The sequence below is a fragment of the Rhinoraja longicauda genome, chromosome 21 (assembly GCF_053455715.1).
Source record: "Rhinoraja longicauda isolate Sanriku21f chromosome 21, sRhiLon1.1, whole genome shotgun sequence".
NCBI lineage: Eukaryota > Metazoa > Chordata > Chondrichthyes > Rajiformes > Arhynchobatidae > Rhinoraja > Rhinoraja longicauda.
Window position 1 is genome coordinate 11,633,368 of NC_135973.1, and position 144,179 is coordinate 11,777,546.

The window sequence follows — 144,179 nt, forward strand, 5'->3', positions numbered from 1 at the left end:
CATTTTTATACATTTTGGTTTCACAAGTAGAAATTACAGCAGTGTTTATACATAGCCCCCCCATTTCAGGGCACCATAATGTTTGAGACACAGGCTTCACGGGCGATTGTAATTGCTCAGGTGTGTTAATTGCCTCCTTAATGCAGGTATAAGAGAGCTCTCAGCATCTAGTCTTTCCTCCAGTCTTTCCATCACCTTTGGAAACTTTTATTGCTGTTTATCAACATGAGGACCAAAGTGCCAATGAAAGTCAAATAAGCCATTATGAGACTGAGAAACAAGAATAAAACCGTTAGAGACATCAGCCAAACTTAGGCTTACCAAAATCAACTGTTTGGAACATCATTGAGAGGGACTGGCAGGTCAAGGAAAAGCTCCACAGCTGATGACAGAAGAATTGTCTCTAATAAAGAAAAATAGACAATAGACAATGCCATTCGGCCCTTCGAGCCAACACCGCCATTCAATGTGATCATGGCTGATCATTCTCAATCAGTACCTCGTTCCTGCCTTCTCCCCATACCCCCTGACTCCGCTATCCTTAAGAGCTCTATCTAGCTCTCTCTTGAATGTATTCAGAGAATTGGCCTCCACTGCCCTCTGAGGCAGAGAATTCCACACACGTGTCCGACAGATCAGAAACACTCTTCATGAGTCAGTGTGTGGGTTTGTCAATGACCACTGTCCACAGACGACTTCATGAATAGAAATACAGAGGCTACACTGCGAGATGCAACCCACTGATTAGCTGCAAAAATAGGATGGCCAGGTTACAGTTTGCCAAGGAGTACTTAAAAGAGCAACCACAGTTCTACAAAAATGTCTTGTGGACAGATGAGACAAAGATTAACATATCCGAGTGATGGCAAGAGCAAAGTATGGAGGAGAGGAGGAACTGGCCAAGATTCAAAGCATACCACCTCATCTGTGATACACGGTGGTGGGGGTGTTATGGCCTGGGCATGTATGGCTGCTGAAGGTACTGGGTCACTTTATTGATGATGCAACTGGTGATGGTTGTAGGATAATTAATTCTGAAGTGTATAAACACATCCTCTCTGCTCAAGTTCAAACAAATGCCTCAAAACTCATTGGCCGGCGGTTCATTCTACAGCAAGACAATGAAGGGTGCCGTAAATTGGAGGAATTGGCCATTTATTCCCAGATCCTGCTTCAACATTCAATACAATCACAGCCTTCAGCTACACCTTAATTTCCCCTAAATCCATAACTCCACAAACCAAAGATGTGTCTATTCTGGCCTTGAATATATTCAATGTCAGTGTTTGGAACTATTACTGTGGAAAAGAGAATTCTAAAGATTTAATATGAATAGGTAAGGATAATATGCATTAGGGTTTGTGAGAAGAAGGTGTGGTACATAAATGAGGGTTAGGGCATTGTGCCAGAGGCAAGAAAAACCATTGAGAATATTTTTCCATACAGCTGATAGGAATGTCACTACAACAGTTTCACATCACACCTGACGCAGAAGGAAAAGAGTTCATGTCAACAGAGATGGAGAGAACACCAATCTGTGAAGGTACCAACAGTTGCCTGTGCAAAGGCAGCAGAGTTGGGGTAAAATGTTCTCTAGTTTACAATTTGTTATACCATAGACAGCCTCCGATGGCACAGTAGCGTAGGGAGTAAAGTTGTTTCCTTGCAACTCCAGTGAACCAGGTTCAATCTTGACCATTGGTGCTTTATGTGTGCAGTTTGCATATTCTCCTTGTGGCTAAGTGGATTTCCTTTGTGTGTTCTGGTTTCCTTCCACATCCCAAAAACAGGCAGATTTAAGATTTAAATTAGGTTAATTTGGTACTAAAAACTCTTCCTCGTGCAAATAAAGATGAGTCGTAAAAATCCAGGGCTCCATGCTCAGCATGGAGTCAGTGGACTGGAGGGCTCGTTTCTGTGCTTAGACAATGACTTGGAATTCAGTGTCAGTATATGTTAATGCTGTTTAATATGCACATCTTCACTTGTGGGTCCATTGGAAGGCAATTCTGCTCATTCGGATCCCAAAGTTCTTTCCTCTGTAGACTGCATTTGGCCTTAATTCCCTCCTTGGAGTTTTCTAAGCAAAGAATTTCACTGTGCCTAGTCACGTGTGACAATAAAGTATTCCTGTTCCTATTCAGCATTGCAGCAATATTTCCTCTCCCGGTACAGAGACTGGAATTGAAGGCATGGTCCATCAGGTAATAAATGCACAGATTCCAATTCTGCTTTCCTCTGTATTGAGTACAAATTAAAGACAGTTATAAACCAGAGGCCTGAATGTTTAACTGCTATGCCTCTGAATAATATCTTTGGGATACAGAGACCACGCAACCAGAGAGCAGTCCTGAACTACTATCTACTTCATTGGTGACCCACGGACCAGTTTTGATCGGACTTTACTGGCTTTATCTTGCACAATACGTTATTCTGTTATATATCTGTACACTGCATGGCTCAATTGTAATCGTGTATTGTCTTTTCGCTGACTGGTTAGCACGTGGAAGGAAACCAGAACACAGCAGAGGAGGACAAAGGGCTTAATTAGGAAAGGGAAAATAGATTATGAGGGAAAACTGGCAAGGAACATAAAAACAGACTGCAAAAGCTTTTATAGATATGTCAAGAGAAAAAGATTAGTTAAGGCAAATGTAGGTCCCTTGCAGTCGGAAACAGGTGAATTGATCATAGGGAACAAGGAGATGGCAGACCAATTGAACAAATACTTTGGTTCTGTCTTCACTAAGGAAGACATAAACCGTCTGCCGGAAATAGCGGGGGACCGGGGGTCTAAAGAGATGGAGGAACTGAGGGAAATCCAGGTTAGTCGGGAAGTGGTGTTAGGTAAATTAAATGGATTAAAGGCAGATAAATCCCCAGGGCCAAATAGGCTGCATCCCAGAGTGCTTAAGGAAGTAGCCTCAGAAATAGTGGATGCATTAGTGATAATTTTTCAAAACTCTTTAGATTCTGGAGTAGTTCCTGAGGACTGGAGGGTAGCTAATGTAATCCCACTTTTTAAAAAGGGAGGGAGAGAGAAAACGGGGAATTATAGACCAGTTAGCCTAACATCGGTAGTGGGGAAAATGCTAGAGTCAGTTATTAAAGATGTGATAGCATTACATTTGGAAAGTGGTGAAATCATCGGACAAAGTCAGCATGGATTTACCAAAGGCAAATCATGTCTGACGAATCTTATAGAATTTTTCGAGGATGTAACTAGTAGAGTGGATAAGGGAGAACCAGTCGATGTGTTATATCTGGACTTTCAGAAGGCCTTCGACAAGGTCCCACATAGGAGATTGGTGTACAAACTTAAAGCACACGGTATTGAGGGTTCAGTGTTGAGGTGGATAGAAAATTGGTTGGCGGACAGGAAGCAAAGAGTAGGAATAAACGGGTCCTTTTCGGAATGGCAGGCAGTGACTAGTGGGGTACCGCAAGGCTCAGTGCTGGGACCCCAGTTATTTACAGTGTATATTAATGATTTGGACGAGGGAATTGAATGCAACATCTCTAAGTTTTCGGATGACACGAAGCTGGGTGGCAGTGTTAGCTGCGAGGAGGATGCTAGGAGGCTGCAGAGTGACTTGGATAGATTAGGCGAGTGGGCAAATGCATGGCAGGTGCAATATAATGTGGATAAATGTGAGGTTATCCACTTTGGCGGCAAGAACAGGAAAGCAGAGTATTACCTGAATGGTGACCGATTGGGAGAAGGGGAAATGCAACGTGACCTGGGTGTCATGGTGCACCAGTCATTGAAAGCAAGCATGCAGGTGCAGCAGGCAGTGAAGAAAGCGAATGGTATGTTGGCATTCATAGCAAGAGGATTTGAGTTTAGGAGCAGGGAGGTTCTGCTGCAGTTGTACAGGGCCTTGGTGAGACCGCACCTGGAGTATTGTGTGCAGTTTTGGTCTCCTAACCTGAGGAAAGACGTTCTTGCCTTAGAGGGAGTACAGAGAAAGTTCACCAGATTGATCCCTGGGATGGCGGGACTTACATATGAGGAAAGACTAGATAGACTGGGCTTGTACTCGCTGGAATTTAGAAGACTGAGGGGGGATCTTATAGAAACATATAAAATTCTTAAGGGGTTGGAGAGGCTAGATGCGGGAAGATTGTTCCCGATGTTGGGGGAGTCCAGAACCAGGGGTCACAGCTTAAGGATAAGGGGGAAGTCTTTTAGGACCAAGATGAGAAAACATTTCTTCACACAGAGAGTGGTGAGTCTGTGGAATTCTCTGCCACAGAAGGTAGTTGAGGCCAGTTCATTGGCTATATTTAAGAGGGAGTTAGATGTGGCCCTTTTTGCTAAAGGGATCAGGGGGTATGGAGAGAAGGCAGGTACAGGCTACTGAGCTGAATGATCAGCCATGATCATATTGAATGGCGGTGCAGGCTCGAAGGGCCGAATGGCCTACTCCTGCACCTATTTTCTATGTTTCTAAAAGCTTTTCACTGTACCTCGGTACACGTGACGATAAATTAAAACTGATATAATGTGCACTCCCAAACAAGATTCTGACATGGCATCATCTGAAATGCAAACCCATTCAACAGTGCACTGTTCCCCCGTCATACATCTCTCCCAGTGCAATATTCACCATGCTTTTTCACTAAATTGCCATTCTACATTAAATGCTGAAGTTCGCAAACTGCCAGAACCAACTTTTAGATAATGATACCACTACTAGATAAAACTGTTAAGCTATTTTCTCTAATTTGGGGTCATTTAGTTATCTTGAGTTTAATGATTTTCGTGGGTAACATTTTTCCAACCCCAGCCCCAAGTACTTACTTGGGAATTTTTGAAGTTCCAATTTTTGTCTCTGGGTTTCTTTCAATTTTGATCCTAATAAGAACTTTAATACAAGTTAAGATCCCTAGCTTTTTTTAAAGTAATAATGACAACTTAATATCCATAATATTTTTTTTGCACTAAGCTAGTAATGACTGGCTATTTACCTTTTGCTATCAAAGAAATATCTTCCCAAGTTAACCCCGGTCCCTAGTTTTGAGTAACACTATTATAGTACTGTGTAGGAAGGAACTGCAGATGTTGGTTAAAACCAAAGATAGACACAAAATGGTGGAGTCTGAATGGTCTTGACCCGAAAGGTCACCTATTCCTTCTCTCCAGAGATGCTGCTTGTCCCATTGAGTTACTCCAGCATTTTGTGTCTATCTTCGACTGATGGATTATTGGATTCCTTGTCCTGTGAAACATGGGCAGAAGCTTGAAATATTATTTTCTAACTGATACCACTAGATGGCAGGAGAGTTAAATAATAGCATTGGTAAAACAGACATAAGGAAATGCAGATTTAGTTGCAGGAATCTTGAGCAAAAATCAAAGTGCTGGAGTAACTCAGCGGGTCAGGCAGCATCTGGGGTGGGAATGGACCAACAACTCTTCAGGTTGGGATCCTTCCTCTGCCTGAAGAAGGGTCCTGGCCTGAAATAGATAGGGAACCTTTCAGGTAGGACCCTTCACCAAATGTAAATAAGGGAAATAGGTGAAAGGATAAAGTAGACGGGGGGGGGGGGGGGGGGGGGGGAGATGGAAGATGGGTGGGATTGTGGGGGAGATGGGCACGCACTGAAGTGGGGGTAGCAGTATTACTTATTTGTAATTCTGGCTCATACAACAAAAAAAACAAGGCAACACATCTTAATTCAAAATCATTTTGCTCAAAAGAATTTTACAAGAGCATGATTATATTTCCAGATAGGAAGGATGAGGCTGTTGCAAGGATTTGGAACCAATGATAAAAATTATAAAAATGAGCTCCACTGAGAGCAAATGTAAGTCAAGGAGCAGCGGGAAGGGGGAATGGAGTGTGCAAGTTAGGATACGGGGGGCAGTATGTTTTGCATAAGCATAGTTGGAAAATGAGCATTGGAAGAGCTGAGTCTAAGGGTTATGACTAGATGGATAAATTAAGTAATCTGTGGGACAACCCAAATATATTCCTTTAACTAGGTAAAGGAGTATTATGACAACTAATCTCGGCCTCAGGAGCGCAAGGGACAGGGTTCCTTTTGCTCAAAGTCGGAACAGTTTTGAATAGTGTTTATAATGCAATAATTTCACCCATGTTAATAATGAAATGTAAAGTTCTAAGAATGGCTGGGCTTGATCCCTAGCTTTTTCTGGTGTATCTGGTCTCTGCTGGGAAGTGGAAGGATGAGGGGGGATCTTATTGAAACGTATAAGATAATTAGGGGATTGGACACATTAGAGGCAGGAAACATGTTCCCAATGTTGGGGGAGTCCAGAACAAGGGGCCACAGTTTAAGAATAAGGGGTAGGCCATTTAGAACGGAGATGAGGAAGAACTTTTTCAGTCAGAGAGTGGTGAAGGTGTGGAATTCTCTGCCTCAGAAGGCAGTGGAGGCCAGTTCGTTGGATGCTTTCAAGAGAGAGCTGGATAGAGCTCTTAAGGATAGCGGAGTGAGGGGGTATGGGGAGAAGGCAGGAACGGAGTACTGATTGAGAGTGATCAGCCATGATCGCATTGAATGGCGGTGCTGGCTCGAAGGGCTGAATGGCCTACTCCTGCACCTATTGTCTATTGTCTAACAACTGAGCTAGTTGGTGCTCCACACATGGAGGGTATCCTTTGAACAAATTGGTGCTACGAAACTAAAAAAAAAAATCCTCAGCAAAACTTTAGGATTCTGCAGGAAAATATTTTCAGCAATTAAACCTAAAATACCGAAATAGCTTTATGGGTGCAGAGTTCATGATTAGGTAGATACTGTGAATCCCCATGTGGTAGTTTTTTCTTGTGGTCATTGACAGAATATCAAAATAATCTTCAGTGAGTTGTGATCCACTCACTTCTAAACTCAAAGCTCCAGCTGGTACTGTTTTTTTCCTTTTCACCATCATTTTTTTAAAAAGTAGAAACATTCTGTCGCTCATGGTGATCTCTATTTTTCATGGCTGTCGAGGCCATGTATCACTTAAATCAGATTCAGTTTCCCTAGACTGTTAATAATTATATTGCATTAGCCTGTGTTGTGAACCTATCTGTCGTGCCATGTGTCAACAATCTGTCGCTCAAATACTCAGCAGCTATAGATTGCAGTGAGATGACTGAATGAGGTCCAAGTGAGTCACCGGCTGGAATAAAAGCTTCTATTCTTAAGTGATAGAAACTTGATGCATGCCTAATATAAGTTTCCCTCTTTTGCTACCTTCTAACCACAATGCACCTTGTATGCAGGGAGTTTCAGAGTTGGCAGACGTATTTGTGTGAACACGTTTACTCTGAATTTCTTAAGTCCCTCTGATTGCTTGTGCTTCAAATACTGTTCCAGTTCACTTTTGCTAAATCAGTTCACAATCTAGTAAAATGTGTTTTTCCCAATTTAGAACCATTACTCCTATTTTACCCTTGTTGTCCATAACAGTTCAACAGTTCAACAGAGCTTTATTTGTCATTCGGTACCAAGGTACCGAACGAAACTACATAGCAGTCACACACAAAAAAGAACACAAGACACATGGCCCCAACACAAACGTCCATCACAGTGACTCCAAACACCCCCTCACTGTGATGGAGGCAACAAAACTTCCACTCTCTTCCCCACGCCCACGGACAGACAACTCGACCCCGACCGACCCGCACAGTGTACTAATCTAATAATAATCATAACCCTCACATAAATGTTCTCCCACTGATACGGTTGCACAGCTAGTAGAGATGCTGCCTCACACCTCTAGTGACCTGAGTTCAATCCTGTCCTCCAGTGCAGACTATGGGGAGTTTACATGTTTCCCATACAACTGTGGGTTTCTTCCAGGAGCTCTAAATTTCTCCCACTTCCCAAGGATGTGCAAGTTGGTAAGTTAATTGGTCTTAAGTGTGTAGGTGAGTGGTTGAATCTGATGAGACTTGGGAATGTGGGGAAAACAGAATTTGTGCAGTAGTCTAAACTGATGAGCTTGTTTCCATGCTTTGTGACTCAATGATTCCTTTTACCTGCCTAACTTAATTCCCTAAAACTAAATGTAGAATTACCTACCCAGCCCTTTGGTTCAGCCTGCTCTATCCCCTCGTAAATAATTGTCATAAATACAATTGAGAAATTCTGTGTTCTATATACCTTTTACACGACTGCATCCCAGTTAGTATTAGAGGAATTTAAATTTCTCTCTGTAGCATTCCTGGTGTGCATCCACTTGTCAGAAATTGTGTTTTCTATCTCTGACTGTGGTCATCTATTGAACACTCCTGACAATGTAATTGTTCTTTTTTTTGTTAAATCATATGCTCTTGTTTGATGATCCTAATGTGTCTCATGTTTCAGCATTTCCCCGGCTATCTCATTGTAACACTCAGTCACTAGCAAGTTCTGACTCTCTTTCAGTGAAACATCTTCTATATACTAAAACTCTCATTTGTTTGTTTGTTTGTTCCTGAACTACAGCCAAAACGGTACACGATAGCGCGACAATTTTAGGCCCACCTTACACACCATCTTCATTTGGTGCTAATGGAAGAAGTTTCATTGAAATCGGTTATATTTTTGAAGTTATTCACATTTTTCAATTTAAATCTAACTCCTAGGGAGGGGGGAGGGAAGGAGGAGAAGGAGGGAGGATAGGAGGGTTGAGGGGGATGGAGTGGGGGAAGGGGGAGGGGGAGGGGTGGGCAAGGGGGAGGGGTGGACAAGGGGGGAGGGACGGGGAGGAGAGGGTGCTGCACCAATGCAGGAGAGGTTTGGGCCAAACAGGTCCACTTGTTAATTACGGGATTGGACACATTAGAGGCAGGAAACATGTTCCCAATGTTGGGGGAGTCCAGAACAAGGGGCCACAGTTTAAGAATAAGGGGTAGGCCATTTAGAACGGAGATGAGGAAGAACTTTTTCAGTCAGAGAGTGGTGAAGGTGTGGAATTCTCTGCCTCAGAAGGCAGTGGAGGCCAGTTCGTTGGATGCTTTCAAGAGAGAGCTGGATAGAGCTCTTAAGGATAGCGGAGTGAGGGGGTATGGGGAGAAGGCAGGAACGGGGTACTGATTGAGAGTGATCAGCCATGATTGCATTGAATGGCGATGCTGGCTCGAAGGGCTGAATGGCCTACTCCTGCACCTATTGTCTATTGTCTATTGGTCTAGTTCAATATATTTCTGTGTTACCAGGGCCTTCAGCTGATCTGCCTGATTCACTGATCATTTTGCTCGGTGGTATACTATCAGGCACAGCTGGATATTTTTTTGTCTATTTTCACACCTTTGGTTTCTCTGCCTTACAATGTCGTTGTCCCTTTTTTGCATTCCATTTCCATTTTTGGCGTTCTCTCTTCTGAATCTTTGCTCAGTTTCCTATCCCTCATCAAGCCAATACACGACAATTGCAATGGCCAAGATTTAAAGACCACATGGATGAACTCCAAAAATTGTTCATCCCTGTCTGGCAAAAAAATAAAACAGGGAAGGCAATAGACAATCGGTGCAGGAGTAGGCCATTCGGCCCTTTGAGCCAGCACCACCATTCAATGTGATCATGGCTGATCATTCTCAATCAGTACCCTGTTCCTGCCTTCTCCTCATACCCCCTGACTCCGCTATCCTTAAGAGCTCTATCTAGCTCTCTCTTGAATGCATTCAGAGAATTGGCCTCCACTGCCTTCTGACGCGGCTCAACCGTGGCTAATGAGAGAAATCAAGGATAGTGTTAATTCAAAGGAAAAGGCATATAAATTGGCCAGAGGAAGCAGCAAACCGGAGGACTGGGAGAAATTTAGAACTCAACAGTGGAGGACAAAGGGGTTAATTAAGAGGTGAAAAAGAGCATGAAAGAAAGCTTGCAGGGAATATAAAAACTGACTCTAAAAGCTTCTATAGATATGTAAAAAGGAAAAGATTAGTGAAGACAAATGTACAGGGCCCTCCATAATGTTTGGGACACAGACAAATAAATAAATGATGGGTCTATGTAATCCACAATTTGAGATTTGTAATAGTAAAAATCATATGGTTAAAGTGCACATTGTCAGATTTTAATAATGGCCATGTTTATACATTTTGATTTCACCATGTAGAAATTACAGCAGCCATTTAGGACTGAGATGAGGAAAACTTTTTCACCCAGAGAGTTGTAAATCTGTGGAATTCTCTGCCACCAAAAGGCAGTGGAGGCTAATTCACTGGATGTTTTCAAGAGAGAGTTAAATTTAGCTCTTAGGGCTAATGGAATCAAGGGATATGGGGAAAAAGCAGGAACAGGGTACTGATTTTAGATAATTAGCCATGATCATATTAAACAGCGGTGCTGGCGCGAAGGGTTGAATGGCTATTTTCCATGTTTCTGGGTACAGACCCTTCCTCAGACTGATGTCAGGGGAGAGGGGGGCCACATAGACAAGGAAGTGTAAGATGTGAAAATAGGACAAAGGAAATGGAGATCAAGGAGAATAGATATCTCTCGTTTCCCTTATCCCTAACCAGTCTGAAGAAGGGTCTCGACCCAAAACGTCACCCATTCCTTCTCTCCAGAGATGTTGCCTGTCCCGCTGAGTTACTCCAGCTTTTTGTGTCTCTTGATCATTTTTAGTTGGGTATTTATTCACAAAATGCTGGAGTAACTCAGTAGGTCAGGCAGCATCTCAGGAGAGAAGGAATGATCAGCCATGATCACATTGAATGGCGGTGCTGGCTCGAAGGGCCGAATGGCCTACTCCTGCACCTATTGTCTATTGAATAAGATCACAAGAAAGCAGAGATAAAATGTACTCGGAGACAGTAAGACTGGAGAACTGGGATGGAGAGAGAGGGAAAGCAAGGGTTACTTGAAGTTAGAGGAGTCAATGTCCATACCGCTGGGTTGTAAGGTGCAACTCAACTGGGTCTGCAGTTCCTATGAACTACATTTCCCAGGATGCCTTGGAACCGGAAGCGGTTGGACAGGGGGCTCTACGACGCGATTGGAGCAAATATAATCACGTGGGTGGGTGGGCGCAATGATCGATTGGGTTGCCTGGACGTCACTCAGCTGGCGGGAGCCAATGGAAGCGACCGGCTGCGGAGGCTGGACCAAGCGCGCGGAGCCGCCACAAAAGAAGCGGCCGCGGAGCAACGGTCTCTCGGTCCGAGCCCGAGCCGCCCGGCTTTGCTTCCCCTCCCTCCGCCCGCACCTCCACCAGCTCCTGCACCCGGCCCAGCCCAGCCCAACCCAGCCTGAGCCCCGGTCAGAACCATGATGAAATTTCGATTCCGCCGGCCGGGCAACGACCCGCAGCGGGAGAAACTCAAACTGGAGCTGTTCGCCTTCAATAAGGTGAAGGGAGGAAGGGGGAGGTGTAGAGAGGGAGGGAGGGGGGGGGGTGAGGGAGGGTGAGGGAGGGAGGGAGGGTGAGGGAGGGAGGGAGGGTGAGGGTGAGAGGGGGTGAGGGGGTGAGGGAGAGGGAGGGAGGGTGAGGGAGGGTGAGGGAGAGGGAGGGAGGGTGAGGGAGAGGGAGGGAGGGTGAGGGAGAGGGAGGGAGGGTGAGGGAGAGGGAAGGGGAGAGGGAGGGAGGGTGAGGGAGAGGGAGGGAGGGTGAGGGAGAGGGAGGGAGGGGGTGAGGGAGAGGGAGGGAGGGTGAGGGAATGGGAGGGGGGGGAATGGGAGGGGGGTGCAGGAGGGGAGGTGAAGGGTGGCGGCGGCGGGGTGTGTGTGCAGGAAGGGGGAGGTGAGGGATAGAGTCGAGAGAAGAAGGGAAAGCAGAAGAGGAGGTGGGCAAGGGAGTGGTAAATGGGCCAAGTCGGATGGGAGCTATTTGCCTTTAATAAGGTGGAGGGTGAAGCAGGGGGGTGGAGGGTGAAGCAGGGGGAGGCGAGAGAAGAAGGGGGAAATGGGGCGTCGGATTGGAGCTGTTTGTCTTCAGTAAAATGTAAAGGGAGATGACGAAGCAAAGGGTCTCGACCTGAAACATCACCCATCCTTCGCTCCAGAGATGCTGCCTGTCCCGCTGAGCTACTCCAACATTTTGTGTCTATATTTGGGAGGGGGAAGACTGTAGTGATGAGAGTCAAATGGGGAGAGTTGGGCCAGTGTGACCTGCTGTGGGAGAAACTCAAATTGGAGCTGTTCACCTTCAATAAGACGAGGAAAGGGGAGAGATGTTGAATTGAGGAAGTTATGCGGAGGTCAGTGGAGGAAAGTTGGGAGGTTAGAATGGTGGAGGATTTGGAATATGATAGAGCAGGATAACCTTTGGTGCCATGATAAGTAGAGGCGCTGGTTTTGTAGTGGACTTGCACATTCTGTTGTGCTGCAGCAAGTAAGAATTTCATTGTTCTATCTGGGACACATGACAATAAAACACTCTTGACTTAAGAGAATGGAGATGGGGGAGGGGACTGGGGAGACATGAAAGGTTGTGAGGAGAAAAAAATGGATGACATTTAGTCGTGACACATTTTTCTTTGTATCCTGGGAATCTAGCCACTATCCATGTGAGGTTGGAGAGCCCTTATTGGTGTGAAGCCAAGGTCACTGGGATTGAGTAAATATTTAACAATGGGGGGGGGAGTAGTTGGGTTGACGGATGGTATTTTAAGAACCTGAATAATTAGAAAATTATTGACTTGATTTTTCTTTCTTTCATTGGAGTTTTTTTGTTGTCTTTAAATAAAGTAGAACATTAATTGATATTGTGATTCATCACAACCTGATTATATGAGTATTTCACAGCAGCCTCATACACTCATGCATCAGGGTCACTTCCAAAGGAAGTTAGCAAAAGCTCTTTTTACTTTCAAATTTTAGCACACTGAAGCTGTGAAGAACATTGGGCTAAAATTTGCTATTAATATCTAATGTGTGCAAAACAATTAGATGCTTTCCTACTTGTTCTCCTTGGGTTCCACAGCAGGACTTTTTTGCATTCTTATGTCCTATTGTTTGCATGCATGGACCTAAACTTTGAAATTCCCTAAAATCTACCTTTTTGACCAAGCTTTTTGCCACCTAATCTGAGATCTGTGGCTCAGTGCCATATGCTGTGTGACAAAGAGCCAAGTGATGTTTAGTATTTTCAATGTGTGAAGTGAACACCAGTTGCAGAATGTTTGGCAGCACTGAATAAATCATAAATGCATTTTATTGTTCCATCCCCGTAGACAGTCGAACATGGTTTTCCAAATCAGCCTAGTTCTTTGGCGCACGATCCAAAACTCCGGCTTATGGCCATTGCAACCAAGTCCGGATCTTTGAAAATGTATCCTTTTAATAAAAATAAACGTTGGACTGTAGTGTTACTGATGCATGTGAAGGTAAGTGTTTTCTAAAGCACTTTTTTGAAGTTCATTAAGCAATAAACGTGTGTGGGTAGTTTGAAATTGCAGGAGCTTCAGGTGGCATTTAACTTGATTCCCATGACAATATGTTCTTTATTGTGGATGATGAGTGGAAATGTGTGTTTTTCGTGCTTTATTGTCATTTCGCTTAATTTTGGTCGTACTTGATTGCAATGCTTTATCATCATGTGTACCTTTTGACAGTCAAGGTGGAATTTCTCAATGGAATGGCATTTAAAAATGGACATATTTTGAACTTTTTGCTGGTTGTTGCAGCAATGCGTGCTGTGAAAGATGATCCTGGCAAGCTTTGGGGTGGATAAGCCTAGTCATTCTCTCCATCTGTAATATCAATCTTGCCGTATAAGAATATTGATCCTTTTTTTCCATGCTATGTATTTATTGTACATAAGATTGTAACATTGATTGGAGCTGCTCGGGTCCATCTTGAGCATTTTCTCTCTATGGGGATGTCTCTGAGAAAAGGGAGTGGGAAGAATGAATTTAGTTAATGTGGGAGTTCAATTTAATGCACCTGCCTTTGTATTCACTATAATGCCAGGAAAAAGGTTATGAATGCCCTTTTGATGGTTGCTGCTAGCAAGTGTGATCCAGGTGTGAGGAGGGAAGAATGTTTCTCTTAAATGGTGTTCAACAACACTTGCTTGCAGTGGCAATTAACCAAAACATTACGTAGAAAGGTTGTGTTCCTATCTGCCCACTATTCCTCCCTGTGGTTCTACATTTCACTCGTCCGATTGTACCCTTTTGTCTTCTCCACTTATCACCTCCAGCCTTTGCCACTATCTCCATACTTCTCTCCCCTGCCCCACCCTTCCCCTCACGTTTTTCTACCGGCTATCTCCCCTCTACAGCATCAATCTGAAGGAGGGTTCTGGCCTGAAAAGTTGTCTGTCCGTGTTCCTTCACCTGCTGAGTTCCTCCAGCAATTTCTTTTTTCTTGCTCAGTGTTCCAGCATCTGCAGTCTCTTATGTCTCCATAGAAAAATCTCCATGGAGGAACCCTACTTGGCTGAATAGGAAGGGCTGGAATGGACAAGAGGCAAATTACAACATTCCCTGGGAGAGTGTTGCTTTTTTTAAAAAACAGCTGTCATTGTGTTTGTGCCTGGATGGTATTTTGGTGGTTTGTTGTCCGTTGCGGGTTCTGGCAACTCTGACTCTTACTTGTACAATGCCTGCGCTGAGTATTGTGACTGATGTGGCCACTGATCTCTGTTCTTGCAAGAGCGTCACTAATGGTGCAGTTGAACCATAAACATCCTGTGCAAGTTTGCATTACTGTGGCTGTTTAAAACGATTAAATTTCTTCAAATGATGAATAAGGCTTAAAAATATTAAGATGTTTTATTCACTTTGGAAATTAATTGCAAAATTAATAATTGTCCTGAAAATAAAGCTGCACAATTTGCATGCAACCCTAATCAAGATAGTGTGTTCAGATAAACATCCCTATCAGTGACACTGGTGCAAAGTTTTTAAAAAGTTGTGCACTGTAGAATCCGAGCAAAGGAGATGATAGCTAATTATGTTGTTCGAGTTGTCTTGTTGGCAGTTCGCGCAGCTTCTAATTTCTGAAATCCTTTTGTCTGCTCCAGCATGTATTTTAACTTTTGAAATATTCAGAATATATAGAAAATGCTTACCGTTTTGGGCCAATATCAGCAGTATTTGAAGTACGAAAGTGAAACAAACTCCACATATATATATATATATTCAAGCTGTCTTTATTGCAGCTTGGGGTATATAGGATCGGTATTAACAGTGTTGTCAGTGAGTCAGAGGAGGGAAGTATAGCTCACAGCAGCCTCAGCTGCTTATGGTGTTTCACTCGGAAATGAGTCTGCTCTGGCTGTGGAGAAAAAGGAAATTTCTCTAGATTGTATTTCCTAAATTGAGTAGCGACAATTTATGTGTAAATTATGTGCATAAAATCAATCATTGTCATCTGCTGTAGTATGGCTATCAGTCTTGCTTGACAAAGATATTGTCCAATTATTTCCATTCTGGCTGTAGTATTGACACTACATACAGTCTGTTCGCTTGGGGAGCAAGAGATCTTTATACTACTTACCAACCTTGCGATTGGGCCTTGATCATCAATAATAAGGGAGTCTGCACTAAGCAAGGTTCCTCAATTATGAAATAAAAGTCTGACCTTCCAATCCTTTTACTGCATTGTTTGATATTGTTACTGAAGGTTACATAGTCTTATTTGATTTAGATCCCCTTAATCACTGGTCCAAACCTCTGGTTACAAGTCTGGTAAACTTGAGACATAATTATTTTCTATTCCTTTAAGAAATAGAAACTGAACTGGCAATATGTCTTGGGCCTCTCGTCAGAAATTATATGGTATGGATGAGGGGGTGGGGAGGGGTAATTGCAGAGAAATGTATCCTAGAATTCACTTTTATTACCCCAGGCATGATGCTTCATGGTAACTGGCTTTAAATAAGTGATATTTCACAGCTGACCCAGCATTGCCTTGGTTTTAGTTCCCTCTCCAGGCAAAAGGTCTTTTTAATGCAGGATGTGTCAGGGCAGGGGAAATGGTTGGGCTTTTATTGTATGAATGCTCAATAGAGCAGTCCAAATGGTTCCTTTGTTAGTAGAAACCTTGTCTCTGTGTATTGTTGAGGTCTGCATGAGAGCATGACTGGAACTGCAGAGCTCTGCCTTGCTGGACAAAGGATGTGCTTGCTGACCTTTAAAGCAGTCCATGATGTTTCCCTTTAGTCTGGAGACATAAGAGACTGCAGATGCTGGAATCCAGAGCAACGACCTGCCAGAGGGAATCAGTGGGTCGGGCAGCATGTGTGGATGGAAAAGAGTAGTCAATGTTTTGGGTCGAAACCCTTCGGCAGGACAAAGTGTGGGGCGGGAAGATAGCCAGTGTAAAGAGAACAGGGGGAGAGACAGAAGTGAGAGGTAATTTGTGGATTGTGTAAGGGTGAAGGATAACATGAGTATGGAGCTAGGTTGGGAGGGTGAGAGTGTGTGTAGCTTTTGGTGGCAGAGGTTGATTGATGATGGATGGCAGCAGGCAAGAGGGGAGGAGAAAGGGGAAGATGAAGCTCAGAGAGGGGGAGCGGCGGATTTAAAGTGGAGACAGCTGCTGAAACACAAAGGCTGTCAGTGCTGGAATCTGATAAGGAAGGCGATAATGGGAACCATTAGGGGAGAGTTGAATGGAAAATAGAACCAAAAGTAGATGGGGAATGGGCAGGGAGGTTGGGGGGGGGAGTCTGTTGGTGAAATGTGTGTGAAGTAGGTGAATGGGAATAAGAGGAGGAAGAGTGATGAAGATGGGGGCAGAGATTGGGGAAGGGGGCAGAGATTGGGGAAGGGGACAAAAAAATAGGTGGACTGTGGGGATGGGATTGGAAGGGAAGAGAGGAGAAGGTTGTGTAAAATTTGAACATTTCATTGTTCTAGGGGAAAGTACCTGAGGCCAGCCAGGGGTGGTGTCTGGTTTGCAGCCCCCACCCCTCTGGTCCTTATCTCTTAACCTCACCAACCTCTACATGCAGCATATCATTCTTCAACATATCCACCAGCCTCAACACGATTCCTCCATCAGTGACATCTCCCCATACCCACCCCTTCCTGCTTTCCACAGACACCACAGTCTTTGCGACTCCTTGGTTTGCTAATCCCTACCCCTCGCCAGGTACCACCTTCTGCAACTGCAGGCAGTGCAAAACCTGTCCCTTCACTCCACCCCCTGGTTCCATTGATCCTTCTGTGTAAGATAGATATATAGGCACATCCTGCAACCTCATCCATTGCAATTGGTGTCTACTGAGTGACCACTTCAATGAACTCTTGCACTCTGTCCACTAGGGCTAACTGGAGTTCCCGTTACTAGCCGCTTAAATTCCTCTTTCCATTCCCATACCGACATGTCTGTCCTCTCCCTTTTCCACAGCCAGAGTGAGGCCAAATGCAAACTAGAAGAACGGCACCTCATTCCACATGGGTAGCCCACAACCCAACAACATGAATATTAATTCTCCAACCTCCCTTTCATCAATGACTGACAGTCTAATCCTACTGATCCTTTTTCTAAGTGTACTGTTGTCATGTCCTTTATAACAGAGTTTAGCATGCAGGTAGAAACAAAATGATGGAGTAACTCAATGGGACAGGCAGCATCTCTGGAGAGAAGGAATGGGTGACGTTTCGGGTCGAGACCCTTCTTCAGACTGAAACCGAGGGTCTCAAACCGAAACGTCACCCATTCTTTCTCTCCAGAGATGTTGCCTGTCCCGCTGAGTTACTCCAGCATTTTGTGTCTATCTTCGGTTTGAACCAACATCTGCACTTCCTTCCTACTCCTTAGCATGCAGATAGTTTTAATGTGTATTTCCTTCATGCAAACTAGAGACAATGCATACGATGAATTAGGGAACACCATCTACGCTGCCTGAATCGGTTATAAAGCTATTTCAATCAGGAACTAGAGAATGACTTAAAAGTTTCCAGCATCTGCAGTTATTTTCTTACACTAAAAGTTACTTTGGAAATTCACAAGCAGGGAAAAAGCTGCCTTTAGTGGGGTGGGAGGGGTGGATGAGATAGTTGAGAGGAATAAACCCATTTCTATATAACTTCCCCACGGTAATCAGGCACCATTGTCTCTTTAAACACACATCTGCTACTTCAACCACAGGTGGCCACTCAAAATTGACAAGCAATCGCTTCTATTGGCACTTGTGCAATGACACTCTGTTTAACAATGTAACATAAAGTCTAGTTTTTAATACGACAAAAAATACCTCTTTTTAATTTTGAAAATGTTGCTGGCAATATAACGTTGTTATTGTGATTCTAAAACTCTCAAGCCTCGACATCCTTTTCCCTTTGACACGACTGCCCTCTCGTTCTACAACATAAGGTTTCTCAGGAATTTAACTGTTGAATTATAGCAGAACTACCTGCACTCCTTGCAACTGGTCTGTTCTGTTTTTGCTTTCTTCCCATTTTGAAAAATGGAATTGTATTTACCTCCCTCCAAACTGCAGCAACTGTTTCATAATCTCTAGAATCTAGGAAAGGTAATCAAAACATCCTTTTGTTTCCATGGCTACCCATATTAATACTTTGGATGCAGATTATCAGACCTGGGGATTTATCTGCTTTTAGTGCTGCGAATAATTTGCAACTTTTTATCCTTTCGGCTCACGCCTGTCTCATCGTCTCTGGTAGAGACGAGGAACTGCAGATGATGGTTAATACACAAAAGGAACAAAATGCTGGAGTAATTTAGCGGGTCAGGCGGCATCAGACCTGGGGATTTATCTGCTTTTAGTGCTGCAAATAATTTGCAACTCTTTATCCTTTCGGCTCACGCCTGTCTCATCGTCTCTGGTAGAGACGAGGAACTGCAGATGATGGTTAATACACAAAAGGAACAAAATGCTGGAGTAATGTAGCGGGTCAGGCGGCTTCTCTGGCCGTTGTCCTCCAATCTGCCTTTCAAATAATCTCCCTCGCCACTGTTCACCTATTACCATGCTCTATCCCACTTCTCTCCCAGCTCTCTCTCCCGCCACCAATCAGTCTGAAGAAGGGTGCCGAACCAAAACGTCGCTAATCGATGTTCTCTAGGGATGTAACATGTTCCGCTGAGTTAGTCCAGCATTTTGTCTCTATCTTTGGTGTAAACCTGCACCTGCAATTCCGTTATTACAAGATATCCAAGGACCTGTTCTTTCCCCAGTCAGCACACATGTGGAACTGAACACCAACCTCCATGAAGAGAAAATGAGCATGGTGTGATCTCCAGTTTATCTTTCATTCCATTTTTATAGCAAAATGCATTGGTCATTTGGCATGCTGACACCTTTATCTGCCATACATTGGTAATCTGAAAGTCCCAATTGAATAAATGAATCATTACTTTCATGCAGTTATAATGGGGTGATTGTTTTATGGTCAGTGTTAAAAATGCCCAAGTAACTGGCTCACTAGCATGTGAACTGAGACAGTGGTGATATTGAATGAGTCAAAATTGACAGTCCTTCCTAAAGGATGGGGTTGATAGTGCTGGACTCTACGCTCTGCTGGCAAACTATATGACTATTGGGATTGTTTACCTAAAGAGTTACAGTGATTGAATAACATTTGAAAGTTATTGGATCACTCTTCTGTTTTTGATTTTAATGAACAAAGACGATAAATGTTTGGGGCAAGGTTGTTGTTTGCCCGTATTCTCCACCATGGTGGTGCAACGGTAGAGTTCCTGCCTTACAGAGACCTGGGTTCGATCCTGACCATGGGTGCTGTCTGTACAGCATTTGCATGTTCTCCCTGTGACTGTGTGGGTTTTCTCCGGGTGCTCCGGTTTCCTCCCACATTCCAAAGATGTACAGGTTAGTAGGTTAATTGGCTTCAATTAAAAATTGTAAAGGATTCTAATATGTAGTATAGTGTTAGTGTACGGGTGATCACTAGTCGGCACGGATTCTGTGGTCTGAAGGGCCTGTTTCTACACTATCTCTGACCTAAACTAAAAAGTGTGATCTGACACTGGTTTTAATGCTAAAACCAGTGATTGATTACAATGAAGTTGGGCTGTTCAAGGGATGGTCTTGTATGGGAAGAATAAAACAAATTTGCATTGTGTTCAGTTAATGCAGTGCAATCAGGCTGTTCGGTTGGAGCGTTACTTTGCCTTTTAATTATGGTGAAATGCTAAGGAACGCTCCCAGTAGCGAAGTGCCCAAAGAAAGGGCTCTTTGAAGCAATTGCTGTGGTCTGCCAAGTAGTGTGCGTTTGGCAATGGGTTACAGAGCAAATCATTAGGAAGTGGGTCAAGCTAATTGTGGTCCATGGAATTAACTGACTTGCATTGTGGCTGTGCTTTGGAATTTGATTAGATGTACGATCAAGTAATCCTTCATTGAGAATGGGAATAAAACTGCATGGAATTGCCACTGTTCTGTGATATTTATGTTATGAGTTGTGGACTAATCCATAAAATGACCACGTGGCTCAATTCACACTGAAGGTTTAACTGTGGCTGTTAAAGATTTACTCCTTTTGAAGTTGGAATGGCATTTGTCATCCATCGTTACAGAATTGGCCAAGAACTGGAAAAATAATGACCAAAGAAAGCACCACCACCTTCCTCCAATTCCTTAGCGATTTTCGAATTTATTTTGTTAGTCTAGAGTAACATTGCATAGAATAATTAATATTCACTTCCATACATCAAACTTCCAGAATTTAAAAAAATCTCCTCCCCACACATCTTAAATAATTTGCTTATCTGCCAACAGAACAGGTGAGAGGGAGGGGGTGGTTTTCAAACACTTTTGCTTACACATGGATTACTGTTGTGGCTCTCAGTGCAGCTAAATACATGGCTTGAGTGTTCTTTCCCAATTATGACAAAGGGTCTTTGACCAAACATGACCGACATCCCTTTCCACGGATGCTGCCTAATCTGCTGAGTGTTTCTGTGCTTTTATTTCAGACTTCCAGCATCTGTTATTAAATGTTGTTTTGATTTTCAGAGACTGAATGTTAAATTTAATACCTGATGTTACTGCAGGGGTGTACAATAGTAAGCAACCTCTTCCTATACAGCATTTTGTACGTCTTAGATGGGCATGGGTTGGTTATGGAAACAGTGCAGGAGATACGTGGATAGGTCAAGCAGCAGTGGAGAGAGATATGAAGCTGATGTTTTGGCTTAATGACCCTTCTGCACAATTTAAACCGAGAAAATAAACTTGCTTTAAGTGTAGAGTTACTGCTTTGATTGGACTGCTTAAGTGCGGCTCTCTGCCAGTGAGCAATCCTCTTAACTCCAAAATGTATTGAGCAATATGCCTGCAGAATAAGGCACAGCCTGATACCAAAGTCAGAGCAGCCACTCTGCCTTGGTATTGACTGTGATGTTGGGGTGAGGCCAGCAAGAATGTTGGGGTGAGGCCAGCAAGAATGAGGGCCTACAGACCAAAGATGGTTTTGAGTTTGTGTTGCTACTGATGTTGTCAGGTATATGAAGCCAGTATTATAAAATGGCTGCGTGTAGGAAAGAACTGCAGATGCTGGTTTAAACCGAAGATAGTCTCAAAAAGCTGAAGTAACTCAGCGGGTCAGAAAAGTAATAGGTGGCGTGTCGGGTCAAGACCCTTCTTCAGACTGCTACTCTAAATCAGTGCTGTAGGATTGGGTGGTTTGTACCTGCTGAGTGTAAAGTGATAATAGCTGTGTAAACTTGACATTGTGGAAATACTTAATTGAATGTGGCATTAAAGAAGATGAACGTCATTTGGAATCAAAGATGAAACACTACTGAAGACAGTGTTTGATTTCATCTTTGATACTGAAGTAGGGATCCAACCCAAAACCTATTATTGTTTTTCCAGAGAAGCTCCCTGACCTGCTGAGTTGCTCCAGCATTTTGTGCCTATCTTTGGTATAACCCATGCAGTTCCATCCTACACATGAAACATTACCGATTGAGTTGTATCTGGTATTATGAAAGATGGCCGTGGGTGTTAGTAAGTATCATTGACATGCTACAAGAATTCTTTTAGGGTATTGTCAAGAGGTCAAGCCATCACGCATTGCTTTATCACTAACCTTTTTATTTTACAGTAAACTTGTTTAATGAACCCCTTTATAACGGATTTTGGTTATAGCAGAAGGACCTACCGATGCCACCCTTGGCAAACCCATGGTCTGGTTGACGCGGCTATTGTTGTGGCTCATGCTGTAGCCCTGGGGGACCGCTGCTTTCTTCAGGCCGCTTCCACTGACAGGATGCGCTGGGTCACTGTGGGGCTCCCTCCCTCTCACCAGCTGGTGCTTCTTTCCAGCTGGTGCTTCTTTTCAGCTGTTGCTTTGTCTGCTCCCTGCTCTGCCACCGCCACCTCCTCCTATTGCTCTGTGTACTTGCCCTCCTCTCTCTTCCCCCCCTGCCCACACCACAACCGTCGCCTCCTCTTCCTTCTCCCATGGAATTGCCACTGTACTCTATTTGTCAGTGACTGGGAAGTGGAAGTGGCAGCGGTCGAATGGGAAAAAGACAAAGCAACGGCCGACAGGAAGAAGCGGTGGCTGCTGGTGAGAGCAGAGCAAGCCCCGTGATCGAGTGCGTTCTATCAGTGGCGGCAGCGGTCCGTTATAACGAGGGTTTACCGTGGTCACAAATAGAGAACTTTGCTGCTGGTGGCAGTGCTCAAGTCCATTTGTCACTCCAAGAAACACAATTTTCCCCCCTACTTGAAGATCCCCCCTAAATGATTTGGACGAGGGGATTGAAGGCTTTGTGGCAAAGTTTGCAGATGGTACAAAAATAGGTGGAGGGGCAGGTGGTGTGGAGAAAGCAGGGATTCTGCAGGACTTGGACAGGTTAGGGGAGTGGGCAGCGAAGTTGCAGATGGAATATAGTGTAGCAAAGTGTGGAGTCGTGCATTTTGGTAGTAGGAATAAAGGCGTAGACTATTTTCTAAATGGGGAGAGAATCCAGAAAAGGGAAGTGCAAAAGGACTTGGGAGTGCTGGTGCAGGATTCCCAAAAAGCGAATCTGCAAGTCGAATTGGTAGTAAAGAAAGCAAACTCAATGCTGGCATTTATTTCAAGAGGGCTTGTGTGTAAAAACAGGGATGTAATAAGGCATTGGTAATGCTGCATTTGGAATATTGTGCGCAAATTTGGACACCATAATCTGAGGAAGAATGTGCTGGCTCTGGAGAGGGTCCAAAGAAGGTTTGCAGGAATGAGTAGGTTAACGTATGATGAGAGTTTGTCGGCCCTGGGCCTGTACTTGCTGAAAGTTTAGAAGAATGAGGGGGGAACCTCATTGAATAATGCAAATAGTGAAAAGCTTGGATAGAGTGGATGTGGAGAGGATGATCCACCAGTGGGAGAGTCTAGGACTAGAGATCATAGCCTCAGAATTAAAGGACTTTTTTTAGGAAGGAGATGTGGTGAATCTGTGGAATTATTTGCCACTGGAGGCTGTCAGTGGATATTTTTAATGCAGAGATAGATAGATTTTTGATTAGTACAGGTGCCAGATGTTATGGGGAGAAGGCAGGAGAATGGGGTTAGGAGGGAGAGATAAATCAGCCATCATTGAATGGGTAGACTTGATGGGCTGAATTGTCTAATTCTATTCCTTATGACCTTATTTCCTTACAAATGAGTCTGAAGAAGGATCCCAACCCAAAAAGTCACCTATCCATGTTTTCCTGAGATGCTGCCTGACCCACCGAGCTGCTCCAGCCCTATGTGTCTGCTTTCGTGAACCGATTGGTGGCAGACAAAATTATAGGTCGAGCAGCCAGGAATCACATTATTGGTGCCATCTGACAATATTTGCATGTAATATCCATCATTAGTGGAAATTTTCTATACCTCTAATTTTGTTTTCATGTTGTATTGTGAAAGGTGATTTCAAATCCATGACAGGTACTTGAGCAGCATTTTACAAAACTTGGATAGGTCTGAGAATGCGTCTCTTAACTTCAAACAACCAATAATTCAACTGGATTTATTCACAAAATGCTGGAGTAACTCAGCAGGTCAGGCAGCATCTCGGGAGAGAAGGAATGGATGACGTTTCGGGTTGAGACCCTTCTTCAGACTGATGTCGGGGGTGGGACAAAGGAAGGATATAGGTGGAGACAGGAAGATAGAGGGAGATCTGGGAAGGAGGAGGGGAAGGGAGGGACAGAGGAGCTATCTGAAGTTGGAGAAGTCGACGTTCATACCACCGGGCCGCAAACTGCCCAGGCGAAATATGAGGTGCTGCTTCTCCAATTTCCGGCGGGCCTCACTATGGTACTGGAGGAGGCCCATGACAGAGAGGTCAGACTGGGAATGGGAGGGGGAGTTAAAGTGCTGGGCCACCGGGAGATCAGTTGCGTTAATGCGGACCGAGCGCAGGTGTTCAGCGAAGCGATCGCCGAGCCTGCGCTTGGTTTCGCCGATATAAATAAGTTGACATCTAGAGCAGCGGATGCAATAGATGAGGTTGGAGGAAGTGCAGGTGAACCTCTGTCTCACCTGGAAAGACTGTTTGGGTCCATTGATGGAGTTGAGGGGGGAGGTAAAGGGACAGGTGTTGCATCTCGTGCGGTTGCAAGGGAAAGTGCCCGGGGTTAGGGTGGTTTGGGTAGGAAGGGACGAGTGGACCAGGGAGTTGCGGAGGGAACGGTCTCTGCGGAACGCAGAGAGGGGAGGGGATGGGAAGATATGGCCAGTGGTGGGGTCCTGTTGTAGGTGACGGAAATGTTGGTGGATGATATGTTGGATCTGCTGGCTGGTGGGGTGGAAGGTGAGAACGAGGGGGATCCTGTCCTTGTTGCGAGTGGGGGGAGGGGGAGCAAGAGCGGAGCTGCGGGATGTAGAAGAGACCCTAGTGAGAGCCTCATCTATAATGGAGGAGGGGAAGCCCCATTTTCTGAAAAACGAGGACATCTCGGAAGCCCTAGTCTGAAACACCTCATCCCGGGCGCAGATGCGGCGTAGACGGAGGAATTGGGAGTAGGGGATAGACTTTTTGCAGGGGACCGGGTGGGAAGAAGTGTAGTCCAGATAGCTGTGCGAGTCGGTGGGCTTGTAGTAAATGTCCGTCACTAGTTTTTCTCCTGTGATGGAGATGGTGAGGTCCAGAAACGGGAGGGAGATGTGAGAGATAGTCCAGGTATATTTAAGGGCAGGATGGAAATTGGAGGTGAAGTGTATGAAGTCAGTGAGTTCTGCATGGGTGCAAGAGGTAGCACCAATGCAGTCGTCGATGTAGCGGAGGTAGAGTTCGGGGATGGGGCCAGTGTACGTCTGGAACAGGGATTGTTCGACGTACCCGACAAAGAGGCAGGCGTAGCTAGGGCCCATGCGAGTGCCCATAGCTATGCCTCTGGTTTGGAGGAAGTGGGAGGAGTCAAAGGAGAAGTTTCTGGTGGGTGATGGAAGATGTAATTTAGAAATTAGAGGGGTTGGGGGAAATGCGAATTTCAAACCCCTGCCTTCCATTTGGTTCAAAAGCAGTGAATCAAAGTAACTTCTAACTCACACAGGAGTCTTTTCGCTCACCGCTTTTAATGATCAGACAGTCGTACCCATCCTCTCGCCCTCCAATTGTCAGAGCCATTCTCCAGCAGCCAGAGGAAAAAACGATTGACTTTAAATGCTTCTGTTTTCACCCCCACCATTGCCATTTCGCAATGAGATGGCAGACAGTACCTGCTCCATTTGTATATTCAGCAGGCTTACTTGCCCTGTAATTTTACATACTAAACTTCACAATCAATCTTGTATCTGTTTTATTGTAAACTTAATGTTTTGTATTTCAGCAATTAAAACTTTTCACATGGTAGGCATTAGAGTAATTGCAAACTGCTGCAGCATAAAGAAAGGAATCACAATTTTCTCACTCCATTAAGACAGTGAAGAAATCCAGTTGACGTGGCTTTCTTCTGCCATTACAAGAAAAAAAAGTTTTTGTTTTCCTCTAATGGATCCAACTTGTAAATGTTTCTAATTATGTAGCAGCCTCCACCCCCACAATATTGCAACATATTCAGGAAATTATCCTACTTTAAGGAAAGGAAGATTGCATTGTGCCAAGATTATGATTTTGTTTTAAGAATCTTTTTGAACAAGCAATATTCCTGAAATATTACTGGAAATCTATTGGAAACCGAGTGGCCTTTTCGTTTGCACCAGTCTACTTGTTTTAGGAGTCGAATTAGGCCATTCGGCCCATCGAGTCTACTCCGCCATTCAATCATGGCTGATCTCTGCCTCCTAATCCCATTTTCCTGCCTTGCCCCCGTAACCCTTGACACCCGTTCTAATCAATAATTTGTCTATCTCTGCCATAAAAATATCCACTGACTTGGCCTCCACAGCCCTCTGTGGCAATGAGTTCCACAGATTAACTACCCTCTGACTAAAGAAGTTCCTCCTCACCTCCTTTCTAAAAGAGCGCCCTTTAATTCTGAAGCTATGACCTCTGGTCCTAGACTCCTGCCAGTGGAAACATCCTTTCCACATCCACTCTCTGCCTTTTATTATTCTGTAAGTACTTTCTCCCAAGTTGAACGTGTGGTCACCAACACTGGCATTGGTCTCAGCCATGCTGGCCTTTTTGAACAGCCTTTGTTTCAGACTCTGAGCATTCACCCTAACTATCCCCCTCATTATTTTATACACCTCTGTAAGATCTCCTCAGCCTCTTGCACTACCAGAAATAAAGTCTCAGGCTGCTCATCCTGTCCCGATAGCTCGGGCCTTCAGGTCTTGCAATGTCCTTGCTAAGAAAAAATGTTTTAATGGTACCAGCTTAATTCCTTGCGGTATTTGAGCCACAGAATACACTCTGGTCCTTGAGTCCTGGAAACAACTGGTAACTTCTCTCTGCAGCCTTTTGTTCCCCACTTATCACCTCTCAGCCTCTGTTGCCATCTCCACCCTCCCCTCCCCCATCAAATCATTAATGCCAATCAACCCCACTTCACCTGTTAGCCCTTGTTTCACCCCTCACCCCACCTCTTTGTATTGGCTACTTCCCCTCTACATTTTTAGTCCAGATGAAGGATCATAACACAATGTCCACTGCCCATTTCCCCCCACAGTTGCTGCCTGACCTGTTGTGTTCCCCCAGCTGATCTCCATCCACAGCAGACTATTCCCAGAATGAATTTATTTTTCTTGTGAGGTGTCTCAGAGTTTGAAATCTAGAGAGTCCTGTTGTTGGTGTTGCTATTAACCTGAATAACAGCATGTGCTCTGAATATTGACAATCTAGTAGATGCTGAGAAACCACAGTATTGTATTTTACATGAAACAAGAGTTAGCTGTATTATGCAGGATGACAACAGAAAGGATGTCCATGCTGTGCAGAAACATTATACTCTAATGTTTTATCTTGCGTCTTACACAGGCATGTGTAGAAGCTTTTGTGAACCTCAAATTACTACCAATCACTCTGGAAATAATTTCGAGGAATTTGTAGGAAAATTAGCTATATTTACTTCGAGACTCGATGTTGACATTTAATTTCATGGATTAATGTTGTAACTTTGCACCATGTTTGTTTCTTCACTAAAATCTTGAGTGTTTTGCTATAAAGAAAATATTGTATTGGAAATTGAATGTCTGCATAGTCACAGTAAAACAAAAGTGCTGTGTCATTAAGAGTGGTTTGTTGGAAAATTCAGTGTTCATGACATTGGGTAGTGAACTATCCAAACAGAATATGAGGTTCTTCCATTTTCTTTTGTCTCTCTATAGATCGACATTGAAACTTCCAAATTTGGGTAACCCACACCTGCTATTCTCCTCCCACATCCTGTCCACCTAATCTTCTCTTCATTCACCTTCGTCATCTGCTTTCCCCACCTGGTTCCATCACCCCTTCATCCCCTCCCCCATCTAGTTCCACCCACTACCTACTAACTTCTATGACATCTCTTGAAACATGCTGGCATATTTCCTCTTTGCAATCTTGATGCAGGGTCTCGGCCCAAAATACCAACTTGTGCCTTTGTTTTGCCTTCATAGTTGCTGTTTGACCTACTGAATTTTTCCAGCATTCTGGTTTGTTTTTTGTTCCCGGTTCTGACATTTGGAGTCACTTTCATCTGCATAACTTGGCAGTTTTGCTATCAAATGAGTAAGAACTAAGAGATGCCAATTACTGTCACCCAAGACTGGTGCGTGATTACATTTGCAAACAACTTTCTATTTTAAAAAACCCATTCAGGGTTTAATTTACTCACTGGATTTTGGAGTGAAATGTGTTCTTCTACACTTGAAGGAGAATTAAATAATCTGTGCCTCTTGCTCATGTGTAGGAAGGAACTGCAGATGCTGGTTTACACCAAAAATAGACACAAAATGCTGGAGTAACTCAGTGGGACAGGCAGCATCTCTGGAGAGAAGGAATGGGTGACGTTTCAGAATGAGGCCCTTCTTCAGACTGAGTGTCAGGGGAGAGGGAGACTAGAGATATGGATGGGTAAGATGTGAAAACGACCGATCAAAGCAGACGATGATCAAGGAAAAGTAGTTAGCAGAGGGGAAGGTGACAAAAAAGCACAATCAGTAAAATTAATCAGAAGGGCAGTGAATCTAGTCTGAGAACTTGGGTGGGGGTGGGATGGAACGGAGAGGGAGGGAAAGCAAGGGTTAATTGAAGTTGGTGAAATCAATATTCATACCGCTGGGTTGTAAGCTGCCCTCTTGCTTGTGTTCATCCAGTTATTGTTAGGTATGATGACATTCATTAATGAATGGTGATGCAGTGACATTCCAGTAATCAACCATCCAACCATTTGGATATCTGAATGGCTTGGTGTCTGACTCCCCAAGTGAATTTTACAAATCTCGAATTACCTGGACCCTGGCTTTCCTTTCAGTTTACCTGGGCCCTTCTTCCCATGCACCCCTGTAATTTGCCAAGTTCACTGAAGTTCTATTAAAGAATGTGTTTTGAAAAGTGAAATAAAAGTATGTTGAAATATCAGTAAAATAATATCAGATAGTCTAGGAAACCTGCTAATCTCTTGGGCATGCCAGATTAATGGAGTTTTACTGAAAGGGGATTAAAAAACCCCCATAAAGAAATGAATGTGTTTTTTTTTGTTGTGATTTCCTTGTGATGTTCCGCTGTTCAATAAGATCAAAGGTAATCTTTTATCGCTGCACCACGTTCCATCCCTAACCCAGCATTGTCCTTCCCCTTGATAGACAGGAATGACCTCCAGAGTTAGTATTTGGATACTTCAGTTGTCCTCTGATCACCTTCGGTGCTTGCATTAACAGAAGTGTCAGTTATTATGTGATGTTGGACCCTTTTTGACTGACACTGGCTTTTGCAAAATACCTAATAGCACCCGCCACTCATAAAATTGACAGACATTCCTACTCCAAGAGCAAGGCAAAATTGGGAGATATTGCCTGTTGAAGTGCTGGAAGTAGACTGCGCTCCCTTTTTCTCCTCTTTATTAAATGTGATGTGTTTCACCTTTCTCTGATGCTGTTTGCTGTCTCAAATTTACTATAATATGACATCTTAGGTCTTGTGCCTCATTCTTATCCCACTCTTCTCTACATCAGTCTTAATATTCATATTTCTGATGAATGTGATTTGAACTGGAATTTTGTATCAGCATTGAAAAATTGTTGTATAAATATCTTTCAAAAATGCCTGGAGAAGTAATACTGCCGTAGGAACTTGCTAGGTTTTGTTACTATATTTGAGGGGTGGCGAGGGGGTGATATCAGTACTGATCAGTGATGTGGAAGAAGGAACCGCAGATACTGGTTTAAATCGAAGGTAGACACAAAATGCTGGAGTAACTCAGCAGGACAGGCAGCATCTCTGGAGAGAAGGAATGGGTGACGTTTCAGGTCAAGACCCTTCAGACTGGTTAGGGATAAGGGAAACGAGATATAGATGGTGATGTGGAGAGATAAAGAACAACGAATGGAAGATATGCAAAAAGGAACGATGATAAAGGAAACAGGCTATTTGTAGGGTGAAAATAAGAAGCTGCTGCAAATTGGGTGGGGGAGGGATAGAGAGAGAGAGAAGGAATGCTGGGGGTACCTGAAGTGAGAGAAATCAATATTCATACCACTGGGCTGTAAGCTGCCCAAGCAAAATATGAGATCCTGTTCCTCCGATTTGTGTTTAGCCTCACTCTGACAATGGAGGAGACCGAGGACGGAAAGGTCTGTGTAGGAATAGGAAGGAGAATTAAAGTGTCCAGCAACTGGGATTTTATCTCTCCACATCACAGTCTATATCTCTTGTTTCCCGTATCCCTAACCAGTCTGAAGAAGGGTCTCGCCCCGAAACGTCACCCATTCCTCTCTCCAGAGATGCTGCCTGTTACTCCAGCTTTTTGTGTCTGATCAGTGATATTGCTGACTGCAAATAAGTAATTGCACACACTATTGTTTAGAAATTTATCCTGTATCTGTACATTGATTGTAATCATGTCCAGTCTTTCCACTGACTGGATAGCATGCAAGCTTTTCACTGATGACAATAAGGTAAACTAAACTCGATTGTGATACCATACACATGATGCAACATCTAAACAAAGATGTCCAACTGGCTTATTGTATGCAGTTCATCCTGGTTGTGGGCATTTTGAGTACAGACTTGATACCATTGTCTTGCCATTTAGAATTGAACAATTAGACCAACATTAGAACAAAAAGTTCCACAGCTCCGTAAAATATTCCGTTTGGGTGTAATTCCATGCTGCATGGAAGTGGAACTCTGAATTTTAAAGTAGTATTTTGCTTCTTAAATAGATGGTTGGAATAAAAACTGCAGTGTTTTGTGCATCTGCGGTTTTGTTCTAGTCTGCATTTTGCTTTTGTTTGTAGCATTTATACTTTCAAAGAAGTGTCTCCAGGGATTAAAGTTTCAACAGCAGCTTGTCAAAGAAAGTCAGCCGGTGCCTTGCAATTATGGCTTATTTTCAAAACAAGCAAAAGCCACACATCTTTATTTGTTAAAGAGTATATTAGCGTTGTGGTCAAGATAAATTCAGTTTCTGCTTAATATTCAAGTACCCTATCCAGTAGAATTAAACAGTGAATATTTGCCAAGCTTGTAACCTTTCTCACCTAAATGAATGGCGACTGCAGGTGCATGGGTATCCTAAACAGTGCTCAAACTTGGAAATGTGTGATTGTTCCTACATAGTTGCTGGCTCTAAATACTAGAATGCCTTGGCAGAAGAATACCTGTAGGATACAGATCACAATATCATTGCATTCACTGAAAGAAATATCTCCAGGTTTCAAACTGTATCGGCAAAAGTCAATAACTGTCTCAAGATTGTGATTTCACTCCAAGAGGCTACAAGACCCTTCTTGTTTTAGACGTCATCGTAATCCAGCCATTGTGACTTGGCTCCAGTTTGTCTGTGCATTAAAGAACCGAGGAGTTGGAGAGCTTGAAAACATTCTTTGGAATATTATCAGTTGGATATGATGAATGGGTATATGGATAGTTGTCTTTGCACCACTGAGTTCCAAGTTTCCTTATCACCTCGCCTTAAATCTCTGATCTTTAGATTCCTCTACCCTGGGAAGAAAACTGTAGCCATTCACCTTATCTATGCTCCTCGTGATTTTAAAGCTATAACCCCTTGGTCTCCTTCTCTTCTGTTACCATTTAATTACTTGCAAGGTTGCAATAATTGACAGGTTTGAGGAATTGCACTTTTAACCTTGGTCTTTGCCAAATTAGCATTTTCTCTAACCAAGAACTGATATTGCGTTTAATTTAGAGATACAGCATGGAAACAGACCCTTTGGCCCACCCAGTCCACGCCGACCAGCAACAGTACACTAGTTCTATCCAGCACACTGTGGATAATTTACTGAAACCAAATAACCTACAAACCTGCATGTCTTTGGAATGTGGGAGGAAATTGGAGCACCCGGAGAAAACACACGGTTACAGCTACATACAAACTCCAAAGGGACAGCACCCGTGGTTGAGATCAAACCCAAGTCTCTGGCCATGTAAGGCAGCAACTCTATCGCTGCTCTCATGTAAAGTAAAAGTAGGGTCAGGATCTGGCTCTTTTCCAGCATTTGGTATTTTGGTTATTTGGAGTTGTACCTATTGTTAAAAATGACAAAATTCAGAAGGGGAGTTAGAAATTGTTTGCTAGTTAGATTGGGGTTAGGAATAGTGTTTTGGAAACTTGGATGATGGCCAGTTTTGAAAGAAGTATTTGTATTAGAGAATGATTTGAAATTCCTTTGTCAAGTGTGGTGATTAAATGAGAGCCAGATTGAGAAATTGTACTTGTGCACAGAACAGCTTCTTGGAAACTGGACATTATCTGTATTACCAATGTCTGAGCAATTGTTCTGTTTTGCTGTAGCAGGATTATTTTTGTGCAGAAAAATTGTAGTGGTGAGGAGTCCAGGGTGGTGATTACAACTTGTAAAGGGAGATTTAACAAAAAATGGTGACTACTTGTAGAATGACAACTGTTTCCTCTCTGTTACACCATGTTATAGGAAAGATATTGTCAATCTTGAAAGGGTTCAGAGATGATTTACGAGGATGTTGCCAGGACTAGAGGGTCTGAGTTATAGGGAGAGGTTCAGTAGGCTGGGTCTCTATTCTTTGGAGAGCAGGAGGATGAGAGGTGATCTTGTAGAGGTGCATAAAATCATGAGAGGAATAGATCAGGTAGATGCACAGAATCTCTTGCCCAGAGTAGGAGAATTGAGGACTAGAGGACATAGGTTTAAGATGAAGGGGAAAAGATTTCATAGGAATCTGAGGGTGGTGGGTGTGTGGAACAAGCTGCCAGAGGGGGTAGTTGAGGCTGGGACTATTCCAACGTTTAAGAAACTGTTAGACAGGAACATGGATAGGACAGGTTTGGAGGGCCATGGACCAAGTGCAGGCAAGTGGGACTAGTGTAGCTGGGACATGTTGGCTGTTGTGGGCAAGTTGGGTCGAAGGGCCTGTTTCCACACTATCACTCTATGACTCTCTATGGTGCAGAGTTTTTATGGTTGAGAGAGAGGTGATTCTTTGGAGCCTTTTAATAAATTTTTCATTTGTGGTTTAGCTGATACTAACTAATAGGCTTGATTTCTGTATGCTCTACCCTGTTCATTTGCTGGTGCTGTTCCAAATGAGGACTGGGAACCTTCAATTGATACAATCAAAATAATCAGGTCCTGGCCTTGGGTTTTAATTGGAAGGCTGACAGCTCAACATTGCACATTTGGAATATAGAGGCTAGGTTGTTCTGTTAACTGGCTCATGGAAATTTCTATTTTATTTATAAAATTATTTATAATGAAAAAACGTACAAAACAAAAACAGTACAAAAATTGTTTACGCATTCTTAGGTTCTATTCTCACTGGCTGGCTTGTGGAAATGTTTTTTTCCCAATAAAAAAATGTATACAAAACAAAAGAGTGTGCAAACCCTCTTCTTGTTTTCAGTGTCTACATTCAACTGTGTCATACTCAATCATGTTCACACTTATCTTTATACATAACACCCTTGCCATTCGTGGCCCCCTGGGTTGATATCCCTTCTGTTGTTTGAGGGGTGTTCACACCAGACTTTTCCCCTCAATGCTGAGCAGCAGAAGGACCCTGGACTGTGGTCCTCCACAGTGGCTTCGTCGATGGCTGCACCAAGCTTCAGTGCGTCCCTCAGCACGTACTCCTGCAGTCTGGAATAGGCCAGTCGGCAACATTCCTTGACGAACATCTCGCTGTGCTTGGAGGCCAGCAAGTTTCCGGTAGACCAAAGAGCATCTTTCACCACATTGATGATCTTCCAGCAGCACTGAACACTACCTTTGCACTAGGCAACACCGTTAAAAAATCTTGTACTTAATATAATTGTATTTAATTGTATTTATGTATTTATTTGTTTTTGCATTTATTGCATATATGTTTGTACGCACCGTCAGGATTGGCTATTTTTTAATTTCGTTGTACTCGTTGCAATGACAATAAATGAATATTATTATTATTATACTTGATGTCCGTCTCTGAATGTGTATCTGGGAACAACTCGTAAATCAGAGAGTCCTTTGTTACAGAATCGCTCGGGATGAATCGTGGCAAGGACCCTTGCATCAATCTCCAGACGGACTCTGCCATTCCACACTCTGAAGAGGTGGACAACCTTCTCTGTAACAGCAGTCCCGAGGGCAGCACTGCATCGGTAGTAAAGTTCCAATGGTACGAGAAGGATCTGACTGGGAGGGCCCCTTCTCTCTGCTAGCCATGCTTCAAAGGTTTCAAAGGTCTTTTATTGTCGGTGAGATCTGGTGATGAGGCATTTCTCCAGACAAACTGGGCAGTCTGCTCAGGGAGCCACGCCACAGGATCCATCAGGTCCTTGTTCTGGAGTACCTGCAGGATGTTTGTGGGTGATGGACTTGTTGATCTGGAAGAACTATTCCACAAAGGACAGGTGGTGCGACAATGTCCAACTGACTGGTACATTGCGCGGCATCTATGCCAGACCCATAGGGTAAAACCTGGGACAGGTAGAACCTCAGCTGATAATGCCACTTTGTGTCCATGTGCTTTGGCTCTACATGCAGCTTGATGCAGTGACACACGAAGGTGGCCATCAGGATGAGGGTAAAGTTGGGCACCGTTGTGTGTGTACGTGCGTCGTGATTCATTGGACCTGCTGCGTGTTTGATCCGCAGATGAACTGGAAGATGACCCGGGTGATTGCCGAGGCAAAGGAGCGGGTAACTGGCCACACCTTCGCAAGTACAGCAACCCCAAGAGCACCCTGCACCTGAAATATTTCCCCGTGATTGAGAGGGAGCGCTGCTTCCGCAATCTCAATTTTTGTTTGACCATGGCTATCCATTCCAGCCAATTCTTGTTGCATTCCTTGGCCCCTCCGAACCAGATCCCTAGCACCTTCAGGCAGTCAGACCTGATGGTGAATGGGACAGAAGAACCAGTTGTCGAAGAGCATGGCCATGCACTTCCTGTGGTTAACTCTGGCTGCCGATGCCATCTCAAACTGGTCGCATCTGGTTCAACCTGCAGACCGGCTGTGGATCCGAGCAGCGTTGTCCATGTATAGGAAGGAACTGCAGATGCTTGTTTAAACCGAACATAGACACAAAAAGGCTGGAGTATCTCAGCGGGTCAGTCAGCATCTCTGGAGAAAAGGAATAGGTGGCGTTTTGGGTGGAGGCCCTTTTTCAGACATTGTCCATGTACTCCCTCTGCCTGGCAATGTCACCCCTCTTATGCTCTCATCCCTCCTGATGGATTTAGCAAAACGTTCTATAGAGCACACAAGCAATGCTTGTGGAAATCTCAATGCTACATAAACAACTGTTGTTCCTGCTAGCATTTGAAGTTTCAGCAGAACCTGATAAGTTGAGACAAGTTTCATGCGCCCTCATTTAGCTGCAGGGGATACCACTTGAGTTTTTTTGCATCCTCATTGCACTCCAAACTAAAGACATTCTCTGAAACAATGCATAATGAACATCTGGGGAGCTGATTGTTTAGCATTGTATAATAGGACAGGGTTAATTAGTAATCTGATTGTAAGAGATCCTCTGGGAAAAATAATCATTGTGACAGAACTCTTTATGAATTTTAAGAGATGTTTGATCAGTTGGCAGCTGTAGTCTTAAAGCTCCATACAGCTTGATGTGCTTGGTGTGAATGGCGCTTTGGTTAAGGTTGAGTGGGAAATTAGATTTAAAGGTTTGACAGAAGCAGAGGAATGTAGGGATAGGAGCTGATTATAAAATCCCTTTTACTATTTCTGGGATGCCTGATGATCGGGGGAGTTGGGAAATGTCAGCAAATGATCAAAGAATATACGATCAGCCCAAATTTTAATCTCCATTTTGTTTAAATAAAAACGAAACACTCCTGCAGACCTACTTGAATAAAACTGCATGCAGGCAGTAATTGGCAACAATGCAGAAATTGCATTTTGCAAGTAAAATGTTAACATGGCCTTCAATCTGTACACATGGACGACTGGCCACCCCATTTGTTTGAAGTAGACCTGTAGACTTTAGAAATATAGCTCGAAAACAGCCCCTTTGGCCCACTGAGTATGCACCGACCAGCAAGCAGCCCACATGCTAGTACTATCCTACACACCAGACAATTTTACCGAAGCCCATTTACCTACAAACCTGCATGTCTTGCGTGTAGGAGGAAACCGGAGCACCCGGAGAAAACCCACGCGGTCACAGGGAGAATGTACAAACTCTGTACAGACAACACCCGTAGTCAGGATTGAACCTGGGTCTCTAGCACTGTAAGGCAGCAACTGTACTGCATTTGGTTTCGCCGATGTAAAGAAGTTGACAGCTAGAGCAGCGGATGCAATAGATGATAAAGCAGTTTTACCTTGACTAAATTCAACAGGCTCAATGGACTGTGGTCTACTCAACCCCTCATTATGAACAATTTGTACTTGAGAAGAAATGGTCGAGGCTTCAGAATATAAAACCATTCCAGGAATGGGTATCATAATGAGGGGAGAAATTGCACATTTTGTATGGATCAAACATTTTTATGGGTGTTGGTGCTCCATTTGCGATTCATGCTGCTCCCTCTAACATTGCAGATTAAATGTGCCTTCATGAAAGGAAACTAAAATTCAGTTAGCAAAATCTATGGGTACAAGGAGTACATTGTTGGAAACCTTTGACACAGAAATGAGAACCTTATACAAACTAAGATGCAGGAGCTTTGTAATCTGCTGTTGCCATGTTTGAATTTTCCTCTCGGCCTTGAAGTCGCACATTGCAGCTATGTTTTGCCTTTTCCAGCATCTTGGTTGTGGCTGCAGGCAACAGTCTCTTCAAACAATGTCATGATGTCACTATATTGCTGAGTTGAAGTAAGTGGATAACTCATCTGAAAATATTAAGGCATGTTCCTTTTTTTCTTTCTCTGTCTCATCCCCACCCAAATGTACTTTTTCTCTACAGGCAGTTTCTGGCAGACATTTTGTGTAGAACTCTAATGATGTGACATTCGTGATTTGTCAAGTGATGGATTATGGCACTTGGCCAAACAAAGCACTCTGCAGATGCTGCACAGCCTCCCTAGTGAGTAGCTTCTCCAATCTGGCCCGAGAACACTTCATGCCCGAAGACTAAGAAACAACTCCAACCTGCATGCCTGGTTGCTTTTTAAATATACCAGTAACATTTAATTGTTATGGTCAAGCAAAGTTGTAAAAGGTGTCTGTAAATCTGCAACGTTTTCATGACGCTGCTGTGATCTCTTACACCGACCGGATTGATCAGCGCTACCTCGTTAATGAGCTATTTATTACTTTTGTGAGTTGTCTCGGCAGTGGTTTGGAGTTTCTCTGGAGGTAATGCTCTTTGAATGCCTGTTACTTCCAAAAGCAGGCTGATCACTCGGCTGACCCTGTGACCGAGCAGAACAGTAAATTGAGATTTGCAGAATAGGAACTTGGTTCTGCCAGAAAATATACACTCGACAGGCGCAGGGAGCCCCTTAGGCTCCAAGCTGCCTTGCAATATCCTGTAAAACAGTGAGCTTCGCACTTCTTGCTATTTTGTTTTGCAACAGCTGTAGGTTTTTATTATTCCAAAAATGAGAACTCTTGTACCACAACAAATTGTTAAAACCCCAAATCCAGTCGAAAGTATCTACATGCTCTATGAGCACTGCCAATTTTATTTTGGTGAAAATGTAGTTTTTTTTTTTTTCATTACTCTACCCTTAGTCTTGTTTTGGTTACTGGAGGATCCGAGATTCGCAAGGAAGTTTGAATTTTGAATGTGGTAGTGTCATTTCATAAGATCACAGGGAATGAAGTAATGAAAGGTAAATGCGTGTTTATGAACATGCTGCTGGCAATACCAGCAACTAGGCACTACCTACGACTGGATTGAACTCACTGCCTTTTGGTGTACAGAGTAGGTCTGTAATAGATCCTAAATGCCAAAAGCTCAAGGGGCTTGGAAAAGAAGAAGGATCTCGACCCGAAACATCACCAGAGATGCTGCCTGTCCCGCTGAGTTACTCCAGCTTTTTGTGCCTATCTTGGGTCTTGTTAAAGTTCCAAATGGAGCTCTTTGTGTAGAAGGTTGACAGTGAGTTTCAATTCCATTTGTACCAAAGAGACCGATTGTTGAATGTATTTTGCACTCTGCACACACTGTGATATGTTAACATTTTTAGGCAATCTACCTCGTATCTGATCTATTTGGATATACAATTAAAGAGGTTTGGGTATTTAACGGTGAGATTTTGTACAAGATGAAGGATTAAATGATTTGATGGAAGAAGCAGAGTTTGAATGAGCACATCTTTGCAGAGGGTGAATGATAGGAAGCTGGACAGGAGAACAAAAACATTGCCACCTGGAGCGGTTAGAAATAACTTGATGTATTGGTATTGGAGCTAAGGCAAGTGGCCTGGTGTATTTTCACCTCCAAGTTTCAATAAGGATACTTTTGCCTCTACATTGTGTAACTTGGTGTTACCCTGCTTTGAGTTGAGAGGTGTTAAAAAATTGCTGGTTTTATGACCAAAATTTACATTTCACTCCATCACATCAAACTTAATGTACAAAGTTATTTAATGAGAAAAACTGCTTTTGGAAAAATGGGTCATGTTGCCGGGGAACATTCGCAGGGAATGTTCCACGATGGCTTTAGTTTGAAAGGTTTTAATTAGCCCAGATTGCAGTGGAGTCCTCTTCAAGCCAACTTCATAATGTTTCAAAAGTAAATATATTCTGTAGACATTCCAGGAATCCTTTGATAGGAAGACACGGAGCAAATGTCTCTAGTGCTTTTGTAAAGGTAATTTTTTTTTTTTTTTCTCTTGTAAAGTGTATAATAGAGTTTTATTTCACTGTAATTAACTGCATATGGTTCCTCTGTGGAGTCACATTCCTGTTAAAATCCCCCATAATTACCTTTCTCAGAGTATCATGCTGTGTTGCTGTTGGCTACTCCGCTTTGTTGAGAGACCAATCACTGTACTTGTCCACTAACAAGGGAACCTAAAAATGCTTCAAATAACATTGTTTGATTTAAAAAAAAAGTCTGCTAACAGATTCCAGATGAAGGATAGGATTTGTTTTTAATTGCTTTCCTGTGTTTTTTTTCCTCTCTGATGTTGACTCATGTTGAAATACAGTTCCGGTGTTAGCAAGCATCAGTACATCTCAAGACAAGTATTCCTATGACTCTTGAGTGTTAGCAAGCAGTTTAATATCAGTTGTGACTATACCTAATTCTGGTCTTGAGTGCTGCCCTGTGAGATGGGGGACTGGAAGTGGATAGAGTGAAACTGCAGTCCTCACTACCTTTGTCATCTTGTGTAATGGAAAGCAATTGCAAACATTTCATATATTGACCATTTACAGCTTATGCTGCTTGATGAATAATAACATTATAAGGGATGTTGCTAGGATTTGCAGATTGAATGCTGACAGGTGGTTTCCTCAATGGGGAAAGGCATAGAATGAGGGATTTTTTTTAAGCACCCATATAAAATCTTTAGAATACATTTCTCAACTCTGAGCAAAACCTATAATCGAGAGAGCAGATGTGGAGTTTTTGAGTATATTCAAGATTGGTTTTGGACAGTAGGAAAGGGAAGTGAGGAATATAGGGTGTGGGCAACAAAATGGACACAATCACAGGATCAGTCCTAATCTAACTGAATGACTAGCAGAGGGCCAGATACAGTATGGTTAACTGAAGATAGATACAAAAAGCTGGAGTAACTCAGCAGGTCTGGCAGCATCTCTGCAGAAAAGGAATAGGTGATGTTTCAGGTTGGAACCCTTCTTCAGACTGAGTGAAGACAGTCAGTCTACAGTGTGGTTTAACGGTCACCATTTGTCCTGAAGTGTTGGAATTATCAATGAGGCAATTTGAGGTCATTCATTAGTTGTAGTAAAAGACTTCATGCTGCTTCATATTCTGTGGGAGAGGCCAGATTGATGGTCCGAAAATACTCAAAGCAACACGAGAGCCCCAAATTTCCAAAAAGGATCTTAATTTATTAAGGTTTGGGTTGTGGGCATCACTAGTGTCGTCCGTTCTTCATTACTCTTGATAGTTACGTATCATGCATCACATGACATAGTATTTATGCTGAATTTATGCGATGCATTTGGATAGTGTATTCCAGGATTTAGACCCAGTGATGTAGGAACGGTGATATATTTATAAATCAAGGTGGTGTGTCACCTGGGAAATCTGCAGGAGTCTGTTCCTTTCTGCCTGCTGCCCTTGTCCTCTAGTAGTAGAGATTGCGGTTTTAGGAGACACTTATCCCCAAATATACTGTAGGTGCTCGTTCAAGCTCACCCAATAGCTTGGGTGAGTATTGCCCAATGTGCAATACATTTTGTAATGACACACACTGCAGCTTTTGTATGCTGCTGGTGGAGTGAATGAATGTTGTGGAATGTTGTCGATAGCATGTCTGTAAAGTGGATGCTTTGTCCTGGATGGTGTTGAGCTTCTGAAGAGTTGATGGTGCACTTATCCAGGCAAGTGGAATACTCCCGGCATGTGCCTTGTGGATGGTGGAGATTTTTTAATATTTTTGTTTATATCAAAAAATACTTTATTCGAGTAATAAATATTTACAAAACATCTTCTTTTTAACAACCCCATCCGACATTTCCGGAGGTTACACGTTCAATACAGGTATTCACTTCCAAATTTACATTGAAATTTACACAGTATCCCTTATTTGGAGGGGCGTCTCCACCACACCCTGCCCCCCATGTCGAGCAGCGGAAGGACCCTAGACTGTGGTCCTCCCCCACAGGGCCTTGGCGTTGGCTGCACCAAGCTTCAGTGCGTCCCTCAGCACGTACTCCTGCAGTCTGCAGTGGGCCAGTCGGCAGCATTCCTTGACGGACAGCTCGCTCCGCTGGGAGGTCAACAAAGCTCGGGCAGACCAAAGAGCGTCTTTCACCGAGTTGATGACCTTCCAGCAGCACTCGATGTCAGTCTCCGAATGCGTCCCTGGGAACAGTCCGTAGATCACAGAGTCCTCTGTGACGGAGCTGCTCGGAATAAATCGTGACAGGGACCCCTGCAAACCTCTCCAGACTCTTGGCAAATCCACACTCTGTGAAGAGGTGGGCCACCGTCTCCTCTCCATAGCAGCCGTCCCAGGGGCAGCATGCGCTGGTAGTGAGGTTCCGGGAGATACTTCAGGGTGTCAGGAAGTGAGTAATTTTCTACAGCATATTCAGACCTACTTTTGTAACCACAGGTGGTTGGTTCAGTTTAGTTTCTGGTCGGTGGTAAGTCCCAGAATGGTGTTTGCGTGAGACTGACAGATTAGTGTGTACTTAATCATTGCTTTGCATTTTAGTGATGCATATGTTACTTGCCATTTATCAGCTCATGTTTCATGTCGTCATTCAAGGGAAAAAAGCTAATCTAAAGTGAAGGGATGCATTTGGGTTAGAACTTTGGTCGTAACACCAGCAAGTTCCCAGCACCACTCATCTCTGCAGGCCTAAAGTGCTTTATTTGAGTTGTCACATGCACAGGAGGACATCGATAGTTCAGCAAACATCTCCATATCTGACTTTATTAGGGAAGGTATTTAACTGAAGCATTTGAAGATGATTGGGCATGTGTTGTTGCTCTGAAGAACTTGTGTATTGATGTCCTGTGGCAGGTATGATTGTGCAGACAGTAATTCCAATCATCGAAGCTTTGTCCCATTGACACTCATTTACTTCAGTTTTACTCAGACCCCTAGATGCTGCATTCAAGTACAGACTTGAGGTTGAGGCGAGTCACTTTCTTCTTGCCTCTGGAATCCAGCTCTTTGGTTCATGTTTGGACCAAGGCAATTATGGAGTTCAATGCTCTGGGCCTGACAGAAACTAGCTGGGCATCAATAACTTTTAGTTGGAAACATGAGATTACAGATGCAAAAATAAACTTCTGGAAGATTTCCGCAGGTCAAACAGCATCTATGAGGAGGTGGGGGGGGGGGGGGGGGGATAACACAAGGGTCAAGATTCTGTGCTGATGCAAGGTCTCAACCCAAAATGTCAACAATTCCTTCCTATCCACAGATGCTACTCAATGCCTTGAAATCCTTCTCCAACTTGTTTCACTGGATTAGTTAGTTGGAGATTAGATTAAGCTTGAGAACACTGTTGGCAGCAATTTCCATCACTCTGAAGTTAGGAGAGTAGGTGGAGAGTTTTATTGGATTGAATTTGTCCTTTTGTTTTGTGTACAGATATACCTGTGCAATCTTCCATTGTGGGATAGGTGCCAAAGACTCTGCTGGATTAGCTTGGTGATAGGTCCTTGTCCTAAAAAAAATCAGTGTACAGTGTGTAACTTTTGCATCTAACTTTTCACTTTTTCTTGATAGTGTATGGTATGAATCAAATTGGCTGGTCACTGGTTTTATTATATCAGATCCTGGGAGGAAGGTGAGAAGTGCTGAATATGCATGTTTTTTGTGCAATTTTAAACTTCTGTAAATCTCAGCTTGAAACATATTCAGAAAGCACAGCCATCTTGGGTCACGAATTACAAAGATTTGCAACCCGCTAAATGAGAACAAAACTTCAAATGGTTTCTAAATGTCTGACCTAAATCGTGAAACTATACTCCCTAATTCTGGACTTTTCAGCCAGAGAAGCCATTACAAAATCTTGTTTCTGTAGGATCATCTGTCACTTGGGAAGGTGGGCCAAGGAATGGCAAATGGAACTAATGGTAGAGTCCTGGAGCATGTTGCGGAATAGAGAGATCTGGGAGCACAGGTTCATGGTTCCCTATAAGTGGCGAGCCAGGTGGACAGTGTGGTGAAAAAAGCATTTGGCGCATATGTATTAATTGGGAAGGGTAATGAGTGCAAAAGTTGGCACATCATTACGCAGATAATACCAGCTGGTGAAACAACAGCTTGGAATACTGATCATCCAGCTGTAGGAAGGACGTCATTAAATAGGAAAGGGTGCAGAAAAGATACTCCAGAAAGTCACCTGGGCTTGTGAGTGTGAGATAGGGGGAGGTTGAATAGGCTGGGACTTTTTTCTTTGGTCATAGGAGGCTGAGGGGTGACCTTATTGAGGTGTACAAGATCATGAGGGGCATGGATAAAGTGAATGCTCAGTCCTTTTCTCAGGGTAGAGAGGGGATAGGCATAAGATGAGTGGGGATAGATTTAAGTGGGACTTCAAGGACAATAGTTCCATTTGGAGGGTTGTCCTGTTCTGGAATGAGCTACCTGACACTGGAAACTGCTGAAGCACATACAATTATGACTTTTGAAAGACATTTGGACAAATACATGGATAGGTAGGGTTTAGAGGGTTGTGAACCAAATGCAGGTAAATGGGACTAGCTTAATATGGTCAGCATGGACAAGGTGGGCAAAAAGGGCCATGGTTCTAATTATTTGCTGTGCCTGCTTACTGAATTTGATTTATGTACAAGAACACCTAAATATATTTGTCTACCAGCATTTAAGAAACTTTTTTTCTGTTCTTCCTATCAATGTAATCAATATATTTCCTAAATATACTCCATCTATTTCTCTTTATTTACCCTGGTGGTCACAATCTTTAAAAAAGCCCAATAGATTTGAAATATATGGGTTTCCCTTTCATAAGACCTTGTTAATTCTGCTTAATAGTGTTCGTTCTTTTGCTCGTTCTTTTATAGTCAATTCTAGCAATTTCTTGCATAACCTTGCTTCAGTTTTGTTATTCACAGTCGCTCACTCTCTATTCTTGAATATAGGTATTTTATTTCGTAACTTCTAAAATACTAATCATTTGAGAATTAAAAAAAAACTTTTTGCTGGGTCACAATAAAACATCCACTGCCTCTTTAGCCATCTCTTGCAGTCTTGACATTTTGTCCTTCATGTCTGGTGGATTTTGTCAACCTTTAACCCCATTAGTTCTTCCAGCACTCATCACTGATAAAGCTTCCTACTGTTCCATGCTATATTTGGGATGCACTGCTGTACTATATGTGAAGACAGGACAAAGTTGTTAATGAACATCTCAAATATTTCCTCATCTGATTCTCCTATCTCAACCTTTCAATGTTATTGTTGACTTCATTATCTCTTTTTGCTTTCTTGTAAAAATTCTTAATTATTTTTAACTAGATGACTCAATTTCAATTTTTCTGTGATCCTTTAGTATTTAATCATATAATCTTAAGGTTTACTTCAGTTACTTTATACACCATTATAATCTAATACCACTCTCAATTTTAAATAGCTGCTAGTAGAATATTTCCCCATGAAGCCTTTATTTTGCATGGAATGTAATTTAGAAAATTTTAATTTGCATAATTTCTCATCTACTCATCTCATCTAATTTTCTTACTCACCGTGATAGATTAATACCTACCAAATGTGATTATGCAGTTAATATATTCCTCTGAAACGGGAAATCATATTTTTTTCAAATTTATCATACCTATCTTAGTTTCAATTTTGAGTTAACAAATGTAACATGGTGTTAAATATTGGCAATATTGATCCACTGGGTAAAGGTGATCATAATATTGATCCACTGGGTAAAGGTGACCATGACAGGGCTTTCTCAATCGCTGCTCCCACCCTATGGAACTCACTACCCCAAACCGTCAGAGACTCCTCCTCACTCACCACATTCAAAACATCACTGAAGTCTCACCTCTTCAGCACTGCCTTCAACCACTGAAGGTCACCTCACCTTCTGTCTCCTTTCTCTGTTAATTTACTTATTTATCTATTTATTCATTTCTCTATGTTCTAGAAATCCCTGTAAAGCGTCTTTGAGTGTTTGAAAAGCGCTATATAAATGTAATGCATTATTATTATTGTTATTATTATGATTAATCCAGTTTCATTGTATCCCGATCTAAAATAACCTTTTTCCTGGTTGGCCTGCTACATTTTAATTTAGGAAATTGCTGTGATCCACTTATACCCTAGAGGCAATTTGTTGTGGCTGATTAACCTACCAACCCACATCTGAGATGTGGGGGGAAACCAAGGAGGTCACAGAGAGGACGTACAAATTCTTCACAGTCTGCCGCAGAAGTCAGGATTAAACTTGGATCGCTGGAGCTGTGAGGTGATTGCTCTGTTTGCAGCACCACTGTGCTGTCAAAGGACTTGCTTGTGAAGAAATAACTGCTTTTGCATTTTTACTCTTAAGAGATACAATGTGGTAACGGGCCCTCACCGTGTCCGTGCCGACCAGCGATCACCCCTACATGAGTTCTATCCTGCACACAAGTGACAATTTACAGAAGCCAATTAGCCTACAAACCTGCATGTCTTTGGAAATGTGGGAGGAAACTGGAGCACCCGGAGAAAACCCACGCAGTTACTGGGAGAACGCACAAACTCCACACATGCAGCACCTGTAGTCGGGATCAAACCCAGATCTTGGTGCTGTAAAGCAGCAACTCAATAGAGCTGGTGTGCTACAATGCTGAGAATTATACTCTGCACTCTGTACCTTTCCTTTTGCTCTACCTATTGTGCTTGAGTTTGGTTTGATTGTATATGTATAGTATTATCCAAATTGATTGGACAGTGTGCACAGCAAAGCTTTTCACTGTACCTTGGTGCAAGTGAGAATAATAAGTCAAAACCTATGTTTCATTTAATTATGACAAATGTACTGTTCCTTAACCTATGTTTTAAGCTACGGCGTTCCAGGTGTGGAGTTTGCAGGGCTACATAAAGAAACCGGCACAGTGACACAGATGCACTTTCTACATGGACAGGTATGCCAATATTCAGAATTGTGCAAAGAGGGGACGATGGAGAGGGGAAATGGTATCGTATAAAGGCTTGCTTTGTATTGTTTGAAGAGTAGTTACCGTGGTCATTGTTGAGGCCAGTGCGATTATGGGAAAATGGCAGGTGAAATCTAATGTAAATGTGAAATATGCCAACGAGCAGGGAAAGTAAGCAACGTTTATGCCAAAATAGTAAAGAATGAATGCTGAAACCAAGAATGACCTGGAGTCATCATAGATCAATACAGAGCAATAATTGACAAAACAATAATGTTAAATTTACACAATGTAGATACTGGAGACAAGTTCATTGTTTGAGGTGACCTCCCAAGGGTGGTAGACAAACAAATGCTGGGATATTTGTATTCAAATGATGATGAACTTTGCTATACTGCAGTCCATGCGTGGAATAAACATTTAGCTGTGGAATAGAGATGTAAGCCTCAAAGTCAACCAGTGAATTAAATAGTGAAGTGCATACTTAAGGTCTTTCCAAGCAGATGAACTAGTTGTGTAACAAATGGCTTTTCTAATCCATAACATCCTGATCTTGACAGATGGCCATCATTGAGACGGGTTAATGACAGTGCAGCAGAATACTAAGCTTGGTGCAAAGGCTGTGTTTAAATAATGACACACCATTAATGTAATGTATGGCAATGGGATAATACTATCGGTGCTACCAACAGCATCTGGATAAAGTTACATAAACAATGAGGGATTATCAATATTGATTTCAGTTTAGAACTTGATCATTCCCTGGAGGAACTACGGATTTTTATAGTTTCTAACTCCTGAGTTTCACTGTTCTCTCAAACAAGACTTGGGGTTGTTGCTAAATGAATGACCTGTCATAGTCAAAATTATGTTTTTAAATGCAGTGTTCCTCCTCTGTTTTTTTTATGGGCTGGCGTGTTGAAAGAGGATGGTGTGCCGGGTCACTGCCACCGTTATCTGCATTCCACTATCTTGTTCATGGCTGTGCTTGCAGGTGCATCCACAAACAACATTCATGGTTGCTTCCCTCAACTGCATTTCTAATTAGAAATAGGCTCTCCCAAGTCTAATTTCCAATTCCCAAGGGGCTGATTAGCATCACTGCATGTGAGGCAACCGAAATGGAGATAATCGGGTTAAAAGGGACAGTTCTATTGTTATACCTATAAAGCCACCAATCAGTCCATTCATTGTCTTTGTAACTGAAATAAAAGTAATTGATGGAAGTACTCAGTTGTCAGAGAAAAAAAAATCTTTCAACTTGACAACCCTTCAGCACTGAGAAAATTGGGAAAATAGGCCTATTTACATTTGCAGAGAAGGGTGATGGATGGAGAGAACAAAGGCATTGTGTATAATGGACTGGCGATGAAAACAAGATGGATGGTATTGATTAGGAGAGGCTGCTGATAAAGGCAGATGCAAATGTAATCAGAGTTCAGGAGGCGGGAGAAGAGTCCGACTGGAAGGGAGATGCAGTGCACAACATTTGTTGAAAATCTGAATTTAAGGAGAATGGTGGGAAAAACAAACCTCATTTTGTTCTATTAATCTCTTCCCTTTTCACTCTTTTAACATACCAGTTTTCTAAATATTTCTCAGTTCTGAAGAAGGATCGAAGATAGACACAAAATGCTGGAGTTACAGGCAGCACCTCTGGAGAGAAGGAATGGGTGATGTTTCGGGTCAAGACCCTTCTTCAGACTCGAGGATCGTTGACTTGAAGCATTTACTTTGTGTTCTTTCTCCACAGATGCTGCTTGACCTGTTGAATATTTGTTTTCCTTTGCATTTTAGGGAACCTGCAGCTTTGTCTTTAATTTTTGTCTTTGTAATTCACTCTGTACCTTTCCCTTGCCAGGGTCGCCTGTTGTCCTTATTGGATGATAATACCATTCACCTGTGGGAGATTAACCAAAAAAACTGCTATTCTTTCCTGGAAGAAGTCCGAACTTTCAGACTTCCTGGGCGGCCGGGATTTGATGGCGCTAAGTACGAAAAATGAATCTTTTGTTTTGATAATGTTCGTTACGCGGCACAAGGAAAAGATTAGCCGATTACTGTTTGTGTGTTGATGGCACATGAGTATGGTTCTGTTTGAAGCGACAATCCTATTTTTAGGTTAATACTTAAATTTATTGTATTGCGTTCTTAAGGATTTCTACTGGTTGTTCTGAGAAGAAGGCATTTCAGTTGTTGATAGTAACAATGGCAAGAGCAGACGGGAATAATGAATAAAGTGGCCAAATATAGCTCTGTGACGTTGAGAGAAAGGGATTCTAATGTTGAGAAAATCACAACCAAGATTGCTGGTCAATGGACAAAGATTTAGAAGAGAGCAGGGAAAATGGCAAGCTGTTATGTGTTATCAGCGGTACTCTGAGAGTGATGACTTGTTTGCAGCAGTTTTGGCAGAGTCTGAGTAAGAGACACTGAAGTTCCATGCATGGGTCATGACATGGTTATGGATAAACTGAGGCACCAGTGTTTGAAGCTTGCTGAAACTGAATAATAATCAGTCTTCAATTTCCCACTATCAATGTCCAAATGATATTGTTACTGTTTGTCTTTGATTTGACGGTGCAATATAGTGGTGTAATAAAAAATGCTTATCGGATGCACTGATACACAAATTACTGATGACAACACTTTGCTCTGTTTACGTTTGGATCCCAGCCCGGTGGTAGTCAATTTAAAGTCTTTTACATCCATACTTTTATGTGTTCTATCCCCCAAACAATACTTGATTTGTTCTGGTTGATTAAGATTAATTGCATCACAGTTGCCTTAGTCGCAGAGCAGATTGTGGGTTAAACATTTAAGACCTGTGCTCTGGATTATCATCCATTTGCCACTTGGTTTCTATCAAATCTATTAAGTGTCTTGCTTCCACCCTAGCTTTCCAAATGTTGAGTCCAACTCTAAATAAATACTATGTCTGTTCAGTGTTTCTAAATGGTTTTTTTTGCCGTGAATTTAATTTCCCTTGCCCACTCCACGCCCCTCTGCTAATTCAATGTATTACGCATCATCAAAAAATTTATAACTTATCCAAAACACACTGCTGCTTTTTAAACAAAGCCTGGTGTGCCTTGAGCTGCTTTCAGTTGGAAACTGGCTGCTGAAATATTTTATGAAATATACAATGATGTAATATTTTTACTTGTTCACAATTCCTCTTGTGTGAAACTGCATTACAGCATCCTTCAGCTCGTTCAATTTATTCCATGTGTTATCAATCAGCAACTGAGAACACCGGGTACACTGGAGGGTGTTGCCTGATTCTGAAGCCTGCCTGCAGTGCTAGAGATATTTATTCCAGAATTAAATTTGCTTCTAGCTAAGCTAATCAAGTGTAGTTGCAATATCGGCATCACCTAATGATGTGGAACATTGTCCAGGTATATCCTGGACCTTAAATTAGGGGAAATCCACTCTGGTTTATAACCAACCCATCACTCGACTCTGCAATCAACCAAGTGAAGATGTCACTAACTTGAGTTTCAGTTTGTACTTGTATCTGCTCACTGACGACATTTGCTGGTCGCTGGGACATTTTATCTCTAGTTTGCATTCCAACTTTTGATCCAAACATGAATGAACGAGCTGAATTTGAGGGAGAGGGTAAGACATCAAGACAGCATTTGACCAACTATGACATTCAGAAATCAAATGGAATGCATTGACAATTATCGGAAAATCCCTCCATTGGCTTGTCTTGCCGAGAATAAAGGAAGGTGGTCGTTGAGGTTAGGAGAAACAGACATAAGAGGAATTGACACTAGCATAGATGTGCCTGAAGAAGGGTCTTGGCCCGAAACATCACCTATCCATGCCCCTCACAAATGCAACCTGACCTGCTGAATCACTTTAGCAATTTTGTGCCTTACTCAAGATTCTAGCATCTGCAGTTCCTTGTGTCAGCCATGATATTGAGTTGAAGCAGGTTTGAGGTCTGGTGGTCTATTCTTGCTGCTATTTTCTTGTGTTCTTAATGCGATTGGAGGTAAATCATCTCAGCCCATGACATTACGAGCAGTGTCCACGGCCCAATTATCTTCAGTTTTACATTAGGATAGAAGATGTATTTATTTTAGTGTAATAAGGAATAGAGCACTGAAGAGGTGGGCAAAGGTATTTACTGCTTGCATGTAGTTGAATGGCTTGATTCTCATGCAGTTGTTTTCATGTTTGGTCTATTTAGCATGAAATGAGGGAATTACAGATCATGGAAATCTACAGCTGTTTGTATATATTGCATCTTTTACAGTGAATTTACCACCCAGTGAGGTCTACCTTTAGTTAGTTAAGGGAGAGAGATTTCCAATTGGCATGGATCGCTGTTAATCCCCATCCCAGTGTTCTATTTTTTTCTGTCATAGATGAGAACTCAAGGATACTCTTTTTCTTTTCCTGTTGTTGCTGGTAACTGAATAAGATGAATTTAATGTTGGGATATTGATGCCCTCTAAATCTAAATCTAAAATAGCATTTTTCTAAAATGTTGAAAAACTAGTGGTATTAATTGTTTGCTATTGACAGATCACCAGCGTGCTAAAATGTCATTATTTTATTCTAATACAGTGCTCCTCCCAGCATTACCAGAATTACTGTGATCATGTTGAAGTCTTGCTCCACATTGGCGTGTTTAGGGACCGAAGGCGGAGGTGTGTACTTCCTAGAATTGCCCTCCATGCAGCTGTTGGATGACAGAACTCTCCTTCAGGATGAGGTCCTCCAAGGGTAAGTGTTTACTTTGGGCTTATCTGAACTCTAACATGGTTGAATGTTAAGCTGATTTCATTTCTCCCCCTCTCATTCCACCAATACTGAGAAAGTTTGGTCTCTGGGAAGTTTCTCTCCCTATTCTCCCCTATTCACTTGGGGAGAAAAGAGTTAGAAAGGAAGAGGAGGGTTAGATTAATTTTCTTTGCACTGCCTGTATTTTTGAGTGAGCTTGGGAATTGGTTTATTCTGTGGGAATGGGCAGAATAAGTTAATCTCCCTCCCTTATCTAGCTCTACATGCCTGTTATCTTTCCACCCCTTCTTGGTCCACCAACCACTTCTCGCTTCTGTCTCGCCACATTTCCTCGCCTCTATATTGACTATCTCCATTCAATCCTGATGCAGGGGCACGACCCGAAATGTCAACCATTTCTTTTTACCCACATGCTGCTCAACCCGCTGAGATCCTCCAGCAAATTGTTTATTGCTAGCAACAACATTCTAGCCTCTGCAATCTTCTGTACAAGGCCATTAACTCTGTAGTTTGTTGTGAACTTAAGAATGTGAATGAATACTTTTATTACTGGAGCTGCGGACTATTTCTGAAACAAAAGATTAAATAATCGGCAGCTATATTTTGTTTCTTATTTCAAATGCTGCTCTCGTGAGACCTCATCATATAAGACCCACTTCAGTTAGCTGTAATTTATGCTCTTTTCTCCCTGGTGAGATTAAAAAGAAGCCTCGTCTCCTGGTGGGAAAGTAACCAATATTGAAATCCCTGGAGGAAGTTGGCAAAATGCTTCAGTGTGGAGTGTGTAGTCAACTAGGCAAATTATTATAAATATAAAGGATTACTGAGTCCTTTGCTATAAAATATGTCGGTTTCTTAATGATTGTAACGCAGACAACATTGTTCCTACCGTCTGAAGAAGGATCTCGACCCAAAATGTCACCCATTCCTTCTCTCCAGAGATGCTGCCTGTCCTGCTGAGTTATTCCAGCTTTTTGTGTCTATCTATTGTTCCTCCTGCCAGTGAGAGATGTGTCACAACTTGTCTTTCACAACACTTTAAGTGTACTGTTTTAATCATCCTGCACATGCTTCAACTGTGAATTAATCATTTTGGGCCTTTCTCCTTTTGGGCATTTTTTCTACTTTTCCAAGCCATGTGATACCCAGAGGTCAAACATCCTTGTTCATGCAGATAGCCTCTGGTCATTCCTTGTATTATTGGCAGTAATGACTTGGTCTTAGATGATACCTACCTGTTCCAATAAACTTTCCTTAATGTTTTTTTTACGTAACACGTGCTTGTTCTGCAATTACTTCTGTTGACTGTTCCCTTGTGCTGAATAGTACAACTTCCTGCCCCAGCCTCTTGAATTGACAGACATTAAGCCATAAAGTGTGACCTTTGAAGTTTTATCACATCTGGTGCTTTACTACCGATAAACACTAAGTAAACTTTCCAGAAGTCTGGTTGATGCTCCATTTACCTCGCTGCGTTTGTGAATCGAGCTTTATCGTGCAGGCACCTTCAAGGATGGTGTATTTTGCTATTCCCTGGAACGTTTTGATTCATTGTCTGGATAACTTTCAGTGAAGTAGGAATTGTGCTAGAATTTTACATGTATTACAATGATGTATTTCAGCTCCTGAATTCAGGGAATACATTTATCTGAACAAATAGCAGTGAGATTGTATAAATGCTCAACAAGAAATTGACCACACTAAAATTTGGGAGGCAATTTCATGTGAACTTTGGCAAATTTTCCTGCCAAATTACTTTGAATTGGCTCATTGTAGGGTTTCACTATTTTATAACTAAATGTTATGGCATTGTAGAAGTGTTAGTCTATTGTTGGGTGGTATTATTGTGTATTTGGAGCAGCAGGCTAATCTACATGCAGTGTTTACTTCACCCAGAGCCCATACTGAAGTGCAACATGTGTTTAGTGCAGCTTTTACATGCAAATGTAAACTACTTGAAATCAGAGTAATACTGCTGAAGATAGACACAAAATGCTGGAATAACTCAGCAGGTCAGGCAGCATCTCCTTAGAAAAGGAATCGGTGATGTTTTGGGTCGAGGTCCTTTTTTGCTGAAACAGACTGCTTGTGCAGGGGATCTGGTGTTGGTTGAGTTGCCTTGTTTCTTTGCGGAATGGTAGTAATTTCCTGCTTTGCTGTTCAGTGTTCCAGATGATTACAGATGTGGGAAAGCTCTGGGGCCCGTTGAATCTCTCCAGGAAGATCCAGCTGATCCAGACAAGATACTGATAGGCTACAGCAGAGGCTTGGTGCTCCTGTGGGTTCAGAGCACCCGACAAGTGGAGAACCTGTTTCTAAGCAACCAGGTACCAAGGGGAATGACAGCACCAAAAGTACCCATGTGACACTTGATTGTGAAATTCAAAGTTATAGTTGAGCTTGGCGCCAACCTTTTGCACAAACAATGTTTATAATATAATCTGGCAAAATCTCCAAGATTTGAACAAACCCATTATACCACCTAAAGTGTAACCCACTCAAGTCTAGTTTACCCATCACTTCTCTTTATGTCCTACATTTGACTCTTAATCCAGTAGAATCCAGAATATGGAGAATTGTTTTTCAAATGCCTCTGCAGTTTTGCCCTCATCTCTTCATAAATCACTAGAAATGTAGACCTTTGTGCACTGAATTGTCACACTGGCATACTCATGTGTTTTGCTTTGCTACATCATTGCTAACTGAGCTTTTGACCATCACGGTCATGACCTCTGGATTTCCTTTTCTTAAATCTCTACAACTTGTTTTATTTTCAAGATGCACCTCGAGGCATTTCTTGTCATTCCCTTGCTTCTCATTCCATGCATCAGTGACTCTTTTGTTGCCATTTCCTGCTCTTGGTTCAAAATGAAAGATGTATTTCATAATTTGTTTCTAAATTCTACTCTCTTATCTAAATTGCCCATTTGTTTTCTTCCTTGCCTCAACCTCAATTTATGGAGACATCCACGGACTCTCTCAACTAATTTAATTGCACTTTCAACCTACTTCCTGCAAGGCTTTGATTACTTTATTTCTCTGCCTCCTGCATTTGTTCCCATAGTTTCACTCTCCGGGCCAGTGGTTTGGATTGCCCCTCGCTGTGATTAACAGGGTGCTCGATAGCATCTGTTTCATCTCCAACACTACTTTTCACACTTTCTCCCTAGAAGAACAGCAGGCTTCCCGTGTCCTTGCCTTCCATCACTTATCCTTATAAACAGATGATGTGATCAAACATTATAGATACAGAGACAATAGGTGCAGGTGTAGGCCATTCGGTCCTTTGAGCCAGCACCACCATTCAATGCGATCATTGCTGATCATCCACAATCAGTACCCTGTTCCTGTCTTCTCCCCATATCCCTTGATTCTGCTAGCCCTAAGAGCTCTATCTAACTCTCTTTCGAATGCATCCAGTGAATCGGCCTCCGCTGCCTTCTGAGGCAGGTAATTCCACAAATTCACAATTCTCTATGTGGAAAAGTTTTTCCTCATCTCAGTTCTAAATGGCCTACCCCTTATTCTTAAACTGTGACCCCTGGTTCTGGACTCACCCAACATCGGGAACATGTTTCCTGCATCTGGAGTGTCCAATCCCTTAATAATATTTTATGTTTCTTTTAGATCCCCTCTCATCCTTCTAACTTCCAGTGAATACAAGCCCAGTCGCTCCATTCTTTCATCATATGACAGTCCCGCCATCCCGGGAATTAACCTCGTGAACCTCCGCTGCACTCCCTCAATAGCAAGAATGTTTCTCCTCAACATTAGTCCAGCGATGGCAGCCTTTCCCTCCACAGAAGCTGTAATTGCCCCAGAGCCACTTCAGAGTCATTCCTGGACCTGGAGTTGTAGTAGGTGTTCTGCTGTATTAGTGGAATAATGTTTTGCAGCAATAATGTTGCAGCAATCTGGTGGTTTCTAGATTACCGTTACTATGAAGGGTATTTTCAACTCCAGTTTTATTTTAACTGAATTTAAATTCTGCAGCTGCTGCAGTAGGTTCGAACTCCTCTGTATCCAGTGATCCAGAACTCTGGCTGTAAGTCCAGTAACTTACTTCCGAACAATGTCTTTGCTCTTGCAGATCCTGTAACATGCTATGTTCTAAACAAAGTCCTTTTATTATGGTCTATCACTGCAATAGTGGACCCAGTTGTGTTCTGTAAAGTGGACGAAGTTACCACTTTGGTTGAGCATTGAGCAAGCATAGGGTTGAATAGGCTCCTTTGCATAGTACATTTACCAACATTTTCCACAATATTGGTTTAATAAGGTGACATGGTAAGGCAATTGGGTACAAGGAGTGCTGTGTTATGGTGACTTAGGATGTTTGTGCTGCAGCAGCTTGAGAGCCTCAGCTGGGAGCGGAGCAGCAAGACATTTGTGAGTTCCCACAGTGATGGAAGCTACATGGTGTGGCCAGTGAACAATGCAAGGTCCAAGTCCCAGCCCATCACCTCTTCCATTCCATACGGTGAGTGCAGCTGCAGAGTTCCATCGTGTATTTGTAGAAACTCAAGTTGTTTTAGTCTTGTATGTCTTATCGGCCTAAGATTGACAACTGTGTAATCCTGTTCTGCACGTGCCTAACACTTGCATTGAGTTCTTCATTACAAGAATAATTTGCAAACTGATTTTCATTGGGGATGAATGAGAAAAGTGATGAAACTATGAAGAATGTTTGGGATGGGTACGACAGTCTCCAGGAATGGGGAAGTGTCTTAGTCTTGTGAGGCGGTATGCTTCAGTGTTGGGAGCCACTGGGTAGATAGAAGATAGTAACAAGGGAAAATTGTTTCTGGAAAGCAGAGTGACTTTGCTCCCCTATGGGTTGCAGAGCTGATTCTAATCCACTTCGCAATATCTTTTTTTGTTGTGTCCAGAATTTGTGGTTGAATGAATCTGCCGGTAATTGTTTTGCAAGTAACCTATCTGAAATGGGGACTAGCACTGCAAACATTGTGGACTGTGGAGGGATTATAGTGCACCGCTTAGCTCTAAAGCTAATTGTCATTTGATTGCTTTCCATTCCACCTAACTTGCCACAGTCCTCGCTACCTTCAACAATACTTCCTCCTCTGACCATCAGCATGAGAAGACCTCAAAGCAGTGTACTCTGGCCCCTGCACTATACCCATGACTGTGTAGCCAGACACTGCTTCAAAAGCATCTTCAAATATGCCGACGACATCATCATTTTGGACGAATTATGGGTAGCGGTGTGTCAGAATACAGGGAGGAGATTGATAATCTGTTTGAATGGTGCCAGAACAATAATCTTGCTCGGCACATTAGCAAGACCAAAGAGAAGATTGTTGATTTCGGGACAGGAAAATCGAGGATCCACAAACCTGTATTCATCGATGGGAAGGCGGTGGATGGTCAACAGTGTCAAGTTACTGGGCATCCATATGTCTGAAGATCTGTCCTGGGCTCAGCACTTTGATGAAATCACAAAGAAAACTGCACTTTAGAAGATTTATGAGATTGTGTATCTCTGAATATTCTATCGAATATTCTATCTACAGGTGTACAGTAGAGAGCATACTGATGGGTTGCATCGTAGCTTGGTTTATTACCTCGAATGCCCTGATATGAAGGAGGCTGGTGAACGTGGTGGACATTACCCAGTCCATCAAGGGGGTTGACCCCCTCCATCAAAAGGATCTACAGGAGGGCTGCCTCTAAAAAAGAGCTAACATTATCAAAGACTGGCCACACTCATCTTGCTGCTGCCATCGGGAAGAAGATACAGGAGCCTGAGAACAGTGACCGGCAGGTTCAAGAACAGCTTCTTCCCAGCAACCATCAGACTTTGAACCACCTTCCACAACCCCTACCTCGGCAATGATATACTATGGACTTTGTTTTGATTGCCCTTTGATTTTTGTAGTATTGTGGTCTGGTTACAATAGACAATAGACAATAGGTGCAGGAGTAGGCCATTCGGCCCTTTGAGCCAGCACCGCCATTCAATATGATCATGGCTGATCATCCAAAATCAGTACCCTGTTCCTGCTTTCACCCCATATCCCTTGATTCCGTTAACCCTAAGAGCTGTATCTAACTCTCTCTTGAAAACATCCAGTGAATTGGCCTTCTGTGGCATATAATTCCACAGATTCACAACTCTCTGGGTGAAAATGTTTTTCCTCATTTCAATCCTAAATGGCCTGCCCTTTATTCTTACACTGTGACCCCTGGTTCTGGACTTCCCCAACATGGGGAACATTTTTCCTGCATCTAGCCTGTCCAATCCCTTAAGAATTTTATATGTTTCTATATAAGATTCCCTCTCATCTTTCTAAATTCCAGTGAATATAAGACCAGTCGATCCATTCTTTCATCATATGTCAGTCCTGCTATCCCAGGAATTAACCTGATGAACTTACGCTGCACTTCCTCAAAAGTAAGAATGTCCTTCCTCAAATTAGGAGACCAAAACAACACGCAATACTCCAGGTGTGGTCTCATCAGGGTCCCGTACAACTGCAGTAGGACCTCCTTGCTCCTATACTCAAATCCTCCCTCTATGAAGGCCAACATGCCATTTGCTTTGTTCACTGCCTGCCTTACCTGCATGCTTACTTTCAGTGACTGATGTACAAAGACACCCAAGTCTCGTTGCACATCCCCTTTTCCTAATCTGATACCATTCAGATAATAATCTGCCTTGTTCTTGCCACCAAAGTGGATAACCTCACATTTATCCACTTTATACTGCATCTGCCCACTCATCCAACCTATCCTAGTCACCCTGCAGCCTCATAGCATCCTCCTCGCAGCTTACCCTGCCACCCAGTTTTGTGCCACCTGCAAACTTGGAGATATTCAATTTAATTCCTTTGTCTAAATCGTTAATATATATTTTAAATAACTGGGGTCCCAGCATTGAGCCTTGCAGCATCCCTCTAGTCACTGCCTGCCATTCTGAAAAAGACCCGTTAATTCCTACTCTTTGCTTCCTGTCTGCCAACCAGCTCTCTATCCATGTCCATACCCTACCCCCAATACCATGTGCTCTAATTTTGCACACTAATCTCTTGTGTGGGACCTTGTCAAAGGCTTTTTGAAATCTAGATATACCACATCCACTGGCTGTCCCATATCCATTCTACTTGTTACATCCTCAAAAAATTCCAGAAGATTAGTCAAGCATGATTTCCCCTTCATAAATCCATGCTGACTTTGACTGCTTTCCAAATGCACTGCTATCACATCTTTAATCGACCCAAGCCTCTTCCCCACTACCGATGTCAGGCTACCTGGTCAATAATTCCGTTTTCTCTCTCCCTCCTTTCTTAAAAAGTGGGGTTACATTTGCTACCCACCAGTCCACATTTATTGTATTATTGATCATAGCATTTATTTGTTATTGTGTTAATGAGATGGTAAAACTTGCAGCATATAAGAATTTCATTGTAATGTTCCCAATACATATGATAATTAAACATTCTTGACTTGGACCCATTTATCCATTAAACCTACAATTCTTGATACTGTGATCTTACTTGCTAACATCCCAGCAGAAATACCGAGAGACTTCAAGTTCTGGCATTCTCAGTTGAGTGGAAAATGCCCCCACCCATTGTTATTCAGTACAGCTGGGTGAACAGAAAGCATTGGGATTCAGTTCACAAGAAAGAGACTGCACACGTGTGTTTTTAGTGGCTGAGTGCTTTTGGTTGGATCTTGTTATTGAAAAATGCATGTCTTCATCAAAATTGGACCGCATGGCTATTGCACTGAGATAAAAGTCACAAGAGGACTATGGCATTTCCTTCAGCTTTCCCAAGTGGGTTTGAAGTATTGGCACACTAAACTTCAACCACATGCTTCATTCTCTACACTGTTCCTGGTGGATTAAATACTCAACATTTTTTTTAAAGTAAGCACATTATTTCTGCCAGTTTGAATAATTGCTTCCCATATTTTCTGGTTCAATAAATCTGTGCCTTTCCTCCCCCTGTGCATCTAACCTTACTTGTACCTCTAATGGTGCTGTGTTACAATGCTCGTTCCTCTTGTTTCCCAGAACTTGCAGAGTATGGCTTTTCCTTCTCTGCATTCTTAGTTCAAAAATTGTAACTTTAAAACCTGATTCTGTTTGGTCTGTCATGGCTTCAATTAAGCACCCTGTTCTCACTTTTCTAATAACTCGTATTCTTGCTATTGCCTCTGATAAATCTGCCTCCCCAATCTAGTTTTTTTAATGCATTGTGGAGCTCTGTCCCACAGCTGTGTTTAGCTTGTGTGGGTGGGTGGGCTGCAGTCGGATTTAGCTTAACCCAAGTCTGATCCGACAAGGTTTGCCTCTGGCTCCAGCTGATTCTAGGAGAGGAAGTGTAGGGTGGGGGGTGTGTGCTGAGCTGGAAAGTCTGAAATGTTGCATGTGTTTTATTTTTAACCCTTTATCCAGAGAACTGAGATCACTGCTGCAGTAATTTAGTCACAAAACTCAAATAATTCCATCTCTAGATTGCCAATAGTCAATTAGTCAATAATTGCTAATGTTTTATTCATGAATAGGACGTTCTTAAAATGTTTTTCCTCCCTCCAGGTCCTTTTCCTTGCAAAGCTATCAACAAAATTATTTGGAGAACATCAGAAATGGGGCAAGTATATTTCTGATTTGAAACAGCACTCGCCCAGAAAGTGGTTGATTCTTTGCACACTTCCCGCTCCTCTCTGGCTACTCCAGCCTCTCTAAGCACCGAGGACCAGAATTAATACTCTGTTGCACTGTGCCAACATTGGTATTTTCTTTGGCAAGTCTTGTACTTTATACTGACCAATTGTCCTGGCATTAAATGGCTGAATGAATGTTTGTTCTCTTGCCCCTTTCTCTTTTATTCTCATGCTGCTATCTAGATCTGTAAGTGCTGCTTCTCAGGGGTTTTAAATACATGAGGTCCCTCAGGGCTGGTGGGACAGAAGGTTTCCTCAATCATAATACAAATAATGGCAATCCTTGCCAGTTGCCCATCCACCTCCCCAGAGTTCACTTTCCATCCCCTCCGCTAAATGCCTTGGTACAGATGGCAGCAAACCGGGTTCACGGGCTACAGAAACTTGGTTGACTTTATTGCTTTGGTGTAAGAGAGAGACTTCTCTGCATTGTTATATGGTTCGTATGTTTAATAGTTGGCATCCATTTTCCCTTTGCCTCTCCAGAAGTCCCTTTATAATCTTCAGCGGCGGGATGCCAAGAGCCAGTTATGGAGACAGACATTGCATCACTATAATGCAGGGCAAGGCCCAAGTTACTCTGGACTTCACCTCGCGTGTGATTGACTTCTTTACAGTGCAAAACATAGACCCTGAGCAAGGTAATCTTCTCGGATGTAGATTGGTCAAGAGTGGTTTATTGTCATATATGTCCCAGATAGAACAATTAAATTCTTACTTGCTGCCCCACAACAGAATATGTAAGCATAGTACACTGTAATCAATACGATAAACGAGAGGAATTAAAAAATAATAATTTCAGTGAGTATATATACACATACTCACAAGTATACGCGCACACACACACACACATGATCAGAATGATGTAAACAGGCTGACACTGGGTTATGAACGCCCACGTATGGACATCCCTTCATACAACATTCCCGTACTATTATTAAAAGTCTGACATACATTTAGTTCCTATGAAAAGCTGATTTAATTTCTAATTTTAACATTTTCCTTGTCGTCTTGCGTTTTTGGCCACTCGTTACAATACTTTGGAGGTATGGTTGCCATTTTGTGGTGTGGTTTTTGTTTTGTGGTATATTTTCTGACTTGTGGACAAAATCAACCATTGGACATCTGTAAAAATGTAAGCTATTTATTACCCAGGGACTGCCTGTGCATAAAAGTCCATACGGTGCAGTCACGCAATGAAAATGTTATGAGTGGATAAATGGAAAACAGATTTTTGCCGTAGTTTAGTGTAGAGATACAGTGCAGATACAAGCCCTTTGGCCCACTGAGTCTGTGCCGGCCAGCAATCCCCGCACATTTACGCAATCCTACGCACACTAGGGACAATTTACAATTGTACCCAGCCAATTAGCTACAAATCTGTATGCCCTTGTCGTGTGGGAGGAAACTGGAGCACCCGGAGAAAGCCCACGTGGTCACAGGGAGAACGTAGAAACTCTGTACATGCAGCACCTGTAGACAAGATCAATCCCTGACCTCTGGCGATGTAAGGCAGCAACTCTATCAAGAGAGCTAGATAGAGCTCTTAAGGATAGCGGAGTCAGGGGGTATGGGGAGAAGGCAGGAACGGGGTACTGATTGAGAATGATCAGCCATGATCACATTGAATGGTGGTGCTGGCTCGAAGGGCCGAATGGCCTCCTCCTGCACCTTTTGTCTATCGTCTATCGCTATGCCACCATGCAGCCCCTAGTGTGGAGAATATTTCCTCAGCCAGTGAAGTCTTGACATGGATCAGACTGTGGGTGTTCGGTAGGAATATTAAGAATAATGAAAGTGGGCAGCTTAAGGCAAGAATAATCGGCTATTCTAAATTGAAAATGAAAGCATTTTGCCCAGTTTTATTCTCGTACAGGCATTTGACACGATCATTTTGGAATAAGTATTCAATAAAGGATCTGGTTACTGGTGAAAGTTTGAATTCAAGTTGGAATTAAATTTATCGTTTAGTTTAGAGATATAGCGTGGAAACAGCCCATAAGCCATCGAGTCCGCGATGACCAGTGATCCCCGTATCCTACACACACTAGGGACAATTAATAATTTTACCAAGCCAATTAGCCTCCAAACCTGTGTCTTTGGAGTATGGTAGGAAACCAGAGCACCCAGAAAAAACCCACGCTGGTCAAGGGGAGAACATACAAACTCCGTACAGACAGCACCCATAGTCAGGATCGAACCCGCTCTCTGGCGCTGTAAGGCAGTGACTCTACGGCTGCACCACTGTGCTGCCCTCTGTTATCTGTTAAGCGGCTTTTAAAAGATAATAGGGTATAACTCTGTTTGCACATTATGTCTTTTTGCTCCGTCATATTAAGGTCAGAAGTGATAGGAGCAGAATTAGACCATTCGGCCCATCAAGTAAACTCCGCCATTCAATCATGGCTGATCTGTCTCTCCCTCCTAACCCTATTCTCATGTCTTCTCCCCATGACCCCATGTTGCTCCGTTGCGTAATGCAGACAGTGACTTTGTTTTGTTTGGTCTTAAGAGTACGACAATCCCAGAGCCCTCCTGGTGCTAGTGGAAGAGGAGCTGGTGGCGGTAGATCTGCAAACCCCAGGCTGGCTGAGCATCACTCCACCGTACCTCGCATCACTCCATTCCTCAGCCATCACCTGCTCCTATCACATCTCCAATATTCCTGCCAAGCTTTGGGAGAGGATCATCTCTGCAGGAAAGCAGCAGAACCCTCTGCATTCAACAGTGGTAAGCAACTGAGCTACAACATCACTTGGAAAGGAGTAAACTATTTGCTTGCAAATGCCAAGACAATTGAAAACATCATGTCCAAAGATGATTTCGGTGACGTGGTGCCCAGCTCCAGCCAGTGCAGCCCAGCATATTTTTCTTCAAAATTGATGAGTTAACTTTGCAAATGATGACTGGAACAAGCTTGGTATAGAAAGCCTTGGAAGAATTATCATTACCTGCTGGTTTTGGTTAAGTGTCAAGTTTAATCTTCTGTCGTGGGATTGCAGACTATTTTTCTTTCGAATCATTATTTATCTTTATGCCTTTTGTTTAAACCTTTGTAAACCAAATATCTGCCTTGCACTTAGCTGTAATTGTTAGAACTGGCGGAGTTTACCTCCCAGTTTGGTTAATCGTTTTGAAGTGGCCCTTCACTTGCAGTCAATCCCTTGCTTTATTTTACATGTGTTTCTAATGCCATGCTGTGTTGTTTAGGAGTGGCCAATTAATGGTGGGAAAAACCTTGCTCCAGATCCTGTCCACAAGGGGCTTCTGCTCACTGGGTAAGAGAAATTTCATACCTGCTTACATCATTTGATACCTTGATAGAAATTGTTATAATGCTCTCTCTTTCTATTCTCTGTCTATATAAAGAAAAACATCCTGCTCTTGAACTTTGTGTTGCTGCACTGCTGTTTGTTTCTGTCCTTTCTCTTCCCCTTCCTTACTGGAGTTTGTATTGTGTCCAGTGGCATTAACTGTATGAGAAATGAGAGCCTGTTTAAACATGGAATTTATATGCAACATCCAACAGGAGTTATTAATGACTGGTGTCTCATGTGCTCTCTCCCTTGGCCTAACATCCATGACTAATTTTTCTATTTGATTTTCCTTTTGGTCCTTGTGTAATTGATGTTGTACTTTAATGATGCACACATCAAATATTTCTGACCTTTGGCTGCAAGTCATTCATTCATCAGCAATTCTGCTGTACCACTTCCTGTACTTGGATTACAACTTACAATTGAGCAAAAAGTTCAAGTAGTTTATTTTTCAGAAATGAACATCTACCAGCTGGTGTACGGTGCTGAATAAGTTCAGCTGTCAAAAATTCACGTCTCTTTAGGGTCAGTAGTTGAGTGGATGCTTAACGAGGACTGTCACAATGAAACTGCTATTAGGTCCCAATTTAAACTTTATCCACCACTTAAATTTGAACTTCAAAACCATGTTGATTGCAATGACTGCTGTCGGAATGTATAGAAGAATGCTTTCAATGATTTGGGGAATAGGTTACTTCAGAAATGGTGGCTGTGGTGCTGCAGATGTGGAAATCTCATTACCCATTGCAAGATCTTCAAACAGCTTGTCAATAGCCAGCTGACTTATTTTTGTGAAAGCCCTATTGCTGCTTAGCATGCAACATAAACGCTAACTTTTAAAAATGACAATTTTGTGTCCACCTTTAGAATAACCAGGATTTTCATTCAAATTTGCATCTGAATGTTGACATCTTTGATCAATTAGTTCTCCCAGTTCAATATTGAACCGTTGTAGAGTCCTACAGCGTGGAAATGGGCTCCTTGGCCCAACTAGCCCACTCCGACCAACATGCCCCATCTGCATGCCCCTGTCCGCATGTGGCCCATATCCCTCTAAACCTGTCAACTTTATACAACGTATTTTGGCTTTGTTTTAAAAACAGTCTGTGGTTCTGTCATGCAAGAGTTCAAATTTGATTTCTTTTGGTCAGACTTTACAAGAGAGTAATCAGGACAGCAACCTCGCTGATGGAGCACAAAACACAATAGGCAATTTGCAATCTTCTGTAACACTGATAAAAGGTGGATAATATTAGCTGCATTTGTGCCCTTGGAGTTTCTTCCTAATTCGAGCTTTTCTACACTGGTAACTTACATGCATCCTTTCCGATTTTAGGAAGAAAACCAGACAGCAAATGAATTGCAGCATGATCTTCCATTGGATGGAAAGTCAGTGTAACATTGAGCAGTGGAAATATTTACTCATTACACCATTTGTTTTCAGGCATGAAGATGGGACGGTACGTTTCTGGGATGCATCTGGTGTGTCGCTGAAACCCCTTTATAAACTAGCCACAGCAAATATCTTCCAGACAGATGCAGATCACACCGAGAATTTCCCACAATGTGGGGAGGAGGAATGGCCTCCATTCCGCAAGGTAACAAGCCCATTTCAACAGCAGATATTTCTGAGGCGTGCGGGGAAATGGGCTGCAAAAATAACTCCTGGCAGCACTAATGTGCAGTGGAATAAAAGCAAAACCTTTTTGAATTGCATACATCGGGCAACAATATAAGTACTGGAAGTACACGGCTTGTCAGGCAACATCTGCTGATCTTTCAGCCAAACAGGAAAATGTAACTGAACTAATGTGTGCTAAACAGTATCGAGTGACAGCAGCGGGAGTGGATGGGTGGAGGCAAGAGTATAAATACTATAATACTACAAGAGCATAAAGGCTGAGGCATTGAAGAAATGCCAGTTGCATCCAAAGAACTTGCATGAAATGGTGAAGGAGACGGATGTTGAAAGGGCAGTGGGATATGAACTCTGCCAAATGAAAATATGAGCAAATCTTTGTAGCATCTGGAAGTGCTTTCAAGGCCAGAGTGGTTGTAGAGTCCTACAGCGTGGAAATGGGCTCCTACAAGGGAGTTGGACAATGCGTTGGAAAGGTTGGGCTGCAAATATTGAGGGATGGAGGGAATCCTTGATGGAGGGGGAAAAATATCGACTTCCTAAAAAGCATAAGAATGGACAGTGAGGCCTTCAGTACAAATGCCACAGAGAAACTGAAAATGAAATGAATAGTTGATAGTTGTGTAGAAAGGAACTGCAGATGCTGGTTTATACCGAAGATAGACACAAAGCGCTAGAGTAACTCAGTGGGTCAGGCAGCATCTCTGCAAAAAATGGATGGCTGACGTATTGGGCCGGGACCCTTCTTCAGACGAGTGCTGGTCTGAAGAAGGGTCCCGACCTGAAACGTCGCCCATCCTTTTTCTCCACAGATGTTGCCTGACCCGCTGAGTTACTCCAGCACTTTGTGTCTATATCTTCAGCAAGTCGATAGTGGGTAGGTTTATGGTGATTGTCAATTGCTGGTCCCAACCCAGAAAACATTGGTGATGCCATTTTTAAAGTTCGCAGTGATATCAGAAAATGGCATTAATTGTTGTTGTACTGGAAAAATGTAGGTGCGTGCTGCAGTAGAATTGAAATGGTGTACCTTATCTCAACAGGATCTACTGAGCCCTTTTTATTTTTGCAATACTTTTTGTTTGGAGAAGGTAAATGGGGAAGTTTTCTCATAATTCTGGAGTGTGAGGTCAAGATCAGCCAATTGTGGGAGGGAGACTGGTTTAGCCTCCTTTCGAGGAAGAAGTGGAGAACTCCTTAGCAGTTGGGGAAAGTATACAGAAGGTGGGTGTCAATGTGATAATGGACAAATAGCACTGGAACAGATGAACGGCGCAGTGCTCAAAAGATCAAATGGATTTGCATTAAAAAAAATGAAGAATATGCCTATTCCCCATAAGTCAACGTGAGCAAGGAACTGCAGATGGTGGAATCATGAGCAAAACACAAAGTGATGGGTGACCTCAACGGGTCAGGCTGCATCTGTGGCGGAATGGATAGGTGACATTCCGGGTTGGGTGTTTGAAGCAAAATCAACTATCTATTTTCTCCACAGATGCTGCATAACCCACTGAGTTACTCCAACACTGTTTAAGAAGGAACTGCAGATGCTGGTTTAAACCGAGGATAGACACAAAAAGCTGGAGTAACTCAGCAGGACAGGCAGCATCTCTGGAGAGAAGGAATGGGTAATGTTTCAGGTCGAGACCCTTCTCCAACACTGTTTAAGATCATGCTAGACCTTTTAACAGTACAGCTTTCCTACGCTGACCCCATTTTGCATTATTAACTCAATAGCCAAAAATCTATCGATGTGTTACAGAGCTCCTCGAGGCTAGGACAACACTAAAAAGCATTAGTCCAGTCCAAACATCTCCCAACGGAATCATTTTGGGTTTGATTCGGAATAGACTAGATGAAAGGGAGGAAACCAGTTGAGATGTAAAGGATAGACACAGAGTGCTGGAGTAACTCAGTGGGTCAGGGAGCATCTCTGAAGGAAAAGAATAGATGACATTTTGGTTCAGACTAAATTAAAGATTTGTCTTTCATTTCTACGAGATGAAAAGGAATTGGTTCCTTTGCAAGGGCAGGCTAATAATATGAGGATACCAGGGCAGTCCTGATTATGAATCCTGAGATAGGATTGGATTTGCATAGTTGAGTAAATGTGAGGCTAGAAATTGGATGGGATGGGTCGTTAATAGTCTGGGAAATTAATGCTATTGTAAAGTTGGACAACAAATGGATACTGCAAGTTTAAAGGATAAGGTAAAAATGTGAAGGATTTTACGTTTGAGAAGTCCAATCTGTTTCTCTTTATACAAGCCAGCATCATCCCTATCCCCACTGCACACACAGCACACTGCTATCTGGCAGATTCTTTTGTGACTTAGGGGCAGCATGGTGGCACAACAGTAGAGTTGCTGCCTTACAGTGCCAGCAACCCGGGTTCGATCCTGATTAGAGATGCTGTCTGTACAGAGTTTGTACATTCTCCTCGTGGGTTTTCTCCATGTGCTCTGGTTTCCTCCCACACTCCAAAGACAGACAGGTTTGTAGGCTAATTGGCTTGGAAAAAATTGTGAATTGTCCCTAGTGTGTGTAGGATAGTATTAGTGTGCGGGGATCGCTGGTCGCTGTTAACTCGATGGGTCGAAGGTCCTGTTTCCGTGCTCTATCTCTCAGCTAAACTAAACTAAGACTCTTGGATTAAATGCCCATGAAATAAGTTCAGGTGCTCAATGTAAAGTTATCTTAACAGTTTCATGTTTCTTCAGTGTTTCTGAGTTTGACCTCTACGTTCTGCCTTTCCTACAGGTTGGCTGTTTTGATCCCTACAGTGATGATCCAAGGCTGGGAATTCAAAAGATTTCATTGTGCAAATACAGCAGTCGGTTGGTGGTTGCTGGCACAGCAGGACAGGTACAAACATTTCTCGTTGCTTTCTATTTAGAAAGTTGAACTGCATTGACTTTGCTTGGAGTGGAGGAGGCAAGAAATGGTCTTGACGGGCATGGGAACGGGAGGTGGGGGGGGGGAGTTGTACTTGGGGGCTGGTTGGGTGTGACATTTGGGAGTTAATTGGTTTTTAGTCTCAACCATACTGTCATGGTCAAGTGAGCCAACGTATGCCTGCATGGAATTGTAAAATACTACGGAGTTTGGACTAGACCTCCAATGGCTTGAATACGTGGAGAGAGGGCTGCCTGGTGTTGAGATACTGCATGTATGTCCTTCTTTTGTTGGTGATGAGCCATAGAGGATGGCACTGGAGAACTCCGCCTTTTCTCTTTTTAGTCTAAGACTAAAAGCCAAATGTTGGACAGGCCAGGACTTTATTCCTTGGAGGCTGAGGGGTGATCTCATGGAGGTGTATGAAATTGTGAGGGGATTAGATAAGGTGAATACACAGGGTCTTTCTTCCAGGGTAAGGGAATCAAGAACTAGACGATGTAAGTTAAGTTGCAAGGGGAAAGTTTTAATAGGAACTTGCGGGGTAACTTGTTCCACAGAAAGTGGTGGGTATACGGAACGAGCTGCAAGAGGAAGTGGCTGGGGCAGCTGCAATAATAATATTTAAAAGATATACAGATGGGGTTTTGAGAGATATGGACCAAATGCAGGCAAATAGCACTAGCTGGGATCAGCATGGACAAGTTGGACTGCAGGACCTGTTTCCATTGCTGTATGACACTATCCAATGTGAATCTAAATTGGGGAGGCCAATGATTTCTTTGTGATTTCTTTTCATGCCCTGTTCATGTTATTTAAATAAGCAATGTGTTTTGAATCCACAGGTCATTGTTATGGAATTTAATGATGAAAAGTCAGAAAGAAAGATGAATGTTTCCACAGTTGACCTCCTTCAGGATCGAGAAGGTTTCACGTGGAAAGGTCATGACCGGTTAAGCCCAAAAGTCGGTTTAACGGGGTTTGCCGCTGGTTTCCAGCCGAGCTTCCTGGTCCAGTGTGTTCCTCCAGCGACTGTGACAGCAGTGGCCTTGCACACTGAGTGGCAGCTTGTGGCTTTTGGCACAAGTCATGGCTTTGGCATCTTTGATTACCACAGACAACAGCCAGTGCTGGCTAGGTGAGTGCTAGCATCTGTAAATTGAATTGCTTCAATTGTCCCAAGCAGTTTTTAATGGGGGACATGGGTAGATGTTTGGCGATGCTTATTGGTCATCATCGTACTTGCCTTCTTATCAAAAGTGGGCAGAACCAAGTAACCTGGAGGGTGTGATAATAGCTACTTCACAATAACCCCAGTGGGGATCCTTTAAAAAAAAAAAATCTTTCTGGAGAAATAATTTCTACAAGGGTTCTTTATCATAAGCCTCCCCTTCATGCTGTTCATAAGTTCATAAATCATAGGAACAGAATTGAGTCATTCAGCCCATCAAGTCTACTCCGCCATTCAATCATGGCTGATCTATCTTTCCCTATCAACCCCATTCTCCTCATAACCCCTGACACCCTTACTAATCAAGATTCTCTCAATCTCCATCGTAAAAGTAACCATTAACTTGACTTCCATTGCCGTCTGTGGCATTGAATTCCACAGATTCACCAGCCAGATTCTGAGGCTATGGCCTCTGATCCAAGACTGCCACTAGTGGAGTGATTCTCTCCACATTCACTCTTATCCAGGCTTTTCACTATTCGGTACAATCTCTCGGCTGATCCTAGGTAGAACCAGCCAGTCGTCATCTAACACCTAACCTGAGAACCTTTCATGTCAGACCACAGAACGACATCGACTGTTCGTAAGTGATAGGAGCAGAATAAGGCCATTTGGCCCATCAAGTCTACTCTGCCAATCAATCATGGCTGATCAAACTCTTCCCCTTCCTGCCTTCTCCCCATAACCATTGTGTATAATGGGAATGTAGCTGAACCTAATGCAGTGAGGAAAAGTTGAGCATTGGGCAAAACTGATTTTTAAGCACTGTTTGGGAGACATTTCCATTGTCTGGGACATGCATCTTGTTCATGTTCATGTTCTTTATTCCACCTCCCAGGTGCACACTACATCCAAATGATTCTCTGGCAATGGAGGGCCCATTATCGCGGGTGAAATCACTGAAGAAATCATTGCGGCAGTCATTCCGACGGATACGGAAGAGCAGGGTATCGGGGAAGAAGCGACCATCGTCGTGCAGCCCGACCAGCAAGGTAGTCTGAGTTATAGAGTCATACAGCGTGGAAACAGACTCTTCGGCCCAACTTGCCCATGTGACCATCATGTTCCATCTAAACTAGTCCCACCTGCCTGCGCTTGGGCCATATCCCTCTAAACCTACCTATCCATGTACCTGTCTAAACGGTTCTTTAACACTGCAATAGTACCTGCCTCAACTACCTCCACTGGCAGCTTGTTCCATATACCCATCCAACCTTTGTGTGAAAAATAAGTTATACAAAAAAAATAACCCTTAGGTTCCCATTAAATCTTCCCCCCTCACCTTAAACCTATGTCCTCTGGTTGATGTTTTCCTCGAGAAAAGTGTTTAGACTTTGCTCATATTGTCAATGTCCACCTAAACTAGTTCCCCGATTCACCTAAATCTCCCTTTCCGATAACCATCTTAAACTTAACCAGACTATTCAGACTAGGTAACATGAGCTTTGGGTCACAAATTTTCAATGGTTCAGACTCCTATGCATTTGTTCACCTGATAAAATTTTCTTCCCTGCCCTTGGTATTTCTAGATCACATCAGCACCCCTTAAATGACTGTACTTTAGCCCCGATGAGTTCAGGCAGCAAAGTTATGAATGAACTCTCTCCTAGGTCATCCAGCGTTGTACATGGATGGTCAGTGAGCAAGTTGCAGGGAATCCCTTTCATCACCTGGCTGGTGTCGTCTACCGTAGAATGCTGCTTACACACACACCTGATTTGACTTTAAATGTTTATCTTTGTTTTCAAAACTCCCCTTCATCTTACCTCGACCTCTCCGAAATTGCCTATCAAGGAGGAGGAGAGGTCGAGGTAAGATGAAATTGCTTCTGTAACCTTTTGTAATACTTGTTCTCATCCAGTTCCAACACTTCTCATTCAATTTCAGTTGCCCTATCATTGGCAACCACTTCAGCCGCTGTTACTGAAATACCCATTCTGAACATTTTGCCTTTCTTTCCTCTTGAATCATTCTTTAAACATTCTTCCACATATGTGGGCCAGAAACAAATTTATTAATACTGCGAAAAATATCTGTTATACATTTTCATTGTTTAAGCATTTCGTACAGTGAAAGTTTAAAGTGGAAAACATGAAACACTTTTCCATTCACTATAACAGATACCTTTTCAGGTTGCATGAAGGAAAAGAGCGAAGTGTGAAGAAATGAAATGTCTTGACTTGAATATTCACTATGCTCTTGATGACCTGCATCAAGAATGCACTCGGCTGTAAAGTAATGCCTTTATAAAGTGATCTGTGCTGTATGATTCAGATAATATCACACAAGATACCAAACTCTGCTTTTGATTCAATCAATTTTCTAAGCTGCTGGTAACATTGAAAGTCTTCATCCAAATTTGATCTTAAACACCTGGATGTAGTGCAGAGGCTGATTAGATCCTTGGGCCAGGTCTCGAGAAGCAAGTGCTGACCTGTCTGCCTAGTGTAGGAAATTCACTGAATCTTGTCTAATTATGTCACTGTAATTACTTTTTTTAAAGAATTCTCCTCCTCCTTGACAGGTCCAAGCAGCAAATGCCAAGCTTGCTGAGCAGGATGGCCCGTGTGACGTGGAGGTGACTCCAGTACAGAGACGGATAGAGCCACGTTCTGCAGACGACTCTCTGTCGGGTGTTGTTCGCTGCCTTTACTTTGCTGACACGTTTTTGCGAGACGGTGAGTGTTTGTTTGAGGATGTACGATTTGATGCTGTGGTGGTTGGTTTGATGCATGATGGAAATAGCTAGGAAGAATCCCCTGGAGGCAAGCAAAGCTGTCAGACCAGAGAAACAAGGAACTGCAGATGCTGGTTAACACAGAAGGAAACAAAGTGCTGGAGTAACTTGGCAGGCCAGGCAGCATCTCTGGAGAGCGTGGATAGGTGATGTTTTGGGTCGGGACCCTCCTTCAGACAGAGCAAAGATTCTATTTTCTCCTTGATCAGTACTGTTGGATAGAATGGATGTGGAGAGGATGTTTCCACTAGTGGTGGAGTCTAGGACCAGAGATCATAGCCTCACAATTAAAGGACGTTCCTTTTGGAAAGAGATGAGGAGGAATTTCTTTAGTCAGAAGGTGGTGAATATGTAGAAATCATTGCCACAGATGGCTGTCGAGGCCGTCAATTGATATTTTTACGGCATGGATGGATAGATTCTTGATTTGTATGGGTGTCGGGGGTTAAGAGGGAAAGATAGATCAGCCATGATTGAATGACGGAGTAGACTTGATGGGCCGAATGGCCTAATTCTGCCCCTATCACTTATGAACTTATGCTCGTGTTTCTGAGCAAGGGTCGCTGACCTGAAATGTGAACTGGTTTCTCTTTCCACAGATGCTGCTTGACTGGCTGAGTTCCTCCAGCTTCTGTTTTTGTTTGAGGTCTCAGTATCTGTAGTTTTTTTGTTTTCTATTACTGTTCAATGGTTAACTTCTCCTCCTGTCTTCAGTAGGACATGTCAGCATCGCAGTTCCGAGGTACAAATAATCACTCTTTGCTAAACTTTGTTCAGAAATAGGGAGGTGCAGCAGGAAACAGACCCTTTCGACCATCGCATCCACTGGCTATCAAGCACCCACTTGTGCTACTCTTGCATATGTTCTGCCCACGACCCTCGCAATCCCCCTCCAGATTTGCCACTCATCTATATGCTAGGGGTAATTCGCAGTGACCAATTGATCTACTAACTTGGTAGGAAGAAGTCAGACTGTGCAGAAGAAACACTCCTGATCTTCAGAAGAACAAAAACCCCACTGTCAGTACCAGGGGTCAGGATTGAACTTGAATAGCTGGAGCTATAAGGCGGCAGCTATGCCACTGTGCCTCCCAAACTAAACAAATTGCCCACTGCTCGGGAATTGTGACCACCACGATCAACCTACTGCTTCCAATACTGTGGAGCTGAAGGTCATTGGTGTAGATCAAAACTGGGTCCCTTGTTTGCTGTTTACACCCTAGGATATCGTGCATGCAAGACAGAGAACAGAGGCAAGCAGATTCTTGCAGTGGATAGAAAATAAGAGAATGACCTGAAATCCATTTGAGTTTTGTTCAGTTGAAGTATGATCTTTTTAATCCTAATAGTTATCACTGAAATTCCACATTGAATAATTTAGCATCAAATCAGCTCTGGTTTGTCAACCATTTGACCTTAATTGTGTGTGGTCCCTGAGAGTCTGGCGTTCTTGTACATGTTGTGAGGTGTACTTTATTCCAGAGTAGTTTTATTGCACAGGCAGTCGTCACAGAGTCCGTCCTTGGTTTAACACTTTTATTTTGCTTATAGCCACGCACCACGGCCCTACGTTGTGGGCAGGAACAAATTCTGGGTCTGTTTACGCATATGCACTAGAAGTTCCATCCAGAGAGAAGTGGACAGAGAGGTCCACAGAGGCAGTATTGGGTAAGATTCATGATCCACTGTTTGATGTATTGTTCATTCTGTTTGTGTTCTGCGGCTATGGTACTACCAGTTCACACTGAAGTCTACTATTGAAGCATTTTCTGCCATTTCAGGCGCCCTCTTCCAGATCACAACTTGTCTTTCTCTAAGAAATAAATGATTTCCACATGCACCCTTTGTTCTTTTTCCAAATTTGGCCCAAACGCTAAAAGCTGTTTTTTTTTTTGTTTGCCATTGGCTGCGGTTTCTTTAAAAAAAATAAACTTATGGAAATTATTCATTATTCTGAACAATTCTGTCAAAACTCATAAATTTCACTATCTTGAAGAACATTCCTTAAGTCTCAAAACTCTCAACTTCCCACAGGCAATGCGGACTTGATCAAGAATATTGGCCTCTTCCACAGGCAAAGAGCCTAAGAAGCACACCCATCTGAAATCCCACAGACCCAACTGGAACATGCAACAAACCCCCAAATTAATCCCACCTCTGGTTTACCGTTGGCTGACTGCAAACACCAATAGCAACCTGTTAACTGACCCAAGCGAAGAGGCTCCAGGCTTTGGCTTTTCAAGGAAAGCCTGGCCAATCTGCATCCACTTGAGGAAGGGCCAAGAGAGATCTAATCATCTGCTTCACAAGTGGAACATGAGGAATATCCCAGGTTATGGCCATCCAAGTTAAACCACTGTTCACATACTCAATTCCTACCCTAATATTTATTCCTGTGCCATTGATTCCACCTTGCCTGAAGTTGCTGAATATACTAATCTTGACGTAAAAGTCGCATTGCTTGATGGAAGAAAATAAAATAAAATAGTAACTTTTAAGAGACTTTTAGATAGGCATATTAATATGCAGGGAGTGGAGGGATATGGATCCAGTGCAGGCAGGAAGGGTTTGTTTAATTTGGCATAGTGTTCAGTACAGACATCGTGGGCTGAAGGGCCTGCTCTTGTGCTGTTCCATTCTATGTTTTATGTTGATTGGAGGAGGCTTGTGCCGGGAATAAATACCAGTCTCAGATAGTCTGTCATTTGTAGATAGATTACCCCGAGTTACTTTTTTTTTTTCCACTGTGATTATTCATTTTTACCAATATGTTTTGAAGATTTATTTTGTTTAATCATCACTCTAAACCCAGGTAAAGAAATTCAACTGATGCACCGAGCCCCTGTGGTGTCGATTGCCGTCTTGGACGGTCGCGGGAATCCACTGCCTGAGCCGCTGGAAGTGTCCCGTGATCTGGCCAAAGCCCCAGAGATGCAGGGCAGCCACTCCGTGCTGATCATCTCAGAAGAACAGTTCAAGGTAACAAGGAGGAAACTGAATGGAGAAGTGAAATGTAGAAAGGCTGACTGGCTGCCCTCAAAGGGAAGTGATAAAATCACCAGGCTGAACCTCACCCAGATCTGGAAGAACATTGGTGAATAAATTGTGTGCTTTTAAAATATTAGAACTGGAAATAGATTTTCGAACTAATTAGCTGAGACAATATCTTTGGATATTATAGAACGATATCTATGTATATCAGAAACGCAAATCTAGGAGGTAAATAATGAACCAGTGAAAGGTACATAGAGCTACTGAGCTTACATTTTATAATGCAAAAACAATCTTGTGGATATTCCGCCATAAGCTGCTGTCTCTCGGCGTCAGAGACCCAGGTTTGATCCTGACCCCGGGTGCTGTTCGTGTGGAGTTTGCACATTCTCCCTGTATCCGCATAGGTTTCTTCCGGGTGCTCTAGTTACCCCACATCCCAAAGACGTGGGGGGTTTACAGGTTAATTGGCCTCTGTGTGTGAAGGTGAGTGGAAGAATCTGGGGAGGAATGACTGGTTAGCTTGGAACAAAAGCTTTTCACTGTACCTCAGTACGCGTGACAATAAACTAATCTCAAATAGTAATAAAATTGCTTGGATTAGTGGAGACTTGCAGTGGTTGATGGTCAGTGTGGACTTGATGGCCAGAGGACCTGTTTCTATGCTGCATCTCTGTAATGCTTGTAGTACTGTCGTCGCCTTTCTCTTTATTCAGTGGGTGGGGGTTGTGTGACTCTTTGTAGCACGGTCTCACTGAAACATTGTGTGTAGGTGTTTACACTGCCGAGGGTGAGCGCAAAGACCAAGTTCAAGCTTACTGCCCACGAAGGCTCCAGAGTGAGGAAATTGGGCTTGATGAATTTCCCCAGCATTACCTCGGATGACTATTCAGAGAACTGCCTTGTGTGTTTAACAAACCTGGGGGACATTCACATCTTCACAATCCCAGGGCTCCGGCCTCAGATGCGGTACGATTGCATAAGGAAAGAGGATATCAGCGGCATAGCTTCGTGTGTCTTCACAAGGACGGGCCAGGGTAAGTCGGAAACAAATATCATCGAATGTCCTTGAAGCAACTTGTGGCTGCAGTCCATGTTGGGGGCGGTCTCCTAGGCTGCTTTATCTGCCTCTTCACTACGCCTCTGCTTGGGGTTGATAAATTAAGGTCACTATTTGGGCTCCCTTTCACATGTATCCAATGATCTTGATTCTCCGATCTTCAAATGCAGTAGTATTGTCGTGCTTTTGCTACAAAATTCATCTCCCTTTTATTTTAAAGATGATTAAATATCCTGTAATCTTAAAGGTCAGAGCCGTTTTTCCCATTCAGTCTGTCTGGCTGTTTTGGAGGAGCTCGTACATTAGTTCCACTCCCTTCTTGTGTCATCTTTAATTTAGTGCGTGTATTTTAATTTTAGGCTGCTCGAGTTGGGTCAGCACTGATTTGTCCCCGAGATCCCTGTTTTATCAGTTCAGCATGATATGATTAGAGGTTGATGTGTCCGCTTGTCTGAGAGCTGTATTTCTGGTTGTATTAAACATGCTGAGTGAGAGCGAGACTGTTGTAAAGAGGCATGGGGACTGAGTGACCCATGTCTGAACATTAATGCCATCTTCAAGTAAAACTGCAATGTTGTAAGGACTTTTTAGAATTATAAGCTGCTAATATGGAATAATGCTGTTTGATGTTTCAGGCTACTGCAGACATATGATGTATAATTAATTCCTCTTTTTTTTCTCTTTTAGGCTTTTATTTGATATCTCCATCTGAGTTTGAGCGATTCTCCCTTTCCACCAGGAACATAACTGAGCCACGTTGTGTGGTGGCGTGGGAAAGTGCAAGAGACCCCTTGAGCCCTGGCTCCAATTTATGGCAAGTTCTATACCAAGGAATCAAATAATGACAATTCTGGTGTGAAGTGTGTGGAACTAATTTTTGGGGTAGAGCCAAGAGAAGAATGAAGTCAAATGAAGTGTATTAATAGAAAAATCATAACCTGAAGCCCATTATTTGAATCAAGTACTTCTAAGTCAAGTGTATGGTCAAGTACTGTTTACATTTAGACATAAAATGCTGGAGTAACTCAGCGAGTCAGGCAGCATCTCTGGAGAAAAGGAATAGGGGAAATTTCGGGTCGAGAGGAGACGCTGAGTTAGATTTAAATTTAGAAATACAGCGCGGAAACAGGCCCTTCGGCCCACCGAGTCCGCGCCGCCCAGCGATCCCCGCACACTTACACTATCCTACACGCACTAGGGACAATTTTTACATTTACCCAGTCAATTAACCTACATACCTGTACGTCTTTGGAGTGTGGGATGAAACCGAAGATCTCGGAGAAAACCCACGCAGGTCACGGGGAGAACGTACAAACTCCGTACAGTCGGCGCCCGTAGTCAGGATCGAACCCGAGTCTCTGGCGCTGCATTGGCTGTAAGGCAGCAACTCTACCGCTGCGCCACCGTGCCGCAGAAGTAAGAGTTACTCCAGCATTTTGTGTCTATCGTCGATTTGAACCAGCATCTGTAGTTCCTTCCTACACTGTTTAAATGTGATGAGGTTGCAGGCAGCGAATTGTAAACTACCACCACCACCCAAGAGAAAACATTTTCTTGCCTCTCTCTAATCCTGTTTTAACAAAAATATCAAATGAATGCTGCTCATTTTTTAAAAATCCCTCTGCTCTGGGAAGTGGGTACTTTTAAACGGAGACTCCAGTCTCCATTTAACCCCAAGTAAGAGTCCTCTATTTCCTGTTTCAAAGAAAATGACTGGCCATTCCAGATGTTCTTTGTGGTTAACATTTTCCAATCGTAGCAACATTCTGGTAAATCTTCTTTTCAGGTGGGCTGCATCGTTCCTATAATGTGACCAGGACTGTGTGCAATAAATGTACCTTATCACTGCAGCAGCTGAACCTTGTAATCATGCAATTATCCTATTTCTCCCCCCAATTGTCCTTGTTTCTCTTGGGACTTAATGCTGTGAGCAGTTGATATGCACTCATGTTTTGTCTGTCAACTGGATGCTGAAGTCAATTTGTACTTGTGTATGGAGCCATTATCTTTGAAACCTAGGCTGAATGTCAGTGCGGTGCCAAGTGAGTGCTGCACTGTGAGAGGGGCAATGCAACGGAACCAATGTATTTTATTTTCAAATGTTGCAATTGTTGCGGTTTATTGTCTGGTCGTAGTTGCCTTAAACTGCTGTGTCTTCTGCTTTAGAAAGGTTCACAAGTATTTGACTTGGAAGGTGATGTTCTTGATACAAAATTATTCTTTTGGGGGCAAATGATTTAATCATGCCAACTTGTAGCATTGCATTTTGCTTGTTGCCGGTATATTGTAGGGAAGGTGTATTGAGCCAGACAGTGTCAATATTTCATCTCTAGCTTCCCTCAGTTAATGCGCAGCAGCAGTGTGGCTGGGAGCCGTAGCATGCAGGCTGGGTTATTGCTGTTCTTGTGTTTTGATCCGAGCTTCCATTTTGGTTTCTGCTCTAACTGAGATTTTCCTTTCTAAATATTCAGCAATAACTTGCAGGGATCCCCCAAAGTGAACCGTGCCAATGGAACACACAAAATTCAGAACAAAGGGGAATGCAACTCATTGGGAGCAGCTGACGGTATGTTCCACCATTCTCTGCATCTTTAGGTGATGCTCTCAAAATACCTGTTTGAAACAATAATTCTTCACAATGCTTTTGAATGGTTGACAGACGTGTGAAAGCAAAACAGGGAGAAATATAAGTTCAATAGGCAACTTTTTCACTCACAGGGTGATGGGTACATGGAATGAGCTGCCAGAAGAGAGTTGAGGCAAGTACGATAAAAGCTTTTAAAAAGTACTTGAACAAGTGCATGGATAGGAAAGGTGTAGAAGGATAAGGGACAAATGCAGGTAAATGGGACTAACAAATGGGGCTTCTTGGTTGGCATGGACAAATTGGGCTGAAGTGTTTGTTTTTGTGTTGTACAACTCGTGTCACTTGACTACTCCCTTAGATGAAGTTGGGTAAATTTCACCTAAAAACCTGAGTAGAAAATCAGTCAGGGAAACAAGTAGAAGGAACTTGCTCGTTCACCTTGAACTGCACTTCTTTCTGGTTACTGAGAAACCCAAGAAATGTGAGATGTGAAGCTATAATGTCTTGAGGAAAGTTGCAAGGCTTGGGCTCTGAGTTGTCAGGAGAGGCTATGGAGAGTTAAGTTTTCCAACATGAGGGGAACTTCGCTGTCAGTCTGGAATTTAAGCTATATAGCTTTATCAGAGATTTACTACATGGATGAAAAAAGTAAGTTATCCAGCCTAATCCCACCTTCCCAGCCCCACAGCTCAGGACTTTTCAAGTACCCATCGAAGTGTTCACATGTGTCTCTACAAAACCATCAGGCTGTGAATTCCAACAACAGCATGAAAATATCTTTCATCCCCTGTCTAATCCTCAGCCAAATACCTTGAATCTCTGCTCTCTTGTCTTTGACCCATCTTACCAGGGAAATAGATTCCTTCTATTAGCTATCTGGGTTCCTCATAAAGTCTCTCCTCCATTTCTGTTCCAGCGAAAACAGCCTATGTCTCCCCAATCTTCTAGCTACAATTTCTTTGGTCTTGGCATCAAGCTTGTAAATCTGCTTTATATCTTCCTTGGCGCTTATACATCTCTCCTGTAATGTGACGGGAACTGTGCAATATTCAGTCTAACAAATGTTGTACATGGTTCTGGCATGACCTCTGTTTGAATTCAAATGCCTCCGCTGATACAAGAAAGCATTCCACATGCCTGTTGAGCCACTTTTTTGGGCTATCCTACAGTCATTAAGGATATGTTCCAAGGTATATCTGTTCCTTCACACTTTGTGTTTTTTATCGTGTATTCATTTATCCGCTTGTTGCACTTCTCCAAACGTATTGTATCAGTATTAGATTGAATTCTTTCTGTCACTTTCACCCAATTGAATCATCCATCCATACCATCCTACAGTCTAAACATTTCCTTGCTATTAGCCATATGGCTAGATTTTGCATTTATCTGCATATCTCCTCATTCATACACCATTGAAGTCATAATATAATAAGTAAGGGACTAAATACTGCCTAGTTGAATTCCAATTACCTTCCAGTTGCAAAAGCACTTGATAACCATTCACCTTTGTCTCCTGTTACCTAATCTGTTTCAGAACCAATTTGTCTCAATTCCATGGGATTTGTTAACTAGCCTTCCATGTGCTGATCTAAATTGCAGCTTCACATTTCCGCAATGTGAGTTGCAAACGGGAATTTCTTGGATAGAGAGCTTTTAGAAAATTCAACAATTAACGCTATGATGAGGAATGGACAGTGCTGGTTGCACTGAGCTGCACAGGGAGAAGGAATTGCAGGGTATAATGAGGCAGGGACTAGTTTAGCACCAATTGTCGGAACAAGCCTGTTTGATCAAATTGTCGAGTAAGATTTGAAAGCTGATCTTCTCAAACAAGTGGTGGTTTCAACTTTTTGAGCCCAAAATAGCTGGCGACAAGTTAAGTTGTTAAATCTTGAAGTGCAAAGATAATGTAATGGAAAATAAACAGAAGCCTGTTTTTGAACAATCATCTTTAATTTGGGCATAAAGTTGACTGTGCATCTTGTGAACAGGGGTGATGGAGGATTTCCCACTGGCATTGTCTCAGACTCCACTTGACTCCCCCATCAGTAGCACTGACATCACCCTGGATGCAAGTGGTGACATGACGGTGGAGGATGTGAAAGACTATTTGCCGTGAGTATATTTTTGCATTGCAATGCGGCAATGAGTAGGGGGAGTGATAGTGGTTGTGGGTCCTGGAGTTCTAGTCAACATTTCACCATCACCAAAGACGTGTGGGTTTCGTAATTAATTGCCTCTGTAAATTGCCCTGTCTATAGGGAATGAGAATAGGTAATTGATGGTCAACTTGGAGTCGTGGGCCGAAGGGCCTGTTTCTATGCTGTATCTTCAATCAAAGTAGCCAAGTGGTCTCTGTTCTGTACAGGCTTCCCCTGGGTTGTCTATTTTGTGTACCCCCTAAAGGGAGTGGGTGGGGAAATCTAGATGCCAATTATTTTGAACCTGTTTTATCAGCTCGTACTCCACATTTGAAGATTTCTCTCTATAGAAGGCCTTTGTTATCTCATTGCGTAACTTTATCAATGTCTCTAAGATCCCAGTGTTCTCTACATTGCACTGTGAAATGGTCTGATTGTGGTGCAGTCAAAACAATGCTCTTTGAATGGAGCCAGAAGATCAACAATTGCACACTGATCTGAGCTTTGGTATGATCTGCCTTAATTTGCTTTATGATCAGTTTAATGGGGGCAGAGGAAGGCTATATCTTAACTCCTTTTAAAACTACAATTTAATTTCGTAGTTCCCTGTTCTCCACAATGACATTTGCTCAGTGGAGCCAGATGGAAAACCACTAAACTGTGTGTGACTGCCTCTTGTGTGGATGTGTGGCCAGTGAGAGAAATATTCTGTAAAGGCATAACAGATCGTGAATCTCATTGTCATGGTCATGTTTCTATTTTGGTATTTTGTCAATTATTTTGATTTCAGTTGTCCTTATCAGAGAAAAAGAGTAGCAAAGTCAAATGTGGGACCCTTGAAGGCAGACACGGGTGAAATTATTATGGGTAACAAGGAAATGGCAGAAGAGTTGATCAGGTACTTCGGATCTGTCTTCACTAAGGAAGACACAAACAATCTCCCAGATGTACTGGAGGACAGAGGATCTAGGGGGGGTAGAGGAACTGAAAGAAATTTTCATTAGGCGAGAAATAGTATTGGGTAGACTAATGGGACTGAAGGATGATAAATCCCCTGGGCCTGATGGTCTGCATCCCAGGGCCCTCAGGGAGGTGGCTCTAGAAATAGTGGACGCATTGGTGATCATTTTCCAATGTTCAATAGATTCAGGATCAGTTCCTGTGGATTGGAGGATAGCTAATGTTATCCCACTTTTCAAGAAAGGAGCGAGAGAGAAAACAGGGAATTACAGACCAGTTAGCCTTACTTCGGTGGTGGGAAAGATGCTGGAGTCAATTATTAAAGAGGTAATAACGGTGCATTTGGATAGCAGTAAAAGGATAAGTGTGCCAATTCCACATTACCCTCAATTCCTCAGTCTTCCAGATATTTTTCTATCTCCACCTTAAGTACATCTAATAATCAGGCCATTACTATCTTCTGAGCTAGAGATTTCTAAAGATTCACCACCCACTGAAAGAAGACATATATCTACACACCTTGGTTTTAAATAATCAACCTCTTGTCTTGAAATCTCCTTGTTTGTGATTCACCAGCTGGTGAATGCATCTGACATCAACCTTGTATGAATAGTAACTCCACAGTTTTCTAAACTGCAAGAGATACAGACCCAAACTGTCCAGCCTGTCTTGATAGATAACCCTTCTCATCCCATGGATTAGCTTGGTGAGTCTCTTGGACTGTCTCCAATAGTACTATATCCATTGTTGAGAAAGTCTGCCTGATAGAATTTGTGCCTTTCGTCTTTATAAAATCAGGAATTGTTTGGGAAATATAAAGTTCACTCCCCAACTTTGCATCCTAGTGTTTTGGAACTTTCCCTCTGAGTAACAAACTTTTCGTTTGTGTAAAAGTAAATTTCACCATTTATCGATTACTGATTTTCAATCATGACCATATCTTCAGCTGCCAAGACCCAGGTTCTGGATTAGTTTCTGAAAATCTCTCCATCACCTCAAAACCTACCTGTATAATTCCTTGTATGCGGATTGATATTTACTTTGCATCTATCCCCTCTGCTGCTGCTTTTGCTTGTATTTTCTGCTTGTATTTTCTACTCTGGATCGTGTCCTTCACAAAAAGCCTGCCTCTTCGGTTCTTGCCTGACTTGCTCTTTATCTCTCTGGGACTGGTTGCTGTTGGTAAAGATTATACAATGCATCGGCCCTCATTACCAAAGTTATAGTAATGCGATGTTCATGCCTAAATTACTCTGGTTTCAGCTTCATCTCTGTCTGTCCTCTCCAGGATAGATAATTGGCCTACTTGTTGAAGGGATGCTACATCCTCCACTACGTTGAAGCATGTGGTTTAGATTAGAAATGGGTTGTTCCGTTCACTTGAGGTTTTGTTGCCATAGCTGCACAGGCAATGTTGGCATGGCAACCAACGGGCCTGCTGCCAGGCTAATTTACTACTAAATCTGGGTCCTGTAGCTTAACTCTTTTGTTCATCAACTTTGATTCGGCAGCATGAGCTGTCCAAATGAAAAAAATAGGGAGGTTTAATGTTGGAGGAGGACAGGAAGAGGGTTAGAACATTCAGCACCACTTCAGCATGCCAATTAAAAACGTGAATGTAACGATTAGGAAATGGTTCATGGCTGGACCCACCACCTGTCACACTCTGCCAGAAGAGCTCTTGGCAAAGTATTCTGATTGATGGCCAGACTTGTACCCTTGTACACCAAATCTACTTCTGCCTTTACCTTGCAACCCCATAAAAACCGACTGGAAGGATAATTCATGGTGAAATATGGGGAAACTGCAAACTATTCTTCTGCAATCAGATGGGAAAATAGCCAAGAGGTCTATTACTAAATATGCTGCAGGCCGGCACATTTGTAGGTGCAGAGTCCCCAGGTTCATCTGGCACCAGTTGTGATGCTTTTCTAACTCTTCTGACGAATGGAGTCACTGGGGATTTTGAGCTCATGGTATAAACCAGACCTGCATGTGTGGGGAGGAGTGTTGTTTCCAATGCCACTGAGACCTCAGAATTACAGGAAAGGGCAATTGTTAGGTTCCCTTGTGATGAATTATTCTTAAAGGGAGATAATCTCAAAGATGCAGCCAGCTATTTAAATTTATTCCTTGTACTCCCTGCTGTCTCCTGTTGTATTTACCTATTCAAGATGGTTCCACAATCCTGTATGTGACCCCCAGATTGCATGTGATCCCCTCTGAAATTACTTGGTAGCTATCAAATTGAAAAATAAAATAAGAATAAAATCAAATGGATTAGCATTCAATATCAAATTAGCATTCAGACACTGTGTGGTGGAGAATCGTTCCCAAACCACCTGACCACGCAAATTGTCCATCAACATTTGGACACTGACAAATTAGGAGAACTAGCCGACAGTCGAGGTGAATAACCTTCACATTCATCAGACACAGAATCGGATTGATGGTAGGAAGAAGAGGGCAATATGGAAGGTTGTTGTTTTTTTTGTTAGACTGGAGGCCTGTGACTTTTGGCATGTCTCAGAGGTTGGTGCTAGGTCCTTATTATTTATGATCTATGTCAATGATTTAGACGTGAATGTGAATGGTTAGTATGTTTGCAGATGACCCTAAACAGTTGGTATCATAGACGGTGAAGATTGTCAAGTAAAGGTCCACACCGATTTTCTGGCACCCTTGATTCCAGAGCCTTTCTGGATTATCAGTTTTTCCAGACCAACAGAGATGATGGCCTTCGAGAGGACTCCAATGGTACTGAAACGGTCCGCCTAGGCAGCCGAGATATCAGCCCACAAGGTTGGTCTTGGAAGTCGTCTATGTGAATGGCTATGAGCTGGGCCAGAATTCCAGACACCCGGCCACAGAGGGCAAATTTGATCAGATGAGGTCAAGATTGGCCGTCTCACCTGGCTCACCGTCGTCCCCCCTGCCACATTTTCGGGGGGACTTCCTGAGAGAATTTCATGTGCACTTGTTAATTTTGTCTGGATTAAAGGTGCCAGACTACCAGTTGCTGGGGAATGGGTGGTGGGTATGGGTGACGTTTCGGGTCAAGACCCTTCTTCAGAATCAACTCAAAATGCTGGAGTAACTCAGCAGGACAGGTAGCATCTCTGGAGAGAAGGAATGGGTGACATTTCAGGTCGAGACCCTTCTTCAGACTGAAGAAGGGTCTCGACCCGAAACATCACCCATTCCTTCTCACCAGAGATGCTGCCTGACCCGCCGAGTTACTCCAGCATTTTGTGTCTACCTTCGACTTAAACCAGCATCTGCAGTTCTTCCCTACTGTGATCGTATGTGATCCCTCTGAAATTACTTGGTAGCTATCAAAATGAAAAATAAAATAAGAATAAAATCAAATGGATCAATTATTCCAGGTTGAATATTTGGAAGCATCACAAGAGCACAAGTTGTACTGTGTGGGATTTTCCATCTGCATCACCAAGAGTGGCTTATTAAAAAAAACTCCTGACTGGACAGCGTGCAGCCAGGGGTGGTGGTGAAGACAGACAATAGGTGCAGGAGGGGGCCATTCGGCCCTTCGAGCCAACACCGCCATTCAATGTGATCATGGCTGATCATTCTCAATCAGTACCCCGTTCCTGCCTTCTCCCATACCCCCTGACTCCGCTATCCTTAAGAGCTCTATCTAGCTCTCTCTTGAATGCATTCAGAGAATTGGCCTCCACTGCCTTCTGAGGCAGAGAATTCCACAGATTCACAACTCTCCGATTGAAAAAGTTTTTCCTCATCTCAGTTCTAAATGGCCTACCCCTTATTCTTAAACTGTGGCCCCTTGTTCTGGACTCCCCCAACATTGGGAACATGTTTCCTGCCTCTAATGTGTCCAACCCCTTAATAATCTTATACGTTTCGATAAGATCTCCTCTCATCCTTCTAAATTCCAGTATATACAAGCCTAGTCGCTCCAGTCTTTCAGCATATGACAGTCCCGCCAGATATGATGGTGGCATTAAAGGGGCTTTTAGATAAACATATCGAGCTGCAGGGAATGGGGGGATATGGATTGTGTCCAGGCAGATGAGATTAGTTTAAATTGGCAGCATGTTTGGCGCTGATATTTTGAGCTGAGAGCCTGCTTCTACGCTGTATGTACCGTTCAATATTTTTGATAGTATCTTGAAGGATATAGCTGCTGAATTACACCAGTGGCAGGTGGTGCATGAACTAACAGAAGGGATATGCCGATAGATGTCTCGGTCACAAGTCCATCTATCCATAACGGTACTGTCTGCCTGACTGGTTTATGGTTCTCAATTCTCTCTCATACATTTTTTAAATATTTGCTATCCTCCACTTTGTGGGATCTCCACAATCTACAGGATTTTGTGAATTGACTCAGTGCTTCTGCTGTTTTGACAGCTGGTACCTTTTAATACCTTGATACTGGTCATTGAGTCCTGGAGCTAGTACTAATTGATTTTTTTTTACACTTAATAATTCCCTTCTGCTATTGACATAATTATTGCTAAATTATGAAATTGACCTGTGGCTGTCTTGATCTCTGTCTGTCTATATCTTTCTCTAACTTTGTCCTCTGAGTCCATAATTCTGTGGACAGCACTCTGAACTTGTGGAAGAAAGCCATACTTGGAGAATAAAGTCTAGACTGGCAATTCACAGTCGCTCCTATCTTTTGGAGAAGCTGGTTAAATCTTGGGTCCCATCTGCTGCCTCTGGTTCAGGAAACGTCAGAAGAGGGGGAGAAGCCAACATTTATTCCTCAATCATTGCTCTAACATCAACTGAAAATATAAACTGCAAATCAGTGAATCTGAAATAGAAAATGCCAGTGCAGCTCAGTATGATCATAACATCTGTGGAAAGAGGAACAGATTAATGTTCTGGCTCGGATGTGTCATCCAAAAGGGTCTGAAAGTTCTGTTCCTCCAATAGATGCTGCCTGACCTACTGTTTATGAATACATTTTTTTATTGCTGAGACCTTGGTCTCAGCAAGCTGACTGCTGCGTTGCTGATATTACGCTGATATTTTGCTAACAGTAAAGTATGAGGATGTGAAAGACATTTTTAAAAAGTAAGCTGGAGACATGAGGAATTGGAGATGCAAAGACACAAAAAAAGACACAAAGTGCTGGAGTAACTCAAAGGGTCGGTCAACATCTCTGCAGGACCTGGATAATTTGATGTTTTGGGTCGGGGTCCTTCTTCAGACTGATTGTCGTGGTGGGGGGAGGGAGGGTGAAAGCTGGAAAGGAGAGATGGGTGTCAGAATAAAAACAGGTAAGTGATCCCAGTTTGGACCCAACCCGGATTACAGGTTCCGACAGTTGAACCGATTGCTCAACATTGTAACTCCCCCTCGCTTTCCCACACTGACCTTTCTGTCCTGGGCCTCCTCTATTGTCAGAGTGAGGCCCAGCACAAATTGGAGGAACAGCACCTCATATTTCGCTTGGGTAGCTTACACCTCAGCGGTATGAACATAGAGAAGTCAAACTTCAAATAGCCCTTGCTTACCCTCTCTCTCCATCCCCTTCCCCTTCCTAGTTCTCCCACCAGTCTTACTGTCTCCGACTACATTTTATCTGTTTGCTTTGTTGTTACCTTCTCCCAACTAACAATGATCTATTCTACATTTTCCTCAATCTGCATTCCCTTGATCCTGTTTTCACACCTTACACTTCCTTATCTATGTACCGCCACTCCCCTGACTCCCCTATCTGAAGAAGTCTCGACCCAAAACGTCACCCATTCCTTCTCTCCAGAGATGCTGCCTGTCCTGCTGAGTTACTCCATCATTTTATGTCTATCTTCCAGGTAAGTGATAGGTTGGTACAGATGAGGGGGGCTTTCATTGGCAAATAGGTTGACAACGATGAGATGAAGACAAAAGGCTGTGTTATACAGAGAGGGGAGGTATAACATGTTGAGCCAGAGGCAGGGACATGGATGGAAGTGAAGGTGAGGAGTGGAGGGTGATATCGGGATAAATGGATGTGCAACCAGGTGGGGTACAGGAAGGGGTTGGTTAGTTCCCTATAATTGCAAGTCACCCTTTCTCATTCTCGTCTCTGTCTCAGCCCCCAAGTGCACGACCTTCCCTGGTCTTGAACTTTTTCCCCACTCTTCCCTACCGCCTTTTGAGCTTTCCTTCCTCCCATACTCCTGATCCATTGACTTTTTCTCTCTGAGCAGATCACGCCACTGTGCTTTCTAGCTTGCACATTCACTGATGTGACCATTTTCCACACCGGGTTTTAGAGTCGGGTCCCTTTCACGGGGGCAATAAAAATGCCATTCCTCTAGACATGTAACTGTACTTCCCATCATGGACATCTATTTTCCCTCATCTATGGACTGAAATCCAAAACTCCATTCTGGATCTCATTTTAATCCCTGCAAGGGTTTTGCCACAGAAACCGTATTGAATTTCCCTCAGGATGTCATTAAAGATTCTGATATTTTAAAAAGTATTGCCTTCAGTGCTTGTCACAAACTTGGCTAGACACTTTCCCCCTCCCAGGTAATTATCGCCCTGTAAACTGAACCTGATGATTCATTATTCTTTTCGCATTTAATTTTTTGTTTTAGTGGTACAGTGCGGCAACGTGCCCTTCAAGCACTCTGAGTCCGTGCCGACCAGCAATCTCTGCATACTAACACTATCCTACACACTAGGGACTGTTTACAATTTTACCATGCCAATTAGCCTACAAACCTCTACGTTTTGGAATGTGTGAGGAGCACCCGGAGAAAACCCATGCAGATCACGGGGAGAACATACAAACTGCATACAGACAGCACCCGGATCAAACCCGGGTCTCTGGCGCTGTAAGGCTGCAACTCTACCATGCTGCCCATCTTGACACGATTTTGTGTGCCATCAGTTTTTCGCCTCTGCGATCACCTGATTCTTCTGCTGAAACCCCCATCCCTGCCTTTGTCACCTCCAGGCTGGAGTATTCCATTGCATTGTTCGCTGACATCCTGCGTTCTCGCCTGTAACTTCTGACCGAACGCTCTAGTTCTGTTCCGCTATCACCATGTGCTTGTTAATCTACAAGTTGTACATAAATGTGGAAGAGATTCGTTAAAATTAACGCTCACTAAGTCTTTGTCTTTCCTTACTTCCTCCACCCCACAACCCTTCAAGATCTCTTTGTTCCACCATTTTGATCAAATACCTTAATGGCTGCCTTCAGATGCCAAGTTTCTAAGCTTTCAAACTCCCTCCTAAACCACTTTACCACCTCTATGATGTTATTTAAAACTGTTTTGGCCACCCGTGTGTAGTAAGTTGTTTGTGACTCAGAATCGCATTATTGTCAGCACCAGTGTGCATTTATGTTACACCATCAATGTAATGAATGTCCCAAACAAGGGAAATGAGTGATTTATATTCCTCTAATTCTATACAAGCTGGTTCAGTTCTGCCACCTCAGGGAGAATTGAGTCACTGAAAATGAGTTATGTCATTTGTGTGTGTGGAAAGTAGCACATTTGTTTGAACATGTCTATCAAAGTATGAAACATTTGTTCTGCGTTCATAATTTTGAATGTTTCTCTTTTGTTTTCAGGGAGTGTTAGTGGAATGAGGTGGAGTTCCAGATATCTCTCAATGTGACTGGTTAGCCGTGCAGAAAAGGGAATTTTATCCAAGTTTGAGACCCAAACCTTGCATTGGGATCACAGACATCGATTTCACGGAGGTCACAGTTTATGTGCCAAAAGACATGTTTTCTTCTAAGACCTATATTTGAATCTACACACTGCACCAGCAGTTGCCTGCTTCCCTTCACTTATCCAACCCCTCAACACTACACAGGAAACTTTATAAGACTGCCTTTCATATGAATGAGAGCCACCTCTGATATAAAGACCAATTTTTCAAATCATGTTTGATACGAGAAGGAACAACAAATTTGAAGACAGCTGAGCATCCGTCTGTACATTCCCTAGTCCAAGGATTGCATTAAATGACGGCAATCACATTTTGCTTCCAGACTTTGAAAATAAAGTGAATTCCAAGGAAGTTTTTAATAACTCTCCTTGTAGCTTTCCTGTTTTGTACGAGGTTTCAATGAAGTGAACATAATAGGAATCCTTCGGCAGATTTTCCTGAGCATTGTTTACCTTCCTGTAAGGGTTTTAATAATGATTACTGATGCGCCTCAGAAGCAGCCCAGGATGAACATTGGAGTCCTCTGCTGGGGAGTTGATTTAGCCTTCTGTTTGCAACATAGTAATGGATTTTGAATGGGACAGGTGTCTGAACCATTCAGTGCAATCTACACCTTTTTGAGTACGATTAACTATGCTACATTTTAACCACTTTTTGAAATGATGTAAATTGTGTTCCTTGATATACAATGTAATTTGCCAATGCACTTGCACGTTAAATGGGCTTGAGGGTGTTCCTCACCCCACAGCAGAATACATGCTTTCTACGATGCTGGTTTTAGATGGCAGCTGAGCAGTTTTAAGCTGTTTTTAATAATCCAACTGTACAGTTTTCAATAGCTATATTCCAGCAGTTTTTATGTTCAGCTTTCATCTGAATGTGTCAAAGCTAGGGGCTCATTTCTTCACCCCATATCCTGACACAAGCACACAATGTGGAAACGATCTTCCTGGGTTCTCCTATTTTTCATCTGTTGATCGAGACGATGTGACAACTTTTTCTAAGCCTAGGGCTATTGCTAAGTATATTGCTAGTTTGCTGCACACAGGCTCTTCTGATGGATAAAGTAATCTAGAAATGTTCTCAAGAGTTTGAAAGTCTTAAATCATGAATGATCAGTTCTGCTATTTGTTAAATCTCGTTACCCTGGTGATCATTGTCCAACAGTGACATTACCCTGGTGATCATGTCCAACAGTGCGGTCGGTGTGCTTCCACCAGCATTTCTTGGGTGTACATCTGCCACACCTCGTGTAGAATGGTACTGCACTGGTGCGAGTCTGTCTTTAACTTTACTGACAGTTGAGCAGAATGGTACAGTTTATTTGTAAATATGCCTCCTTTATTGTTGAAGGATTTTGGATTTTTTTGCAATTTCTACAGGGCTCTTCACAGGATTGTTCCTTTCTGACGTGGGAAGTGGTTGGTACTTGCCTCCTCTGTCTGTATTTGTCATTATTGGACATTGGTACTGACACCGCAGGCACTGTGAAATTTCCAGTATTTTTAAAAAGATTTTGTGCTGTTTACAATACCTACTTTCTAGTAGAATGTGCGCTGTTGAACAAAAGCTCATTACATTATCTAATGGATTTTGCTTTTAACGGTAATAAAGCATTTAGCGTCTCCTGAATTTAAGTCGCTGGTCCTAACTTTTTCCTAGAATTAAGGTTATGGAGTGGGGGTAAAGTTAGTCTTGCAGCACAGAACCTGTTCCTTCACCCTACCCACTGCATGCTGACCATTGCACACCCATCTACATGCACCTGCTTCATATCCTACCACACTGTTGTTCAGATACTTGTCTGATAATATTTGGTGAACAGTAACATCCACCTTCAGTTGACTTTCTAGCAGGTGCATAAAAGTGTTAAAATTTCAATACTTTCATAATGCAAAACAAGGTACAACCAACATTTAGCCATGGGCTGATTAAGGGGCAGGTTAAAGACTCAGTTGTGATAAAAGGGTCTTTGATCTGAAATATTACCTCAGTTTCTCTTTTCAGTACCTGAGTGTGTCCAGAATTTTGTTTTATTTCAGATTTTGAGCATTTGAAGTTTTTCATTTTTAGGGGTAAGTAACATCTGTTGAATACCTTTAAGTGTTTAGTTTGAATTTTCACTGTTATGGTTAAGTCTGCCATCAGCACTGGCCTGGGGATTTTCAGGTGAAGCCTTGAAGAGCAGCTGAAGAATTCTTATTCAATTATTGCTGCTTGATTCTCCCACACCTCATCTCCAATCACTGACACAAAGGAGTGGTCTGTAATACTATCCATGTACCTGGATAAATGCACCTCTAGGAAGCTTGACACCATCCATTTTAAAGTAAACCACTTATTGGTTTTGCACCAATCACCCTCAGCATTAATTCCCTTCCACCACGACTCTATATCTGAAGTCTGTAGCATCTTAGTAGTGCAGTGCATCAACTAGTCTAAACTTCAACATGAATGAATACCTCCTCTGTCTTTCTCCCCCCATGGTAGATGGAGATCTCTATTGCTTGCATCTTCTACGTCACAAACCATCCTGATTTGGAATGTTTGGGTCTAGTTCATTCACTTGGTAACTGCTGATGGGAAGTGTCTGGCTGCATAGTGATGGTAGGAGTGGGCAGCTTCCAAAGGGCCCTATCCTTGCCATGCCACAAGGAGGTGGTATATCCTAGGGGCCTTTATAGTTTGTAACCACCTGAGCAATAAATGGCAGCAAAACCTGATGCTTTTAAAGACATATTAATTTTACAAGCTCTTTTCTCCCAGATAGTTGACATGGAAACCATAATTAGGGTTCTTGGCTTCGTTGTCCTGTTAAGGGGCAATGGGGGTAAGGCCACTCCTTTGGCCAAAACCATGGCTGAGTGCCATCACCAAGGATTAACAACTGCTGTGGGGCCAAGGCTGGTAATCCCACTGCTCTGATGGGAGTTTGGAAAGTGCTACAAACCCTGACTGCAAATTATCTGACGTTATTGGGAATTTTTGTCACTGAAAGAATGACAATCTAGTTAAAACACCCAAGTACCTTCCTGAGTTATAATGCTCCTGTCACCTTGCAGGAAGGGTCTCTACCCAAAACGTCACCTGTTTCTTTTTCTCCAGAGATGCTGTCTGGCCCGCTGAGTTACTCCAGCATTTTGTGTCCATGTTGGGTTGATTTTAGAGTTGGCTTAACATCATGAGCTTTGATACCCCAGTTGTGCTGATTGCAATTGATGCTCTTGGCAACTGAACCATCCTTTAGCATGAGTATGTTACTAAAGACTGGAGGTAAAAGCAGAAGACTCAAAGGCCCCATATCCTTTCTACAATCCCACACCCCATTTTTGTGCTGTAATCTGTTTAGTCCTGATAGAGGCTACTAGTGATTTCTAATGATGTTCTGGCTGATATTTATATTGCCTGGCTAATCAAAATGTCCTTATCTTACCTCGAGCAGCATGACCCAAGTACTTTTCTTCACAGCTTCCTCACAACATTCTATTCATCAAGTAATACTTAACTTATAGAGAGTGAACAGAACTATGTCACGACAGCCATTGGAAACCATATGCCAGAGTTTATTGCTCGTCTTCATAGGAATTAAATAATTTTTACATGTCAAATGTCTTTAACAAAATTGCTTTATCACACTAGCCTATTTTTGTGATTACCCATTTTCAGTGTAAATTTTCTAAATGCCCAACTCTCACTATTTAATATCACAGTGCATTTCCACAGTTTTGTAACCATATAAAACAGTATGTAACACTTGCGGTTATGTGCTTTGGTTAATATAAATTGCACAATCAAATTTTAAAATCACTTTCTGAAATTCATTTCTGTGAAGTTGTAGATTACCAGGCATTTGAAGTTAAATAATGTTTTAATTTTGGCACTAACTTTCCTCCCTACAGTGTCATTTAAGCTTGTCTTGGTGCTATTATGCATATTTGGCCAGCAGGGATTTTGGAACCAATTTCCATGTTTGAATCCATGCATTATCACATTCAAAGTATTTCAATTAATGTATTATCACTTTGTTGTGCAACCCTGCACACACGAATATCGGTTTTTCATACTGAGCAACATGTTTCATGAACATAGCAAAATCAGGACTGCACATTAGTATAGAAAGTTTTAAATTAGGAAATACACCAGTTCTATTCCTGATCCAGCAGTCTTCATCCTATTGTTGACCAAAAAAAATAACAATACTACCTCAGTTATAACTAACAGCAGGCTGATCAAGTCTTCAGTGCAGTAACCAGGAAACTGAATAGAAAGTAATTTGCTTTAAGCAGAGCAAATTTTGCTTTTAAAAAGCTGCTTAAGAAACAGATCCTTGAGGGTGGGCTTCCTCACTCATCCTATTTCTGCATAAAGGAAGGGTAAAAGGTGACTAAGTGCTTAAATACTTTGTTTGAATGTGCCCCAAGCATGAAAGCAGCGTGTAAAGTGATGCAGTTCATTCCCTTTCCGGACCAGCCGTAATTGGCGTGGGTGTTCGCTGTCTTTGGCTCTCATGTGTTGGATGTAAACCTGTGAAGAAGAAATTGGTCGTTACAAATCTGATCAAGTTTTCTTTAAACTCAAGGTATCTCTAAACACGAGTAAAATGTTGGGTCTAAACTACCCTATTGAAATATTCAACAGGTCTGAGAGTAGATTTATATCAGTTACCCTGGTTGGAGCATGACTATAACTAATGAGCAATTAATGTTAATATATTTTTTATCAGTAAACATTTTGATTATTAAGGTGGGTGAGAAGAACTCCATAGCTTAGTGAAGTGTCGCTGTAGAGGTAATCTGAATGGGGTACATGGACTGGACATACAAACTATTGTTCAGTTTCACAAAGGTAGACACAAAATGCTGGAGTAACTCAGCGGGTCAGGCAGCATTTCAGGAGAGAAGGAATGGGTGATGTTTTGGGTCGAGACCCTTGACTCCAGAGCTGATTCCTTGGACAGTTTATATTGAGCTCCTGGAACAGGGTGTCACTTTGTATAGCAGATGGCAGCTTACTGGATTTCTTCAGGGGTGAGCTGGACTAGTTTATTTAAACATCACCTCAGAATATCACTGTCTGTAAATATTTCATTTACCTGGCAAGCCTTGAGGCTCAGTTTGATCTCCACTTGACTGGTCTGTGTTCCTACCCACATGTAAACCTGTAAATATAGATCACAAAATGCAATTTTTCCCTTTCATATGACAGGTGTCCACAGCAGTGGACATTTAGTGTGATTCTCATAGCCTTTATAACTATGTAAGGGCACAGAACAAAGTCAAATTCTGTCTGTATTCCCTGTTCAACACCAGTACCACTAAACATGAACATAGATCACACGTCTTATTTACAACTCTTTCAAACACCACACCTTGGAGAAGTGTAGATCAGTACAGGTCTAACATCGATGGTCTGGCATGTCCTTTAATCTGGAAGTTAAAATTACAAAAGTGCACTTCAAATCCCCACCCAAAAAAATGTGATGCCTAGGCTGGGTGAGGTGGCTGATCTCAACTCAGCAGGACTTCTCTAGCTAATCATAGGGTCAAATTTGCCCCATGTGGCTGGCATTCTGGGAGCCAGCAGATCTGTTCCTGTCGCTGACTTCTGCAGCCAGACTTCGGCTCAGTGGGTTGAATTGTCCCTGGTAGCCAAAGCTTTGAAACGTCCCACAGCCGACCTCCAAGGCTGATTTTGTAGGCTGGTATCTCAGTCCCCCGGCAGCCTCGGTGGACTGTTCTGGTACCTGGAGACTGCTCTTGGCCTGGCAAAATGGATAATCTGGCAAGGCTCTGGAACCAAGATTGGAAACATTTGGTGGTGGACCTGTATATGATCTCCATAAATTACTACTCACTGTAGGTAGGGACCAAAATATTGGTTACATGCAGGTTCTTCAGCGAGCCTATTCAACCACACAAATTCATGAAATGTTCACATACACACACATAAATTCATGCAGTTGGTTTACAGGTGTGTGCCAACAATTGCTTGGTGAGCTATGACTGAATGCTAATTTCTGGCTACATATGGATGGTTTTAGAAAGCATATGTACCATCTTCGTGATAATTAGGAGTAACTCAAAGTTACCTTGTGGGTGACTGCAAATTCAACTCAACGCAACATTTATATCAAGGCTAATTGCTTAGTTTGTTTACTATCTGCCTTTGTCATTCAGCCAGCACTAACCTGTTTTCCATTGTCAAGTAACATGATGTCATCATCTGCAAGGTCATCTTGACAGAAATCAGAACATTTTTCTGATACAGAGAAATAACCCTTTTCATTGGAACACCTTAAAAGGAAGGATAAAGCAATAAATAGCACTTTCAATTTACAAATACTGAAAGCAGTTTCTCAGATGTTGGAACATCAGACAGCCATGTTACCTAAGCCAGCTTCATACAGCAGCAATCTGTTCTGTCCCATTGTACAATACTTCAGCAGTGAATTTGTTTCACTCTGTCTCTCTCCAATTTTCTTTTCAAATCAGCTAATTTGCCTCATTATCCTTTCAGACATTGAAATCCAGATCATGGCAACAAACTCATTAATAACACCAACTGCATTTAATATAAAACACCTGTCAAGCTCAGAGTCCAGCTGACTTGGCAAAGCATGAAGTTGTACCCAATTTCTTGAGTACACTGTACCTGCCTGTTGCATTACAGGGTTCTCTCAGAACTGCTACAGTAAACATGTTGGTACAAACAAGACCTCAGCTCCCATACCTAAAAAGCCTGGAATGTTTCATGTAATCTGCATCTTCGTCATATTGCTTTTCTCCACCTATTCCAACCCAGAAGAAATTCTCTGGCTCCTCTCCTTCATTGATTACCTAAAATAAAGCAGATACGAATTTAAGCTGGAGGAACTCAGTGGGTCGAAGTAGCATCTGTGGAATTTAAATGGCAATACACCCACTGCATTTACTTCCTCAGCAGCAACAGAACTCGAGAGTGAAAACTCAAGAAAAATCATGCAGATGTGAAACGGGCACGGTCATCTAAATCCATCTGCTTGATGCTGCCCCAGTCCTTGTTCAGGGGATCACACAATTATAAAATGTATTCCAAACATGATGCAAAAAATGATGTGGATTTTCTCTTTTATCTGTTTTCATTCAATTATATGTCTATCATTCAGGTTACTCATCATTGCCAAAAAGCAAACTCTCCCGAGGTATCAAGAAAGGATTGTGACTCGGTGAATATTAAAGGTAGGTTTGTCAGCCACCCAGCCTCAGGAGAGCCGCAAGATGGACTCCTTACACACACCAACCAACCTTCCACCAGCACAGGAAAGAATTAAAAGCGATGGAAGACAATTGCTTTTTGGTCCCAGCTTCCATTCATAGCAACTTCAACAAAGCCACGATCAAAAGTAATTTTTCAATCAGGAAATAGAGAGCAAAGAGATCATGTTGGAGAATCAGTCACCTGTTTGCTGTACGTCTCATCAAACATATTATTCATGATATCTTCAGCAAGTTTGGCTTCATCTGGGTCTGCAGCACGTCCAACCCATGTGTAAACAATACCTTGGTTATCAATACTCTCAAAAGGAACCTGAGGAAATCACACAGACAGTAACTATGTACATTAAGTTGTATAGATGAATTCTTCACCACTGATACTTGAAAATAAGTTACTATTCACATGGTCTGTGAGGTGATCATGAGCAAGTACTCTGACCGATTTCCACACATCCTGGAGAAGGATGCCAAACTAGAGGCAGCTCACTCAGTGCAGCCTAGGATTGTACACACTTCAGCTATGTGACCAACACTAAATATAGGAACAAGGCTGCTTATGATTTGTACTATCTTTTGATACAATATTATTCAATAAGGCAGGACACTTGCACATTGCCTGATTGTATGCAGGGCACAAGGGACTGGGCTAATTGAAGGTTACAATTAAATTTAGCCACAATTTTCAAACATTACCTTAAGGATGTAACAAAACTCCGAGTTCAACATACTAGAATCTGTGCTGATCTGGATACACCTAGAAACAACAAATATATATTAAAACAAAATTAGGTCTCTCCCATACCCATTTCACATCATTGCTATTAAAGTCAAGAGGGTTGGTACACCAGAACTACTGCCGATCATTTCAAGGATGCAACAAATGAGCTCAACGTGGAATCTAGAAGAATACTTCATGCAATAACAGCAGCATTTGGAACTTGTGACATGCAAGAGAGAAGCTAGATTAGGACATAATGGAGAAAGGGCACAAGAATAGACTGCAGGGTGTGATGGCGAGAGCTGGATGAAGCTCCAGCAGAGCATAAACACCAACATGGAGCTGCTGACTGAATGATCGGTCTGAAGAAGGGTCTCGACCCGAAACGCCACCCATTCCTTCTCTCCTGAGATGCTGCCTGACCTGCTGAGTTACTCCAGCATTTTGTGAATAAATACCTTCGATTTGTACCAGCATCTGCAGTTATTTTCTTACACTGCTTCTATACTATAATTGTTTTGTAAAGATACACCATTGGTCCCTAGCTTCCATTCTGGTCAATCAGAAGATCAATGAGGGATGCAATTCACCATAGGATCAGGAGGCTTTGGGTCAGAAAAGAGAAACAAGTGAAAGAGGGGGGAAAAAAATGGGGGAAGCACTATCACCCGCATCCTCTTCAAAGCCACACATAAAGAGCTACTATTGTTTCAAGAGAGAGTTAGCTCTTCGGGCTAAGAGAATCTAGGGATATGGGGGAAAAAGCCGGAACAGGGTACTGATTTTGGATGATCAGATTGAATGGCCTACTCCTGCACCTATTGTCATCCTAGCCAGACGAACAACGTCATGAAACGTCAATTCCATGATGATAGTTTGCCACACCATGTCAGTGTATCCAGCGACAACTATGTTCAAAAGGTAAAAAAATAACTTGGAAAGAGATCTGTCACTCCCCCCGAGAAGGAAGTGGGAAAAACATATTAAAGGACGATCTGTAAAGTCTCACCTGGAGCAGAGGGCACTACCGTTTGTGCGGATGTGATAGAGGCTGGGCTGTAGACCATTCTCTGGCGTCTTCTTTTTTCCTTTGTGAATAATGAATTTCCTTTTGAAGTGAGATAGAAACTTCAGGTTCTCTTGCTGTTGGGTCATCCGCACCACCTGACACACACAAAAACAGAAATCCTTTGTGCAAACTTTATCCAACTTTATATTCCGATTCCTATTGCCCTGCTAAATTGGTTTAACCCTGTCCCAACAGTAAAAAGAAACTGCCTCGTCTTCCTGAGATGCAGCCAATGCTGCAGGAATCTAAAGCCCTCCTTTCTAAACCATCCCTTTAGTCAGTCATCTACACTATACAAGTCTGAAGAAACGTCACTCATTCCTTCTCTTCAGAGATGCTGCCTGTCCCACTGAGTCACTCCAGCTTTTTGTGTCAATCTGGTTTATACCAACACCTGCAGTTCCTTCCTACACGTACAATATACTCCTCTTGTCCACACTAGCACCTTGACATCGATAATAGTCTGACCTTTTTTTCTTCAGACTATCCAACCTCCCTAAAGTCAACGCAGAATTTCTTCTCTGTACCAGTGCTTAAAGTAGCAGTATTTGACTGTATTAGACAGTGTCATGCACTCGGAGAATGCTGGTAATCTGTTTTGTTTAAAGGTGAAACCAAGTGAATTGTGTCGATCTACAAGGTAAATGCAATGCAGCAAGAAGCATTGCAGTACCTTCCATACTAGAGATTTTTATGGTCTTAATTGAAGGAAAGGATCAAATGCCTGGGAACACTGTCATTTTAAAGATTCCTCGTAATCTGACACCATCTTGGTCTTTCACTGTTCAACACCTCGAACACATTACCTAACAGCACTGGGAACATTTTTAATCACATTGTTACATAGAAAATAGGTGCAGGAGGAGGCCATTTGGCCCTTCGAGCCTTTCATCGTCATTCATTGTGATCATGGCTGATCATTCACAATCAATAACCTGTGCCCAACTTCTCTCCATATCCCTTGATTCCACTAGCCCCCCGAGCTCTATCTAACTCTCTCTTAAATTTATCCAGTGATTTGGCCTCCACTGCCCTCTGTGGCAGAGAATTCCACAAATTCACAACTCTGGGTGAAAAAGTTCCATCTCACCTCAGTTTTAAATGGCCTCCCATTCTGTTGGCAAGCATCAGAACTTTTAAGGAGGAAAAAAATCTAATGAGTAAATACAAATTTATCTTCTGACATTTTACACCTTGGCTAGCTGGTACCCGAAATATGAAGTGCCTTTGTAATGTTGATACCAAGTGTTTACCTCAAGCTTGCCTGGGAAAAGGCTCTCAAATTTCTTTTGCAGGCTGAAGGTGAAAGTTAGCCATCCCATGTTGGAAGCCTCTCGGCCCTGCCAGAAGTACACCACACACTGAAAATCTTCCTCCTGCTGCTTTTCTTCATCCTCTTCCATCTTTTCTTTGTCTTTTTGATCATCGTCATACTCCACTGGAACCCAGTACCTGAATCAAACAATGAACACTGAGAATGGTACTTTCAACACGTGTAACGAACGGGCAATGGAGTAGTGAGGGCAGAGCAGGGAAGGATGTGGATATGAAAGGTTTGTGGTGTAGCTGATGTCAAATAATTGAAAACAACAGATTTGGGGAATAAACTTAAGGAAAATTTGAGCAAGGTACAACATGGCAATTCAACTGGTTCAGTATAGATACTGATATCAGGGCTTTAAATATTTACCAGTTGCACTTTTTCCACACAAACACAATTGTGCACTTGTACTGTTATCTAAACTTAATTGCTTACCTGCAAAGAAAGACATAACAGTCCTGCGTGTAAAAATGACCAAAATCTTCTTCAGGGAGACGTGCAAATTTCCTTCCTTCCAGAACAAAGCCCTCCATTCCATCCAGATCCTCGTTCCACTCCTCCATCATCTGGTCAGCCTGTCGGTCAAAAACAAAGCTCAATGAAGCTGATTCACACCACTACAAAGGATACACCATTTAGGTCATTAGCTAGCACACAGAGAGCAGTCCCGAGTAACCATCTACCTCGGACTATCTTTAATAACATTACCTTGCATTATACGTTATTCCCTTTATGCTGTATCTCTGTACACTGTGGGCAGCTCAATTGTAATCATGTATAGTCTTTGCGCTGACTGGATAGCATGCAACAAAAAGCTTTTCACTGTACCTCGGTACATGTGACAATAAGGGGATATAGTGAAAGCACAGTCTTTTTCCCAGAATACAGTATTGGAAAACTAGCAGGCATATGCTTAAAATGAGAGGAGACAGATATAACAGGGACTCCAGGGGCAACTTTCCACTCAGAGGGCAGTTCATATCTGGAAAAAGCTGCCAGAGGAATATATATAATTATAACTTTAAAAAGATATCTGGACAGATATATGGATAGGAAAGGTTTAGAGGGGAATGGACCAAATGCAGGCAAAATGGCAAACCAGGTATACCAACTTGGTCAGCAAGGACAACATAGGCTAACGGGCCTGTTTCCATGCTGTATAGCTCTATAACTAGAAAAGGTTTAGAGGGATATGGGCTGAACGCAGGCAAATGGGACCAGCTTAGATGGGGCATTTTGGTCGGTATGGATGAGTTGGGCTGAAGGGCCTGTTTTGGTGCTGTATGATTCCATAACTAATTAACCCATGATCATGCAAGGTTCCATACCCCTGCCCAACCCCAGTGTTGTCTGATTTACCTCAGTATCTGAAAAGCTACTGCTTTTAACCTTGTTGTTAAGCGCATTCTTCACTCCAAAGAGGTTTCCAAGATTTACAATCTGCTGTATAGGGAAATTCCTGCTCATGTCAATTCTAAAGGGCCATCCTCGATGCTAAGACTATGACCCCCCCCCAACCCCCCGATCTAGATTCTCCAATTTGAAATAAAGATAACAGTCCTGCCCCATGGATATGAGCAAAATCTTCTTCAGGGAGACTTGCTGGTCTTTCCATATCAATATCTGTTTAGTCAACCCCATTTCCCAATCGAAACTCTGCAATGCAGATCATTCTCTCATTCACAGTTCCACGTATTGGCACAGTTGGTACCTCCGAGAGTGGCATTGGTGACTGGCGAGGCAAAAACAGGGCAGTCAGATCTGCTTTAATCTGGTCTTTCTTCTCTGCATCCTTCTTCACTTTATTGGCGAGCCCTTTCTGCAGCACAGTCTCTGCATTTCTCGTGTAATCCACTTTCAGGACATCGTCCCAGTTACGGAACTTAGATTTAAACACCTGGTTAAAAGCATGGATTACATTTGTTAGACAACAGTCATAAACATAACACTTAAATCAACAGAAAACACACAGAGATTTCTGACCGCACACTTTAAAAGGTTTAAACTCTTTAAACTTTAAATAGGTCTTTGTAGCAAATGTAACTCACACATTATATATTGCAATACAAAAATAAAAGCTACAACTCGTCAAAAAGACGAGAAACATCCATGGAGTGAGAAACTGAGAATGTTTCGGGCTTAAGCTTTTTCATCTGAGGAACTGTTGCATAAGAAGTGTAGGCAGAACTGTGGGGAATGGAACGAATGTGATGTTCAACTATGGAGGTCAGGAATTCATGCATGAGAAATAGAGAAGTACTCGAAGTACTGGTTTAAAATGGTAGAAAATCAGAACAAGTGCAATGAAGATACCGCGAGAATGAAAGTGTTTCAGGAAGAAGGATGAGAGAAAAATTAGGCAAAGTAGCTGTGAGAGTCATTGAACTCAAAGTAGATTCTGGGCATTGATCAAAATGGAGGTAGAGAAGTCAAGGAAGTCAAAAGATGGCTCAGGTGCAGCTGTAAGCATGGTGGAAATTGCCAAAGTAATAAAATGCAAAACAAAGGGTTCACATAAAGTACATATTCCCCATAATCACATGGAGACAGATTCTAAAGCTACATCTTTTATTCTGAGAAACAGAGTACAGTCAAAGGAGAATTTATTCAATGTAAGACCATAGGGATGAAAGGGAAGAGGCTGTGGAGGGGATAGCTCCTGAGCAAACTAGGTGATGGCTGTTTGGAAAAGAACAGACTGATATGTGTTGTGTTGGTCCACACAGCTGACATTCATTCAACCGCTGTGAGCAAGAGGGAAAGTCAAAAGAATCGGAGATGCTGGAAATCTGAAATAAAAACACACACTGCTGTAAACATTCAGCAGGTCAGGAAGTATCTATGGAAAGAGAAACAGAGTTGACTTGATCGGTTGGATGCGCTAAAGATGTTTCCGATGATCGGGGACACCAGAACTAGGGGGCATAGTCTTAGAATAAGAGGGGGCTCTTTTAAAACTGAGATGAGGAGAAACTTCTTCACTCAGAGGGTGGTTAGTCTGTGGAATTCGCTGCCTCAGGGAGCTGTGGAAGCAGGAACGTTAAATAAATTAAAAACGGAAATAGATTGTTTTTTAATAGACAAGGCAATTAGGGGTTACGGGGAGCGGGCAGGGAAGTGGACATGAGCTATTGTTAGTATAATAAGACCTGAGTAATCTCCTGGACAAGTTTCGATCGCCTAGCTTGGGGTCGGAGAGGAATTTCCCGGATTTTTTCCCCAAATTGGCCTGGGTTTTTATCCGTTTTTTCGCCTCTCCCAAGAGATCACACGGTTCTTTTGGGTGGGAAGAAGGGCGATAGTGGGAAGGGGGTTGGGGTGGGATCAGCCATGATCGTATTGAATGGCGGAGCGGGCTCGAGGGGCCGGTTGGCCTACTCCTGCTCCTATTTTCTTGTGTTCCTGTGACTTGACAATTAGTCTTGAACCTGCAATGTTAACTCCATTTCTCTTTCCACAAATGCTGTCCAACCTAATCAGCGTTTCCAGCATTTTTGTTTTAATCTGCGAGGCGAAGGTCCGTTTGGCAAACAATGTTGTACTGCCTCCCCATGTCTTGACTTGTATTGCAACCCCAAGCCACACATTATCCTACTTGACATTCTGTTCCTTCCTGGTTTCGGATGACAATAGCATGTTTGGGGCGGTGTAACATACTACACAGCTCCTGACCCAGCTTCAGGGCAGCGGCCCTGACCATTCGTGGCGACTTGCGCCCAATCCAGATCATGACGTCTGACCAGCAATCCAAGATATAGACGGACTTTGTATCCAAAAGACTCTGGACCTGAAATGGAAGAAGTAAAAACTCAAAGTCTTATTGTGAATTGAGAGGAAACCTCAGACTGAAGGCCATACTCTAAATATTAAACCTCAGCCTTTCAGGAGCGTTTAAACCCACGCAGGTCATGGGGAGAACGTACAAACTCTGTACAGACAAGCACCCGTAGTCATGATGGAACCCGGGTCTCTAGCACTGCAAGGCAGTAGCTCTACACCGCAGTGCCGCTCTTATGTGATATAGGTTTGGAATTCTGCGGCAAATTTCAATGTTTAATTTTTAATTTTGCGTTGTTACATTTTTGCTTGCAGGTACAAAAATATATTGATTAGGTGGAAATCAGAATGACAATCTTAATGAAAGGCAGATCAGGCTCAAGGATCTAAGAGAGCCACATCTATACCTATATTCTTGATTTCTCCAAAAGATAATAGCAAAAAAACAGAAATATCAAATTAGTCTGGGTCTTTAAATGGTTCAAATTCACAAAGTCACATAGCCTTTATTAATGCCTCAATGATGTTTCTTGTTTATAGTTCAGGGGCTGTTTCCTCCTAGTTAAAATAAATCATCCCTATTATTTAATACTAATCACAATTTAAAATGTACAGAAGAGAAGAATCACTATACCAGTCTCATTTCTGGGAACAAGTCAACCTTCGGCCTCACTTTATGTTCCACGGACAGTTTGTAATTAATCTGAGGAAGTTCCAAGTATCCGAGGCCCAATCCAACCTAGGGAGGGAAAAGCAATTACTTGTTATTTTAAAACCTGTACTGGGATGGGGTGGGGGGGGGGGGATAGGGAGAAGAGATTTAAACAAGGGAAAATGTGTGAAATTGTTAGTGCAGTACACATGCTGGTTCATTAAGTTGCTGATCCATTGACAAATATTAATGCCTCAATGTTGTTTCTTGTTTTTAGTTCAGTTGCTTTTTCCACCTAGTTAATATTAATGCTTGTTAAAATTAGATATTTTTAGTTATTTAATAAAAAATTATACCCATCAACTTTTGGTTTGACCACAAATGTGTTTGCTGCTTGGCACAAAAATTCCCATGTTAAAGACACCTTTAAAAATATGATTGCATTTACAAACTATATTGCAAACAGTTTTGTCTGTGTAAAGAAAAGTCACATATTTTAAACTAGCTCTTTGGAAAGGGCTTTTCAATTTTTTAAAAAAAAAACAAGTCACAGCCCGAAACATAATACATTCTCTGTTGGAAATCAAAAAACCCACAAATGCTAGAAATTTGAAATAAAAATATAAAATACTGGAAGCATTCAGCAAGTCTGATGAAAGGTCCCTTGACCCAAAATGTTAACTTTCGCATTCCACACATGCTGATGGAACTGCTGAATGTTTTCAGCATTTTCTGTTTTTATTTCAGAATCGTCAATGGTTTAAATGAGTCACTAGGTCATCTAATTTCCAATCAAGTTACAAAGGCCTGGAAAGTTCCGCTTGGAGGTAAGCTGTTGGACATGGTTTTTTAAAAAGAGAGAAGTGAAACATAGAAAATACCTAGAACAGCACAGCACAGGAACATTTGTGCCGAACATGTTGCCAAATTAAAATGATCTCATCTACCTATACACGATCTATATCACTCTATTCCCTGCACTTCCATGTGCCCACTAAAAGCCTCTTAAATGTCACTATGGTATCTGCCTCCACCACGCTTCACGCTTTCATTTCCTCCCGCCTAGACTACTGCAACTCCCTATACACTGGGATCAGCCAATCTTCCCTGTCCCGCCTGCAACTGGTCCAAAACGCCGCAGCGAGACTCCTGACGGGTACCCGTAAAAGGGACCACATCACCCCGATTTTGGCCTCTCTCCACTGGCTCCCTGTACGGTACAGAATCAACTTCAAGCTCCTCCTATTCACGTATAAAGCCCTAAATGGACACTCCCCCCCCTACATCAAAAAGCTTCTAACCCCCCTCTCTAACTCCAGGTCCCTCAGATCGGCCGACTTGGGGCTATTCACTATCCCACGGTCTAGGCTTAAACTCAGGGGTGACCGCGCTTTTGCGGTTGCAGCTCCTAGACTGTGGAACAGCATCCCTCTCCCGATCAGAACTGCCCCCTCCATCGACTCCTTTAAGTCCAGGCTCAAAACATATTTCTACTCCCTAGCGTTTGAGGCTCATTGAGGAGGCGCTGTGAACTGTTTGCGTGCTACTGTATGTTTTCATTTTTTTTTTTTTTCTATTGGAACCTAATCAAATGTACAGCACTTTGGTCAACGTGGGTTGTTTTTAAATGTGCTATACAAATAAAATTGACTTGACTTGACTTGACTTGACCAGCCCTGGCAATGCGTTCCAGGCCCCCACCACTCTGTGTCAAAAAAATTGCCCTGTACATTTCTCTTAAACTTTATAGTTTATAGCTCTGCCCTCTAGTGTTGGACTGGGAAAAAGGTTCGGACTGCCTATCCCAGCCATCCCTTGCATAATTTTATATACTTCTATCAAGTCCCTTCTCAACCTCCAATGTTCCAGAGAAAACAATCCTGGCAAACCTCCTCTGCAAAACCTCAACATCCTTCCTGCAATTGGGTGACAAGAACTGAACACAATTCACTGAACACTCCAGTCCTCCGGAACCTCGCCTGTGGCAAAGAAACAAAGATTCTCGTCAAGGCTCCCGCAATTTCCTCTCTTGCCCCCCTCAATAACTTGGGATAGATCCCATCAGGCCCTGGGGATTTATCCACCTTAATTCTCTTCAAGAGCCTCAGCACTAACTCCTTCTCAATCTCAAACTACCCTATCACATTTATTTTATCCACCCTGATCTTGCTGTCTTCCAAGTCCTTCTCCTTGTTGAATACAGATCATTTAGTACCTGGCCTACATCCTCTGACCAAGCATCCTTGAGTGATCTTACCTTCTTCCTGGTCACCCTCTTGTTTTTAAAAATATGTATAAAAAACTTTGGGATTTGTCTCAATTCAACTTGCCAATGACATTTCATGGCCCCTTTTGGTACTTCAATTCACTAATGAAAGGAAAGCATTAGGTTTAGCTAATCTCTACCCTATTAACAGTGAAGAACCCTTCTGGATAGTTCAAGATTTTTGGGCCAAAACATGATGGACAAGCTGCCAACATTCATCATCAGGAGCTGACTGATTAAAAAGAGGCACCTGGGGTGTAAGCAAATCGATTCAGCTCAAGCTCAGGGAAAGAAGTGTGAAAAGGTGGAGATTGTGCAATTACATCTTTCTGAAAAAGAATCCGAGTACATTGTACTGACGACCAAGAAGCAGCTTAGCAACCAGAGGCAAACCAGCATGCGGGAAAAAGCATTACATGCACCGTTCCGTAAAGCTGGGTAGGGCAAACAAAATTAATGCCAAATCACGTAAACGAGCTTCCACTTGACCCCACAGAAAGGATTAGTGAGCATTAGCTACTGCCCGATCCCGATCCAGGGTAAAGACCATAACAATGAGCAGAAGCCTGCTAATCACTGAACTCTAAACCAGAAGAAATTCTAATTAACAGCTGAACATGAACACATGCAGGCACAAAAACAAACATGTCGGAACATGACTTGTACAATCTAGTGACAATCTAGGCGTCTGCACACAGCTGTCAGCAAACAAGTCATCCCAAAGCCCTTGTTTTAAAGATGCTTAATAGCTCAACAGGATGCGTTGATTGGCTTCCTGAGTCACTCTATTCTGTAAACTGATTATTAATATCGTTAAAAAGCCTCCACTAGACTGAGCATCTGAGCACAAGGAAGGAGATATACTACAGTGCTGGAAGGCAGAGGCAAGGCCAACATTTCCCACTTTCAGTGCCATTGCAGAGAGGCAATAAATCGTGCTGTACTTAGGACAGAAAAGCACATTTGGTCAATCTCATCCAACACCTCGTGGGATGCTTACAATGGTATTAGCAAATGTGTGGTCACGTTTACAGGGAAAGTAGTCTAGTTTGTGGAAAAGGAAGAAATTACGTTTTTTTTTCAAATACATCATTTCCAAATGCAAGGTTCAGTTAACACAAAAACTCCAGAATGAAAAGGAGACAAAAGGGAGTCAGATACGAGGAGGAATTAAACGATAAGCCTGAATGAAGGATAGAAGTAGAAGGGAACAAAAGGATAAAAGGTTAATGAGGGACCTGGGGAATGAGAGATGAATGTACAAAGTTGGGGATACGAGCAGCTTGATAGGGGCGGGATAGTGAGACAAATGCTTGCAATCTGAGGAGGGATGGTGCGGGGGACTACTTAAAATTGGAGAGTTATAAACTGCGAATTCAGACTAGTCTCTCCCTGGTTTCAATTCATGTCATTTACAATTAGAAACTCAAGTAAAAGTAAAAATTGACACAAAGTGCTGGAGGACCACAACGGGTCAGGCAGCGTCTCTGGAGAACATGGCTAGGCGACGTTTCGGGTCACGACCCTTCTTCAGACTGAAGGGTCCCGACCCGAAACATTACCTGTCCATGTCGTCCAGTGATGCTGCCTGACCCACTGAAGTAAACATTGAGCCGAACATAACACAGTTACTTAACTCATTGTGTCCACACTGGACCTGTGAAACAGCAACATAGTTTCACATTCTTACCATCTGTCCATACAACTTTGTGTTTCTCATCTACAAGTACCCAGTCACGTTATTCTCAGCTTCTACCACTTGTTCAGGTGGAGGAGTATCCCTTAATAATTTTGCGGGAAAACCTTTATCTTTTCTAGATCTTTTCCCAATTAAAAAAAAAAAAAGACTTCTGGTCACTAGCTCACTAATCAAAGCAATTGTTATTTTCTATCCCCTCGAACAAAACTACTCATCATATAACCTTCATCTGTGTTCTAATAACAGATTTGTAATATGGGGGAAGAAATTGATGAGAAGTAAAAAGCCCAGAATTGTCAAGTAAAAAAAAACACAATCAATTTACAGCACAGAAGTCAATGTAGTAACGATTGAAGAAAAAGGAATGTCACATCTAAAGCTTAACTGACAGAATTTTAATTTTTGTTCCAGACTGTCGGGTTAGATCACCCCCCCAATCCCTGTTGATCACATTTGCCACGCGACAACAATCCTCAGCAACTGATATCCATGCAAAGAATCAGTCTGCATGGATATCACCACCCAGAGAGTGGTGAATTTGTGGAATTCTCTGCCATAAAAGGCAGTGGAGGCCAATTCACTGGATGAATTTAAAAGACAGTTGGATAGAGCTCTAGGGGCTAGCGGAATCAAGGGATACGGGGAGAAGGCAGGCACGGGTTACTGATTGTGGATGATCAGCCATGATCACAATGACGGGCGGTACTGGCTCGAATGCCAAATGGCCTCCACCTGCACCTATTTTCTATGTTTCTAATCTACGACATTAATAAGTTAGCTACCACACCACAATTGGCACATTTAATAGCCTGCGTCACTTGTGCACTCCACTAGGGGGTGAGATAATATGTGCAGCAAAGTGGACAGAGTTAATTCTGTTTATTAGATCTACCACCTCAGTTTTCTGCCTGAACAAGAAATCGATGAGAAATGAGTGTCCAATACAAAAAGGTAGACACAAAATGCTGGAGTAACTCAGCAGGTCAGGCAGCATCTCAGGAGAGAGGGAATGGGTTCCTTCTCTCCTGAGATGCTGCCTGACCCGCTGAGTTACTCCAGCATTTTGTGCCTACCTTCAATTTGAACCAGCATCTGGAGTTATTTTCCGACACGTCCAATGCAAAAGGCTCAATTCGCAGAATAAAGACAATGTGCACAGAGTACATGCATTACACAAGGAGAGTACAACCAAGTAAGAAAAAAAACTTTTCTATATTTCTGTTGAAGATTTAAAAAAAATCTTATTTTTACCTTATAAAGCTTAGGCCTCACTGGCTTGAAGTTGTCCACCACGTGACATGTAATCTGCTCAGGTTGTCCTCCCAGCACCTCCCAAAATTCCGGCACCTCCTGAGTCTGCATTAATTGCACAATCTCTGCATTTCCTTTTCTCTCGTTTTTATTTATCTTTTCAGCAAATAGCCTGAAAGCCAGGAAGTTTCAATTTCAACATCTTAATCATGATTGAACAGTCCATATATTCAACTACAGCCCTCAAAGAAATGGCATCATCCTGGGTCTACAGAAAGCAGTAAATGTTGAAACAGCCCACACAAAAATCAAACAGCCGTCTCCTTGACACAGCAGTCATCAGAACTCAGATCTTATCTCAGTAATCTCATAAAGCAGTTCTTGGGATTGAGGATAACATAGTCAAAAAAGGCCAAGGAAGTTCAGGTATGGGAAAAGAGCAAGTGCCCCATTCAACACATTTAATCCAGTTTAGTCTATTATCATCACATGTACCAAGGAAGGTACAGTGAACTGCTTTTGTTTGTGTGCTACCCAGTCAAAAAGACTTTTCATGAATACAATCAAGCTGTGCACAGATAAAGACTAAAGGGCACAACATTTAGTGCAAGATATAACATTGAATTATGATAGAGTCCAATTAACGATCGTTCAAAGGTCTCTGATGAGGTAGGTGGGAGGTCAAGACCACACTGTAGCTGATTTCTCTTCCAACCTGTCCAAACAGCACTTCACTGTTGCTCTAATGTCCTTAATGATTTATTAGACTGTTACAAATATCTATCATTAAGATTTAAAAAAAAATCTTTATATGTTTTTAAATGACTTTTCATGCATTTAATTTTACTGCCTCGCGTTCCACCGTCAGATGTACATTTAAGTAACAGTCCAGGTCCATTTAATCTATAAACTGTATTTATGTCCCACTGGAAGGCATCCGACAACTTTATAAATAAATCAAAGCTTCTACATTTTTTCCTTGTGGCTAATCCCCTTGACACCCTAATATAGTCTTGCTGCATCCTTCTGTATCCACTGTATCTTTACTGACGAACAAAAATCATAGGCATTACTCCAGATGAATCGTACCTGGCTTTGGTGCTTGCACTTAAAGTGGCCTGGGAGCCCCTCCAGACGTAAATCTCAAGTCCATGATCAAGAAGGAACACAAAACTGGGGAAGAAGAAAAGGTAAATAGATTCTTAATTTCATATTAGCCATCATTGACCATAAATGGAGGTACTAATGGTGGACACTTGTATCTCCATCACTGACTTGTTGTTCAGGGTTCAGTGATTAGATATCAGAGGCATATCTTCGGTATAAACCAGCATCTGCAGTTCCTTCCCACACCACCTATTAAAGGACTATTTTTTCACGTACACAGCTTCAAATGGCCCAACTAACTATTTTGCAAAACAACTAGCAAAGACAAAAATCATAAAACCCTAGTATGGTATAGTACTAGGTGGTCATTTAGCCCATCCTGTCCAGGCTGATTCTCCACGACAGAACCTCGCTAGTCCCAACTGTCCCCCCAGTCCCTCTTCCATAGTCTTTCAGATTTGTTCTCACCGCATATTTATCCAGCTCCTTCAAAGATTATTTGTAGGTACTGCACTCCATACTCCAACCACACATTATGTAGAAACGTTTTCCTTAATTTACTTCCTGTTTATTTTCTACCGGTGACTTCTGGTCCTCAAGCTCTACTTCCCACTCGATGGCATCTGCATCCCACTATTCACTCAGTCCAGACCCATCATCATTTCATATGCAATCAAATCCCCCTCATCCTTCTCCAAGTAAAATAATTCCCTTCTTTTTAATCTATTCCTCGTAACTGAAGTCCTCTAACCCAGGACCCACCTTGTTAAAAAAAAAAGACAGAAAGTGCTGGAGTTACTCAGCAGGTCAGGCAACATCTCTGAAGAACATGGATAGGTGATGTTTCGGGTTGGGACCATTCTTCAGTGTGAAAGTACTGAAGAAGGGTATTCCAGCACTATGTGTCTTTTTTTGTCCACCAGCATCTGCAGTTCCTTGTGTAAACCTTCTCATAAATCCCTTCTAATACCTTCACATCAATGGGCAGATATTTGGTAGATGAAGTTTACTGCGAAGTGTGGCTCCTACAATAAGATGATCAGAACTGAACACAGTAATGCAGCTGAGGTTGGATCAGGGTTTTATTAAGGTTCGGCATCATTCCCTTTATTTTGGCTCATCCTCAAATTTAGAAATTGTGGTTTGCACTCACAACTTAGGCAGTTATTCCTCTGCTCCAGCTAGCCTCTCCTGCGGAGTTCCACAAGGCTCAATCCTAGGCCCCATTCTCTTTTCTCTATACATGCTCCCCCTTGGCCAAATCATTCAAAGGCACGGCATTTCTTTCCACTGCTATGCCGATGACACTCAGCTTTACCTCCCCCTGAAACCCAACAACCAGTCAAATTTAAACAGCCTCTCACACTGCCTTGAGGACATAAAATGTTGGATGGCACAGAACTTCCTCCAATTAAATGAGAGCAAGTCTGAGGTCATCCTATTCGGCCCCCCCGACTCCATCAAATTGATAACAGGCAGTCTTGGAAGCCTATCCTGCCTAGTCAAACCGCATGTCAAAAACCTCGGCATGATATTTGACTCTGCATTAAAATTTGATAAGCAAGTCAACGCTGTGGTAAAAGCCAGCTTCTTCCAACTTCGAACCATAGCTAAAATCAAACCTTTCCTCAAATTCGACGACACAGAAAAAATCATTCACGCTTTCATTTCCTCCCGCCTAGACTACTGCAACTCCCTATACACTGGGATCAGCCAATCTTCCCTGTCCCGCCTGCAACTGGTCCAAAACGCCGCAGCGAGACTCCTGACGGGTACCCGTAAAAGGGACCACATCACCCCGATTCTGGCCTCTCTCCACTGGCTCCCTGTACGGTACAGAATCAACTTCAAGCTCCTCCTATTCACGTATAAAGCCCTAAATGGACACTCCCCCCCCTACATCAAAAATCTTCTAACCCCCCTCTCTAACTCCAGGTCCCTCAGATCGGCCGACTTGGGGCTATTCACTATCCCACGGTCTAGGCTTAAACTCAGGGGTGACCGCGCTTTTGCGGTTGCAGCTCCTAGACTGTGGAACAGCATCCCTCTCCCGATCAGAACTGCCCCCTCCATCGACTCCTTTAAGTCCAGGCTCAAAACATATTTCTACTCCCTAGCGTTTGAGGCTCATTGAGGAGGCGCTGTGAACTGTTTGCGTGCTACTGTATGTTTTCATTTTTTTTTCTATTGGAACCTAATCAAATGTACAGCACTTTGGTCAACGTGGGTTGTTTTTAAATGTGCTATACAAATAAAATTGACTTGACTTGACTTGACTTGACTTGACTTGACAACTTATTCCGAATTTAGGAGAGCAAATTAATTTATTGATCGTCGCTACTGGGGACAATCTGGCATGATGAATCGAGAATAATACAAGTAGAATTGACCTTTTTTTAAAGCCCAGTAAACACAGATAAATAAAATAACTCTTGCCGAGTCACAAAATTAAATTGCATTTAACAGCTTACCGAGGATCCAAACTTGACGCTTTAAGTGGAACAGGTTCCAATTTTATATTCTTTTTACCATAGACACGAAATAACCTGCAGAAGGGACAAAAATATAGTTAATAAAAGCTAAAAGAAAAACCGTTCCTGGGCCCGAAACCTCCATTTCTAAAATAAAACGATTTTTTCTTTTGTCAATAAAAAGGCGAGTCAATAAATTACAATACTCAAAATTGAGGGATGTGTTTAGCCAATAAAGTTCCGGCGCTGAGCGAAGTGTCAAGTTAGACTAGGAATGGTTTCAAATAGCTACTTTAGCAAATAAAATTATTTTTAGAGACAAAAATCAGTTCAATTGATAAATTACATATTTTACATGCTTAAATTTTTTAAACCTTAGACATTACAAAATACAGTTACAGAGAATAAGGGTGAACAGTTTCTCTTTAGTTTTAGCAATCCAATCAGTTGCCAATGGACAATTGTTTACATGCAAAAACGACACATCATGAATTCACAGCTATTTTCCTTTACATCAGTAACTACACTTTAAAATACTACTTCAATTTAGTTTAGTTTATTGTCACATGTACTGAGGTACAGTGAAAAGCTTTCTTGTTGCGTGCCGGTCAGTGGAAAGACTAGACATGATTTCAAACAGGGCCCCCCCACAGTGTACAGATGGATACAGGGTAACGGAAATGGCCCATTTTCATGCAGAATGACTCTATACACACCACGCAATTATAAAACACATTGTGTTCAAATATAATCTACTGTGTAGGCAAAAAAAATGTGAAAGCCCAGCAATAAAAATAAGCAATTTCTAATTTCTTCCTCTGACTCTCTCTCTCTGTCTGTCTGTCTGTCTGTCTTTCTCTCTCTCTCTCTCTCTCTCTCTCTCTCTCTCTCTCTCTCTCTCTCTCTCTCTCTCTCTCTCTCTCTCTCTCTCTCTGTACTATCTACATTAGAAAGCCAATTCTTACAACTTTTACCTGGTGATGTACTGTGCTTCTTCTACTGTGTAGAAGCCACTTGCTGTTCCCCCTTCAATATAGCAAATGCTATCAAATATCTGCAGACATTAAAAAAACAATGAGAAAGATTTAATTCATTAGTTACAAATTTGACACAACTGAAAACAATGCTGATATATGGATAGGTTAACAGCTCCAGCTTTGACAAGAAAAAGGTGCCACGTTTGATGATGTTATCAATCCTGATGGTGAATTCCATTGTAAACGGTTTAACTGTCTTGCAGGCAAATTGCTGCCTGTTGCAATTGCATGTGATGTTTTATTATGGTCTACGCTAGGGCCAAACTATAAAGAAAATATCCCTTCACGGAACATTGAAGAACAAGTCAGTGATGTTGATACAAGTGTCTACCATTAATATTTCCATTTATGGTCAATGATAGCCAATATGAAATTAAGAATATCCTGTCTAACTTAGGAAAACCATGTCCTAAGCAGGAACCAACATCATGATTGTCAGAGTGAGACTCAACGCAAATTGGAGGAACAGCATCTCATATTTCCCTTGGGCAGCTTACAGCCCAGTGGTTCTGAATATTGATTTCTCTAACTTCAAGTAACCTGGCATTCCCTCTCTCTATCCCTCCCCCACCCAAGTCGCACCAGCTTCTCGCTTTCACCCAACAACCAGCAAACAATGGCCTGTTTCCTTTATCAGCGTTACTTTTTTCAATATCTTCCATTCATTGTTCTATATCTCTCTACATCATCGTCAATATCTCTCGTTTCCCTTTTGCCTGACTAGTCTGAAGAAGGGTCTCGACCCGAAACGTCACCCATTCCTTCTCTCCAGAGATGCTGCCTGTCCCGCTGAGTTACTCGAGCTTTTTGTATCTATCTTTGGGTTAAACCAGCATCTGTAGTTCCTTCCTACACATCATGTAAAAATCAGCATGGTACGATTAGGAGCAGCCCTTCTTCACCACTGATCATCAGCTATGTCTCAATTTGGAGTAGGGAGTGGGTATGAAGCCATGCACTACTCCAAGAGAGGACACTGCCAAGGAACATCACATAGGGGTTTCACATCAATCACCTATGAAAGATAGACAACAACATCGTAGAAACATAGAAAGTAGGTGCAGGAGTGGGTCATTCAGCACTTCGAGCCATTCAATATGATCATGGCTGTGGCAAGGGCTGGTCACGTGACTCGACACCAAATTGCATCGTGAGCAGTAAACAAAGCAAAGCTCACCATATGGTTAGCCCAGTCTGTGACTATTGTGGTATACAAGGAGACAAGAGGACAGATGTCAACTCAGACAACCTGGCTCAATATGATTTCAGTATCCACTTTCCCTAATGGACTTCAGCATTTATCCAATAATTTGTCAGGCTGATTAGTCCTAATTCACTATTTTGTTGTCCTTTGATCAAGCCAGTTGTTGACAATGAGTATCTGTAAAAGAATATCCTTAATTAATTTAGTTATCTTATGAAGATTTGACTAAGATCAATTTACTGGCATCAGTCTTCATTAAGCATTCTCATCAGGCTCAGAGGACATGGTTTCCAGACAAATCTGGAGGCTTGCTGCCTCAGTACCATACAAGGGGAGAATACTGCACACTGTTAGAGGCCTTACTCATCATTTAGTTGAGACATTAAAATGACATACTTCGTGCAGCCTCCCTCCGGTGGCTGCAAAAAAAGGCAACATCACTATTTGAAGAGCAGGATTGACCTAGAACTAGGGTCAACATTCATCCTCAGTCTGTTCAAGATTATCTGGTCATTTAACTCACTGCTTTCATAAAAGTGTTTTCCATGCATAACTCAGCTGTCACATATCCCCATTCACAGCATTTTTAAAGTTGGCTGAAACCAGTGTAATGCCTTGAAATCATATATAGGTGCTTCACCAATGAGTTCTTTGTTAATTAGAAATAAGCAGGTTTCTGTTCAATGTAACAAAATACAGTTAAACATCATATATCTGCTGTTGGGCAAGAGTCATTTAGTATTACATTACTAATTGGATCATTTAACTAGTTTGGGTCTGATTTTTTGATGGAAGTACAGGTGCCATTTATTTGGATTTTAAAACTGAGACATTCCACGAAGAAGCTGCCTTTATATGGAGCATGGATTGTGCCCTGGGGTACATGGATGAATGCATTTGTGTCAAATCAACATTAGTAGAATAAAAAGTCCCAGATCTGATCTCAAAATGAAATATCATTATTAGTCTAAACAAACTAAAAAATTAAAAATTCCATTCTTTATCCAGTCAACCATAGGTAAAGTCAATCTTGTGAAAACCAGACAAGCATGGAATCTGCACAGACAAGTTTGAATATTGTGTAATATTTATGCATAGGAACATAGCTGCTTTGGTGCATTGATGAAGGGTCATATTGCCAATAGAGCTGGTCCACTACTAGCACTGTTCCTTACTGAGAAACAAACGATAATGGATTGGTGAAAATAACTGGGGGAAAAATTCAGGGTTCAGAGGTGATTTACAAGAATGATCCCAGGATGAACCTATGATGAGTGTTTATCGGCACTGGGCCTGTACTCGCTGGAGTTTAGAATGAGAGGGGACTTAATTGAAGAGTAGTGAAAGGCTTGGATAGAGTGGATGTGGAGAGGATGTTTCCACTAGAGGGAGAGTCTAGGACTAGAGGTCATAGCCTCAGAATTAAAGGACGTTCTTTTAGGAAGGAGATGAGAAGAAATTTCTTTAGTCAGAGGGTGGTGAATCGGTAGAATTTTTTGCCGCAGAAGGCTCTGGAGGCTAAGTCAGTGGATATTTTTAAGGCAGAGATAGATTCTTGATTTGTACAGGTGACAGAGGTTATGGGGAGAAGGGGGTTAGGAGGGAGAGATAGATCAGCCATGATTGAATGGCAGAGTAGACTTGATGGGCCAAATGGCCTAATTCTATTCCTATCACTTATGAACATGACATTATCAACCAGGTAGATTCCAAATAACCACTGAGACAGTACTGATATCTAAGTGTAGCCACTTTTATACCCAATCATATACAGACCGCACTAAATTCTTCACTCTCATCGCCCATTTCCTCACGAATTGTCCTGCACTGTGCTCCAAGAAAATTACGGAGATTGACCGCATGGATGGCAGCACATGCTTTTTTATCCATTGTAGCTTCCTGACCAATCCAGTAGAATATTTGCCAGCTCAAAGCGCCATTCTCATCTAGTAAAGTCTACAAAATAAAGCAGTATATCAAGTAGTTTAAAAATAAACATTCAAATATTACAACAATCTTGAGAGCACAAAAATTATGGTTTTCTTTCCTATGGCTGACAAACATTAAAAATAAAATTAAATGTCGCAAAAATTAGCAGTCATATTTACAGATTGTTAGGGCAGAAATCATATTGTGAATTATATGATCAATGCTAATCAGGTTAAGAGACTATCCTTGGAAGAACTCAAATTTTGTACTTCTGTATTCAATGGCAATTTATCTTCTGTCCAATTAAACATTATTTCTCTATAAATGAACGGGATAACTGTGAGTGTGCACGCGCAAGTGCATGCACGTGAGTGCATATGTATAACAACAGAGCAGAAAATAATACTAGGCGTTTTCTTGTTCTGGGGTGACAGAAAAGGCAACGTGAAACTAATCTACGTTTCTTAATTGTTCACTTTATGAGGACTTCGTATGAAATCTACTCATCTGAATTCTATTCTACTTTCTCCCTGTGATGGTTACCTTCAGGATAATGTAGCAGTCTGCTTCATAGAACTTCCCATGAAAAGTCTCATCAATTTGAGTAGGAATAAAATTCTCGATGTGCCAAATGATGACCCCCGGGATATGACCAACATCGTCAGTGAAGAACTCCGAATAATCAAGTGGAGGTTTCTCCAGACCCTGATCCCATCGCTTGGTCTTCAGGTCTGAGTACTTGACTTCTCCCACCTCCTGCAAGAAAAAGGGTAAATGCTAATGAAACAAACTTTGAGATGATCGGCTTATCAGCATTTATTGTTTCAAACTGACTAACTGTACTAGTACTGAACAAAACTAAAGGAACCATGCATTACCATCAATGATCCAAGACAGTCATGCTTCCTTTCCATTCACCCCAGAATTGAGAATTAAAATTACAAATTCATCTTTTTGAATATAGTCAATCGTTATTCTCTGCTTTTCCCATTGATGTGTCAATGCAATAGGTGCAAACCAGTTCCTGAATTAAAAATCTGCGTTGCTTGATACACTGGGAGAATCCCATAATCCTCGTCAAATAATTACATCCGTTCTAAGGAACTTGTTCTTGACAATGGACTGCTTTCACAGTATTCCTTCTGTGGGTCAGTCCAATAAATGGGCTCTTTCTGGAGTGAGCTTCATTCCATACCCTTGGCACGAGAAGCCTAAGCTGGCATCTGAAGAGTGGTTTCTGAGGGGAGTAGATCCCAGAATTAGTAGACCCAAGTTAACGTGCAATTTTGTTTTTTGTCTGGTTGCAAAAGGGTACTGCAAGAAACAACGTCTTGGGGAAAGTTAAGTCTTGATGCCCATTATGGAATCATAATGTTGCGTTGCATTGCATTCCCCCCCCCCCGATTTTCTTGGGGTCTTATTTAAATGAATTGATTCTTCTTGTGGCTTGTGCATTCTCTATTTGTGCATGTACAATGCTGAATGCTGACATTTGTTCACAAGTGGGGAAAATATTAATCAAAGACAAGTGCTTTATTTGCTGGCTGTCCACAATCATGCATGAAGGGCCTGTTTCCATGCTGTCTGACTCCAGGACTCTCGGTGTGAGCATGTTGGGCCGCAGGGCCTGTGTCCATGCCCTGTGACTCTATGTCACTTTCTGAACTCAAACGATAGAGTTTGTTTGCTGGGATGGGGTTTGAAATACACGGCCTGAAAGACTGAAGTGGGAGCTGGAAGATAGGATAAACCTAGAATTTACTTTGGCCAGCAAGGATGTGCTATACCTTTCTAGGATCATAGGATGAACTTGATTTTTTGTTTATCAGCTTTGTATCACACAACCCACTCACCCACATTGATGTTCATACAGAGCTCCCTTAATTTACCTCTGTCCTTGTTTTTTAGGAATACTGTTGTTTATACAGAGCTGCAGATTATAATAATCTGAAGATTGTTCATTTTAAAGGAACATACAGAAACCGGCCAAATTATCAAAATATCCATCCTCCTTTGATTTTACTGTTTATATATTTACAAAAGCTTTAAATTGTTAGAAAAGAGTCACACATTAGCAGTTATCCCTCCAAGAGATTTCCACGTTTATTCTGTTTATGTTTTCAGGCAGAATCAAGTATTTACCTCCATTTTTTTGTTCTTTTCCTGTGTTACATCGCTCATTCCCTTCAGTACTTGTTTGGCCTGGTCATCTTGGGTGGAGTCCTTTCTTCTCCGGAGACGCATTTTTCGAGCTATTGGATCCCGAGGTGTGACCCCTTTTTTTCCAAAAGGGAAAATTAAATAAAAATTAAACCCATTTTTCTTTATACTTTATTTAAGATGCAGAACCCAATTCTCCCAAAGCGTGAGCATTGGTCAGGGATCAACATCAGCTAAAAATTTCACAGCTCCCCTGTGTTAAACAGCTTGACCCCATAGAGTAATAGCTTCAGTGATGTATTGAAAAGCTTCTAATGCCCAGAAACACTTCCAATGAAGACCAAAATATACTCAAGGAATAAAGTTGATAACTAGTTTTTTCATTCTATTTGTATCAGAACTGGCTATTTCTGCCAGTGATTTTGTCTCTACTTTCTCTCCGTTAGTACAGCGTAACCTGTTGAGCATGCTTCACAGCCCCGCTAATAGCAACACAAAAAAGCATAATCTGAATCCGGGAAATTATAAAATAAAAGAACGGATTTTGCAAATAATTTTTCTTCCAAACTTTGTTATAGTTACAACAGTCTGCAATCTGAGCACAAGTATAAGAAAATAACTGCAGATGCTGGTACAAATCGAAGGTATTTATTCACAAAATGCTGGAGTAACTCAGCAGGTCAGGCAGCATCTCAGGAGAGAAGGAATGGGTGACGTTTCGGGTCGAGACCCTTCTTCAGACTTCTTCAGCATTCATATTAAGATCAGAGAAGGTTTGAGTTAGAACATGAGTAGATGCCTAATTTATTTTATTAAAAGATAAGAATAAGGACTTAATATGCTCACATTCTAACCTCATTGTGAACCATCTAGCTCTCAGCTTGTCACGATCCTGGCCTCTTCCCTGTCCTATGAAGTTTCGTTTTCACAGACCGTTTCTTTCAATGGCCTGAGAACTCACTTCTCAACATACTGACTGAACCTGTCACACTTTGATGATAAACACAAAACAGGTTCTGGCCTTTTCCTGCCTCCAAGGTCTCCTGCCCCCCACCCCCAATACTTTCAGTCTGAAGAAGGGTTCCGACCCGAAACGTCACCCATTCCTTTTCTCCAGAGATGCTGCCTAACCCACTGAGTTACTTCAGCACTTGGTGTCTATCTTCAGTATAAAGCAGCATCTGCAGTTCCTTCCTCGAAACAGAGTTATTTTCCAGTCCACTCTGTAACGTCACCACAGATTGGTTTGGTTAGATATTTCAGCTTGATAGGATGGCGTCTTCAGTATAAAGCAGCATCTGCAGTTCCTTCCTCGAAACAGAGTTATTTTCCAGTCCACTCTGTAACGTCACCACAGCTTGGTTTGGCTAGATATTTCAGCTTGATAGGATGGCATGAAATACATTGCACAAAGTGAATAAACATTATATCTCAGTTGTATGTACCTCCACCAGCTGCTGCAACTGCAGCCGGTGATGCGCCAGCCAATCTAAGCTGGTTCTGCAAGGAGAAGTCAATATTGTAAAACTCTGCTGTTTGATCCACTGGTTTAGGGGGCATAATCAAATTAGGATTTTCCCGAACATCCAGAACCTAAAAAATTAGAATAAATTAAATTAACTTCTTAGAATGAAGGGATAAATGACACAATATTGAAGATCTGAAATAAAAATAGACAGGAAGAAAAATTAACCCAATTTTAATTTTCTGGGTTTTTTTTGTGCATATTGATAAGGTGTTTTGGTTTTACAATGGGGTAATTTCTATGCAAATGTCGACTAAACATTATTCCTTTATCATGTATCTATACACTGTAAATGGCTCGTCTTTCCGCTGATAACTGGTTAGCAAACAAAAGCTTTTCACTGTACCTCGGTACACGTGACAATGAACTAAACTGACTGACTGAATTTCCACTCCAGTTATTACTATTATCTAAAGTGGTTTTACACAATCATCAATATTTGGTACATCGATTCAAATAGTCTTTCAAAATATAACTTTTTTAATTAATATCCATTCATGTCTTGTATCCTCCAAGTTAATCATAATTTTTGACTAACTTTACTTTCAAGAAATTCAATAATTCAAGAAATTATTCTGTGCTGAATTACTGATATCCGCTTCCATAAACTTAAAAATGTTTGGGATTCCCACGCAAACTGAGAAGATCCAATTTGCTTGCCTTTTTATAGTGGGATTTTCCAGACTGCACAACAGTATTGGACTCTCAGGATTCCAGTGGCAATGTGTGAATGTGCTGCAAGTCTACAGCAGTCTTGCTGGAGAATCTGACCACTAAACCTGCACTAGGATTAGACCAAGTGCAGGAATAGAAAACCCATTCATGAAAATGTAGAGGAACTACTGCACAGGAGATGGGCACGTACAATATACTTTTTTTTAAAAATTGATTGTGTTCAGTATTTATTGTCTTTAAATTTTCATTTTTGAAAACAAAATGACATTTAATAAACTTTAATTGATTCATTTGACTTTCTAAAAGTAGTTTCCCTAAACAATGGACTCTGAAATGTTTTACTTAGAAGGAAAACAGTTACAACTCAAAACACTCTCCTTCATCTTGCCCACAATCAAAAGAATATTTTCCCAACTACACATGCTCTGAAAATTAACCAACCCGAATTGCAAACAAATGCGCATCATCACATGTACATAACCTCTAATAACCATGTATTACAGCATGGTATTCTACAAAATTGAATGAAAGTTGTGTTAGAATTAAGCTACCTGTATATCTGCAAGAAAATGGATGGCTTCAGGCAGAGTGACCAGACGATTTTTAGTAAGAATCAGCTTCTTTAATTTTGCACATCTGCAATTAGAAATCTATGTTAAAATTTTCACTTCCAAAGAGCAGAGAAACTCTTACAATGGGTTTTTTTTCTTCACAAGACAGGAGAGTCGTGGCTCAATGTTCAACCTATACGTATCTAACCACAGGCAAGCTGGGTATAGGTGGAAGATCATAATCAATCTTGGCTACTCCAGATGAAGGTAGTGTGTAGGGGGCATTGGAGTTAAATGATGGTCAACACTTACCAGCCAAGGGCTCCATGGAGCCACATTTGGCTGGTAAATCCTACAAACAACTGATTTACACTCATCATTTCAGCTTCGACTAAAGAATCGTTACCTAGTGAAAGTACTGAAGCATCATAGACATTATTTTCCTTCCTCCCCATATAAAACTATACCCCGGCACAATTTCTGCCTTGTGGACCCCAAGGGTAAATTAATTATAAACACTGCCGTAAGGGAACTTTATACTGAAAGTAGAAGCTGAAGAATGTTCATACCTGCACAGACTCTCTGGGACCAGCTCAAGGTTATTATTGGCTGCCATAAATTCCTCCAAGTTTGCCAATTTCCCAATGCCTGATGGGATTCCATCGAAATCCAGCTTGTTTGAGTTCAAGTACAACTTCTTTAGCTTTGTTAACTTGCAGATGGCTGACTGAAGAAGAAAAACACTGTCAATTTTGGAGATGAACACAATTACACATTTAAAGTTCATTCACTGCTTGTTACTGCCATTGTCTTTGGTCTGATTAGATTCATTTGTTTTAGTACAGATTTGCAAGCAAATTCATTTGCTCCAGAGTTTGTAAGCATTTACATTCATTTCACTTCCATCAGCTCTTTTCTGCACAGTAATCAAAACAGCAAAACAAAAAAGCTGGGTTTCATCACAAGAGGCTAGGAGCAGCAAGAGCTAATGATGCTTCACATCAACAAACACCGACACCTTTATCCCAATGCACAAAATAAGCTGTAGGTTTATACATTATTCTAAAAGTGTGTGGGCTAAATTGACGTAGAAAGGACACGCACATTAAATTCAGTGAAACAGTATCTCACAAGACAAGGACACTGTGGTGGTCTCAAGCTCCTAGCACCGGGGAATTCAGAAAATGAGTGCATCATATTTTCATCCTTATTACCAGATGTTGGCAAGTATGTTAACATATCTTCGGTACCCATGTTCAAGTATAAAAGGTGACAAGATTGATTTTAATGTGCCAAGTTCCCTTAGTTGCCAATCATAAGATGAACGCTGCTCAAACCTGCACACACTGTTTGGGATCAGATCCAAGTTATCATTGGCTGCCATAATTTCCTCTAGAATTGTCAGCTTCCCAATACCCGATAAGATTCCATCGAAATCCTGCTTGTTCATGCTCAAGTACAGCAAACGCACAGTTTCCAAATGCACTGCACCACAAAAATCATGTGACTGCTAATTATTGGCAGAGCCCTTGAGAGCAAGATACTTCCATTATCTTTAACTCTCATCTTTCCTAACAGAAAGATCATACGAGACAGGTGCAGAATTAGACCATTTGGCCCATCGTGTCTGTTCCACGGTTAGACAATAGACAATAGGTGCAGGAGTAGGCCATTCAGCCCTTCGAGCCAGCACCGCCATTCAATGCGATCATGGCTGATCACTCTCAATCAGTACCCCGTTCCTGCCTTCTCCCCATACCCCCTCACTCCGCTATCCTTAAGAGCTCTATCCAGCTCTCTCTTGAAAGCATCCAACGAACTGGCCTCCACTGCCTTCTGAGGCAGAGAATTCCACACCTTCACCACCCTCTGACTGAAAAAGTTCTTCCTCATCTCCGTTCTAAATGGCCTACCCCTTATTCTTAAACTGTGGCCCCTTGTTCTGGACTCCCCCAACATTGGGAACATGTTATCTGCCTCTAATGTGTCCAATCCCCTAATTATCTTATATGTTTCAATAAGATCCCCCCTCATCCTTCTAAATTCCAGTGTATACAAGCCCAATCGCTCCAGCCTTTCAACATACGACAGTCCCGCCATTCCGGGAATTAACCTAGTGAACCTACGCTGCACGCCCTCCATAGCAAGAATATCCTTCCTCAAATTTGGAGACCAAAACTGCACACAGTACTCCAGGTGCGGTCTCACCAGGGCCCGGTACAACTGTAGAAGGACCTCTTTACTCCTATACTCAACTCCTCTTGTTACGAAGGCCAACATTCCATTGGCTTTCTTCACTGCCTGCTGTACCTGCATGCTTCCTTTCATTGACTGATGCACTAGGACACCCAGATCTCGTTGAACTCCCCCTCCTCCTAACTTGACACCATTCAGATCATGACCGATCGAATTTGCTGGCGTACAGCTCATTTGAAAGATAAAAAACTAAAGAAGAATCTCTTTCATTCTCCCAAGGATAAGATCAAACTTGAATAGTCAATATTTTTGATCCTCATGAGAGGCATTCTAAACCCACGAAAGGTGCACCGCAGATTGTGTCCATGACAGATAGTTTCTCCCAGGTGATTTACAGTAATGCTTCCAGCAACAATATCCTATACCCCAGAATTATTGGCCTAGTAAAAAATCACCAACCTCTCTGATCTGTAAACCACTCAAATGAAGCTGACATTAATAAAGTAGCGATAGAAACATAAAAATAAGCACAACATCTAAGACAATAACTGGCATTATCTTACAAGTTGATTTGCCATAACAATAGGCACAACCTATTTTAAAAATAATATTATCATCATACAGGAAGTGAAGTGAGTTGGTTGCGAGAGAGATTCAGTGTGCCCAGCTGCGTCCACTGATCGATGCAGAGTGAGAGCTCGGAGATCTGGTTGTTGCTGAGGTTCAGCCGCCGTAGAGACGAGAGGGTGTACAAGCACTCAGGTACCCGGCTAAGATCATTACAAGACAAGTCCACATCTGCAAAACAAATTGTGACACTTTTAAGATTTGAGAAGTTTAAAACACATGTTTGATCATGCTCGAATAAGCAAGGCTACAGGTTAGGATGATTGCCAGGCACATAAATTTGAAATATCTCAATTTAAAAATGTTCATCTCATGAATGAAATTACCATGTGAACCTGCCCTTTACCTGGACATCAGTCAATGTTTGAAAGAATTAACCTGGCATTATTTCCAAAATATCCTCTTCATGGAAGCAGTTCTATACGAAAAAGAATGCACCAAAATCTTTCTTGAGAGGATCCTATGCATCCCTTTTACTGGTGCCCTTGGCTGACTTTATACTCTGGCTTTTGGCATGAGGATAAATCCAGGGCAGGCCCAGTTGCTTCACTGTTGCTTCACTGTTGCTACCGGTACTCTGTTACAGAGCAGGGTTAGTTTAAAACCAATCATTAATTCCACATCATGAGAAGAAAAAAACAATTGTAAGTTAGATACAGGTGACACACACGTCACAGCCGTTCAGATAACCAAAATTTACCCTTATGGAATTCATAATTTGCAAGCCAAAATAAAGGATCATTGAATCAACTGTTTGAGATATGGAATGAAATTCACTTTCATAGAATTTATGTGAAAAATAAACACAATTTCTTTTCAGCTAACATTTCTTTATAGAGGTATAGATATCGCAATTTTCCATAATACAAAGCCGCACCATGGACCACTTACTGAGGAAAGAAAACCCCTCCCACCCACCGCAACGTGGGAGTCTCATATATTATTGAGATGAGTCAGAACACGAGCTGCTATCACACAGTGCAAGAGACCCAGGTTCGATCCTGGCCTCGGGTGCTGTCTGTGTGGAGTTTGCACGTTCTCCCTGTGACTGCGTGGGTTTCCTCCAGGTGCTCCTGTTTGCCTTCACATCCCAAAGATGTGCAGGTTTGTAAGTTAATTGGCCTCTGTAAAATTGCCCCTCGTGTATAGGGAGTGGATATGAAAGTGGGATAACATAGAACTAGTGTGAACGAGTGATCAATGGTGATCAGTGGGCCAAAGGACTATTTCCATGGTGTTTTTTTCAATCAATACAAAGAGCGACAAAGAAGGTTGTCAGTTTCATGCAACAGAACTGAAGCCAAGCAATTAAATAAGACACAGACACAGATTCAGAAAGTAATTGGTATCTTATTAATAGTGACTTACAATCAAAGAAAACAAATGAATAAATGGACAACCTCAATTTCACTAAGCAAGTCTGTCACACTTCCATCCAGGATTAGGATGAAGGTCAACCTCAAGCCACTCAGTAGAATTAATGCTTAAAATAGCTTATATTAAGACTTTGTGCAATATAAAAACCTGGTGTAACACAGAGCCACACAAGGCAAGTGATCAGAAATAGGTAAGAGACTCTGTACTTAAAGCTAGAGGACTGTGAGATGGAGACATTGGAAACATTGAGCTGTATAAAACTTCAAAGGGGAAGGTAAATGTCTTGCAAGATTTTGCAAACAAAGATATGTAGGGGAAGGGCATTTTTTTTAATGAACAGCTGGACTGAAATGTGCAGAAGCAGCTCAATTTAACAAAAGGTTCATCTTACCAAACAAACCAGACAGGGCCTCTAGGCTTGTAGGCAAGTTGCTTTGTGTGCGTTGTGTATTTCTGAGATGCAGCGTTTGTAGAGCTGTCATTGCAGGAAGCTGCCTGCAAGAGATTAGTACAATGAATTATACACCCTGCTAGAATTCAATCAAACCTGCAGATTAATGCATAAAATTAAAGTAAACCCTGGTCAATTGTTCAGTGGTATAGAAAATGGAAATAGTTCTAAATTATCATCTCTATTATGATGCTTCAGAATCAAAATATTTTTGCAGCACAGAAACAAGCCATTCTATCCATTGTGCTCGGATTTATTACCATTACAGGTGCTCCTCGGCTTACGGTGTTTCGACTTTCGATAGTTCGACTTAGCGATGGTGCAAACTGCAGCAACCCGTAGCGAGCCACCGCTCGCTTCTGGCCACGTGATCGCGTGCATCACAATGCATTTCGACTTACAATACCTTCGGTTTCCGATGGGTTTCTCAGAGCGGAACCCCATCGGAAACTGAGGAGCACCTGTAACTAGTCTGTTCGAACTACTTACCATTCTGGGTGGTGTAAAACAAAATTGTTTGATACTTTGTTGCTGTTCTCGCTTCAATGGCACAAAAAAAGCCTCATGGAGCATAATACGGGAAAATTAACTCTGTAGCTGAATGCCCCATGGTTCCAATCACTTTACGATAGCCATTTACTGACATGACAATAGCTCGTCAGCCAGAAAGACCTAATAGTCTTATCAAAGCATTTAATAATTTCTGAAAGTATTTTTACTTTTACCATGGTATCCATTCAAACGCCTGACTCATTCGTCAGCTTCTGTTATTTTAATTTTTTCTGACATAAAATTAAACGGAGAGACTTGCTTTTGGTTGTCACTTACCGCATTTGCGCATGCATGAGTGGGTTGTTATTCAAAATTAGTGTCTGGAGATGAACCAAGCGTCTCATCTGAGGAGGCAAACTCTCCAGCTTATTTTCACTCAGGTCCAAGTATAGCAAATCAGTGAGGTTTATAAACAGTTGGTTTGGGATGTTGTCAATACTGCAAAAGAAAACAAAGTATTAGAAATAAGAATATATAATATCCAAATACAAGTTAAAAAAAAAGACAAGCAAACTAGTTGTTGCTGTTCATGCCAGCCCCAAACAGTGTCTTTGTGGAATGTGCAGCATGCATAGTGAATGTGACGTTATATATATATAGTGAAGGTGAACTGGCATGCACAATCTACACTAGTGTCATCTATCCAGGTTCCCCAGAGATGCTTCCTGACCCACTGAGTTACTCTAGTATTTTGTGCCTTTCTTTTGTGTAACCAGTATCTGCAGTTCCTTGTTATATCATAATGATGTTACAGCATAACTCGCTGGGACATGTGTTTCACTCTTCATTGTATCTGTGATGGGCAGTATCAAGCTAGAGCTAGAGGTTTTTCCTGCTATACATGCTGTCAGGGAAAGAGGTGAAGTAGTGGGAAGTTGGTTGGGCTTTGTAGGGGAGGGAGGGTTATGGAAATTACATTCGGGCATATAACTACAAGAGCCAACTACAAAACTATGAGCAAAAGCCAGCAAGTAAGCATCTCAGTGCTCGAGGTGTGGGCAAAGAGGAAATTTGGTCCAACAGTTCCGCAGAACAAACTTATCTTCTACTCTCTATTCAATGATTGCACGATTTCATGCACACAGAACAAATTGAAGAAAAATGAAAACATAAAACAAAAACAAAAAATTTAAATCCCACAACCAATGTATTTACTGTGAGATTCATGCCTACCTGTTATGACTCAAGTTGAGCACCAGCATGTTTTTAGCATTCTCTAGTTCCCTAGGAATCTCAGTCAACTGATTATAGCTGAGGTCCTGAAACAAAGCATGTGTCAGTCAATCAAGTATATTCTCAAAACAGAAGAATGATCTTATTTGGATAAATTCTTTCCCAAAAACAGATATCCTTATTTCCTGTTGAGATTGCAGTGCTTTTGAACAGAACATCTTTTGAATGCCTGCATACAGAATCTTTGATGCCAACAATTGTAGCATTAAAGGAGGTGAAAAGGATGGGATTGAACATGACATACTGTTCTATGACTACGATTTCCCATTTGATAAATGCTGCTCGAAATATTTAAGCATATTGTGGATGGCACCGGTTGTACGAGGGATTTGGGTTTGATCCTGACCACATGTGCTGTTGTGCGGAGTTTACATGTTCTTCGGGTACTTGCATAGATTTCTACCAGGTGCCCTTGTAAGATGAAAGACACGAGGGTAGATTAATTAGTTACTATAAATTACCGCATACAGTAGGTAAATTGTAAAATAATCAAAGGGAAGGGAGGTTGATGTGCATGTGCGAGAGAACAGGTTGCAGGTTTACAGGGAAATAAGAGAACTGGAATGCATAGAATTGATCTACCAGAAGCCAAATGGCCTCCTGCGTCACAATAAGTAAGAAAGAGTTGCAGAATAAATCAATGTTTGGTTTGTTCATCTTTGAAGCAAATATACACAATCTCACACAAATACTAGAGCAAGATTGAAATGTACCAACAGTGGAGCTTCCAATATCTGGTCCTGAGTTCCTTTGTAAAACGCTGAGCACAGGCCATGTGCTCAGACAGAAATGGGCGATACAACATAATTGAAGCTGATGCTGAACTAGACAAGCCTGCCACTACTCAAGGTCTTGAGCTCACACATAAAAAACCATGGACTTCCTTCCCACCAACTTCCCCTGCCAATGACCATATTCTCCTATTAAAATTACACTCATTGTGAATCTGACGGGTGAAAATTCCGTAAGATTTGAAAAGCATCCAAAAAAAACATCAAGAACCGAGACAGCAAGATGATACTGAAATATCCTCTATTTTTGTTAAATATTTGATTTGAAACAAATATAACGAGCAGAGAACTTTAAAACACTCCTGAATGCTCTTCTAGCTTTACATATTTATTGTTAAGCAATCTTCAGGATGTAATATCCAGAACATATTTTTCCCACAGTGAATGCCCTGTTTTTATAAACCCTTTCAACCTACCAGCACAGAGAGATCATCCAACTGGAAAATGTCATCAGGAACACCAGAATTTTTCAAGTTATTAGCTCGAGCAACAATGGCCTATGGAGAACACAAAGGATGGTATAGTCATTTACTGTTCCATGATAGTACAAAGTTGTTTTAATCAAATATGGTACGTCCCCAAAGACGTACAGGTATGCAGGTTAATTGACTGGGTAAATGTAAAAATTGTCCCTAGTGTGTGTAGGATAGTGTTAATGTGCGGGGATCGCTGGGCGGCGCGGACTCGGTGGGCCAAAGGGCCTGTTTCCGCGCTGTATCTCTAAATCTAAAATCTAAAACACTAACATGTCAATGGCCTGAAGGTCTGAATAAATTGCAAAACTCTAAAAAGCTGTCTGAATTACAGATCGGACTGTTTCATGAATAATATGTTATGCATACCTTCTAAATATAACTTAGTTACAGCTACAAATTCTCAAGATTTCTTGCTTAGGTGGATCAGTGTATCTGAGCTTGGGATCACAAAATTGCAATGTAAAATGGTGATTCCCAATGAAAGAAGCATTCAGGGTGTTCTGGAAAGTAGGGTCAGGAACAGAAATGATGAAGGAAGTGGCCATAATTAAGGGACTGTGCAGTGAAAAATATCCACATTTAAAAAAACATTGTTTTACAGCTTGAGCTTCAGCTTCAAGAATAGCTGGAATTCATTCCCACAGTCCTTTCTGAAATGACCTGTCTTCTTACTCACCCGCAAGCAAGGCAGACTAGAGAGGTCCCCATGAAGCGTTGTCAAACTGTTATGACTCACTGATAAATGTTCCTATAATGAAACCAAAACCTTCAGGTTAGAGCAGAGTAAACGATTTCACATTTTTTTGTAATTAATCAACACTTTTAAAAAAATGACTGGCACAGACGATGGTCCAGTTTTGTAAACAACATGCGAAGGAAATAATCTATAGTTCTATAATTTACAGTAACCAAGATCTCAAATTCTAAGCACGGTAGTGAACAATTTATTTTTGCTACTATTATTAGCCAATTTGTGAATGAGATCACGGTCCAACAAAATAAATAATTCCATCATAAGACAACTGCATCTCCAAATAAGGGTGACTCTGACTAGAGTTGACTTCCATGGAAGTCAATTCTTTTCTGGCCATGCATAAACATAGACAGAACCAAAAGGGTACCAGGTCATAAAAAGATTCACAATCAACATGGTCCTCACACCAATGCATAAAAAGTTCCAAACTGGTAGCGCAGCGGTAGAGTTGCTGCTTTACAGCGAATGCAGCGCCGGAGACTCAGGTTCGATCCTGACTACGGGTGCTGCACTGTAAGGAGTTTGTACGTTCTCCCCGTGACCTGCGTGGGTTTTCTCCGAGATCTTCGGTTTCCTCCCACACTCCAAAGACGTACAGGTATGTAGGTTAATTGGCTGGGTAAATGTAAAAAATTGTCCCTAGTGGGTGTAGGATAGTGTTAATGTACGGGGATCGCTGGGCGGCACGGACTTGGAGGGCCGAAAAGGCCTGTTTCCGGCTGTATATATATGATATGATATGATATGATATGAATGTTGATCAAGAGTAAACAGTCAGCTCATTTTCAATCATATTCGCTGATGTTAATAACAGTATTACAAAGCTTTCTCCTCCCTGCAGTCCACAGGTGGTTGAAATCGAGAGGTTCGTTCTGTGCGAAATCTAAAATGGATGCCATTAATATTAACTAACCCTCAAAGGAGATATTGCTTGGCACTGAAATTTAAGGGGAGGGTGATACAGAAAGCACTTGCATTTTGATTTGGTTTGTAATTTGAAAGAAACACTTTACCAGTTTATGAAGAGAAGCCAATTCCTCGGGTAAGTAGCAAAGTCCTGTTCGGTTCAGTTTCAGCCATCGCAAACTGGTCATACACTTAACATGTTCAGGAAAATAACCACCCTTTGCAAAAGAAAAACACATTAAATTTTGCTTTGGAAACATGCCCTGGCCATGCATCTACATATTTCAAGCAGACATCAATGCGGCTAAAATAACAACATCAACATAACTTCCACACAAGTTATACAATTAAGAAAAAATTCAAAGCTGTATTCAAAATCTCAAAGGCAGTGACCAAGAGTACAACCACTCAGTAACATCATTTGGAAGCCAAGCATCAGTTTTCACAGGTACGCCCGCATTAACTAGTTCTACCTTATCATCTTGTTCATCCTCCACTGTCTCTAAATTGCAAGACTGCTCGTCTGGCATGAGACTTATAATTTAAGCACTCAATAATAAGCAAGTTGAAGTTCCAACATAAGTTTAGTCTTGGATATCTTAGCCATTACATCACCTCTAAAGTATACATATTATGTATATCTGCCACTCTCCATAAACCAGCTCACACATTCTCCCTCTCCAAACAAAAAAAGTTATAATGCAAGATATAAAGCACTCACATTTTGCACAACTAGATCCCATTAATAACAATGTAAATTACAAAAAAAGGACACAAAGTGCTGGAATAACTCAGCGACTCAGGCAGCATTCCTGGAGAACATGGATAGATGTCGTTTCGGGTCAGAACCCTTCTTCTGACTGATCAAGGGTCCGACTCAAAACGGCACCTATCCATGATTTTAGTTTAGTTTACAGATACAGCGCGGAAACAGGCCCTTCGGCCTACCGGGTCCGCGTCGACCAGCGATCCCCACATATTAACACTATCCTAAACCCACTAGCGACATTTTTTACATTTACCGAGCCAATTAACTTACAAACCTGTACGTCTTTGGAGTGTGGGAGGAAACCGAAGATCTCGGAGAAAAACCACGCAGGTCACGGGGACAATGTACATACTCCGTACAGCCAGCACCTATAATCGGGATCGAACCCGGGTCTCCGGCGCTGCATTCGCTGTAAGGCAGCAACTCCACTGCTGCGCCACCGTGATCTCCAGGAGTGCTGCTGGACCCACTCAGTTACTCCAGCACCAGGTAATGTGGGGGGACAGAACATGTCCTTACCAATTTCAATAGATTTACTATACAATGCATCATCACTTGGTTTGGCAACTTCTCTGCCAAGACCTCAGGAAATGGCAGAGTTGTGGTTGCAGCTCAGTCTATCACACAAACCACCCAACCCCGCACTTCACACTGGATAGGTGAAGCAGACAACATAATTAAGGACCACTCACTCCCCAGTCATTACCTCTTCTCTCTCCATCAGGCAGATGATACTAACAGATTGAAAGCACATCATGAACAGCTTATTCCCCTTTTCAAACTACTAGAACAGACTTCTCATAAGATTAGCATGCAGACCCGATTTCACAACCTACTTCATTGCAGCCCTTGCACTTTCTCTCGGGCAGTAACACTATAACACTGTGACACTATATTCTGCACTCTGCTATTATACTCTTTGCACCTCCTGGATTGTACCCATGTATGGTATGATTTGAGTGGATAGCACACAAATGAAGTTTTCCCACTGTGCCTCGGCACATGTGGCAATAATAAACTAATACAATACAAATATGACTTTAATTTTTGACTAGCGAGTTAATCTAATGGAGACGTGCAGGGCGCTTCAGACCCTTGGAATGCACTCCCCATGTCCTATACAGCCACAGGGCAGAAAGAGTCACCAACTGGAGCAGCTCAATATCTGCATCTTGGAGCCTGAGCAACAGCTGTCACATTCCATCCACGGGGCTGGGTTTTGTGAACTGCATATTTTGGACGGGAATCATCCACTAACAGAGCACAGGTAGAGAAGGACAGAGCTAATCTAATGATACCATGCGGGATACTTCGGACCCATGGAATATATATCCCGTGACACGTACAACCACGACAGATAAAGTGACACTCAAAAACTAAAAGCTGGCGGGTAGTTCAGGAGTCATTCCCCAAGCAATATTCAGTTTCTAATTCTGTTGGGGGAACGAACGCTCTCTTGCCTTTCACTGCCAGGGCCAGGAGCATACCACCAGGGGTAGCTCGACTGCACAGGGAAAGAGAAAACAAAGCCAAGAGTGACAGCAAAGTAAAGAGCATCACTACGCCCTGGCAGAATCTTTTGGACGAGGAGGGTGAACAGCCCGAGACTGTGGCACATATTGCTACCAATGACATAGACAGAAATAAGAATGCAGGCATATTTTATTAAATTAGATAAAGAAAAAGAGCCTCAAACTGTGGTAATCTCAAATTGACTTCCATGACCAATGAATACAAACTTAGGAGGACAACACTGACAAATGGCTAGCAGGAAAAATTGTGCAAAAGGAAGGGCTTTAAATTCATAGTCCTCCACTTTGCTAAAGAAAATGGGTCCTTTAGCCAAACTCATCAATGCTGACCAAAGCATCCTCAGCTGGTCTCACATGCCTGCAATTGGCCCATCGCCCCCAAAACTTTTCCTATCCATGTACCTTTTAAACATTATAATTGTATCCTCTATCACTTTCTCTGACATCTTGTTCCCCATCCGCCCCACCCTCTGCGTGGAAAACGTGCTTCTTAGACCTTCTTTAAATCTTTCCCCTCTCATCTTAAACGTATGACTCCAGTTTAAACTCCCCTACCCTGGGAAAAAGACTGTGACAATCCATTTTATCTATGCCCCTCACGATCTGATAAACCTCTATGTAAGGTCACTCCTCAGCCTCCTTCATTCCAATGAAAATAGTCCCAGTTTATCCAGTCGCTCTTTAAAACTCAAGCCTCATCAATATCCTATTGAATCTTTTCTGTACCCTATTTCACTTTATCTCATCCTTCCCATAGTTTGGTGACCAAAACTACACACAATACTCCATGTGGGGTCTCCACAACATCTTTTACAGTTGCAAAATCGTCCCAACTCTTGTCCTTATGTCCCAACCAATGAAGGCAAGCATTTATGCAGCTGCTTCACCATCTAATTTACCTGTGCCCCATTTTCAGGAAACCATGTACTTGTACCCCTTGATCTCTCTGTTCTACCACATTTCCAAGGGCCTTTTCATTCACTGTGTATGTCCAGCCCTGGATTAACTTAATGAAATGCATCACATTACACTTGCACAAAATTAAATTCCGACTGCCATTCTTTGTCCCACTTTCCAATTGATCCAGATGTTGGTGTATCCTTAGATAATCTTCATCACTGTCCACCGCACTACCAAATTTGATGTTTTCTGTAAAGTTACTAATCATACCATCTACAATTCTCACATATCATTAATATATATTATCATTATCATCATGATACATTGCAGAACTTTGTCAAAAGCCTTGCTAAAGTCCATGCAATCTACACCTGCCCTGATGCACTCACACCTCAAACACAACTGTTCAGCCGTGCAACAGCCATTCTCACAATGGCCCACTCCAAAATAGCTGTTCCTCTGTAACTCAAGTCCCTTTGAATCCTCTCACGGTGGACCTACCAGCAGGCTATCGGGGACAAAAATGAATGGGAAAAGTTGTGGGGAAGATAAGACTTATCAATGTCAGACAGGCTGTGACTTAACAGAACTTGGACTAACCTCCTTGCAGACAGATTTGGGGAGGGTTTAATTGAGCTTGGCAGAGGAATGGGAAGTTGAGAAGATACAAAAGAGAGAAAAACAGACTTGGTAATAGAAGCTAAAAAAATGAGGAAGCTTAGAAGGAAAAACTAATAAAGGCTGGAAATTAAAAGGAGTCTGTTGTGGTATGTAGATAGCTGAAACACCGATAGACATGATATTATAGTTCTTATTGAAACATGTTATAAAGTTATGCAGTTATTTAACATTCTTGTTTATGGGCTTTTCAAACAAAATAGGGAGGGACTACGAGAAAGGAAGAGGCCTAAATGATAAGGTGGTGAGGCAACCTTGGTTGAAGAAACAATTAAGTCAATAAGATCAAGAGATGGAAAGTTTACTATTCTATTTTGCACATTTTCAACTAACATATGCATGGTTTCCTTCTGTGTCATATGTCTTCCATGATGTTATGATTCTCCATTCATCAATAATCCTAGAAAATGTTTGTGTCTCAAAGTTTACATTTGCCAAAAAATAAACAGTAGATTAAGCCAAGAATTAAGCCGGTATTATGATTGGATTTCTATTTTAATAACAAAAGTTTCATAACTTTCTAAGGGAAGTTGTCATAAATTAAATGAAGCTGGTATATCTTAATGACATCAAGATTTAGGAATTCTGCATTACCTGTCAACAGAAAGCACATAATAATATCAAGACATTCGGCAGAATAGAAATATTACGACTGTATAGAACTGTATAAACACCCTACAGGCCTAGGGCTGCCTGCCACTTACAGTCAGATTGCTGCTCAATAATAAAGTCAGAAGACCACACAACTAACCAGGCGACAGCCCATTTCCACACAGAACATTCATATTCAGCGTGGTGTAACTGACTTACTTTAAAATCATTTCCACTGAGATCCACACCCCTGATGAAGGGCAAGACTCCGGTGGCAGCCATGGCCGCTGTGACAGTCCGCCTCAACCTACCGCCATTAACCCCGCCCTTCCTTCGCACCTGATTGGCCGGCACCCGCCACCTGGGCGGGCACTGAGCGACCCCCATCGGTGTCATTGGCCGAGACGTCTGTCAATCACATGGCGTCCATCAGGTTTGGTTGCGCTGCGGCTCACCCGTTTCCGGATGTGAGGGCATGCCCCGCCCCCTCTCCCGTTGATCGACAGCCCCCCCCCCTCCCCAGGACCTAGGGCGGGGTCTAAGCGTTGGGTGACTGAGCAATCCAAGTGTGTAGGAAGTATGTAGCAAGTGTGTAGGAAGTACAGGATGGAAATGGATGGTGAAATTCATGAAGTCCCCGAGTTCTGCATGGGCGGCACGGTAGCGTAGCGGTAGAGTTGCTGCTTTACAGCGAAAGGCCTGTTTCCGGCTGTATATATATGATATGATATGATATGATAATAGGTGCAGGAGGAGGCCATTCGGCCCTTCGAGCCAGCACCACCATTCAATGGGATCATGGCTGATCATTCTCAATCAGTACCCCGTCCCTGCCTACTCCCCATACCCCCTGACTCCGCTATCCTTACGAGCTCTATCTAGCTCAGGAGGTAGTACCGATGCAGTCGCCAATGTAACGGAGATAGAGTTCGGAGATAGTATAGGGCCAGTGCACCCGGGTTCGATCCCGACTCCTGGTGCTTGTCTGTACAGTTTGTACCTTCTCCCCGTGAGTTTTCTCCAAGATCTTCAGTTTCCTCACACACTCCAAAGATGTTCAGGTTTGTAGGTTAATTCGCTTGGAATTAATGCAAAATTGTCTCTAGCGTGTGTAGGATGGTGTTACTGTGCGGGGATGGCTGGTCAGTGCGGACTCAGTGGGCCGAAGGGCCTGTTTCCACGCTGCACCTCTAAACTAAACGTCACCCATTCCTTCTCTCCAGAGATGCTACGTGTCCCACTGAGTTACTCCGGCTTTTTGTGTCTATCTTGGGTAATCAAAGGTATCACAAAATGCTGGAGTAACTCAGCGGGTCAGGCAGCATCTCTGGAGAGAAGGAATGGGTGACGTTTAGTTTCTGCAGGATCGAACCCAGGTCTCCTGCACTGCGCCATCGTACCGACCCGCGCTTTGGGTCGAGACCCTTCTTACGTTAAACAATCCCTGTTCCAGGCGTGCACTGGCCTTATCTCTGAACTCTATCTCCGTTTATTCAGTCTATTTAAACATCGCGAGCACCTCAATTCACTGTCGCACTGAACACCACAGCCACACCCGGCTTGGACATGCCCCACAAAGAGTGGGTGGCCCTGAACCGGCTCCGTACAGGGGTTGGCCGGTTCAACGCCAACATGCATCGTTGGGGGGTTGCGTTCATCAGCAGCCTGCGTGTGTGGAGCAGACCAGCAAACAGCGCAGCACGTCATTTTTGACTGCACTGTCCTCCGCCCCCCTGTGGAGGGGCAATCCTCACGGCCCTCGACAACAGCACATTGCACTGGTTACAGCGCCTGAAGGGCGTTACATAATTTCTGCTGCCTCAAACGCAAGAAGTCTATTCAGACGGAAGGGTCTCAACCCGAAACGTCACCCATTCCTTCTCTCCAGAGATGCTGCCTGACCCGCTGAGTTACTCCAGCATTTTGTGATACCTTCGATTTGTACCAGCATCCGCAGTTATTTTCCTACACAACTTGGGTAATCAAAGTGTCAGTCATGGATTGTGGGCGGGCTCGTCTGCCAAGCTGCAAGATAAAAGACCAGAGTGCAGTAAGTGAGTTCAGATGATGGCCACAAAATACTGGAGTAACTCAGCGGGTCAGGCAGCATCTGCTGAGAGGCCAACAAAGTCCGGGCAGACCAAAGAACGTCTTTCACTGTCCGGAAGAATTTTTGCAAAGTTTTAGTTTTATACAAATTTATTTACGCTGAATATATTATAGTCAAAGATTAATGATCCATATATTGCACATGATTTTGAGACCAATTCATACCAATGTGCATGGTGAGCACTGTTATATAAATTTTCCTCCTTTTCTATAAGAGGCCTCAGAATTAAAGGATGGTCCTTCAGGAAGGAGATGGGGAGGAATTTTGGTAGTCAGAGGGTGGTGAACCTGTGGAATTCTTTGCCACAGAAGGATGTGCAGGCCATCAATAGATATTTTTAAGGCAAAGATAAATTTTTGATTAGTACGAGTGTCAGGTGTTATGGGGAAAAGGCAGGATAATGGGGTTAGGCGAGAGAGATAGATCAGCCATGATTGAATGGCAAAATAGACCTGATGGGCAAATAGCCAATTTCTGCTCCTATCACTTATAACCTTATGACACCTGGGTAATTTAAGAATAGCAATTATTAAATTTTACCTTAATGATGTCTGAAGGGATTAGGGTTGTCAAGCAAGAAGAAATTATGATTGTATCATTTTAATTGTACCCTTATTAGAACACCGATATTCAGATTTTCAGTATATAATTTTTTACTTTTGAGTCACTGATTTTCTTGAAAGGTCAAATGGATTTTTTTTGGCCTTTTTAATGTTTAATGATAGATCAAAGCATTCATGTTTTAATTTCAGCAGAAAATCTGATTTATTTCATTGGCCAATTTACTCATTTAATTCAGTGGATTTTAGGACCACATGAAATCATAATAATTGATCAAGTTTTCACTAATTGCGATGTTGAAACCGGCTGGGGAGCTGAATAACCCATCTGTCTCTTTGTACAGTTGGGAATTCTGATTCCACCACACAAATTACAATTCTATTTCATTCCCTGGTTAAAATGTTCCATGTTGGGATGGAATCCCTGTGTTAAACATACGAGACAAATCGGTACATCTTGAGAGGAAAACAAATCACTTTCAGTTAAACCATGAGAACAGAAATACACTGAAAAAGCAAATATTAATTTATTATTTGAATTTTGAAATAAAACCACACTTAACAGTGGCCACTAATGTTAAGATAAAATGAATTTTATTCTTCCAAGTCCTGGTGTACTCTTGGATTTACCCAATTCTATCTCTTCAAGTACTCTGCTCTCCGTTATAACTTCAGTTCTGTGGTTCAATGCAACCTCCCAATGTGTTGGGGATAGTTATGTTCACACTACTAAATGCTGCCTGATGTTACACTGTGACATATCATTCCCACCAGAACATAGACTTCTCCCACTTTAGATAGTTCCTCTGTCCCTCTCTTCCCCTCCCCCCCTTCCCAGATCTCCCTCTACCTTCCTGTCTCCACCTATATCCTTCCTTTGTCCCGCCCCCCTGACATCAGCCTGAAGAAGGGTCTCGTCCCGAAACATCACCCATTCCTTCTCTCCTGAGATGCTGCCTGACCTGCTGAGTTACTCCAGCATTTTGTGAATAAATTCCCACCAGTGTTACTCTCTAATATTATACAGTGCAACCCTGCATCTATCTTTACTATATCCAGAGAATTCTGTGCCTATCAATACTGTATCAGTGAAATAGTGCAGTAATCATTAGTGCACTATCCCAGTATTATACAGGATAAACATAAGCCACAATAAAATGTAAAAGGAGAATGGCTGTTCTCATCGCCATAGAAGGGAATGGGGAAAATAGAGCATTTGCGTTGCACTTCATTGAAAAACATTTGACAATGCAGCCATTGAACTATTCCTTATCCATGGTACATCGCACAGCATCCACAAGAGATAATACAGAAACCTAATATATCTCTCCAAAAATAGAAACTTACAAGTGATTTATCCAAAAATCATTTACAATATCCAAGACATTTACAAGTGATTTATCCAAAAATCAAATGCAAACATGCTGAACTGGAACCTAAACTTATGATAACACAATAACATAACCAAAAGTTACCTTTGCATTTAAAGATGCCAAAATCAAAAAATCAAATCCCGAGCATTTAACTAACTTTAAACATTCTGACTAAAACAAATTGACATTCTTAAAGCTCTTCTACTCCTCAGATGCTTGATTTGATAGAAGCAATACCATTCCATGAATAAAATCCATCCATAGAGGACTGAGCAACCGCTCCTGGAGGCAGGTTAAATAATGGATTCCATTCTGCTTCCCACTGTAACCCAGCACCCAACACGTGGGATGACAGACTCCAGGCAACCCACTCTTCCTCATCGAACAATGGACTCTCTGAACTCTATATTAAAGATCACATAATGCAGTACTCCTTATGAAGGATCTCTTTAATTTCAGTGGGAAAGATCAGGAGAACTGAGATGAAGCTGATAGCTTTCTCTGCAGCACAGTACCCCAGTTTATGACAAAATGCAGGTGATAGAAGGGTGAGAGAGTCACCGGTTTTGGGGGCACTTTGTCCTAGTGTGCCCCGGCTGATGACACAGTCCGCAGGACCGTGGCTTCTTTGCTGTGGGTCCATTCTGGAAAGAATTTCCATCCCGCCGTTTACTTATTGATCCTGAAATAGAAAGAATACAGTTAGATTATATGATTTGACCACCCCAAGTATTCCTTTATCAATGATGACCCGAAATTAAGTTCAAGCTCAAATACCTATTCAGCTGTTTTTAGTATTTAACTGGTGGGGCCATTCATACATAGCTCATTGCACATCTCAGTCAGATCTGCAACCTGGCATTACAGCTTCACACAGTAGCGTTGGCCTAGCACAATGAACTATGTAAACATCCTAAGGTAGTCTATGAATGTATTTAGTGGACAATTCCAAACCTGTTTCAATAAAACACACACTACCCATAAACACACACTACCCATAAACATTGATCAAGGCTGGCCCATGGCAACTCAAGGCACTGCATTGAAAACCATGGGGTCCCAGGTGGCATTTTAAGAGCTTTAATTTGCCATTGAGTACAGCACAAAAGTGACTGGTGGTGAAATGAGGATATTACTATTGTTGTCCAGTCATTGTGTCACAGCTAGTAGAGCTGCTGCCACACAACAGCAGAGACCCAAGTTCAATTCTGGCCTTGGGGTTGGTGTTTGCACATTCTGCGACTGTGTGGATTTCCTCCAGGTGCTCCAGTTTTATCTCAAAGATGCGAAGGGAGGTAGGTTACTTGGTAAATGGCTACTGTGAATAGCCCCTGGTATGTAGGGGAATGGTAGAATTTAGGGGTAGTTATAAGAATGTAGGGCGAATAAAAAAATGGAATTAATGTAAGATTGTGGGCATTCCTCGGGTTACAATAGGGTTCCTTCCATTCCCAAAAATTGCTCGTAAGCCAAACCGTTTGCAAGTTAGAAATGAAAAACAGTGTGTGTGAGAGGGTCATGGAAACGGCTGTGATTGGAGAGTGTCGGTGTGGGAAAAGCAGCCGCCAGCTGGTCTTAGTGACTCAATGACTGATGGATGCTGTGGAGTGCTCTGGCTCAGCTCAGCACGACACGGCTCCAATTATTGTGGCTCAGAGGGAGAGGGCTGGGGAAGAAAGAAAGTGGAAATGCCTCATTTCCACCTGGCAGAATATGTCTGTAGCCTTGCAGTAGCAAATTTAGCACCGTTCATCCTCTTGCTCCCTCGACAATTGTTTTTATGTATGGGTTGCCCACAAGTCTAGTGTTCGTAACCCAGGAATAACCTGGGTAGCTCGTGTTTTTCTGAATATGGTTAACAGTTTTTGAAAAAGAGGTTGGTAATTGTCTACTAAATACTTTCCTATAGTACGTTAGGATTAGTTCGTATAATTCATTAGTAAATGGGTGATTAATGATCAGTCCAGTTTTTGTGCTATTACTCTCTATGACTCCAATCCGATGCTTACCAGGTAACGCGTTCTCATCGGTCCACTGGAAGAAACCACACTGCTGTTCTCTGGGTTTGGAGCAGGTATGGAATGTCCGTCCCTTGTTGGGTCCGTCTTTCTGCACTGTGCGTGTGACAGCTGGCTGGTTGCATGTGCACATTGTTTCTCCTACACCAGATGTCCCCCTGCTTTCAGCTTGGCGGATATTTCCTGTATCTGTGTTCGTATTCTCCCTGCCAACAGCTCCTCCGTGGCTTCTCGATTCCCCAACGTCCTGCTCGTCCCACAGAAAGAAGTTGCAATTGCCTGCGTTACACTTGTAAAACCTCCGTCCCTGGTTTGGTCCATCCTTCCGGACTGTCAGTAGAAGTGCATTCTGACCACAGTTGCACACAACAGCATTATCATCACGTGTAGTCACCGATGGAACGGTTCTAGATACTGGGCCCACAGCCACTGTTGGCACAGCACCTCCACGGTTTTTGGGCCTATTGTTCACGTGACTCTCCGGTCTGTTCTGTGACAAATTGTTCAAATGGGATGGTCCACGTAAATACCTCAGGTCCAGGATCTCCCTCAACATCTCGTCACAACCCCCAATACAGCCGACAAACTCCAAGGGCACCAACGGAGGCACACTGCCTCGCTTGAACTTAAACTTTAACCTGAAAATTCAGAACAAGTAAAATGAATACGTTTTCAAAAAATAAAACAGTTAGGCTTAGATTTGACTTCTTTAGTCCTTACCTGTGAACTGGGTGCGGCTTACATGTGGGACAAACGCTCTCATCCTTGCTGACCTCAAGGACAGAATCAGGAAACCAAACTGCAGACCTGCAGTCCGGATATCCGGTACATGAAAGGTAAATCCTGCAGCGAATACAAAGAAAAAACAGTGAACGACAGCAATACAGCACAACAACCCGCACTGTCACAAGGTGAATAGGAACTGGCAATATATGCCAATAGCCCAGCATGGCAACAGAATTGCATGCATTTATACAGTACCTTTAACAGTAAAATATCTTAAAGTGCTTCACATCTCTGCTTTCAGATGAATAAAAGAATTACAATGAGGTACATAAGATATTAAGACCTGGTCACAGAGATGGGTTTTGAGGAATTTGTTTAAAGAAGAGATAGAGAGATATCTGTACAATTTTTAAAAAGAGGCTTAATTCACTTTGATAAAAAAGATAAAACAGGAGCAGAAGAATTAAATTAAGGAAGCAGGAATAATAAGTGTGGAACTGGTTTCAGGATTCATTTTACCATCCCTTATCATGTCCCACCCCAAACCCCAATCTCTATCACAGGATTTATTTGCCACAGTACCTATACTTGTTATGTTCATTGGATTCCCCTCCCACCTTACTGTGTTCACAGAATTCTTTCTTGCCCCTTATCCATTCCTTCATGTGAACATCCTAAGGGGCAAGGTATCCTAAGAAGCTGCTGACGACATTCTACCGCTGCACCATAGAGAGCATCCTAACGCATGGCATCCCTGTGTGGTACCTCAGCTGCACGGAGGCAGAAAGGAAAGCTCTTCAGCGGGGAGTCCATAGAGCTCAGAGGACCATCGGGACACAGCTACCAGCCTTGGAGGGCATCTACAACACACGATGCCTCAGAAAAGCCACCAGCATCCACAAAGACTCTTCACACCCCTGCAACAGTCTGTTCGAACTCCTTCCATCGGGCAGACGATACAAGGACTTCTACGCCTGCACCTCCAGACTCAGGAACAGCTTCATCCCCAGGGTCATAGCTGCTATGAACCGGTCCTGCTGAGCCGGATGGTCAAAACGCACAGTGAACTGGCACAGATCTACTTGCACTTTATTCTGTCTTAAAACTGTTACAATTTGTTTCGTTGGGTTGTTGTTGTTTAAATTAAAACTGACTAGCTAATTAAATTATTGCATCGTATGGGAGGCGCATTCCCAATCTCGTTGTACCCCTGTACAATGACAATAAAGATATATTGTATTGTATTGTATTGTATGAACAATGGGGATTGACATGAACGTCTGGAACATTAAAAATTAAGTTAAGAGGTATTATAAACAGCACCACAATTGATTGAATTGACAGCGCCACCATCAGGCTAATTTACCAAAAGGTATTCGCACACGAGAAGAGTGTGGCATGTTTTTTATGGACATCTATACACAGTAAACAGGAGAAGTAGAGCCAAAGATGTGACTGGAGAGGAGTGGGGGTAAAGAAGAGAGAGGGAGTGGGCAGATAAGATGTAGATGAAATATGAACCATTGCGTCACAAGGGAATGGATGATGAGCACAACCTCAATTTACAAGTGAAAATTTGAGTATTTTACTTCAAGGAGTCAAGAATTTGAAGCACAGGCGAGTAAAAAAAATAAAGTGCAGATCATCCATGACCTGAATGGCCATCAGGTGCGGAGGAAGAAATTGTTCATTGCAGGAACAAATGCCCACCTCCTGTTCCTGTGTGATTGGCATGAGGGTTTAATGTTATCTTCCTGTTCAATTACTTACCCTCCATCTTTCTTTGGTTTGAGAATCATGTCCCTGCCACACTGGGGGCATTTTCGAACAGGTTCCGAAATCTCCATCTGGAACTCTTCGGACGGTGTGATCTCTGTCATCTCCCCCAAGTAATGGGACAGAGCCTCATCCAGCCTATCAAAACAACCCAAACATCTAGTCCGTAGGCTTCATTTTCACAGAGATTAGAATAAAAATGCTCCACATATCCCCACATCAAGTCCCTCTCTCACTGATAGCACATCCCATAGGGACCGCCAGGATTCTGCTGCACTAAAGCCATTGTTCAATCTCTTTACCAAATCTTTTGTGTTTATTCAGTTCTCTTCTTGTAATATCCATGCCATGTGCTTCATGGATCCAAAGCTCATGATCAATACAAGATCTGGTAACCAAAATGTAACAAAGGAAATAAAGGAGAAAGCATGATGGTAGTTAAAAGTCAGGAAAACAGGAGAGAACATGAAAGCTGAATGACAGGGAGGGATCGGGAGTTTTAAGGAGCCTCAGAAGAGTGTGGGTTGATGGTCCAGGGAAGTGGGCTTAGTGAGGGTGTACTGTTATACAAGACTATGAGGGACTGGAGACTGCCAAGATGGGAAGAGCAAAGGAATCTGCAAGATAGACATGGATGATGGAGCAGGGTATAAGGGTCCATAAAAGTGCAGCAAAATTCCTAGGATGAAGTGGCCCTTGGCAGTATGGTAAGGAGGGAAAGGATATGGGGCTGCCAATTGAGAGGCCTGTCGGGGGCGGAGAGTACAACTGTTAAGCTTGTTGGAGAGAGGGCCGTCATGGACTTGGTCATCACGGAAAT

At 42.3% G+C, this 144,179-nt stretch overlaps 3 protein-coding genes across 7 annotated transcripts in view; 1 reads left to right on the forward strand and 2 right to left on the reverse strand.

Moving 5' to 3' along the window:
• Positions 1–11,048: 11,048 nt before the first annotated feature.
• On the forward strand, positions 11,049–89,923 carry llgl1 (LLGL scribble cell polarity complex component 1). 3 transcript variants are annotated; one of them, XM_078417753.1, is made up of 23 exons: positions 11,049–11,295; positions 13,119–13,216; positions 45,518–45,599; positions 47,473–47,603; positions 50,196–50,354; positions 52,537–52,699; positions 54,720–54,852; positions 58,939–58,993; positions 59,553–59,707; positions 61,579–61,796; positions 62,277–62,344; positions 63,828–63,981; positions 66,783–66,887; positions 67,763–68,055; positions 68,987–69,140; positions 70,673–70,826; positions 72,437–72,553; positions 73,698–73,864; positions 74,649–74,913; positions 75,624–75,750; positions 77,408–77,502; positions 79,515–79,638; positions 88,195–89,923. In XM_078417753.1, the coding sequence occupies exons 1-23, from the start codon at positions 11,215–11,217 to the stop codon at positions 88,202–88,204; spliced, it is 3,108 nt and encodes a 1,035-aa protein (XP_078273879.1). In that variant the 5' UTR covers positions 11,049–11,214; the 3' UTR covers positions 88,205–89,923. The 3 variants fall into 3 exon arrangements, with proteins under 3 accessions (XP_078273879.1, XP_078273880.1, XP_078273881.1); XM_078417754.1 differs by having other exon boundaries at positions 54,723–54,852; XM_078417755.1 differs by lacking the exon at positions 79,515–79,638.
• Positions 89,924–91,840: 1,917 nt separating this feature from the next.
• flii (FLII actin remodeling protein) lies at positions 91,841–135,121 on the reverse strand. Its single transcript, XM_078417756.1, has 30 exons — positions 135,016–135,121; positions 130,434–130,544; positions 129,343–129,414; positions 128,607–128,687; positions 127,340–127,425; positions 126,443–126,604; positions 125,555–125,658; positions 123,782–123,957; positions 121,533–121,690; positions 120,964–121,048; positions 119,658–119,805; positions 118,195–118,328; positions 116,596–116,808; positions 115,900–116,079; positions 112,857–112,936; positions 111,883–111,957; positions 109,394–109,477; positions 108,305–108,476; positions 103,071–103,175; positions 102,255–102,446; positions 100,371–100,556; positions 99,095–99,234; positions 98,592–98,790; positions 97,279–97,433; positions 96,245–96,305; positions 95,736–95,864; positions 95,028–95,134; positions 94,486–94,591; positions 93,391–93,456; positions 91,841–92,822 (listed from the first exon to the last, which is right to left on the reverse strand). Exons 1-30 carry the CDS (start codon positions 135,076–135,078, stop codon positions 92,691–92,693), a joined length of 3,762 nt encoding a protein of 1,253 aa, XP_078273882.1. The 5' UTR covers positions 135,079–135,121; the 3' UTR covers positions 91,841–92,690.
• A 1,972-nt stretch (positions 135,122–137,093) lies between these two features.
• top3a (DNA topoisomerase III alpha) overlaps positions 137,094–144,179 on the reverse strand; it is a 24,974-nt gene continuing 17,888 nt past the window's right edge. For all 3 annotated transcript variants that reach the window (XM_078417757.1, XM_078417758.1, XM_078417759.1), the window contains exons 16-19: positions 143,354–143,497; positions 141,578–141,700; positions 140,849–141,495; positions 137,094–139,521 (exon numbers count right to left, since the gene is read on the reverse strand). In XM_078417757.1, coding sequence (XP_078273883.1) covers positions 139,397–139,521; positions 140,849–141,495; positions 141,578–141,700; positions 143,354–143,497 — 1,039 coding nt within the window. In that variant the 3' untranslated portion in view covers positions 137,094–139,396. The remainder of the gene's footprint in view (positions 139,522–140,848; positions 141,496–141,577; positions 141,701–143,353; positions 143,498–144,179) is intronic.

Coding starts and splice junctions, on each gene's coding strand:
- flii (XM_078417756.1), bottom strand. CDS start 135,078: ATGGCTGCCACCGGAGTCTTGCCCTTCATCAGGGGTGTGGATCTCAGT. Junction 128,688..129,342: donor CTAGTCTGCCTTGCTTGCGG/GTGAGTAAGAAG, acceptor TGTTCTCCATAG/GCCATTGTTGCTCGAGCTAA. Junction 111,958..112,856: donor GAAGCACAGTACATCACCAG/GTAAAAGTTGTA, acceptor TCCCTTCTGCAG/GTTATTTCGTGTCTATGGTA.
- llgl1 (XM_078417753.1), top strand. CDS start 11,215: ATGATGAAATTTCGATTCCGCCGGCCGGGCAACGACCCGCAGCGGGAG. Junction 59,708..61,578: donor AAACATAGACCCTGAGCAAG/GTAATCTTCTCG, acceptor TTTGGTCTTAAG/AGTACGACAATCCCAGAGCC. Junction 66,888..67,762: donor TTGCTGGCACAGCAGGACAG/GTACAAACATTT, acceptor TTGAATCCACAG/GTCATTGTTATGGAATTTAA.